Here is a 121,896-nt window from a genome sequence, read left to right as displayed (position 1 = left end):
GATCACTTGAGATCAGGACTTCAATACCAGCCTGGCCAACATGGCGAGACCCTGTCTCTACTAAAAATTAGCTGGGCGCAGTGCGCATGCCTGTAATCCCAGCTACTCAGGAGGCTGAGGCACGAGAATCGCTTAAACTCAGGAGGCAGCAGTTGCAGTGAGCTGAGATCACATCACTGCATTCCAGCCTGGGCGACAGAGCAAGACTCTGTCTCCAAAAAATTAATAATAAAAACTTTTTTCCAAAGAGCTCTGAAATGGAAAAAGAGTGCAGAATAGCTTCAATTCAATGATGGCAAAGTTAAAATTCCTAACATGGTCTAACTGGCACACTCTGAATGATACGAGAAACACAATGACATCCTTGCTGTTTTTAAACTTGAGCAACTCGAGTTGTTGATATGAGAGACAAACAACATCTAAATGCAAGCTGACTTTCTTTTCACAGCTAGCATATACCTCAAGTAAGCAAGCCCATTTCATCTTCTTTTTCAGAATAGCTTCTTTCAATGAATATGAAACAGTATTCTCTACAATTTCATAACGTATATACGCTAGGATGCATTTGTCTTAAATGCAGTTATGTTTTGACTATTTCTAAGTAAAAGTGCATTAAAAACATAATGAAGCCCGTATTTTTTGCACTGTCTCTTAATTTTATGGTGGACAAAGCACCAATTTCTGAAATTCAATAAAAGCAAACCTTCCTTTGTTGTTCAGATCTTAGCAATGGGTTTAGTAGTTTTAACTTCTTCCATTTTGAAGCCTTCCATTTTTAGCCTTAAGTAGCTAAACATAAAAAGGAAAGGAAGGAGAGATCATGTAAGTAGCTAATCAGATAAATGAAAACTGACTTGAAGTTAAGTTTTATTAGCCCTTTCTTTTCTTGAATTGAGTAATAACATCTCTACTTTGGGTTATGTTCAATAACCAAGAAAACAAACAGCACTTAAGTTTAAAAAAACAAACAAAAAAAGAAACCCAAATTCCATGAAATAATAGCTTGGTAATAGTATTAATATTCCAGAAAAAATATAAGAAATTTGGTATTTAAAACAAAACAAATAACCAAACTGCTTTCCTCATCTACCAAAACCCAACATTAAGTAAAACTTAAAACAGGCAATTTACCACCTCCATTGAAATGAATACATAGTCTCCAATTTATGTGTGTTGTATTCTAAAGTAAGGACAACTGAAAATCAAGATGTGCTCTCCACAAAAAGTGATATAAATGGCAGCTCAAGAGTTCCAGATAGTACAACACTACAAGGTGTTCTCAACAAAAAGTCTTTGTTAGACTTCAATAATACTATTTGGTACTTCTATCAGCAAATAGGAAGCATTCCAATACTTATTAGATCCTCTACCATCAGACACAGAAATTACCTAGAAAACAGAAATGTATTGCCAAATCTCAAACAAGAGGGCTACTGATTAAAACAAACAAAAACACCCTTAAGACGTCTCACATACAGAAATCATGGCTGATTTTCCAGTAGTGCTGGGGTAGGTCTTCCTGATAGAGGGGTCCAGGCATGGCAGGGTCCTGTAAGCGGCTGGTGAGGAGGACCCACTGCTTTGCCTCCTACCAGTGATGAGCGAGGCTTTGGGGAGGGACTATGCATCCATCACTCCTGATGTTCTTTTCATGGCTCCCCTTCTCAGCTATTGTCCATCTACCTCCAGATGGCAGCAAACGACTTATCTGAGCCCCTTCTTCTCATTTAGATATAAAGTGCAAATGTCTGATTCAGATACAAGACTGTATGGTCTTTGGTTAAACATATAATCAAACAAAAAGTATAAATGATACCAGCTCCTTCATTTTTCTGGCAAGAGGAGAGTAACAGCTATCTGGAGAGGACTAGGGAAAGCTAAGGAATGGATTCAAAAGAGAAGGGAAAGGGTAGAAGGTAAAGCTGAGGCTCGAACTTTTGCTTAGTGCCAGCATTGTTGATCTGTAGCTGAGCAAGCTTACATAAAGGCATGTATACACAGGCACGGAACTCTCTAACATGGAATTGAAGTGAAACCCTGTCTCTACAAAAAATCAGCCAGGCGTGGTGGTGGGTGCCTGTAAACCCAGCTACTCGGGAGGCTGAGGCAGAAGAATGCTTGAACCTGGGAGGTGGAGGTTGCAGTGAACTGAAATCGCGCCACTGCACTCCAGCCTGAGCAACAGAGCGAGACTGTCTCAAAAAACAACAAAAACGAAAGCACTGGTACTTCATGTAACAAATTATGATTTGCGTATGTCTGTACCTTTACAACATAACTGGCACTTGTATAAAGGAGATTCCTTGTCAAGGACTGAATCAAGGAACATAACACCCTATTCCAGAAAAACAAGTATGCAATACTAGTAGAAGGAAGAAGAAAGCTTCTGTTTTCCTAGGCACAAGGCCTGTCTTCAAGAAACTTTCAAAACAAGTAGTTAGGCTTTGGCTGGCTTCTACACCATCTGCAAACGCCCAGGGCCTTCATGCAACCTTTTGCTACCTAGGGCTACCCAGTACCCTAAAGTGCCCTGCACCTTAAAACTCACCTGTTTTCTCCTTTTTCATTTCTGCCCCTATCAAAACTTCTTTTCTGCCAGGTGCAGTGGACTAACATCTGTAGTTCCGGCTGCTCAGGAAGGTGAAGTGGGAGGATCACTTGAGCCCAGGAATTTGAGTCCAGCCTGGGCAACACAGCAAGACCTCATTGCTTTAAAAAAAAAAAAAAGTAGGGCTCAGTGGCTCATGCCTGTAATCCCAGCTACGTAAGAGGCTCAGGCGGGAGGATTACTTGAGCCCAGGAGTTCAGGGCTGCAGTGAGATGTGATTGTGCCACTGCACTCCACCCTAGGTGACAGAACAAGACCCCATCTCTTAAAAACAAACCAACCAAAAAACACAGGTTTCCTCTCAGAGAAGCGGGGTGGGCTCTACTTAGTAGTAGAGTCTCTTAAAACAATCAACAGTAGTGTAATTTATCAATAATCAGATAGCAGACATCCCTCTCAGAGATCTATATATTTTCAGCCACAAAGCTTAAAATCTCAAATGTCAACGAGTAGGATTTCAGGCAAAAGAAAAGAAAAGTAGAAAATAAAAATCAGAATGTAGATCCATGTTGGGAGAGGAGGTTAACTTTCCAGGTAATTCATACTGAGATTGTCTACACAGCTCCTGCGGGTCTGGCTTTCTGTGGCTTTCTTTAGCTAAGGCCAGAAATTCAAAAAAATCCCAATGGTTATGGAGATCCCTCCTCACCCATCCATCCACCCAATGAGAAAGAAGAATTTGTGGAGGGCAGGGGATATCACAAGAGAAAATGGCACACCAGGGTGTAATGTCTCAAATAAAAGGGTTACTTTACACTTAATACTAGTATATTACTGTTCATAATAATATATCGTAAAATTATCATGTTATAAAAATATATAATAAGATCTTATAAGAAACTCTAAATGGATTGACGCTTGATAATTCTCTTAAGTAGAACACAATGAAACAGTAGTGGCTGGCTAAGTTCCATCAATTTTTTTTAATTCTTTTTGACTTTTTCTCGTGGTCTTCTGTTATCCTTTCTGCAGGTCGCTTCTTCAACCCCTTCATTTTCCTGGTTTGTAGTTTGCTTAGGTCTTGCTTCTGCATATGAATCCTTCCATAAGTTGTACCAAAAGTATCATGGGAAATATTTTTCTTCTTCTTTGGCTACGATAAAAGAATATGTATATATTTAATGGCCTTCTACTATAATGAGCCGGTAAAAACCTAGTCTGTAACAACTATCTTAGTAGCAATTTCCATTAGTGCCTGCCCCTTCAGTGACACAGTATATAGCCCTATAAACTTTTCTTCTCAAACTTAAGTGTGCATACAAATCACTTGGGATCTTGCTAAAATACAGATCCTAATTCAGTATGTCTAGGGTAGGGCCTGATATTCTGCACAATTCCCAGGTAAACTGTCAGGCCACACTTTGAAAAACAAAACTATAAACTACACTAACCACTGTCACACATCAAGAAAATATCCTGTGTTTAGCTTAAGGAGTTGTGACTATTGTTTCAATTTCTATTGGCATTTTAGAGATTACATTTCTTCTTGTCTTTTAAAACTACTTAAAAAGTCAAAACAGATTTTATGCACATATGGTTTATATACCCTGTACTCTAAATCCTTAGCCTTTACAGTGTACCAAACAACTCTCTTTCTTTTGCTGAAAACAGCAGTCTTGACTATCAGAAGGCACTTAGCCAAACCTCATGTCTGGGTTTTGCAACTCTTTTTTTATTATCCCTTATTGTTGGCTTATTTGGTTCTCTCTCCTTTTCCTGGCTCTGTGAGTCCTAGTTTAATCTATTGTATTGATCTCTTTATATATGTCCTTGTCTTTTTTTTTTTTTTTTTTTTTGGCTCACTCTGTCACCCACGCTGGAGTGCAGTGGCGTGATCTCTGCTCACTGCAAGCTCCACCTCCCCGGTTCACGCCATTCTCCTGCCTCAGCCTCCCAAGTAGCTGGGACTACAGGCGCCCGCTACCACGCCCGGCTAATTTTTTGTATTTTTCATAGAGACGGGGTTTCACTGTATTAGCCAGGATGGTCTCGATCTCCTGACCTTGTGATCCACCCACTTCGGCCTCCCAAAGTGCTGGGATTACAGGCGTGAGCCACCGCACCTGGCCTGTCCTTGTCTTTTAATATAATATGCCACAAATTCTTTTTGGAAAGAAAAAGGATTAAAGTAGAAAATACAAATAAATATGGTACCAAGCTCTAAGTTATATACCTTGAGAGCTTTTGGCATTTTCATAGATAATTTATAAAGGTCATCCGATGCCAGGTGTGTCCTCCTCAGAACCAGATCCAATGAGGGTCCCATCTCTTCCAATTCAATCCGTGGTGTTCTGCAACCAGATTTCTTCAACAGCAACCTTTAGGAAATAGGTAAAAAGAAATGTTGCTTTGACTTTCATAAAAGTCCTCTCCACCAAATATTTTTTGTTCAGGGGATTTACAATTCCATTAAATGATATAAAATGTTTAGAAAGACTTACTTAAATACTTCATACTATTCAAGCCAAGTGTATCCTTTGGTTCACATCTTCTTTTATAAATTTTTTTTTTTTTGAGACGGAGTCTCGCTCTGTCACCCAGGCTGGAGTGCAGTGGCGCGATCTTGGCTCACTGTAAGCTCCACCTCCCAGGTTCACGCCATTCTCCTGCCTCAGCCTCCCGAGTAGCTGTGACTACAGGCACCCGCCACCACACCTGGCTAATTTTTTTGTATTTTTAGTAGAGATGGGGTTTCACCGTGTTAGCCAGGATGGTCTCGCTCTCCTGACCTCATGATCCTCCTGCCTCGGCCTCCCAAAGTGCTGGGATTACAGGCATGAGCCACCATGCCCGGCTTTTCTTTATAAGTCTTTTATCCCTTTTTGAGCTAAAGGGTCACACAAATATCAAATTAAAAAATTTTTTTTTCTCTTTGAGGTCAAGGGCAGTTTGCTTATTTTTAAAAATCAGAAATAAAATTATACAATATTGTTGAGAAACAGCAAGTGAGATACAAAATTATTCTCAGAAATGAAATAAAATCCTTTGATTTGACTTCTTCATCTTACTCATAGATTTATGTATGTATAAAAGTAATTATAATTGGCTTTTTCTTTGAAACAGTATGTTTATACGATTAACAAGTTCTTATCTAAGACTGTAGGAGTTAAACCAACCCATTCAGAATCAACTTTTCCTCATAGCACAGACATTTACTAACTTCCTTACATTGAAGTGAACTTTAAAATCTTAAAATAACAAAACCACAACTTTCTGAATACCCTATGTCTAAACAGCTCTGGATCTGGAAACACTGGTGGGGGAGAACTGGGGAATACAGGCAGGATAAAGTGATGGTGGAGCAGCCAGGCGCGGTGGCTCACGCCTGCAGTCCCAGCACTTTGGGAGGCTAAGGCAGGCAGATCACCTGAGGTCAGGAGCTCCAGACCAGCTGGCCAACATGGTGAAACCTCATCTCTACTAAAGACACAAAAAATTAGCCAGGCGTGGTGGCACATGCCTGTAGTCCCAGCTACTCGGGAGGCTGAGGCAGGAGAATTGCTTAAACCCGGGAGGCGGAGGTTGCAGTGAGCCGAGATCGCGCCACTGCACTCCAGTCTGGGCGACAGGGCGAGACTCCATCTCAAAAACAAACAAACAAAAAAAGAAATCAGGGACATGTATTTTAATTTTCAACTAAAATTTTTTCTTCCACTTAAAACTGCTAATTTTCAGCTAGTTAGAAAACTTGTCAATTCAAAACAGCTCATGGCATATCCGACAGATTCAAATCACCCAAGTACTACTATACACTGCCAAAAGCACCTTTTAATTAACTGAAGCACCTTTTAATTAACTAAAAATAATTTTTAAAATTGATGCATAATAGATGTACATAGTTTCAGGGTGCATATAATAATTTAATATTGTGCCTTTTTATTCACACAAGCGTCCTAATGAATTTTTTGAGTGGTACATAAAATTAAGATTTCCAAATAACTATGTATAATTACCTATGTTGTTATTTCATTAAAGAATTAAGTACAATGTCATACTTTTCTGTGTAGATGATCTGATCTTAATCATTTCAGTGAGTATGTTTACTGGAAGATCAAACTGATTTAAGGAAATATTCTCTAGCTTTTAGTTATCTGCAAACAGAACCCAGTTCTTTCTCTCTCAGATGGGCTCAAGCTGGTAGATATGCTAACTGGTAATTTCTACATATTTTTAAATATTATTTGCCTATTTCTTGAGGAAGAGTGACATTACCACTACTGTTCAAATTGTAATTTCCTCATTTTCCTCCCTCTCATACACTTCTCTGGCTGAAAGTCTGTTTTCATTAAGTAAACTCCTCTATTAGAATGTTGTGTTTGCTTTTCAAAGTATGCTACCACTTTGTTTTGCATATTTCCCCCCATAAGGCCTAACCATTGTGCAAACGCACATGTGGCATTACTAACGATTTTGTTTCATATTAATGGCTCTGACTCCATAGTGAATAAAATTTCCCAACAGATATAAATAGTCACTCACATACAAGGAATAATTACTATAGGATGTATAGGAACAGTGGTCAATAACACTATGATTTATTCACCCAAAAGATCATGTTAAAGGTTATATTAATATAATTTCCTGTTTAGAGTTCCTTTCATCCAAAAAGCTCAAAACCATTTTATAAACCTCATTAATCTTCACAAATAAAGTGTGTGAATATTAAATATTACCATTTTCAAATTGCATAAGGGCTAATTTGCAGTAAGAGCGAGGGAAAGGGTTCCACAGTATAGCTAGCCCAAAGAATGCCTGGGGAGCCAAGTTAAGTCAGACATACTTTCTGGTATATGCCCATCTATGAGTACCTCTTTACTCTTATAAAGCAGTACTGTCAATCTTAGGGGGACCTCAGAATTATCTAAATGGTATTGCTATAGTTTACAGAGGAAGAAACAAAGACCCTGAGAAGTGGTGACCTGCCCATGTCACGTGGCTGAGCCCGGTTCAGAGCCAGGTCAGTAGGCTCAGAGGTGATGCTGAATCCCTGGACCACCCCTTCCTCCCATCCTCAATGCTCCCCAAGTGTGGCACAGCCTCTGGAAGCTAAGCTGATCCACATGTTTAGTGATTCTTTCAAGTAGCAGCTCACTCTCAATCACACTGTCCATTTTTTATTTCAAATTAATAGCTAACAAGTATTACAAGGCACATATGGAACATCTAGTGATCAAAATTACATACTAGGCTCTCTGATTTTTTTTCATTATGAAAGATGTCGTGCTAGTGTAAAGGTGATTCTAGCAATCAGATTTTTGGTGGATCTATGTATTATAGTTACACTGCTAGTTTTTTATTTTGGTTTTATTTTTATTTTTTTGAGACAGAGTCTTGCTCTGTCACCAGGCCGGAGTGCTGTGGCACAATCTAGGCTCGCTGCAATCTCCAACTCCGTGGTTCAAGCAATTCTCCTGCCTCGGCCCCCTGAATAGCTGGGATTACAGGCATGCGCCACCATGTCCAGCTAATTTTTTGTATTTTTAGTATAGATGATGTTTCACCGTGTTAGCCAGGATGGTCTCGATCTCCTGACCTCGTGATCTGCCCACCTCAGTCTCCCAAAGGGCTGCTGGGATTACAGGGATGAGCCACCGTGCCCGGCCTTACTGCTAGTTTATTCTTTTTTTCTCTTTTTTTGAAATGGAGTCTCGCTGTCACCCAGGCTGGAGTGCAGTGGTGCGATCTTGGCTCACTGCAACCTCTGCCTCCCGGGTTCTCCTGCATCAGCCTCCTGAGTAGCTGGGATTACAGGTGCACACCATGTTGCCCGGCTAATTTTTATGTTTTTAGTAGAGACGGGGTTTCACCATGTTGGCCAGGCTGGTCTCAAACTCCTGACCTCAGGTGATCCACCCATCTTGGCCTCCCAAAGTACTGGATTACAGGCATGAGCCACCATGCTGGGCCAGTTTATTCTTGCTCTAAAGTCTGACTTGATAATTCTCTATTTTGTTTTATTTTCTCTGTATCTTTCTTTACAAATAAACCCTTTTCACTAAATACAAGTGAATACTTTCTGTGAAACCGTTCAACACAGAAGAGTTTTAGGCTACTGTTATCATTCATTTCTTACTGTCAATGATTTTTTACCGTTATATTTTTATCTCCCTTGTATCCCCTCTATGTTTAACACAGAGGGCATACATACCCACCTGAGGCAGGAGAATCGCTTGAATGCGGGAGGCAGAGGTTGCAGTGAGCTGAGATTATGCCACTGTACTCCAGCCTGGGCAACAGCAAGATCCTGTCTCAAAAAAAGAAGTGTTCCAGGTCAGGCGCGGTGGCTCATGCCTGTAATCTCAGCACTTTGCAAGGCCAAGGCAGGTAGATCACAAGGTCAGGAGATCGAGACCATCCTGACTAACATGGTGAAACCCTGTCTCTACTAAAAATACAAAAATAAAATTAGCCGGGCGTGGTGGCGGGTGCCAGTAGTTCCAGCTACTTGGGAGGCTGAGGCAGGAGAATGGCATGAATCCGGGAGGCAGAGGCTGAAATGAGCTGAGATTGTGTCACTGCACTCCAGCCTGGGCAACATAGCGAGACTCCGTCTCAAAAAAAAAAAAAAAGAAAGAAAAGAAAGGTGTTCCAGATTTCTGGTTTTTTTCAGAGTTTGAAATACTTGCATACGTATAATGAGATATCTTGGGGATGAGACCCAAGTCTAAACACAAAATCCATTTATGTTTCATATAGTTTATATACATAGCCTGAAGGTAATTTTATACAATTTTTATTTTATTTTATTACTTTATGTCTGAGATGGAGTTTCACTCTTGTTGCCCAGGCTGGAGTGCTCGGCTCACTGCAACCTCTGTCTCCCGGGTTCAAGCAATTCTCCAGCCTCAGCCTCCCGAGTAGCTAGGATTACAGGCGCCTACCACCATGCCTGACTAATTTTTGTATTTTTAGTAGCGACGGTGTTATGCCACGTTGGCCAGGCTGGTCTGGAACTACTGACCTCAGGTGATCCACCCGCCTCAGCCTCCCATGTGCTAGGATTACAGGTGTCCAGCCAACATAAGTTTTGTTTTGTTTTGTTTTTTTCAGACAGTCTCACTCTGTCGCCTAGGCTGGAGTGCAGTGGCACAATCTCAGCTCATTGCAACCTCTGCCTCCCAAGCTGAAGCAATTCTTGTGCCACAGCCGCCTGAATAGCCGGGATTATAGGCGTGTGGCCCAGGCTCAAGTAATTCTCATGCCACAGCCTCCCAAGTAGCTGGGATTACAGGCGTGCGCCACCATACCCAGCTAATTTTTGTATTTTTTAATAGAGACAGGGTTTCTCCATGTTGGCCAGGCTGGTCTTGAACTCCTCAAGTGATCCGCCCACTCTCTGTAACCTCTGCGTCCTGGGCTCAATTGTCCTGCCTCAGCCTCCTAAGTAGCATGGAGGCCAGTGCCACCATGTCCAGCTAATTTTTGTATTTTTAGTAGAGACGGGTTTCGCTGTGTTGGCCAGGCTGGTCTTGAACTCCTGGCCTCGAGCAATCCACCCACCTCGGCCTCCCAAAGTTCTGGGATTATAGGCATGAGCCACCATGTCCGTCCTGGGTACTTTTTTATATTAGTGATTTTTCATCTTTTATTTCTTGTTCTCTAAATAACAGTCATCTACTGTATAGTATAATACATACTTTGAAGCTCCCAAATCACATATGGAAACTCAAACAGGAGACTTAAGGGGCTTTCGATCTTAACCAGCTAAAAATTACTATAAAGTCTCTAATTACATCTTATGATCATTGGGTATTTTACTGCATTTTGCCTCATTTATTTTTAGTGAGAGGAAAACAGAAAAACAGAAGCGGTGGTATTAATTATATGGAGAAAAAGAACTAAATGTCTCTGATTTAATACAGTTGAGCCCAAGATGGAAATTATCAGCTAAGAGGTGAATATTTAAGTTTCATTTGGACATTCATAGGACATAAAGCTGGTCAGTCATGTATTTTCATTGTGAAGAAAACAAAATAAAAACGATGTACGAAATGCTAGATACAAATGGTTGGACAAACAACACTACTGTACAGAAGACACTGTCAACACCAAGCTGTCAGCTCTCAGGCTGCAACACCAGCCACACCATAGCTCAAAATGTACAGCAAAGTCTAAACTCAATGTACAGAGAAAGGCAATTTGTGGGAGTCAGTGTATTCTTTAGGAAACTGTGGGCTCTGTCAGCCAGTACCAACGCCTTAAAAAAGAGAAGTCACACACTTATCTCAAGAACCACAATTGCCCTCTCCCTCTCCCTCTCCCTCTCCCTCTCCCTCCCCCTCCCCCTCCCCGTCTCCCTCTGATGCCGAGCCGAAGCTGGACTGTACTGCTGCCATCTCCACTTACTGCAACCTCCCTGCCTGATTCTCCTGCCTCAGCCTGCCGAGTGCCTGCGATTGCAGGTGCGCGCCGCCACGCCTGACTGGTTTTCGTATTTTTTTGGTGGAGACGGGGTTTCGCTGTGTTGGCCGGGCTGGTCTCCAGCTCCTAACCGCGAGTGATCTGCCAGCCTTGGCCTCCAGAGGTGCCGGGATTGCAGACGGAGTCTCATTCACTCAGTGCTCAATGTTGCGCAGGCTGGAGTGCAGTGGCGTGATCTTGGCTAGCTACAACCTCCACCTCCCAGCCGCCTGCCTTGGCCTCCCAAAGTGCCGAGATTGCAGCCTCTGCCTGGCCGCCACCCCGTCTGGGAAGTGAGGAGCGTCTCTGCCTGGCCGCCCATCGTCTGGGATGTGAGGAGCCCCTCTGCCCGGCTGCCCAGTCTGGGAAGTGAGGAGCGCCTCTTCCCAGCCGCCATCCCGTCTAGGAAGTGAGGAGCGTCTCTGCCCGGCCGCCCATCGTCTGAGATGTGGAGCGCCTCTGCCCTGCCGCCCCATCTGGGATGTGAGGAGCGCCTCTGCCCGGCCGCGACCCCATCTGGGAGGTGAGGAGCGTCTCTGCCCGGCCACCCCGTCTAAGAAGTGAGGAGCCCCTCCGCCCGGCAGCCGCCCCATCTGAGAAGTGAGGAGCCCCTCCGCCCGGCAGCCGCCCCGTCTGAGAAGTGAGGAGCCCCTCCGCCCGGCAGCCGCCCCGTCTGGGAAGTGAGGAGCGTCTCCGCCCGGCAGCCGCCCCGTCCGGGAGGTGAGGGGCGCCTCTGCCAGACCGCCCCTACTGGGAAGTGAGGAGCCCCTCTGCCCAGCCACCACCCCGTCTGGGAGGTGTACCCAACAGCTCATTGAGAACGGGCCATGATGACGATGGCGGTTTTGTCGAGTGGAAAGGGGGGAAATGTGGGGAAAAGATAGAGAAATCAGATTGTTGCTGTGTCTGTGTAGAAAGAAGTAGACATAGGAGACTCCATTTTGTTCTATACTAAGAAAAATTCTTCTGCCTTGGGATGCTGTTGATCTATGACCTTACCCCCAAGCCGGTGCTCTCTGAAACATGTGCTGTGTCCACTCAGGGTTAAATGGATTCAGGGCGGTGCAAGATGTGCTTTGTTAAACAGATGCTTGAAGGCAGCATGCTCGTTAAGAGTCATCACCACTCCCTAATCTCAAGTACCCAGGGACACAAACACTGCGGAAGGCCGCAGGGTCCTCTGCCTAGGAAAACCAGAGACCTTTGTTCACTTGTTTATCTGCTGACCTTCCCTCCACTATTGTCCTATGACCCTGCCAAATCCCCCTCTGCGAGAAACACCCAAGAATGATCAATTAAAAAAAAAAGAAAAAAAGAAAAAAAAAAAAGAACCACAATTACAGCATGTCATTAACTCTTTAATAAACATAGAATCTGCTTAAGAGTTTTGTTTTTTTTTTTTTTTCAGGGCCCTCACTCTGTTGCCCAGGCTGGAGTGCAGTGGCACAATCATGGCTCACTGCAACTTTCACCTCCCAGGTTCAAGCGATTTTTGTGCCTCAGCCTTCTGAGCAGCTGGAACTACAGGCATGTGCCACCACGCTGGGCTAATTTTTCTGGTTTTTTTAGTAGAGATGGGGTTTCGTCATGTTAGCCAGGCTGGTTTTGAACTCCTGGCCTCAAGTGATCTGCCTGCCTCAGCCTCCCAAAGTGCTGGGATTACAGGTGTAAGCCACCATGCTCGGCCTGCTTAAGATTTATATTTATATTGTGGTAGGGGTAGAAGGCCTAGGCTAGAGAGACAGAGTGAAATGAATCTAGCCACTGAATCTTCTTATTCCTTTTAGACTCAATTGTTAAGACTTAGGGTTTTGAGATTTGCTTTGCCTAGCCAAGGATTTGTGGCTTAGTGCTGTAAATCCAACCAAGAACAATAAAGAGATGCTGCATAAAGCTAGGAAGGGTTGGTGCACCTGGCTCAGCGACAGTGCAGCATCAGATGCTCTGGGGCACTGGAAAAGTAGGGTTTCAGAGGCAAAGGACTGAGGATCAGCACAGAGCTGCTGTCACTGCTATCCTGCCAACTCTCCAAGAAACCTTTTGGCCAGATACCAATTCTAAGTTTGGGCTCTAAAAAACAGTCACACAGTTTTAAACACTAACCCTGAGGATTAAGAAAATATGTGAAGAAATGCACTTACTTATAGCTTCGAAAGTAAATCTTCCCATTCAGTGCAGTGAAGTGCAGAACATACTCTAATCCAGCCAGGCGGATATTTGATACTGTGGGGCCTCTGAAGAAATCTAAAAGCACATATTAAATTATTAACAAAACAAAACAAATACTTGCAAAATTCAGTTACAAAGAACTGCACTCTAAACAGTTTTGCTCCAATACTTATCTAAAAAAGCACAAAAAATGATTCCTGAAAAATGTCTGAAGGTCCCACCCCTTAAGCATTTAATCTCATGACTTTATTTTGGTATTTTGGTGTTCAGTTCACTGAGACGTTTAATGTTTCTGTTTTGAAGTTCTTCCTCTGAGTCAGCTCAGCATCAAAAAATCATATCCATTAAAAATACTAACTTTTAAAAAATGTAAATCAAAGCATAAAATTTTAATCTACTGGTAGATGAAGATAGCAAATTTCTATAAAAATGGCTGTTCAAATTGACTATTAAAATCAAATTAGCCTTAATTTTTTTTTCTATGAGGGAGGCCAACAAGAAAAAAATTCTAATAAGAAATCTTGATTATATGAACAAAGGATAAGAAACTTTATAAACTGTTAATGCCAGAAAAGAACCTTGCATATCAGTGATAGGCTTTTTTCTCACAAAGTGGTAATCATACCACCGGTGGCACATGAGAGCATTTTAATGATACAAAGCCAGATATAATTTACTACGTATTTATTTCATCCTGCACCATTCTCCATTTACAATAGGGACATAAAGTTTCCTTTTAAAAAGAGTAGTCAGCCATGCACAGTGGCTCATGCCTGTAATCCCAGCACTTTGGGAGACTGAGGCGGGCGAATTGCTTAAGCTCAGGAGTTTGAGGCCAGGCTGGGCAACATGGTGAAACCTCATCTCCACTAAATGTATAAAAAATTAGCCAGGTTGTAGTCCCAGCTACTGGAGAGGCTAAGGTGGGAGGATTGCTGATCCCACCACTGGACTCAGTGAGAACGACAGAGCAAAACCCTGTCTCAAACAATAACTTAAAAAGAGGAGTCAATTAAAAGAAAATCTCCAGTGAACTGCACGCTAAGGATACTACACAGACTTGGCTATGAAAGAAGTTTGGAAAACAAGTGTGATATCTTAATTTTACAGCTGAGAAAATCGAACCTCAAGGAGGCTAAATGGAAATTCATGAATAACATTTGGCTAAGATAAAAGGTCTATATAAAAGTTTATCCAAGTTTGCTTAGGAAGAGCTGCCCAAGGCAGGTGATGTAGTAAGTGGGAAATTCTGTTCTAGTCCCATTCTGTAGCCACCTAGCATTTTCCTTCCTGCTTCCCATTAGCCCATAAGATGCAGATTATCTCCATGTGCACAGATGAACACATCTTTTGTTGTCTGCTTTTCCTTTCTTGTGCTTAACCAAAAGAAAATCACAGGCCAGGTGCAGTGGCTCATGCCTGTAATCCCAGCACTTTGGGAGGCCAAGGCGAGCAGATCACGAGGTCAGGAGATCAAGACCATCGGGGCTAACACAGTGAAACCCTATCTCTACTAAAACCACAAAAAATTAGCCAGGTGTGGTGGCAAGTGCCTCCCTAGCTACTTGGGAGGCTGAGGCAGGAGAATCACTTGAACCTGGGAGGCGGAGATTGCAGTGAGCCGAGATTGCGCCACTGTACTCCAGCCTGGGCGACAGTGTGAGACTCAGTCTCAAAAAAAAAAAAACCCAAAAAACAAAAAACACAGCATTAACGTGTATAAAACAAACACAAGTGGGCAGGCACATTTATACACCACCCTCCTCTACTCCCCCAAACAAGAAAAAAAAAAAAAACTAATGAACATTTTGAATTTTAAAAAAGTACATATACTACATATATTTATACATATATTATGTACGGATGGGGTCTCACTATGTTGCCCAGGCTGGTTTCGAACTCCTAGACTCAAGCACTCCTCCTGCCTTGGTCTCTCAAAGTGCTGGGATTACAGGCATGAGCCACCACGCCTGGCCTGGGACATTTTTATAAAACAAGTTTGTACTTTTCAAGATATTTTAATCTAAATATCATAATAAACAGCTTTCCCATGATTTTGCCAAAGCCTGACTCTCCTTCAGTGGCCAAGTTAATAAAGCTCACTCATTGGTGTAGCATTACTGAAGTCAGAGTACTTCTGGGAAACGAAATATGTACATTCCAGTCTGCTCTGAAACAACTTTCATAATGCAAAATTTTCAGGACATCTGTGCTTTGGGAGAAAACTTTAGGAACACAATAAGCACATGGAAAAGTACTCTTTATTAAGTCAAAATTTCTAAGACTATGAATATAAAAGGATTTTCAGTCTGTATCCAATAGTTCTAACCAGCCATCCTTTTATTACATTTTCTCTTAACTGCCAAACTGAAATTTCACTAAAGTTTGCAAATCATCAAGGTAACACAAACAAGTAATGAATGAAAACGGGAGGGCATAAATGGTAGTACTTAGTAACCGGAAAGCAAATATGTCTAACAGCATGATATTTTCTGGCTAGAACACAACAGAGTATTGTTTACACATGAATACCATTGGCAAGAATCCGTTCACTTAATAAATTGTACCAGAGCACCTATTATGCAAAGTGATAAATGACATATAGCATTTTTCTATCAGGGGCCCTGCATTCTAGGTAGATAGGAATACATACAAACAACTGCAATTTAAAGTAGCACATTAAAAGGAGAACAGTATAAACCATTCTGGAAGTTCTGAGGAGAGAAAGATCATTTCTAGTTGGGAAAGACGTCGTGCAAGTGGTATATACACTGTTAGGATTTTGACCAAGAAGTATGATAAATAACTTTATGAACTTGATAACCTAAAGTATAATAATACTGTATAAATAAAAGCATGGCTGGGCACGGTGGCTCATGCCTGTAATCCCAGCACTTTGGGAGGCCAAGATGAGTGGATCACCTGAGGCCAGGAGGTCGAGACCAGCTTAGCGAACATGGCGAAACTCTGTCTCTACAAAAAATACAAAAATTGTCCAGGCATGGTGGTGAATGCCTGTAATCCCAGCTACTCAGGAGGCTGGGGCAGAAGAATCGCTTGAACGGCTGATGCGGAGGTTGCAGTGAGCCAAGATTGCTCCATTGCACTCCAGCCTGGGTGACAGAGTGAGACTCCATCTCAAAAAATAAACAAATAAGAAATAAAAGCATGTACTTTGGAGAGACCTAAGTTCAAAACTTTAATATGCCACTTGGTAAATGCATGACCTTAGAAAAGCTACTCACCTGTCCAGGCCTCAGTTTTCTCAATTGTATAATGAAAATCAGAATTAAAAATTCCTCTACTCCAAATTTTTTTTAAAAACCATATATATAATATGCTACCATTTAAGAAGGGAAGAATAGGCCACGCATGTTGGCTCACACCTCCAACTTTGGGAGGCTGAGGCTGGAGGGCTGCTTGAGCCTAGGACTCTGAGACCAGCCCAAGCAATGCAGCAAGACCTCATGTCTACAAGAAATAAAAAAAATTAGCTGGGCGTGGTGATGTGTACCTGTGGTCCCAGCTACTGAGGGGAATGAGGTAGGAGGATTGCTTGAGACCAGAAAGTTAAGGCTACAGCAGTGAGCCATGATCATGCCACTGCACTCCAGCCTGGGCAACAGAGTGAGACCCTGTCTCAAAAAAAAAAAAAAAAAAAAAAAAATTGATGTAAACAAATTAAGAATGAACAAAATGGGTATCTTGCATGAAAAAAAGTTAACTTTTCTTTCTGGCCAATTAAGAAAGAAAGAAAAAAAGGAACTTCCTAAACGAAAGCCCTTCATACATTTCTTGCTCCCTACTGATATTTCATTTGAACACACAACATAAACCAAAGAGCAGTTGTTTTACTTCATATTTATACTGAAAACTCAACTTCCCTTGGTGCCCTACAGTCTGAATCTGTTCCTCTTCTACCTTTCTGCTTCTGTCCAGATTCCTTTTTGGTTTTCACTCCCTTCCCCTCACCACTGCATTATGTGATCATTCCTGCCATCTAGTGGAAGCACAAAATAATGAGAAGGTGGGGCTTATTAAAATACAAAAAACATTTAAACAAATGCAAACAAAAGCTCTCTCTGTTATAACAAATTGTAAGTATCTGCCTCACTGACAATAAACAATTATATGGGAGACCTAGGGGAAAGAGAAAAAGGCAGAAAATCTAGGTCAATGGAGTACAAGTAATGGAAATCTTAGCTGAAAATCTGGCTGACATTTTGGCTGGAAAAATACCTTTGACCAGGCACGGTGGATCACACCTATAATCTCAGCACTTTTGGGAGGCCAGGGCAGGCAGATCACTTGAGGTCAGGAGTTCAAGACCAGCCTGGCCAACATGGTGAAACCCAGTCTTTACTAAAAATATAAAAAATTAGCCGGGTGTGGTGGCATGCACCTGTGGTCCCAGGTACTAAGGAGGCTAAGGAAGGAGAATTGCTTGACCCTGGGAGGTGGAGGTTGCAGTGAGCTGAGATCATGCCACGGCAACAGAGTGAGACTATGTCTCAAAAAAAAAAAAAAAAAAAAAAAAAAGAAAGAAAGAAAGAAAGAAAAATACCCTTGATAATTTGGGATATATAATATTGAGAGAAGGAAATATTAGTCATTGTCTTTCATGTATGAATTTAATTCATGGAAAATATGGATAAGAACCTATAAAGATTCTAGAAGGGATCATGGGAATATGTTTACCACAGGCAAGATGGACAGTAGGGGAAGAAAAGCTCAGGCTTTGGAAGCGTTGGGTTTCAACTTGGCCTTACCTACTTAATAGCTCTCATTTAACTTCTCAGAGCCCCTGTTTGTTTTCCCATCTGTGAAATGGGAATGTCATCAAACTCAAGAACTTTTGTAAAGATTAAACAGATAATAGTGGTTCTTAGTTTCTTTTTTAAAAAGTAGCTATTACTAATACGGGAAATAAATTCTAAAAATTATAATCCCAAGGATGGGTGACGGGTTTTTTTTTTCCCCTAAAAATTATAATCCTGACAATAAAGACCATAAATAATCCCAAAAAGGGAAAATGAAAGCAATGTATTTGTCACAGTTTTTTTGGTGGGCTCAGATTTGTAAAGCATGTGCATACAACTTAATTTTATACCCCATCAATTTTTCAAAAGTGATCTACAGCAAAGTATATAAAAATTTAAAACAAGGGTAACAAAAAGTGTAGCATAAGCTTGTAAGCATGGTGCAAGAAAAGCTCAAATGGAATAAAGTAGACAAGGCCACTGAGCATCAGATGGAGGCCTCGCGGCTGTCAACACTAAGGTGAAATAGGACCATAAAGGACTGCTGCTTTGAGAGTATCAGTGTACTGTGCAGGAAAAGCTGAATCTCTCAATCCCCATGAGGGAAAAGAAGCAAAAAATTCAGTAAGAAGATTTTCTTAAATTGGAGAGAGCTAGGTGTGGTGGCTCATGCCTGTAATCTCACCACTTTGGAAAGCTGAGGCAGGTGGATTGCTTGAGCTCAGGAGTTTGAGACCAGCCTGGGCAATATAGGGAGACCCATATCTCCACAAAAAATTAAAATAAAAATTAGCTGGGCATGGTGGTGTGAACCTGTAGTCCCAGCTGCTCAGGAGGTAGAGGACTGCTTGAGCCCAAGAGGTCGAGGCTGCAGTAAGACGTGATCACACCAGTACACTCCAGCCTGGGTGACAGAGCAAGATGCTGACTAAAAAGAAAAAAAAAAAAAATTGAGAGAAAGAGAGACAGACCCAAGACCCTTTAAATTAGTACCAATCTCTTGGAAAATTAAATTACTTTCCAGAGTTATAAAAGAGCTGGCAAATATAATTGCAGAATGCTAAGTACTAATAACCTTTTAAAAATCATGGAGGCTGGGTGTGGGGGCTCACACTTGTAATCCCAGCACTCTGAGGGCTGAAGTGGGAGGATTGCTTAAGCCCTGAAGTTCAAGACCAGCCTGGGCAACACAGTGAGACCCCATCTTACAAAAAATTTTAAAAATTAGCCAGGCATAGTGGCATGTACCTATGGTCCCAGCTACTTAGGAGGCTGAGGTGGGAGGATCACTTGAGCCTGGGAGGTTGAGGCTGCAGTGAGCCATGATTGAGCTACTGCACTCCAGCCTGGACATCAGAGCACGACTTGCCTCATAAAGGAGAAAAAAATAGAAAAGGATGTAGTCCTTATATTCATTACACAAATCATTTAGAACTAGCATAGTTTGCTAGGTGTGGGTTATCTGTAGAACAACCTCACAAGGTTCTTGTTAGAATGAAGCAGTGTATATGAAGTGCCTACTATATGCCTGGCACTTAGGATGATGATGGTAATAAAGTAAAAATGAGCCAGGGCCTGTCGCAGTGGCTCATGCCTGTAATCCCAGCATTTTGGGAGGCCAAGGAGGGTGGATCGCCTGAAGTCAGGAGTTCAAGACCAGCCTGGCCAACATGGCAAAACCCCGTCTCTACTAAAAATAAAAAAAACATTAGGCCTGGCGCAGTGGCTCACACCTGCAATCCCAGCACTTTGGGAGGGCGAGGCGGGTGGATCACGAGGTCAGGAGATTGAGACCATCCTGGCTAACACAGTGAAACTCCATCTCTACTAAAAATACAAAAATAAGCTGGGCATGGTGGCAGGTGCCTGTAGTCCCAGCTACTCGGGAGGCTGAGGAAGGAGAACGGTGTGAACCCGGGAGGTGGAGCTTGCAGTGAGCCGAGATCGCGCCACTGCACTCTAGCTTGGGCGACAGAGCGAGACTCCGTCTCAAAAAAAATTAGTCAGCATGGTGATGGGCACCTGACCATGGTGATGGGATCCCAGCTACTCGGGAGGCTTAGGCAGGAGAATCGCTTGAACCCGGGAGGTGGAGGTTGCAGTGGGCCGAGATCACACCACTGTGCTCCAGCCTGGGCAACAGAGCAAGACTCCATCTTTTAAAAAAAAAAAAAAAAAAAAAGGAGCCAGGAAGGTCACTGAGGGCTTCCCGGAAAAGAAACTTGATGATCTGACACTTAAATGAATAGTAGAAACTGGATAAATAAGAGCAATATCAGAATACACAATAGAAATGTGAATAATATATTGGCAATAAACCCTTTCTAATGGAAAAAAAGAAGGCAATAGGAGATCAAGAAGGCCAAGCTACATTGGTTATATATTGTGAAAGGCCTTGTATATTCAACTCAGAAAAACTAATTAAGGTTTTTGAGTTGGAAGTCGGTGATACAAACAATCTTGAAATTTTAATCCCTCAACTTTCAAATTTAATTTTAAATGATGCTAGGAATGACAGGAGATGGGTGCAGGAATTTTATAAAAACACTATACAAGTAATACCTAAGTTACTAACACATCCAGAAATAATCATCTACACAGTACAACAGCTGCTTTAACTCTCCCGAGATAGTTAGGTGCTTTCCTGCTGCTGGTAAGGGAAAAAAAAAAGAGAAAGGTCCAAAAAAAGGAGGAAAAAGAAGTTGTGCTCGCTTCGGCAGCGCATATACTAAAACTGGAACCATACAGAGAAGATTAGCATGGTCCCTGCGCAAGGATGGCATGCAAATTTGTGAAGCACTCCATTATTTTAAGTATATAAATATTATTTTTAAAATAAGAGAAAAAAGAAGTTACAAACCTAAAGTAGCAAAGTGCCACCAGTGAGAGTCTGAGACTGCCTTCCTGAGCTACCCTGAAGATAATAAATACTAAAATACTTACCAATAAGAAGACTTTTTAGTCTTCTATAATCTTCTGTTACATCGAAATCATCGCCAGCAAATATCAGCATGGGTTTTGTTCCCTCAGGACATTTACTGTTCTAAAAAAAAAAAAAAAAAAAGCAATTATATAATTACCAAAGTCTAAACTGTTTATATATTGATTTTGTTTTTTATTTTTATTTATTTTTTTTGAGATGGAGTCTCACTCTGTCATCCAGGCTGGAGTGCAGTGGCACAATCTCAGCTCACTGCAACCTCCACCTCCCGGGTTCAAGCGATTCTCCTGCCTCAACCTCCTAAGTAGCTGGGACTACAGGTGCACATCACCATGCCTGGCTAGTTTTTTTGTATTTTTCTTACAGACTGGGTTTCATCATGCTGGTTAGGCTGGTCTCAAACTCCTGACCTCAAATGATCCGCCTGCCTCAGCCTCCCAAAGTGCTGGGATTACAGGTGAGAGCCACTGTGCCTGGCCTATACTGATTTTAAAGCAGTCAATACTTTACACTAATTTATTTTCACATTTTATTAACTGTTCCAAAATGATGTCTGTGAATACTGATATTAGAGGTAAAAACAGAGGTGGGTTTTTTTTTCTTTTTAAAGAGACAGGGTCTCGCTGTGTTGCCTAGGCTGGACTCAAACTCTTGGGCTCAAGGCATCCTGCAAGTAGCTGGGACTACAGGTGCAGGCCTGGCTAAGATGACATTTTTAAGCTTCTAGACTTCTATACTAAAAAAAAAATTATTTGTTCCATTCATTTACATTACCAAATAAAAGATGGCAAAAGAATGATGTAAAGGGCTTTTTTAACATTAGTCTACGCAAAGAATAAAATTAAAAGTTACTCTTGCAAAAGGAAAACAAAACAAAACAAAACGTAACATAACACAACACAACCAACCAAGCAACCAAAATAGACTTCTGATGGCCAGCAACCCTGAATCAAAATAAATTTAAGGCCAGGTGTGACGGCTCATGCCTATAATCCCAGCACTTTGGGAGGCCAAAGCAGGAAGACAGCTTGAGGCCAGGAGTGAGTTCAAGACCAGCCTGGGCAACACAGTGAGACCTCATCTCTACAAAAAACCTTTTTTTTTTGAGACGGACTTTCACTCTTGCTGCCCAGGCTGGAGTGCAATGGCGCTATCTCGGCTCACCTCAACCTCCGCCTCTCAAGTAGCTGGGACTACAGGCACGTGCCACCACGCCTGGCTAATTTTGTATTTTTAGTAGAGATGGGGTTTCTCCATGTTGGTCAGGCTGGTCTCGAACTCCCGACCTCAGGTGATCTGCCCACCTTGGCCTCCCAAAGTGGTGGGATTACAGGCATGAGCCACTGCAACTGGCCAAAAAAAACTTTTAAAAATTAGCTGGGCATGCTGGTGAGTGCCTATGGTCCCAGCCACTCGGAACGTGAGGTAGGAGGATCGCTTGAGCCTAGAAGGTGGAGGCTGCAGTGAGCCATGATCGTGCCACTGTACTCCAGCCTGGGTGACAGAGTAAGACCTTGTCTCATGAATAAATAAGTTTAATTATAATTTATTTGTACCACTGTGCCTTTCCCACTATACCCTATAAAAAGTATTTTAAAATGAAGGCTATGGGCTGGGCACAGTGGTTCACGCCTATAATCCCACCACTTTCAGAGGCAGAGACGGGCTGATCACTTGAGGTCAGGAGTTCAAGACCAGCCTGGCCAACATGGTGAAACCCTGTTTCTACTAAAAATAGAAAAAATTAGCTGGGCGTGGTGGTACACGCCTGTAGTCCCAGCTACTCCAGAGGCTAAGGTAGGATAATCGTTTGAACCCAAGAGACAGAGGTTGTAGTGAGCCAAGATTGCACCACTGCACTCTAGCTTGGGTGAGAGCGAGATGCCATCTCAATAAAAAAAAAAATGAAGGCTATAGGCTAGGTGTGGTGGCTTACACTTGTAATCCCAGCACTTTAGGAGGCCAAGGGCAGATCGCTTGAGCCCAGGAGTTTGAGACCAGCCTGGGAGACACGGTCTCTACAAAAAAATACAAAACAGGCTGGGCACGGTGACTCACCCTTACAATCCCAGCACTTTCGGAGGCTGAGGCAGGCGCATCACTTGAGGTCAGGAGTTTGAGACCAGCCTGGACAACATGGTAAAACCCTGTCTCTACTAAAAAACACAAAAATTAGCCAGGTGCAGTGTGCCTGTAGTCCCAGCTAGTCGGGGCTGAGACAGGAAAATTGCTTGAACCCAGGAGGTGGAGGTTGCGGTGAGCTGAGATAGCGCCACAGCACTCCAGCCTGGGCGACAGAGACTCCGTCTCAAGAAAACAACAACAAACAAACCAAATACAAAACAATTAGCCAGGTATCGTGGTGCACATCTATGGTCCCAGCTACTTGGGAGGCTGGGGTGGAAGGATCACTTGAGCCCGGGGAAGTCCAGGCTGCCATGAGCCATGCTCTTGCCACTACACTCCAGCCTGGGATACAGAGTAAGACCCTCAAAACAATAAATAAAAAAAAATAAAATGAAGGCTAAATTAAACTACCAGCTGGACATTCACATGAGAAGCAATATAATTTTACATAAGCTATAGAAAGTATAGACCAATTCTCATCAGCAATGTTGAAACTCTTACTATAAAAAGTATTTTCACCAGTTGTAGATTTTCTACACCAAATAGAATGTGATGTGATTAAAAAGAGGATTTAGAAGCCACCAAAGAGGAAAAAATGAAATAGTAAAAATTCTTTAACTGGATGAGTAATTTATGGAGGAAGGTGAATGACTGTTGGTCTGAGCTTCCTATAAATTCTCTGTTCTGACCAAAAATCAAGAACTATCCAAACTCCAGCAACAAAAGAAAACAAAAAAAACAGTACAAAAACCAAACACCCTCTGCCCTAGGACCAGAGGTCACCTGTTGCTTTGCTGCTCACCATGACCACTCTTGTTGACATTCTCTACTTCCAAACCCGGAACCTTAACGGTCTATACTTAGGAGATGGAGATGTGCCTAACATCTGTCTGTCTGATACAGAAACTGAAAGGACATTCCAGATCTAACAAGTCTTCCATGCTTCAGCCACGCCAGTCTGACCCTAGGACTATAGGGTCTATTTAGGTGTACAGAAGGGAACAAAAAGCACAGCATCATCAACAACAACTTTTGGTTTTCAAACCATCCTGACCACAATGCATAGTAATAAAAAACAAAAAATTTGAAGTTGTCACCCAGTATACACATCATACAAAGACAAATAAAAGTTATGTGAAACAATACTTGGCCGGGCGTGGTGGCTCACACCTGTAATCCCAGCACTTTGGGAGGCTGAGGTGGGTAGATCACTTGAGGTGAGGAGTCCGAGACCAACCTGGCCAACGTGGTGAAACCCTGTCTCTACTAAAACTACAGAAATTAGCCAGGCGTGGTGGCTCAACCAGCTACTTGGGAGGCTGAGGCAAGAGAATTGCTTGAACTTTGGGGTGGAGGTTGCAGTAGAATTGCTTGAACCTTGGGGTGGAGGTTGCAGTGAGCTGAGATAGCACCACTGCACTCCAGTCTGGGCGACAAAGCAAGACCTTGTCTCCAAAAAAAAAAAAAAACCCCAATACTTAATACATACAGCACTGATATTTTTTACTCTATTCCATTTTTTAAAAATACTAGTCACGGCCGGGCACAGTGGCTCACGCTTCTAATCCTAGCACTCTGGGAGGCCGAGGTGGGTGGATCACAAGGTCAGGAGTTTGAGACCAGCCTGGCCAACATAGTGAAACTCTGTCTCTACTAAAAATACAAAAAATTAGCCGCATATGGCGGTGTGTGCCTGTAATCCCAGCTACTTGGGAGGCTAAGGCAGGAGAATCGCGTGAACCCAGGAGGCGGAGGTTGCAGTGAGCCGAGATCACGCCACTGCACTCCAGCCTGGGCGACAGTGTGAGACTCCATCTAAAAATAAAAATAAAAATAAAAATAAAATGCTAGTCACATGCACATGATGAAGACCCTGAACTAGGCAGGAGTCTACAATAGATGAGCTGGCTGGGCATGGTGGCTCACATCTATAATCCCAGCACTTTGGGAGGCCAAGGTGGGTGGATCACCTGAGGTCAGGAGTTCGAGACTAGCCTGACTAACATGGTGAAACTCCGTCTCTACTAAAAATACAAAAATTAGCTGGGTGTGGTGGCGCACACCTGTAATCCCAGCTACTCGGGAGGCTGAGGCAGGAGAATCTCCTGAACCCGGGAGGCAGAGGTTGCAGTGAGCCGAGATCACGCCATTGCACTCCAGCCTGGGCAACAAGAACAAAACTCCGTCGGTGGGGGAGACATGAGGCCTCACTCTGTTACCCAGGCTAGATTGTAGTGTAGCAATCATAGCTTACAGCAACTTAAACTCCTGGGCTCAAGCAATCCTCTCACCTCAGCCTCTCAAGTAGATGGGACTACAGGCACATGCCACCAAGCAAGGCTAATTTAAAAAAAAATTTTGTAGAGACGGGGTCTCACTATGTTGTCCAGGCTAGTCTTACTTCATTGAATATAATCATCCTTTGACGTATGGCCATCTTGAGGAAACAGGCTCCTAGAATACTCACTCAATTTCCTGGTAGAGTCTAATATTAAATATTCTCAATGAGCTTGTTTAAAGAGTTAAATATTCTCATTGTCTCTACTAAAAATACAAAAAAATTAGCTGGGCGTGGTGGTAGGCACCTGTAATCCCAACCACTTGGGAGGCTGAGGCAGGAGAATTGCTTGAACCAGGTAGGCGCATGTTGCAGTGAGACGAAATCACGCCACTGCACTCCAGCCTGGGTGACGGAGCAAGACTCTGTCTGGTGAGGGTGGAGGGGACGGACAAGTTAACGGAGGAATGAGGGTTGGCAACAAAAGTAGGTAGGTGAGGTAAGAAATACCTAGCACAACGTCTTAAAAACAAGGGAGAAGTAAAGGGAAAATAAGGGAAAGTGTACCAAAACAAATTAAAAATATAAACCTGTAACCAAATAATGGGGTATTGGTGACACTGGTGTTAGAAAATTAAAAAGAAAAAAAAAAAGGGGGGTAAAAAATGAAAGACTAGGGCTGGATACGGTGGATCGTGCCTATAATCCCAGCACTCTGGGAGGCTGAGGCGGGTGGATCACCTGAGATCGGGGTTCAAGACTAGCCTGGCCAACATGGTGAAACCCCATCTCTACTAAAAATACAAAAATTAGCTGAGTGTGGTGGTGGGCGCCTGTAATCCCGGCTACTCGGGAGGCTGAGGCAGGAGAATTGCTTGAATCCGGGAGGCAGAGGTTGTAGTGAGCCGAGATCATGCCACTGTACTCCTGGCTAGGCGACAAGAGCAAAACTCCCTCTCAAAAAAAAAAAAAAAAAAAAAGACTGCCTAATAAGTCTGAGTACATGTAGGAATTGCCAATGTAAGCACATTCTCAATTAATAAAATTTATAGTTATATATGCACTCCATGAGTGAAAATGTAGTGTTCAATTTAAATGGTTCTTGTTAAGAATGAGACCTGGGCTGGGTGCAGTGGTTCATGCCTGTAATTCCAGTGGTTGGGGAGGCCAAGGCGGGAGGATCGCTTGAACTCAGGAGTTTGAGACTAGCCAGGGCAATATAGTGAGATCCCATTTCTTAAAAAAAAAATGTGGCTGGGCATGGTGGCACACACCTGCAGTCCTAGCTACTCAGGAGACTGAGGCAGGATAGCCTGAGCCCAGGAATTCAAGGCTGCAGTGAGCGGTGATCCCACCACTGTACTCCAACCTGGGCAACAGAGTGAGACCTTGTCTCTAAAAAACAAAAAAAGAAATGAGACCTGACAAACAATAATGGTTTTGTAGTCCAGTTTACTTTTTTATTTTTATTTTTTTAGACAAAGTCTTGCTGTGTCACCCAGGCTGGAGTGCAGTGGCATGATCTCAGCTCACTGCAACCTCCACCTCCTGGGTTCAAGAGATTCTCATGCTTCAGCCTCCCAGGTAGCTGGGATTACAGGCGTGCACCACCATGCCTGGCTAATTTTTGTATTTTTAGTAGAGATGGGGCTTCACCATGTTGGCCAGGCTGGTCTCAAACTCCTGAGCTCAGGTGATTTGCCTTCCTTGGCCTCCCAAGCTACTGGGATTACAGGCGTGAGCCAGCACGCCTAGCCGGTTTACTTTATACATATATGAGACAATGTCTCACTACGTTGCCCAGGCTTGTCTCAAATTCCTGGCCTCAAGCAATCCTCCCGCCAGGGCCTCCCAAAGTGATGGGCTTACAGGCGTGAGAGCCTGGACTGTGGTCTAGTTTAGAAGCTGCACAATGACTGAAGTATTTCATTGCTTTGGAAGTGAAATGGAAAGAGTAGAGGGACTGGAACGTGCTCATCAGCCAGTGCTCCCTCCCACTAAGCTGGTGATAAGCTAGTGGCAGTGGTAAAGGTGAAATGGGGTTATGCGGTCATCTCCAGAGATTCGTGCATGGTCCCAAAGAGACACTATAATAATGACAGCTGGGCACCCCAGCACTTTGGGAGGCTGAGGAGAAGGATCTCCTGAGCCCAGGAGTTTGAGACCAGTCTGGGCAACACTGTGAGAGCTTGTCTTTACAAAAAAAAAATTAGCCAGGTGAGGTGGCACACACCTATAGTCCCAGTTACCTGGGAGGCTGAGGTGGGAGGATTGCTTGAGCCCAGGAGGTCAAGGCTGCAGTGAGCTGAGATCGCGCCACTGCGCCCCAGCCTGGGTGACAGAGCAAGACCCTGTCTCGAAAGAAAAAAAAAACAGAAAGAAAAATAATATGAGGGCTTCCACCATAATCAAGCATCACAGTTTATGTACTTTACAAAATACTTTACAAAATATTATCTTTACTGATAAGCATTTTCACATATATTATCTCATTTGATGTTGTTATACTTATTTTACATGCGATTGCAACTGAAGGTCAAGGAAGCCATTGACTTGTCAGGTCACAAATGTCATCTAAATAGCCAAGACAGGCCTCAAATCCAAGTGTTCTGCCTCTAAATCTAATTTCAGACCACTGTTCCACCTGTACCTGAGGAAACTGGGGTGACTGACTAAATAGGGATCTGGTAAGAACCTTTTTTTCCAAACTCACGGGATAAAGTTGCTTAGTACAGGAATTCTACCAAACCTGGAAAGCATGTCCTCCTCTTAAAGTCAGGAAAAGAGTAATTATACATTTTTGCTACAATACTTCCAACTAGACCATGAGCCTCAAAAACCCATAAACTGAGAGCAGTTATATAACCTTCTATTACCAACAACAATATCACTTCTCTCAAAGCCCTAGAGTCCTAATCTTGGTTATACTGACCATATGTGTGATTCTAGTTCACCAATGAAACCCCTATGGGCCTTCAATCTCCCAATCTATACAAAAAAGAAAATTACTTAGGCCTTACCCAGATTGCTATGAGGTCTAGGTGAAATAATGTATTTGATAAGATAGATTAAGCCTGAAGCAGAGTTCTGAGGGAACAGAAGCCCAATTTGTACCCAGGAGCTGAGTTAGAACACTCTTCCTGCCTTTCTAAGAGTATTTTTACTACCATTTACTACTTTCTATTTCATAATATCATTAAAACAAAGATGCAACTCCCCAAGGGTGAACTGACCTGCCATTCGGTGGTTAGTAACCAACATACTATAGAATCAGCCAGAGCTTCCTGGGTTCAATTTGAAAATTCTACAGGTTTTTCTAAGGTTCCATAAAATAGGTGCTGTGATAATTCAGAGGAAGAGGACAGTATTTAAACTATAGACCTACAGGTGCTTTGGCTCACACCATGGTCAGGAATTTGAGACCAGCCTAGGCAACATGGGAAACATGACAAAACCCTGTCTCTACAATAAAAATACAAAACAATTAGCTGGGCGTGCTGGCATGCGCCTGCCTGTAGTCCCAGCTACTTGGGGGCTGAGGTAGGAGAATTGCTTGAGCCCAGGAGGTCAAGGCTGAAGTAAGCCATGTTCACGCCACTGCTCTCAAGCCTGGGTGACAGAGTGAGACCCTGTCTCAAAAAAATAAAATAAAATAATAAAAAATAAATTCAAACTATGAAAAAAGCAAAAAATAAAAACAAAAAATAAAAAAATAAACTATGGCCTAGACAAGAATTAGTAACCACAGTCTGAAGTCTAACAGCCACAAAGTCCACATATGTTGCTATTCACTATAAATATATTCCTCTTTTTAAAAGAAAGGTAAAATAAAATTGTATTTTTATCCTGGAGCATGTCAAAATAAAAACACAAAGTTCTTGATCTACAAAACTCTATCAGTACTCTTCACCACAAGATGTCACTACTGGCCAAGAGAAGCATTACAAAATACTTTTCATTTCTATGAGTATCTTACCTTAATGTCTTTTAGAGAGACAAAATTCTCAATACCTAATTCAATCATATCCAGTACATGGTAGTCATACATACGACCTGGAAGGAAAATGTATTTTTAAGCGTGTATTTTTCCCAAAGAGCCACCTTACATATACCCACAAGAGCTGTGTATTCAAAATGTCCTAATATCTGCCTCTTTTTTCTCCCTATACCCCCGCAAACATATCCCACTTTCTTACATTTTCAACTCTACTTATTGATTTTTATGATATTAGTCATGGAAAGGATCTCAGATATTACTTAGCCCAACTCCTTTATTTTATAGAAGAATAAATGACAGCCCACAGAAGGTAAAGGGCTTGCCTAAGCCAGTGAGCATGCCAGGCTCAATCTCAATACACTGAGGTAAAGGTTCTTTTTCAAATCTATTTATTCAATAGATATTAGAGAAGGATTAATTTATGTGGGTCGATACTTTTTTTTTCTAATATTGATTTAGTACATATATATATTTCATATGAAAAAAATATCTACAACTTAGGATAATTTTCCCCCCCAATTCCAATGGATCCATGCTATTTGGGAGCTCAGAGACACTCAATGCAAGTATAAAGTAATTGTGCTGCATCTACAACTAAGTAGGCAGGGATGCTGAGAGCCCGAAGAGACCACGCTTCCCATTTAAACCAGAATTTGATTCCGACAGAGACAGAAGGAAAAGGCATTCTAAGAAACATGAATTACCAGGGAATCTTTTCATATTCTTTCTTACTTGTGGCACTTCACTGTATTGGTAGGGTCATATTTACATGCCCCATTCTTTACTTGCTGACCGACATAAATTTTTTTTTTTTTTTTGAGATGAAGTCTTGCTCTGTTACCCAGGCTGGAGTGCAATAGCACGATCTCGGCTCACTGCAACCTCTGCCTCCCTGGTTCAAACAATTCTCCTGTCTTAGCCTCCTGTGTAACTAGGATTACAGGTGTGTAATCTATTTCTTGGGAGCCTGCCTCTCCTTGGCACTGGCTGCAACCAATTATTATTTTAGAGAGACAGTTAAACAGCTGCCTGACTGTCACCTGATGGTCGCCTGACATTCCTGGTTGGGGTCGGGTGAGTGGGCAGCCTCTCCTGTCCTGTGCGTGTCTGCCTATCTACTGTAACAAGCTCTGTGACTCAGATTAACTGATGGTATTGAGGAATCAGGAGTAATCAATAAGCTGTAAACTAGTTTGGTGGGGTCTTTTGGTTTTGTTTTCACCTTGTGACATTGAATAAAAAATTTTTAGATCAGGCCGGGCACAGTGGCTCATGCCTGTAATTCCAGCCCTTTGGGAGGCCAAGGTGGGTTGATCAGCAGTAATCAGCAGCTAGTAATCAGCTGCTTCCCAATAAGATCTCAGGAGTTGGGTGGGTGGGCTCAAGCATGCACACTAGGAGGCAAAATGGCTGACTTCAACTGGTATATGAACTTGCTCTATGCTTCAAATGAGCATACATACAACTCCAATAAACACACCGTGCATGTGGCCCCTCCCAGTGCTGGCAGGCCACTGCACAGGCAGACAGCTCATCCCAAGGAAAAATCAAGGTAGGAGGCTAGGCATGCAGGCTCACGCCTGTAATCCCAGCACTTCAGGAGGCCAAGGCGGGTGGATCACTTGAGCTCAGGAGTTCAAGACCAGCCTGGCCAACATGGTGAAACCCCGTCTCTACTAAAATTACAAAAATTAGCTGGGTGTGGTGGTGGGCACTTGTAGTCCCAGCTACTCGGGAGGCTGAGGCAGGAGAATTGCTTGAACTCGGGAGGCGGAGGTTGTAGTGAGCCGAGATTGGGCCATTGCACTCCAGTCTGGGTGATGGAGCAGACCAAGACTCCGTCTCAGGAAAAAAAAAAAAAAAAAAAAAGAAGAAGAAAAGAAAAATCAAGGGAGAAGAGACACCAACCCCCCTGAAGCATACCAACACATATAAAGCCCCCAAGTCAAAGGTCAAACAGCACACTTGAATCTCTCAAGTTGCCTGCTTGGCGCTCCAAGGGTACTTCACTTCCTTTTACTTCCTTTGTTCCTGTTCTATAACTTTTTTTTCCTTGAGACAAGGTCTCACTCTGTCACCCAGGCTGGAGTACAGTGGCGCCATCTTGGCTCACTGCTACCTCCATGCCTCAGCCTCCTGAGTAGCTGGACTACAGGCATGCGCCACTACACCTGGCTAATTTTTGTATTTTTAGTAGAGATGGGGTTTCACCGTGTTGGCCAGGCTGGTCTCGAACTCCTGGCCTCAAATGATCCACCCACCTCACCACCCAAAGTGCTGGGATTACAGGCATGAACCACCATGCCAGGCCCCTGCTCTAAAACTTTTTAATAAACTTTCACTCCTGTTCAAATACTTCCCTCAGTCTCTTACTCTGCCTATGCCCCTTGGATGAATTCTTTCCTCTGAAGAGGCAAGAACCAAGTTGCTGCAGACCCGTATGAATTCGCTGCTGCTAACAAATTGACTCTATCAGTGAAAACATTAAAAAGTAAATTATACTTACCTATTACTAGATTATTTGGCCGCTTCTTATTATGGGAGCCAAACATGAATAAAGAACAATCTGACTTCTTTGAAAAGAATTCCTATAAAACCAAATAAATCCCATTTAGTCAATGCATAAATTTAAGAACTTTAAGAATCTTACCTTTAAAAATCTTACCTTCACGCCAGGCACGGTGGCTCACACCTGTAATCCCAGCACTTGGGACGCCGAGGCGAGTTGATTACTTGAGATCAGGAGTTTGAGACCAGCCTGGCCAACAAGGTAAGACCCTGTCTCTACTAAAAATACAAAAGACAGCCAGGTGTGAAGGCACACGCCTGTAATCCCAGCTACCTTAGTGGCTGAGGCACGAGAATCGCTTGAACCCAGAAGGCAGAGGTTGCAGTGAGCTGAGAATGCGACACTGCACTCCAACCTGGGGAACAGAGTAAGACTCTGTCTAAAAAAAAAAAACAAAACGAAACAAAAAACTATACCAGTTTTTTTCTTCCAGTGGAAGTTAATGAAGACTTAATGAACCAGAAAGAAAAATACAGAGGAAAAGTATTTCCAGCTTTTTACTTCAAGTTTCCTGATTTGGGGTACTTAGGGAAAAGATGTACATTTCAAGACTAAGAATACATGAAAACTATTCAGTTAATAAATAAAATGAAACCATTTATTTTGTTATGCTGTCATTTTGGAATAGCACACCAAGTGTTTCATTTGCTGAACAAATTCCTTTTACTCGCAGGATATCACTACTATCATTGCATACATTCAAAACACACGAGGCCCAGTAAGGTGGCTCATGCCAGTAATCCCAGCACTGTGGGAGGCTGAGGCAGACGGATCACCTGAGGTCACCTGATGTCAGGAGTTTGAGACCAGCCTGGCCAACATGGTGACACCCTGTCTCTACTAAAAATAAAAAAATTAGCCAGGCATGGTAGTGCATGCCTGTAATCCCAGCTACTCAGGAGGCTTAGACGGGAGAATTCCTTGAACTTGGGAGGCGGAGGTTGCAGTGAGCCAAGATCACGCCATTGCACTCCAGCCTGGGCAACAAGAGCATTGCATACCAGTCTGGGCGACAAGACCACTGCACTCCCGTTTGGACAATAAGAGCAAGACTATCTTAAAAAAAAAAAAAAAGTTATCTGGCTGGGTGCAGTGGCTCATGTCTGTAATCCCAACACTTTGGAAGGCTGAGGTAGGTGGATGGCTTAAGATCAGGAGTTTGAAACCAGCCTGAGCAACATAGTGAAACCCTGTCTCTACGAAAAATACAAAAAATTAGCTGGGTATGGTGGTGAGCATCTATAGTCCCACCTACTTGGGAGGCTGAGGTGGGAGGAAGGATCGCTTGAGCCCAGGAGATCAAGGCTACATGCAGTGAGCCGTGATGGCACCACTGCACTCCAGCCTGGGTGACAGAGTGACACCATCTTGGAAAAAAGAAAGAGAGAGATCTTATCCATTTGGTTCTCAGAAGTACAGACTTCCATTACAGATTTCAGAGTAGTAAAAAAATCTAGGTGTGGGGTTCTAATCCTAGACAGCTCTTTTTACATTATGCCTGTAGTCTCCACATCCCACATGCTTTGATTCAGTTTACTGAGATCACCACTTTTAGCATGAAAATTAGAATCAACATGTTTTAGCCCAGAAATCAATTGGAAAACCTCTTAAATTAATATTAAAGAAAAAAACAGATGAAAGAGTCATAACCCTCCATTTTTCTTTACTCCTTACAAGACTCTCCAAGGTATGGGCCCCTAGTTTGGTTATCATTCATTCTAGCCTCTAAACAGAAGCATAAATGGCAAACAACTACCCACCTGGCCTGTCCACAACCAGAGTGGGGGATGCAGAGTCAGAAAGTCCAAGAATTCAGGCTCTGCCACTAAATATCTGGACAAATAATCTTTTCTGAGAATTAACTTTATCAATAGGGATAATACCACCTCCTGCAAAAACTTGCAAAGGCCACATGAGATGTCATATGTGAACACACTTTGTACAAAGTTGTACAATGTCCTGAACAAAGTGGGTGTCCAAAAAATATTTTCTATGGCCAGGTGTGGTGGCTCTTGCCTGTCACCCCAGCACTTTGGGAGGCTGAGGTGGGTGCACTGCATGAGCTTAGAAGTTGGAGACCAGCCCAGGCAACGTGGCAAAATCCCGTCTCTAGTAAAAATACAAAAAAAATCCGGGTATGGTGGTATGCACCTGTGGTCCCAGCTACTCAGGAGACTGAGGTGGGAGGATCGCTTGAACCCGGGAGGCGGAGGTTGCAGTGAGCTGAGATGGCGCCATAGCACTCAAGCCTGGGTGACAGAGTGAGACCCTGTCTCAATTAAAATATATATATTTATTTTGTATGTCTAAATCAATGGAATTACTTTCTTAAATTTTTAAAAACATTTTCATGGTATGACTAACATCCCAAAGCTTTCCATAAAACACCCCTCATATATACTTGAGTGTTTTATATACATACATACTCATGTGTGTGAATGTGTGTGTGTGTGTGTGTGTGTATATATATATATATATATATATATATATATATATATATATATATAAACTCATCCCATTCTCCACAAAGTCTGCTTTTTATTTCTTAAAATCCTAGAACAGGGGTAGTCAAATTACCTGCAAAAAGCCATATAATAAGTATTTTAGGCTCATTCTTTTGTTTTGTTTTTAGCCAACTCTTCTTTTTTTTGTGAGACAAGTTCTCACTCTGTTGCCCAGGCTAAAAGTGCTGTGGTGCAATCATGGCTCACTATAACCTCAAACTCCTGCACTCAGCTGATCCTCCACTCTCAGTCTCCCAGATAGTTAGCACTTGGGCTCCCACCACCATTTCCTGCCAATTTTTAAATTTTTTTTAAGAGATGGGATCTCAATATGTTGCCTAGGCTGGTCTAGAAATCCTGGCCCCACGCAATCCTCCCACTTCATCCTACCAAAACAACGGGATTAGAGGTATGAACCACGGTGCCCAGCCAAACCAACTCTTTTTTTTTTTTTATTGAGATGGAGTTTCACTCTTGTTGCCCAGGCTGGAGTGCAATGCCGCAATCTCGGCTCACCGCAACCTCCGCCTCCCGGGTTCAAGTGATTCTCCTGCCTCACCTCCTGAGTAGCTGGAATTATAGGCATGTGCCACCACGCCTGGCTAATTTTGTATTTTTAATAGAGACAGGGTTTATCCATGTTGGTCAGGCTGGTCTCGAACTCCTGACCTTAGGTGATCCACACGCCTTGGCCTCCCAGAGCGCTGGGATTACAGGCATGAGCCACCACGCCCAGCCTAACCAACTCTTTAAAAATGTAAAAAACATTCTTAGCTCATGAGCCTCACACAAAGAGGGATTTGATCTGCAAGCAGTATATTTTTGCCAACCCCTCTCTAAAGCAGCAAAACTCATTTATCCAAGATTGTAGTAAAAAAAATGTGTGGAGAGGGTCAGGAGGAGAAAATTGACCACTATTTCCAACACAACCACTCCTTCCATAGCCATTTTGAGCTCCTTAGGTCTGGGATTCAGATAGCTAATAAATATATACTATAACTGGAGGTGGGAGATCAAAGAGAGGGAATGTCACAACCTCAAGTGTAAGAAAAGCTGTTGTCAGCTTTTATCAACACTAGACTAAAAAAGCTCAAATGCTACAGCTTTCACTATGTAACACTGCCACAAAGTGGTCATGCAACTAAAAGCATTATGGTATCACAAAAACAAAACCAGGCCTTGATTAAGTACTATATGAAAGAGAATTCTGAGATAAATCTTATATTTTTACTTTCATGATCTCTTCAACAAATGACTGTAAAAAACCTGAGACAAATAAAAGTAATTTGAAAAAAACTGAGTAAAATGCATTTTATCAATACTATCTTAATTTTCACTGCAGTTAGTTACAATAAGATTATTTGATTTTAATCTAATTAATCATTGAGATTAATTTCTTTCTTTTAAATTCACTAACTAAAAGAAAAAAAACATTAAAAAGGTCAAGTGACCTTAAGAAAAAAAAAAAAACAAATAATGGGTTCCTGGTTGGGTGTGATGGCTTACACCCATAATCCCAGTACTTTAGGAGGCCAAGGCAGGCAGATCATTTGAGCTCAGGAGTTTAAAACCAGATTGGGCAACATGGCAAAGCCCTATCTCTACAAAAATTAGCCAGGCATCGTGTCGTGCACCTGCAGTCCCTGCTTCTGACATGGGAGAATGGCTTGAGTCTGAGAGGTGGAGACTGCAGTGAGCAGAGATCATTCCAATGCACTCCAGCCTAGGCGACAGAGCCAGACCCTATTTCAAAATAAACAATGGGTTCCTATCAAGAAAACATAATCATATTAAGTTTTTTTATTTTTATTTTTTAAATAGAGACAGGGTCTCGCTACGTTTTCCAAGCTGGTCTCGAACTCCTAGGCTCAAGCAATCCTCCTCCTGCCTTGGCCTCCCAAAGTGCTGGGATTACAGGCGTGAGCTACTGTGTCTGGCCCCTGATGATTTTCTTAAGGAAGAAACCAATATCATCACATACTGAAAGTCCATTCATCATTCTCCATTTACTATAAACAATCTTTGATTTCACTTACCAGTTTTTTCATTTAGTTTTGGTTGACTATACACTCAAATAAGAATCTGATTAACTCTAGGAAAGCAACTGACATCTGTTAGCAATAATTCAGGTAGTGTTCCTTGTTTTAAAAGTATCCAATTGTGTGTGATGGTGTACACCTGTAGTCCCATCTACTTGGGAGACTGAGGCAGGAGGACTGCTTGAGCTCAGGAGTTTGAGACCAGCCTGGGCAACATACCAAGACCCAAGCTTCAAAAAAAAAAAAAAAAGTAAAAACATCTGAAGGAAGAGTCATATTTTTAAAACTCAAACTTGCTTTATAAAAATAGATCTATAACAAACTTCCTTTTGAAAATTCATTATGTCCTTTAAATGCAACTCAAGTTTTAAATATTTTTTTTTTGAGCCGGAGTTTCACTCTTGTTGCCCAGGCTGGAGTGCAATGGCGTGATCTCGGCTCACTGAAACCTCTGCCTCCCGGGGTCAAGTGACTATCCTGCCTCAGCCGCCTTAGTAGCTGGGATTACAGGCATGTGCCATCACGCCCGGCTAATTTTTTTTGTATTTTTAGTAGAGACGGGGTTTCTCCATGTTGGTCAGGCTGGTCTTGAACTCCCAATCTCAGGTGATCCACCTGCCTTGGCCTCCCAAAGTGCTGGGATTACAGGCGTGAGCCACCGCGCCCGGCCAAGTTTTAAAAATTTTATCAATATATTTGCAGGCAATGAAAAACACATTTCCCAGCCATAGTGAAATGAAAGATCTATAGATATTTTTTAAAGTATTTCCTCTCCATTTTACACAAAATTCCCTCACACAGGATGACTTCTAATGTTTAAAAAATCACAAATTTGGAGTACAAATGAATTAGTCTGAATAATTACTACTTATACGCTTTCTTAAATCATAAAGATTATTATACTTACCAGTGATGTCTGATCCTCAAAAGGTCTTGTAATATTTTTCCTAAGAATATCAAAAAAGTGACAATTGTAATAATCTAAATAAGTATATACAATTAATATATTAAGGTAATTTTATATTCAGATGATAAAACAATTGAAAGGATATTCATTCATTCAAATATTTATTCAGTGCCTGTTATATGCCAGGCTACCATTCTAGGAGCTAGTGATACTATACTACTACATTAAACAAGATGCTTGCTTTCATGGAGTTTATAGGCTCGTGGAAAATAAGTAGTCCTCTGTACATATGGATTCTGCATCCTTCTGCATCCATGGATTGATTTGACCAACCACGGATTGACAGTATTCAATAGACAAAGAAAGTGTGTTAAAAAAAAAAAAAAAGCAGGGGGCGCCGAGCACAGTGGCTCACAACAGTGAAATATGATCATGCCACTGCACTCCAGCCTGGGTAACAGTGAGACCCCATCTCTAAAAAAAAAAAGTTAAGAAATAAAAAGAAAAAAGAACAATAAAAAGCAGGATAAACCAGAAAATACAGCATTATAACTATTTACATAGCATTTACATTATATTAGATATTATAAGTAATAGAGAGATGATTTAAAGTATATGCAACTTACTTTTATGGGAAGCATTTTTTTAAAAAAGGATACAGGAGGATGTGTGTGGGTTATATGCAAATACTAGGCCATTTTATGTAAGAGACGAGCATACCCAGATTTTAATAAGGGGAGGTTTCTGGAACCCATTGCCCACAGATACTGAGGGATAACTGTAGCTTATTCCAGGGCTGTGGTAAGGAAAAAGACAAGATGAACCCAGATAATTTCGTGATGTTAGAAAGTAAGGAAGTGCTCAAAAACAGGAGGCATGTTGAAAGGTCATAGGAACCAACGTAAAAGAGTTCCCAGCTGGGAGCAGTGGCTCACGCCTGTAATCCCAGCACTTTGAGAGGCTGAAGCTGGTGGATCACCTGAGGTCAGGAGTTTGAGACCAGTCTGGCCAACATGGTGAAACTCTGTCTCTACTAAAAATACAAAAATTAGCTGGGCACCTGTAATCCCAGCTACTCAGGAGGCTGAGGCAGGAGAATCGCTTGAACCCAGGAGCCAGAGGTTGTGGTGAGCTGAGGTCGCACCACTGCACTCCAGGCTGGGTGAAAGAGTGAGACTCCGTCTCATACTAAAAAAACAAACAAAAGAAAAAGGCGGGGGGGGGGGGGGGGTTCCCAATTGCCAAACAGAACAATTTAAGCAACAAAATTAAGAACACTGGATTATAATCCAGAAGAATATATGAGGAAAGCACAACATTTTTGTAGTGTTCTTGACAAACATGCATAACCTCAATCAATTCATGAGAAAATGTAAACCCAAATTGAGGGATAATTTACAAAATAACTGACAAGTACTTGTCAAAAATGTCAAGGTCATCAAAGACAAGGAAAGACTAAGGAACTGTCACAAATTGGAGAAGACTAAGGAGGCATGAAAACTAAATGCAACATGGGATCCTGGAAGAGAAAAAGAGTATTAAAAGGAAAACTAGGGCCGGGCGCGGTGGCTCACGCCTGTAATCCCAGCACTTTGGGAGGCCGAGGTGGGCGGGTCACCTGAGGTCGGGAGTTCGAGATCAGCCTGACCAACATGGAGAAATCCTGTCTCTACTAAAAATACAAAATTAGCCGGGCGTGGTGGCGCATGCCCGTAATCCCAGTTACTCGAGAGGTTGAGGCAAGAGAATTGCTTGAACCCAGGAGGCAGGTGTTGCAGTGACCTTAGATCATGCCACTGCACTCCAGCCTGGGCAACAAGAGTGAAACTCCGTCTTAAAAAAAAAAGAAAAGAAAGAAAAAAGAAACTGGGCCGGGCGGGGTGGCTCACGCCTGTAATCCCATCACTTCGGGAGGCCAAGGCGCGCAGATCACCTAAAGTCAGAAGTTTAAGACCAGCCTGGCCAACATGGTGAAACCCCGTCTCTATTAAAAATACAAAAATGAGCTGGGCATGGAGGTGCATGCCTGTAATCCCAACTCAGGAGGCTGAGGCAGGAGAATCACTTGAACCAGGGAGTCAGAGGTTGCAGCGAGGCGAGATCATGCCACTGCACTCCAGCCTGGCAACAAAGCTAGACTCCGTCTCAAAAAAAAAAAAAAAAAAAAAAACCACACAAAAATTAGCCAGGCGTGGTGGCACGTGCCTATAATCCTAGCTACATGGGAGGCCAAGGCAGAAGAATTGCTTGAACCCAGAGTTAGAGGTTGTAGTGAGCAGAGATCATGCCACTGCACTCCAGCCAGGCGACAACAGGACTCCGTCTCAAAAGAAGGAAAAAAGAAAAACTGGTGCTAATCAAATATGTCTGTCATTTGATTAACATGAGTGAATCGGTGTTAATTTATTAGTTTTGATCATTGCATTACGGTTATGCAAGATGTAACATTAGGGGAAGCCAGGTGAAGGGTATATGGGAATTCTGCATTATTTTTGCACTTTTCTGTAAATCTGTATTTCAAAATAAAATATATATGCTATGGTTACAACTATGCAAGGACATTCAATACAAATGAAAAAAACAGACCAAAAGAAAGAAATTACAATATTAATAACTGTAAGGAATTTTAATATCTTTTTAAAAAGTTTTTGTTTTCCAAATCTTTCATAAAGTGGTTACTTTTATAATGAAACAAAATCATTTAAAATACAGTAAAAGAAATCATGACTTACTTTTTATATAGTACACCGTATGGTTTTTTCAGTGCATACTGTAAAACAAAATTTATAGCTTTCAAAACAAAACACATTCTGAAAAGCAGAAATAAAAATAAAGCATCATAACAGTCACTCTCCAAGATTGCTCTGGGGCCTCAATCTTATTCTGAGGGCTCCTGCCTGGCTCCCTTTTCATCATTTACAGTAACTTGAAATGTAAGCTTAATATTCTTGGACTAGACTTTCCTATTTAAAAGTTTCTATGCCCTGTCAATAGTCTATCCAACTTAAACAATTTCCTTCATTTCTTTAAACTCGACTTAGTCCAGTCTCTCTCTAGGGAAACAATTCCAGGTGCAGTGGCTCACGCCTGTAATCCCAACACTTTGGGAGGACAAGGCAGATCACTCAAGCCCAGGAGTTCGAGACCAGCCTGGGCAACATGGCAAAACCCTGTCTCTACAAAAAACTGCAAAAATTAGCCAGGCATAGTGGTGCATGCCTGCAGTCCCAGCTACTTGGGAGGCTGAGGCAGGAGGATCACCTGAGCTCAGGAATTCGAGGCTGTGGTGAACCGTGATTGCACCACTGCACTCCAGCTCTGGTGATAGAGTGGGACCCTGTCTCAGAAAAAAAAAAAAAGAAAGTAGTAGACAAAAACAGAAAAAATAAATTCTATCACAAAAGGCTGATAGATTGAAATAATGTTGCATGGAGATCAGAAAACTTAGAAACAGTAACAATGATGACAATTAGAATACTAGCCAGAGGTTAAACACAGCTCTTTAAAAAATGCCTATTATTCAATGTTCTTCATTTTTTTCCTAGTTCTACCTATCCACAAATAATCATTCATTTTATTTTATTTATTTATTTTTGAGACAGGGTCTCACTCTGTTGCCCAGGCTGGAGTGCAATGGCGTGATTAAAGCTTACTGCAGCCTGAAACTCCAGGGCTCAGGTGATCCTCCCATCTCAGCCTCCCAAGTACAGACACATGCACCACGCCCAGCTAATTTTTGTATTTTGAGTGGAGATGGGGTTTCACCATGTTGTCCAGGCTGTATTTTATTATTTTTTTAAATTTAATTTATAGAGATGGGGTCTCACTTTGTTGTCCAGGCTGTCGTCCTAGGCTTAAGTGGTCCTCCCACCTCAGCCTCCCAAAGTGCTGGGATTACAGGTGTGAGCCACCACACCTGGCCTATAATCATTTATTACTTGTATGGCCAGTACTGCTCTACCATAGAGAATAACAAAGATGTCATCAGGTATTACCTTGCATTAGAGAAATGGGTAAATGAGGGAAACAATGAAAAATAAGGTATAATAATCATTCATCAACTATCAGAGTTGGTGAACAAAGAAAATGCAACAGTAAAATCTACCTTTTTAAGTACTAAAACTTTTGATGATTCTTGGCCAACTATTTCCCTGTTTCCGTGTAATAAACATTGCCACCTCTTCTTGATGACTCAGAGTCATCATGATGAATTTTAATTATTGTAGTAATCTGTAATATTGTGCTGCTTTTAAAGCTTACTTAAATATGCAGGGTCATTGCGCTGATGGATACTAGAAGGAGAGGGGCAGTTTCCCGTTAGCACAATGAAATTCAGACAAACATTTCAAAAAAGGGATGGGCCTATATAAGGCATTCAGACATCTGAATTGACTATGCTTATCAGGCATAGAGTTTGGTCAAGTTTAAAATGTATTCAAAGCCAGGCGTGGTGGCTCACTCCTGTAATCTCAGCACTTTGGGAGGCCGAGGCGGACAGATCATGTCAGGTCAGGAGTTTGTGACCAGCCTGGCCAACATGGTGAAACCCTGTCTCTACTAAAAGAACACAGAAATTAGCTGGGTGTGGTGGCTCCCAGCTACTTGGGAGGCTAGAGGCAGGAGAATCGCCTGAACCCGGGAGTCAGAGGTTGCAGTAAGCCAAGATAGCACCACTGCACTTCAGCCTGGGCAACAGCGTGAGACTCCACCTCAATAACAACAACAAAAATGTATTCGATTACTTAATTGATTTAATTCAAAGATCTATTGGCTGTACTCAAGGCCTAATTAGTCAAATAACCTACTAGATATCTCCACATACTATGCCTTTTTTTTTTTTTTTTTAGTTGGAGTCTTGCTCTGTTGCCCAGGCTGGAGTAAGTGCAATGGCGTGGTCTCAGCTCACTCCAACCTCCATCTCCCAGGTCCAAGCAGATTTTCCTGCCTCAGCCTCCCTAGTAGCTGGGATTACAGGCGCCCACCACCATGCCTGGCTAATTTTTGCATTTTTAGTAGAGACAGGATTTCACCGTGTTAGCCAGGCTGATGTCGAACTCCTGACCCCGTGATCCGCCCACCTCGGCCTCCCAAAGTGCTGGGATTACAGGTGTGAGCCACCACGCCTGGCCCATACTATGCCTTTCTTTCATTGATTACATATATATTGAGTACCTACTATGTCCAGACACTGGGCTGTACACTAGGCTACAGAGGTAGAAAAAACAAAGCTTTTATTTTCATTACTTAAATTACATGTCCCAAACCGAACCTTTCACCTTTCCCTCCAAACCTGCTCTGCTTGACACATTTTCTAATTGGCATTATTGCCCATCAGGCACTCAAGCCAAACACCTGGGAAGTCATACTTTTCACTAGTTCCCAACTCTTCTTTCCTCAACATCTATTCCTTCTGGTCATTTCTCATTTTCATTGCCACCACTGGACTCCAGATGCTCTTCACCTAGCTGGCAGCAATGGCTTAGTTCCCTACATTTGCTCTCAACCCTCTCTAATCAAGCCAATTAAAAGGACTGATGGTATCTCTTGCTTAATATCTTTCAATGACTACACGGAGCTTTCAGATTAGAATTCAAATTTCATGTTACTATGTGACCCATGCCTCCTCTTCTAGCCTCATCTAGCCCACTCTCCTTTGGCCATGCCCAATTATTTACAGTTCTCCAAATGCATCAATGCTCCTTCATACTCCCTTTTGCACAAACTTCTTTCTCAGCCTCAGAGGATCTTCTCTTTCTCTCCCACTTCTTGCACCAACTTCTCCTTCAAAATGAAGCTGCAGTGTTATCTCTGGGGGAACCTACCCTGTGTGGGGGTCCCCCTATGTGATTTTTTTTTCTTTTTTTTTGAAATGGAGTCTCTCTCTGTCACTCAGGCTGGAGTGCAGTGGCACAATCTCGGCTGACTGTGACCTCCACCTCCCAGGTTCAGGCAATTCTCCTGCCTCAGCCTCCCGAGCAACTGGGACTACAGGCGCCCGCCACCACACCCGGCTAATTTTTGTACTTTTAGTAGAGACGGGGTTTCACCATGTTGGCCAGGCTGGTCTCGAACTTCTGACTTCGTGATCCTCCTGCCTCGGCCTCCCAAAGTGCTGGGATTACAGGCGTGAACCACCGTGCCTGGCCTCCCCTATGTGATTTTAACTGTTTCCCACCCTACCCTGTCCATGCCTCCAGCACAGCACAGTGTAAGAACTTTTTACATGTCTATCTCTCTAAGCTCACTGAAAGAACTGTGTCTCACCTATTAATTCCCAGCAGAGGCACAGTAACCGGTGTTGTTGAATGACTAAATATACAGCAATATGCAGTTACTTCTCTTTACAAATTAGATTTTTTCCTAAAATGTAAGTAAGCCAAATTCTAGTAATTGAAAACAGTTTAAATTTACTAAGGGAGACCTTCACTCTACCAGACCCACCTGTGCTCCTAAAAAACAATAATAAAATTTACTAAGAGAACTAGTTGCTTTAAGAAAAGGTGCCACGCAAGGTAAATAAACCCCCAACTTTAGCTCTTCTCTAAGACTAGTAGTTCTTATGGTAAGGCAAGCTTATCTACGTATTTCTCTGACAGCCCCCCTAGCATGCTGAAAATTCTAAAATGACTTCAATACCTTTTAAAGATTAAGTATATATACTTACCACATCTTTAAGTACTTTTGTCACTGTTGCATTTGCATTTCCCCCTTTAATCAGCATGGCATTTTTAATATTTTCATTGAGTTTCGGTTCTCTCTTCTCAAGGAATCTCTTGGCTCTTTTCGTTTTGGGCTTTCTGTTCAGAAAAGCACAATTCATAACTATTTAAACATTTTCCTCACATTGCAAAGCCATGACTTAACTAATATGAAAATTCTTAAAAACATATTTGTCACTTAGGGTTCCACCCTTAAAAAAAAATCTCACTTTCTTTTGTTTGTTTTTTTTTGTTTGTTTGTTTTTGAGATGGAGTCTCACTCTGTCACCCAGGCTGGAGAGTGATGGCACAATCTTGGCTCACTGCAACATCCACCTCCTGAGTTCAAGCAATTCTCCTGCCTCAGCCTCCCGAGTAGCTAGAATTACAGGCACACACCACCACGCCTGGGTAATTTTTGTATTTTTAGCAGAGACAGGGTTTCCCCATGTTGGTCAGGCTATTCTCGAACTACTGACCTCAGGTGATCCGCTCGCCTCGGCTCCCAAAGTGCTGGGATTACAGGTGCGAGCCACAAGGGCCGGCCAAAATCTCACTTTTTTGGGAGATATTGGTAAAAGATATTTCCTTATTATTGTTAAATAAGTGTTTTGATAGCTTTTAAAAAAAAGCTTTCATTTTTGTATTCCCACCATTCTTTTATTACTGCTCTTTCCAATCTTTTTTTTAAGTAAAAAATAAAAGGCTCAAGTAAATACTGTTGCTGTTTTTTTTCTTTTACTCTTTCTTACTCTTCTTTTTTCTTCAAACTTTAAGTAGTCAAACTGTATCCTGTACCCTAATACAAAGAATTGAGCATTAACTGCTGATCAACCTGTGGACATTTACTAAACATAAGACTAACGACTGCTTATTTTTCTTTTAGGTTTAAGACCACAATGCCTGCCAGGAAGTATACACTGTTGCACTCCAACATCATTGCTGAGAATGCCTGTATTATTGCCAACAATGGGGAATAATAAGGCTGATGTTTACATGGAGTCACTCTATTAAGGCTTAATCTTCACCACAATCCTGAGAGTTACAATTCTTATTTATTTATTTATTTTTTTGAGACAGAGTCTCACTCTGTCGCCCAGGCTGGAGTGCAGTGGTGCGATCTCGGCTCACTGCAAGCTCCGTCTCCCAGGTTCACGCCATTCTCCTGCCTCAGCCTCCCGAGTAGCTGGGACTACAGGCGCCCGCCACGACACCCGGCTAATTTTTTGTATTTTTAGTACAGACGAGGTTTCACCGTCTTAGCCAGGATGGTCTCGATCTCCTGACCTCGTGACCCCCCCGCCTCAGCCTCCCAAAGTGCTGGGATTACAGGCGTGAGCCTCCACGCGCGAGTTACAATTCTTATCTTCACTTTACAGATGAGGCAACTGAACAGACAGGTAATGTGCCCAAGATCACACAGCAAGTAAACAGGCCAATTTTTAAAATGAGCTAGGGCTGGGAGGTGGCTCACAGCCTGTAATAAAAACACTCTAGGAGGCCAAGGCGGATGGATCACTGAGCCCAGAAGTTCGAGACCAGCCTGAGCAACACTGCAAAACCCTGTCTCTACAAAAAATACAAAAATTAGCTGTGGGTGTGCGCCTATAGTCCCAGCTACTCAGCAGGCTGAGGTAGGAGGACTGCTTGATCCCAGGGAGGTCGAGGCTGCAGTGAGCTCTGATGGGGCTACTGCACTCCAGCCTGGGTGACAGAGTGATACCGTCTCAAAAAAAACAAATTTTTTAAAGCTAGATTTAAAAATTCGTCTAGACCAATTACCCTGTAAAATATGAAGGGAAAATAAATTCATTATTCTGACTTTATGATGTGACAGTAGGAGTGGCATGTTTTTACACACTTCTGTTCAAAAGAGGGGCTTCACCTCTGCTTCCTCTACAATGAGCACCCTGCTTTTCAGACAGTTCTCTGCCATCTACTGAAAGAATTCTTCCTCCCAAATAATTATGACCCTCCCTCGTCCAGTCCCATGGACACTTTGGGAAGAAAAAGAGACCATACATACACTTAAGTTTCCCATGTAGATTTTTAAAATACTCCTCCAGATATAATGTCACATATAAAGCTTCTGATCATTTACTGGTTGATAAAGATACAAATTATTCTATCTTTTGTAACTCATTAAACAGCAACAAATGCAAATAGCAATTAACATGTTTTATTAGCTGCCTGCTCCCAATTAACGTGTGAACTAGTCCCAATACCTAGTAAACTACTCTTTGTAGTCCAAACAGCTAGAGGCATAGCAGGTGTGCAAAATCTCTGAATGACTAAAACTGTCGTTTTGGATACATGTTAACCTAGGTAAACAGCAAGAAAATCACAGCAAGTAACAGCAGGGCTGTTTAGCCCAAATATTCTTGAACAAATTTAAAACAGGTATCATTCAAGGATAACTCAGAGGAGTGTACAAAGTTGGAAGGAAAAGAAAAAACTAATGAACATTTCTACGTGCTGCAGCAAAGGCTCTACATACATTCTCGAAACGAACCCTCACAGCTCTATGAAGTATGACTATGGTGAGCGCTATTTTACAGAATAAACTAAGATTTAGAGAGATTTAATGACCCAAAGTCACAAAGCTTTAAGTGGACGCGCCAGACTGTCACTCAGATCTGTCGGATTCCGAGGGCTGTGCTCCTAACCCCACTATACCATCTGTCTCATACTTCGGAAGTCAGACGTTTTTCAACTGGCTAGGATAAAAGCGGCCAACGCTTCAATCCCACATCCCTCCCATCCCACGGCTCCCACTTGAGAGCTTCCCCACTGTCTCCTGGCAAGCAGCTCGCGCTGAGGAGGACCCGGGCTGGTGATCGATCGGCCCCCACCCAGCTAATTAGAGGGGTAACCAGGAAGAGTGAGAGGCCGAGACAGTACCACCCTCATCACGGGACCCCTTCACCCCAACGCTCCCCGGGGCTGAGACCCAGCGCACTTACACTACTCGATCCAGAGTGTCCATCGCTACCGCTACCTGCAACTCTTAACCAGGGGGCATGCACGTGCCCTCGGCGATTACGTGCGCCGGAACAGGCGGAACCGGAAGCTGCGCGTAACGCCACTTCCGGGGACGGCCTCGTAGAGGGCGTCTAGAGGCGCTGGCGGCCATCTTGATTGGAATCGCGCCCTGTTCTCTTGGTTACGGATTTTTGCCCCGGCTCTTTCCTGGAGTTACAGGTGCGAGGTAATACTTTTAAGTAACACTGGCCGGGCGTGGTGGCTCACGCCTGTAATCCCAGGATTTTGGGAGGCCCAGGCGGGCGGATTACCTGATAACAGGAGTTCGAGACCAGCCTGGCCAACATGGCGAAACCCCGTCTCTACTAAAAATACAAAAATTAGCCGGGCGTGGTGGCGGGCGCCTCTAACCCCAGCTACTCGGGAGGCTGAGGCAGGGAGAACTGCTTGAACCCGGGAGGCGGAGGTTGCACTGAGCGGAGATCGCGCCACTGCACTCCAGCCTGGGTGACAGAGCGAGACTCCGTCTCAAAAATAAAATAAAAATAAAATAAAATAACATAGACCCTCGCAGTTTGATGTACGCGCTAGTGTGTATACCTGGAGTCAGGTATTCAGAAACCAGATTTTATTCTTCAAGGAATCCCAGGATGCTAGAAAGGTTGATTGATTGCACGGTAGGTACTCACATAAGCACTAAAAACATTGATGTGAAAGGGGCACTATTGACAACTGTGCGATCTGTGTGACAGAGTTTATGACTACCACAGTTGCCTAGTACATAAAAGATGCGGAGAAAATGTACTTCTGATCGTGATTTTTCCCCAGTTTTTAAGTTACCATATAATTCACATACCATAAAATGTACCCCTTTACAGTGTACAATTCAGTGATTTTTGGTGTATTCACAAAGATGTGCAAATATCACCACTAATTCCAGAATATTTAATCACCTCAAAAAGAACCCCCCTGACACACACACCCAGTAGCAGTCCATGCCCCACTTCCCCCTCCTGCCAGCCCTTGGCAACCAATAATCTACTTTATGTTCAATGGATTTGCCTATTCTGAACATACATAAATGGTTTCGTGCAACGTATGGCCTTTTGTGTTTGACTTCTTTCACTATCTTTTTGAGGTTCATACATGTTGTAGCGTGGATCAGTACTTCCATTTTGTTAGGACTGAATAATATTCCTTTGTATGGATATACCACATTTTGTTTATCCATTTATCAACCTGGGTACTTTTTTTATTTTAGACATAGTCTTGCTCTGTCGCCAGGGCTGAAGTGCAGTGGTGCGATCTTGGCTTACTGCGCCGTCCGCCTCCCGGGTTCAAGCAGTTCTGCCTCAGCCTCCCAAGTAGCTGGGATTACATGCACGCACCACCACACCTTGCTAACTTTTGTATTTTTTAGTAGAGACAGGGTTTCACCATGTTGGCCAGGCTGGTCTTGAACTTCTGAGCTCAGGTAATCCACCCGCCTCGGCCTCTCAAAGTGCTAGGAATACAGGCGTGAGCTACTGTACCCGGCAGCTTATGTACATTTGAATGGTTCCCATTTTTTGGCTATTATGGATTATGCTGCTTTGTGTTGTTTTGTTTTGTTTTGTTTTGCTTTGCTTTGTTTTGTTTCTGAGACAGAGTCTCACTCTGTCACACAGGCTGGAGTGCAGTGATGCAATCTCAGCTTACTGCAACCTCCGTCTCCTGGGTTCAAGTGATTCTAGTGCCTCAGACTCTCGAGTAGCTGGGACCACAAGCGCGTGCCACCACACCCAGCTGCTTTGAATATTAGTGTACAAATTTTTGTGTGGACGTATATTTTCAATTCTCTAGGAGAAAAATTGCTGGGTCATATGCTGACTCTTAAGTGTAACATTTTGAGGCACTGGTAAACTGCTTCCAAAGCACCTGCACCACTTAAATTCCCATGAGCAATGTAAGAGAGTTTGGTATTAGTTTCCTATTTCTGTTGTAACAAATTATCACACATTTATTATTTTATACTTCAGGAAGTTAGAAGTCTGAAATCAGTTTTGCAGGTCTAAAATGTAGGCCGGAAGCAGTGGCTCACACCTGTACCCAGCACTTTGGGAGGCTGAGGTGGGCGGATCACGAGGTCAGGAGATCAAGACCATCCTGGCTAACACCGTGAAACCCGATCTCTACTAAAAATACAAAAAATCAGCCAGGCGTGGTGGCACGCCTCTAGTCCCAGCTACTTGGGAAGCTGGGGCAAGAGAATCACTGGAACCCGGGAGGTGGAGGTTGCGGTAAGCTGAGATTGCACCACTGCACTCCAGCCTGGGCAACAGAGTAAGACTCCGTCTCTTAAGTAAATAAATAAATAAATAAATAAAATGAAGAAGTCAGTAGGACTACATTCCACCTGGAGGCTTCAGGGGAGAATCGGTTTCTTGGCTTTTTCCAGCTCCTATAGACTGTCTGCATACTTTGGCATTTCTCCATCTTCAAAGATCATCAGTTGAACTTCTCCTTCCATTGTCACATCTTTTTCTCTGATGCTCTGACACTCCTAACTCCCTCTTAATAAAACCCTTGTGATTCCATGGGCATCACCTGGATAATCCATGATAATCTCAAGATCCTTAATCCTATAGCAAATTCCTTCTGGGCATATAAAATAACATATTCACAGATACCTGGGGGTTCTCAACATCTTTGGGCTGGGAGTTGAAGGAAGCATTGTTGTATCTACCAAAGGTTCCAATTTCTCCACTCCTCACCAAAACTTAGCACTGTCCATCTGTTTTATTAAGCCATCCTAACGGATATGAGTGGTATCTCATTGTGATTTTCATTTCCTTGATGGCAAATGATGGTGAGCATGTTTTCATGTGCTGATTGATTACCCATTTTTATATCTTCTTTGGAAAAATGCCTATCCAAATCCTTTGCCCAGTTTTTAAATTGGGTTGTCCTTTTATTGTTGAGTTCTAATATTTTCTCATGTATTCTAGATATAAGTCCCTTACCTGATATATAATTTGCAAATATTTATCCCATTTAGTAGGCGTTATCTTGTTGTTAATGTCCTTTTCAGCACAGATCTTTTGAACTTTGTTGAAGCCCAGTTTACCTATCTTTTCCTTTTGTTGCCTGTGCTTTTGGTATCATATCTAAGAAGCCATTCCCTATTCCAACATCACAAAGATTTACCCTATGTCTTCTTTCAAACATTTTTAATTGCAGCTCTTATATTTAAGCCTTTGGTCCATTTTTATTTTGATATATGGTGTGAGATAGGAGTTCAACTTTATTCTTTTGTATATGGACATCCAGTTGTCCCAGCATCATTTGTTGAAAAGATTATTCTTTCTCCATTGAATTGTCTTAGCATCCTTTTGCAATATCAATCGACCATAATTGTAAGGGTTTATTTCTGGACCCACAATTCTATTTAATTGATCTGTCTGGTTTTCATTATGCTAGATCCACACCTTTGATTACCATGTATCATTGTAGTAAGTTTTGAAACTAAGAAATGCGACTTTTATGATTTTGCTCTTTTGCAAGATTGAATTTCCATATGAATTTTAGGGTCAATTTCTCAATTTCTGCAACAAAGGCAGCTTGGATTTTTCTTTTCTTTTTTTTTATGTTATTTTATCAATTGATTTTTTTTTGAGATACAGTCTCCCTTTGTTGCCCAGACTGGAGTGCAATGGTGTGAACACAGCTCACTGCAGCCTTGACCTGGGCTCAAACAGTGCTCTCACCTCAGCCTCCCGAGTAGCTGAAATCACAGGCATGCACCACCACGTCTCGCTAATTTTTAAATTTTTTATAGGGATGGGGTCTCATGTTGCCCAGGCTAATCTCAAACTGCTAGGCTCAAGCAATCCCCTTGCCTCAGCCTCCCAAAGTGTTCAGATTATAGAAGTGAGCCACAGCACCCGGCCTGACTTCTTTTCCTAGTTTGTTGAATGCTTTTTATCATGCAAGTGTGTTGGATTTTGTGTGTGCTTTTTCTGCATCTATTCAGATGATCATGTTGTTTTGTCCTTTATTCTATTAACATTTTGTATTACACTGATTTTCATATGTCCAACCAACCTTATATTCTTGGAATCAATCCTATTTGGTCATGGTGTATGATCCTTTTTATATGTTACTGGGTTCAGTTTGTTGATAGTTTGCTGAGGATTTTTGTGTCTATATTCATCATATTGGCCTGTAGTTTTCTAGTGGAATCTTTGTTTGGCTTTGGTATTGGATTAATACTGGCCTAATAGATTCAGATGGGATGTATTCCCTCCTCTTTAGTTTTTTGGAAAAGTTTGTGATGTCTGCTGTTAAGTGGCAGGACTGGTGGTGATGTTAGTGAGATTTTGCAGTGGTTATTAAGGATTTTTTTTTTTTTTTTGAGATGGAGTCTCACTCTGTCACCCAGGCCTGGAGTGCAGTGGTGCGATCTCAGCTCACTGCAACCTCCGCCTCCCAGATTCAAGCGATTCTCCTGCCTCAGCCTCCCTAGTAGCTGAGACTACAGGCGCCCACCACAACACCTGGCTAATTTTTGTATTTTTAGCAGAGACGGGGTTTCATCATATTGGCCAGGCTGGTCTTGAACTCCTGACCTTGTGATCCACCTGCCTCGGCCTCCCAAAGTGCTGGGATAACAGGCGTGAGCCACCGCACCTGGCTAAGAATTTTTTTTTTCAGTAAAACTTTATTAACCCACTCATTATTATCAGAATACAAATAGGAGTACACTGCACAGTGAAGAATTTGCATAGCAAATGAATGACATGAACAAAATATTCAGAAGTGTCACACACTTAAATTGATTAATTCAAGTATTTATTTTCGTGAAAATAATTTGTGAATGGCATGGTCCCTATCATTCTCCCCTTAATAACTTTTCAGTAACATGTTGTACTGACATGTTCAGTAATTGTTGTAAGTTAATACAATTGTATTTCATTTATCCTTAAATTGTAGTTGTTTTGATATATACATGTAATTTGAACTGGCCTCTCATGAAAAAATTCCAAATGAGTATTTAACAGTACAAAGTTACTAATCACCATTTAAAAAAATGTACGATACAGCTGAGTAAAAGTATAGAAAATATTGTTATATTTTATAAATCTAAATATAGGTCAAGTTATTCTTGACAAATTCTTTGGAAAGAAGCTAATGCAAACAAATACTAGAGCAGCACCCCCTATAAGAAAGTACATGGTCCTTAGCACTTTGGGAGGCCAAGGCAGGCAGATCTCCTGAGGTCAGGAGTCCAAGACCAGTCTGGTCAACATGGTGAAACCTAGCCTCCACCAAAAACACAAAAATCAGCCAGGCATGCTGGCAGGAGCCTGTAATCCCAGCCACCCAGGAGGCTGCGGCAGGACCAGCTAAGAATCTTTAAATAGGGAGATTATCTTGGATTTTCCAGATGAGCACCAATCTAATGACAATGGACTTTATAAGAGGGAGGCAGAAGTTTAAGAGTCAGAGAAGGAAATGTGATAATGGAAGCAGAGGTCAGAGTGAGAGAGAGAAGATGTAATGCAGCTGGCTTTGAATATGGAGGAAGGAGCTACAAACCAAGGAATTCAGGCAGCCTCTAGAACCTGGAAAAAGCAAGGAAAGAGATCTTGATTTTAGCCCCATAACACTGGAACTTACAATTGTTTTTTGTCTTTTTTTTTTTTTTGAGATGGAGTCTCACTCTGTTGCTTAGGCTGGAGTGTGCAGTGGCATGATCTCAGCTCACTGCAACCTCTGCCTCCTGGGTTCAAGCAATCCTCCTGCCTCAGCCTCCTGAGTAGCTAGGATTACAGGCATGGACCACCATGCCCGGCTAATTTTTTTTGTATTTTTAGTAGAGAACGGGGTTTCACCATGTTGGCCAGGCCTGTCTCAAACTCCTGACCTTGGCCTCCCAAAGTGCTGGGATTACAGGCGTTAGCCACCACGCCCAGCCTTGAACTAAGAATTTGACCTCCAGAACTGTAAGATAATAAATTGATGTTGTTTTAAGCCACTAAGTTTGTGGTGATTTGTTACAGCAATAGTGGAAAATAATACAGTTTCCAAATGGGAGCATGAAATAAGAGTACAAAATAAAATTTTTCATACATGATAGTAAAAGAGATCTTATTTTGCATCTGAGAAAACTAGAACCTCTACTATTTTCACCTTCTTATTAATGATACACAAATATGGCCGGGCTCCGTGGATCACACCTGTAATCCCAGCACTTTGGAAGGCTGAGGGAGGTGGATCTCCTAAGCTCAGGAGTTCAAAACCAGCCTAAGCAACATGGTGCAACCCCATCTCCACCAAAAAATACAAAAAATTAGCTGGGCGTCATGGCATGTGCCTGTGGTCCCAGCTACTTGGGAGGCTGTGGTAGGAGGATCACTTGAGCCTGGGAGGCAGAGGTTGCAGTGAGCAGAGATCGTGCCACTGCACTCCAACCTTGGTGACAGTGTGAGACTCTGTTTCAAAAAAAAAAAAAAAAAGATGCATGTGTATGGCTGCCTTGAACCCATATACCAACTATCAGTAACTACCAGCTACAAATTGACATTAACAAAGGTGTATATTTACTTTGTACTGTATTAATAAAGTAAAATGTACTTATAGGCAATTTTATAAACAGCATTTTCTCATTCCACAGGGAAATAATGGTCAAAGTCATAAAATATAGCAAATTCATCTCCAAAATCAATACAAACATTTCTGGAAGATAATTCCATGTAAACCTTAGACATATTAGGAAAGTTGAATATTTTCACATAAGCTATTGGAACAAGAGGAAATAAGAAGAGATTCTAAAAAATTAAAAACTGCTGCTATACGAATAGAAAAGTATATGTCGTCAGTAGTTTCACTGAGCTGGCTGTCTATCCATAAATTTATGATCAGCTGTGCAGTACATAATGAATAAATGAGTGGAGGTGCAAACATTTTTTTTTGAGACGGAGTCTCGCTCTGTTGCCCAGGTTGGAGTGCAGTGGCGTGATCTCGGCTCACTGCAACCTCCGCCTCCTGGGTTCAAGCGATTCTCCTGCCCCAGCCTCCTGAGTAGCTGGGACTACAGGCGCATGCCACCACGCCCGGCTAATTTTTTTGTATTTTTATTAGAGACAGGGTTTCACTGTGTTAGCCAGGATGGTCTCGATCTCCTGACCTCATGATCCACCTGCCTTGACCTCCCAAAGTGCTGGGATTACAGGCGTGAGCCACCGTGCCCAGCTGCAAACATTTTTTATAATGGGCTTAAGGAATAATTCTCCATGATGCACCTTAACAATACAATCTTTTTTTTTTTTTTTTTTTTTTTGAGACGGAGTCTCACTCTGTCGCCCAGGCTGGAGCACAGTGGTGCAATCTCGGCTCACTGCAAGCTCTGCCTCCCGGGCTCACGCCATTCTACTGCCTCAGCCTCCGGAGTAGCTGGGACTACAGGCACCTGCCATGATGCCCGGCTAATTTTTTTGTATTTTTTACACGGGGTTTCACCGTGTTACCCAGGATGGTCTCGATCTCCTGACCTTGTGATCCGCCTGCCTCGGCCTCCCAAAATGCTGGGATTACAGGTGTGAGACACTGCGCCCGGCTTTTTTTTTTTTTTTTTTTTTTTTTTTTTGAGACAGGTTTTGCTCTATTGCCCAGGCTGGAATGTAGGGGCATGATCACAGCTCATTGCAGCCTTGACCTCCCTGGGCTCAGGTGATCCTCCTACCTCAGCCTCCTGAGTAGCTGCAACTGCAGGTGTGCAACACCACGCCCAGCTAATTTTTATGTTTTTTGTAGAGATGGGGTTTCTCCATGTTGACCAGGCTGGTCTCAAACTCCTGGGCTCGAGCAATCTGCCTACCTTGACTTCGGCCTCCCAAAGTGCTGGGATTACAGACGTGAGCCACTGCGCCCAGGCAACAATATGATCCTTTTAAATTGAAAAGTATTATTTGTCAACAAAAGCAATCCACTGCATTCAGTGTCAAAAGTAGTACTTAGTGGGAGGCTGAGGCAGGCAGATGGCTTGAGCCCGGGAGCTCAAGACCAGGCTGGGCAACTGGCCAAACCCCTTCTCTATTTTTTAAAAATAATATTACTTAATTTTTTTTTAAAAGTAGTACTTATTGTGATAGCTATACAGGGACTCTGGTTCTAACATTAGCTTTTAAGTAATCCTAGTGAGTTACTAAGGCAATTAAATGGCAAAGAAATTCATAAATGAAATTCTAGTCTCACAAAATATTACATAGTTAAAAAATAAGACTTTATTTTACTAAATTTGAAACACTTATAAATAGGTAAGGAGCTTAACATGTATAATGTTTTCGTCAGAATTTAAGGTTTTATTTTCCTCTTCAATTTAAGGTAGAACTACACTATCGTGTAGATAAGTTTCTTTTGCAAGATTACAAATCTCAAGAATATTCCACTTCTTTATACTTTTAATAGAGATGAGGTCTTGCTATCTTGCCCAGGCTGGTCTTGAACTCCTAGTTTAGTCAGTCCTCCTGCTTTGGCCTCCCAAAGTCTGGGATTACAGGCATAAGCCACCACGCCTGGCCTACTTTTTAATATTTTTCATGTTTTCTAAAATACATATGTATCAGGCCGGGTGTGGTGGCTTACGCTTGTAATCCCAGCACTTTGGAAGGCCAAGGCGGGTGGATCACTTGAGGTCAGGAGTTGGAGACCAGCCTGGCCAACATGGTGAAACCCCGTCTCTACTAAAAATACAAAAAATTAGCCAGGCATGATTGTGCACGCCTCTAATTCCAGCTACACGGGAGGCTGAGGCAGGAGAATTGCTTGAATCCAGGAGGCAGAGGTTGCACTGAGCCGAGATTGTGCCATTGCACTTCAGCCTGGGCGACAGAGAGAAGACTCCATCTCAAAAAATAAAAATAAATAAATAAAATACATATGTATCAATTAGTATTATGTTTGGCTATTACAGAGAGTGACCTAACCAAGAGAGTAGCTTATTTCTCTCTTAGGTAGAAAGTGGCAAAGCCTCTGCCTTCTCTGCCTAAACAGCAGCAATAGCTACAGGTTTGGAAAGACATTCACAATCACAGGACCCCAACAAGCCTTGTGGAACCCAATCTGGCACCCAGCTCACTTAGTATTCCAGGATACAGAACAAGGAACAGCACAGCAACACAGCAGCATGAGACTTATTTCTGCAGGAGTCTTTACTCCAGCCTCCCAAGTGTCAGCTGAGGGGTAAAGAAACAAGATCATTTTCGGTGGGTGCAGAAGCCACCTGGCTTAGAAGCTTTATGCTCCAGAAAAACCAATTCCTGTTGAAACAGTACATGAGTATTGCTTCCAGAAATATTTGCAATAAGGAACACCACACTTAAGGAATCCCAAAGCCCATGTTTTGAATGGGCATTTGTAGTACGTGTTAGTCTTCCTGGTCCAGATAGTTTACCAATAAGGTGTCTTTTTTTTTTTTTTTTTTTTTTTTTTGAGACACAGTCCTGCCCTGTAGTACAGTGGCATTGTGTGATCTCGGGTCACTGCAACCTCCACCTCCTAGGCTCAAGCAATCCTCTTGCCTCAGCCTCCTAAGTAACTAGGACTACAGGCACGCACCACCATGCCCAGCTACTTTTTTGTGTGTTTTTTTAGAGAGGGTTTTGCCATGCCACTCAGGCTGGTCTCGAACTCCTGGATTCAAGTGATCCACCCATCTTGGCCTCCCAAAGTGCTGGGATTACAAGTGTGAGCCACCGTGCCCAGCTAAGGGCTCATTTTTAATCATAAACAATATTGCCTAATATTACAGCTGACATTCCATTATTACCTTGCCTAGTAGGTTTCCAGAGAAACAGTGCTGAAAGCCAAATTCGAGGTCATTTCACCAGGGAGAGAGAAAGGATTTTATTAACCCTTTACTCATAGCAGTACTGGGTAATCTCACAGTATCAGGACCCAGTCTTCTATATTGCTGCTCTGCCATTCATGACTTCTATTTCCAAAGTTACTTTGAAGTCCAAGAATGCTGCTGGATGGAGCTCTAGCTACCACATCCATGTTCCAGCAGGAACAGATGAGCCCTGCTGCTTCCTCTTAAGCCTTTAAGTTAAAGGAAACTTCCCAGAAGCACCAGTCAGCACTTGGTTTTTTCTTGGTTTTTTGTTTTTGTTTTTTTTTTCCATCACTCAGCACTTCTTATTCCATGTCAATGCCAGAACTTAGTCATATGACCACATATATCTGCAAGGAAAGCTAGGCACGTTGCTAACCTGAATACATTCTGGGATTCTGATACAAAGCCAAAAAGGGAGAATAGATAATTGGGTCAGGCAATTAGCATTCTCTCCTATACATACATATAGGGGGAACAATAAGCTGTTCATTAAAAGCTGAGACTAAAAAAAAAGTCATATAAATTATTAGCTGGGCATGGAGGGATGTGCCTGTAATCCCAGCTACTTGGGAGGCTGAGGCATGAGGATCGCTTGAACCTCCGAGGTTGTGGTGAGCCAAGATCGTGCCACTGCACTCCAGCCTGGGCAACAAGAGTGACAGACTATCTCAAAAGTAAAAAAATTAAAAAGTCATACAGACATTGGAAAGATTATGCTTATAATCATCTGCTTATGATTTGAAAATGCTTTTTATTAAGGTATTTTCCAATTAAATACAAAACTTTTTGAAGAAAAAATGCTTTGGGCCAGGCATGATGGCTCACACCTGTAATTATAGTACTTTGTCAAGGCAGGAGGATCACTTGAGCTCACTAGTTTGAGACCAGCCTGGGCAACATGGCAAAACCCCATCTCTACAAAAAATACAAAAATAAGCTGGGTGTGGTCACACACCCCTGTAGTCCAGCTACTAGGGAGGCTGAGGTGGGAGGATGGCTTAAGCCCACGAGGTGGAGGTTGCAGTGAGCCCAGATTGTGCCACTGCACTACAGCCTGGGTGATAGAGCCAGAACTTGATTTAAAAAAAAAAAATTCTTCATCCTAGAACATTAGCTCTTTAATCTGTTAAAATAGCTATGTCTCCATCAATTGTGAGATGTAATTAACATGAGGTATGTTTTAACTTACTGGTACTTCGTTAAACTATAGGAAATTGCTGTTGTTTTGTAGTTGGAAACAATCAAATATTAGCAATTTTACACAGCTCAACAAAGTATCAAAGTATCGAAGAGTGAATAATTTACTTAAAAAATATAAACTAGCACAGATTTATTTTACTGCCATAATAAAATGACTAATACAGCTGACTTCCAATAATCTTTCTCAAGTGGGAATTATTTTTCTTGATAAAATACTTTGTTGTAGACTAAAAATAGGCCCCAAAGATTTCCATGCCCTAATCCCTAGTATTAATGCCTGTGTATGTTAAATGACCTAGCAAAAGAGACTTTGCAGATGGAATTAATGTTTTTTGGTTTTTTGGGTTTTTTTTTGAGACGGAGTCTCACTCTGTCACCCAGGCTGGAGTGCAGTGGTGCAATCTCAGCTCACTGCAACCTCCGCCTCCCAGGTTCAAGCAATTCTCCTGCCTCAGCCTCCTGAGTAGCTGGGATTACAGGTGTGCACCACCACACCTGGCTAATTTTTGTATTTTTAGTAGAGATGGGGTTTCACCATGTTGGCCAGGCTGGTCTCAATCTCCTGACCTGGTGATCCGCCTACCTCGGCCTCCCAAAGTGGTGGGATTACAGGTGTGAGCCACTGCACCTGGCCAGAATTAATGTTATACACCTTTGGCTGGGTGCAGTGGTTCATGCCTGTAATCCCAGCACATCCAGAGGCTAAGACAGGAAGATCACTAGAGCCCAGGAGTACAAGACCAGCCTGGGCAACATAATGAGACCCCATCTCTTCAAAAAAAATTAAAAAAAAACACAGCCAGGCATGTTGGTGCGTGCCTGTAGTCTCACCTACTCAGGAGGCTGAGGTGGGAGGATTGCTTGAGCCTGGGAGTTCAAGGCTGCAGTAAGCTGTGGTCACACCACTGCACTCCAGCCTGGGTGACAGAGCGAGACCTTGTCTCAACAGAAAAAAAAAAAAGTTGGCCGGGCGCGGTGGCTCACAGTTGTAATCCCAGCACTTTGGAAGGCTGAGGCGGGCGGATCATGAGGTCAGGAGATCGAGGCCATCCTGGCTAACACGGTGAAACCCTGTCTCTACTAAAAATATAAAAAATTAGCCGGGTGTGGTGGCAGGCGCCTGTAGTCCCAGCTACCCAGGAGGCTGAGGCAGGAGAATGGCATGAACCCGGGAGGCAGAGCTTGCAGTGAGCCAAGATCGAGCCACTGCACTCCAGCCTGGGCAACAGAGCGAGACTCTGTCTCAAAAAAAAAAAAAAAGTTATCAACCTTAAAATAGGGAGATTATCAGGCCAGGCGCGGTGGCTCACGCCTGTAATCCCAGCACTTTGAGAGGCAGAAGCGGGTGGATCATGAGGTCAGGAGGTCGAGACCATCCTGGCTAACACGGTGAAACCCCGTCTCTACTAAAAATAAAAAAAAATTAGCCAGGCATGGTGGTGGTCACCTGTAGTCCCAGCTACTCGGGAGGCTGAGGCAGGAGAATGGCGTGAACTCGGGAGGCGGAGCTTGCAGTGAGCAGAGATCTTGCCACTGCACTCCAGCCTGGGCAACAGCGTGAGACTCTCTCAAAAAAAAAAAGGGAGATTATCCAAGTGGGCCCAGAGTAATCAAATAGACATTTAACAGTGGAAATGGAAGACAGAAGGGTAGGTCAGAGAGAGGGATGATAGAAGTAACAGGAATGATTCAAAATGGGAGAGGGACTTCACCCACTATTGCAGGCTCTGAAGAAAAGGGGATCATGAGCCGAGGAATGAAGGCAGCCTTCAGAAGCTAGAAATGACCCTCAGCTAACAGACAACAAGGAAAGGAGACTTTGATCCTTTAACTGCAAAGAACTGAATTCTGCCAACAACTAAATAAACAAGGAAATAGATTTGCCCCCTACCCCAAAACTTCCATAAAGGAATGCATTCCTGCCAGCACCTTGAATTTAGCCCAGGTAAGACCCGCGTCACACTTCTCACCAAAAAACTATAAGAGAGTACATTTGTGTTAAGTCACTGAGTTTGTAGTAATTTGTAACAGCCTCAAAGGAAAACTTTATATACTTACCTTAATACAACCTTGAATTTAAAGGACTCAGAAGGGTCCCAAAAGTCATTTAAAAATATTTCATTTTACTTTTTTTTTTTTTTTTTGAGACAGAGTCTTGCTCTGTTGCCCAGGCTGGATTGCAGTGGCGCAGCTCACTGCAAGCTCTGCCTGCCGGGTTCACGCCATTCTCCTGCCTCAGCCTCCCAAGTAGCTGGGACTACGGGCGCCCCCACCATGCCTGGCTAATTTTGTGTATTTTTAGTAGAGACGGGTTTTCACCGTGTTAGCCAGGATAGTCTTGATCTCCTGACTTCATGATCCACCCACCTCAGCCTCCCAAAGTGCTGGTATTACAGGCGTGAGCCACCGCGCCCGGCCTCATTGTACTTATTTTTTGAGACGGTCTCACTGTGTCACCCAGGCAAGAGTACAGAGGTGCAAACACAGCTCACTGCACCCTCGAGTTCCCAGTCCCAGGCCATCCTCCCAGGTCAGCTGCCCAGTAGCTGGTACCATAGGCGCACGACACTATGTCCAGCTAATTCTAAAGTTTTTTGTAGAGACAGGGCCTCCCTATGTTACGCAGACTGGTCTCAAACTCCTAGGCTGCTCAAGTGATCCTCCCACCTCAGCTTCCCAAAGTGCTGAGATTACAGGTGTGAGCCACTGCACCCAGCCTAAACTGTATTTTAAAAATCCAACTCATGTCTGGTCCCAAATGATTCTGGTACAATAAGTTGTGTTATGACTGGATATGTGTGTATAGCCAATAAAATGCAATAAAATATTAAAAGACTGAAAGCTACACAGCAATTATTTTTATGTAACAACTCTAAAAAGTTCTTGACAAGTTATTATGAGAAACATTTCATCTAGGAGTGATTTCTAAGGCAGCATTTGAGTTTACATAAAAACAGAACCTTCTGTCTCAGAAGGTATATCAATAAGAGGACCAGAATCTTCTATTTCCAAGTGCATTGGTTTCTCCTGTTCACAACTCAGGTTTGAACTGTCGTTCATTTGAATCTCTTCCTCTTCCAATTCCAAAGATTTATCTGGGGCTGAAGCTACCACTTCTTCGTCTTCATTTTCATGTAGAAAGTTACAAATCATGTTGGGTCGATAGGAGAAATCATTATCCTTTATTTGCAGCCATTCCACCCCACCTAATTTGGAGGGGATGAGGAATAAACAAAAAAAGAAACAAAAAATGAATTTTAGTATATTTTTCTTTAATTTAAATTTCTATCCTATGAATACATGTCAAACTGAAAGCCTAACATAAACCAAGGAATATGGTGTCTGTAACTACTGATAAAATATAATTTGCATCTTCTCTGGAGACCTTGGAATGCCTATTAGGTAGGTACCATCAAAATCACTACGTTACCAACTTTGATTACTATTCCATGCCTTTTTCCAGAGTTCAGTTCTCAGCTCATTCTAAGAAATAATTTGAGCACTCTCTGCCATCTCATGCCTTCAAGGAAACTTATCACTTCGCTACAATGTTTTTTTTTTTAAGACAAAGTCTCGCTCTGTCACCCAGGCTGGAGTGCAGTGGGTACGATCTTGGCTCAGTGCAACCTCCGCCTCCCTGGTTCAAGCGATTCTTGTGCCTCAGCCCCCCGAGTAGCTGGGATTACAGGTGTGTGCCACCATGCCTGGCTAATTTTTGTATTTCAATAGAGACGGAATTTCACTATGTTAGCCAGGCTGGTCTCGAACTCCTGACTTCAAGCCATTCACCCGCCTCACCTCCCAAAGTGCTGGGATCACAGGCATGACCCACTGCGCCTGGTTATTAGTCCTTTTTCTTCCAATTCAGCTTCAACTATAGATATTCATACTTTTTTCCTGCAATAACATCGTTCTCCTAGTCAGCCAGACTCAAAATCTTGAACCTTTCCTTTATTCTTTTAGCACAGTACTTAAAATAGAATGAATTTGATGTTCACTCTTATTCATCCATGTCTGTTTCAATGTAATTTACTTTAGAATGCAAGTTCCTAGAAGGTAAGGGTCACACTTCCTCTGTCCTGTTTTGCCTCCAGCATGTAGCCGTGTTTGGTAGCCAGACTGCAAGATGGTCCCCAATGATCTTCACCTTCCTGGTATTCATGCCCCTGTGTAGTCCTGTCCCATACTGAATAGGATATTGTGGAAATGACAAGACTGTGACTTTTTTTTTCTTTGAGATGGAGTCTCGCTTTGTCACCCAGGCTGGAGTGCAGTAGCATGATCTCGGCTCAATGCAACCTCCGCCTCCTGGGTTCAAGCAATTCTCCCACCTCAGCCTCCCGAGTAGCTGGGATTACAGGTGCATGCCACCATACCTGGCTAATTTTTTGTATCTTTAGTGGAAATGGGGGGTCTCACCATATTGGCCAGGCTGGTCTTGAACTCCTGACCTCAAGTGATCCACCTGCCTTGGCCTCCCAAAGTGCTGGGATTACAGGTGTGAGCCACCACGCCTAGCCAAGACTGTGACTTCTAAGGCTAGTTCATAAAAGACACTGTGGCTTCTACCTTGTTTTCTTGGAATACTTTATCTGAGAGAAGCCAGCTGCCATATCAGGAGGACATTCAAACAGTCTTGTGAGGAGGACAACATGTCAAGGAACTGAGGCCTCCTGCCAACAACCAAAACAAATTTACAAGCCATATGAATAAGCCATTTTACTTCCAGCATTAGTCAAGCCTTCAGATGACTGCAGCCTAGATAACATTTTGACTGCAACCTTATCAGAGACCTGGAGCCAGAACCACCTACCTAAACTGCTCCCAAATTCCTGATTCACGGAAACTGTAACATACTGGTTTTTTGTTGTTGTTTTAAGCTGTCAAGTTTAGGGGTAATTTGTTATGCAGCAGTAGGTAACCAATGCAGACTCGAATTGTTGGTTGCTCATTTATTTGACTAAACAAAACACCCAAATATTCCCAAAGATCTGTCAGATTATTAAAGACTAGGAAGAGGAAACTCACTCTAATAAGAATATCCCAATGATAGCTAAGCTTATGATACAAGTCAGCCTTTCAAGTTTATTCTAGAACCTAGTACCTCTTTCTTCTTATAATTATTACAAGGTGCCTAAAAAGGGGGATAGTTCAGGGATATACATAATAGGAACAAGGGTTTATTATATAGTTGTATATAGATGATACAATTAATTTTATAAGATCAATGTACCTTCAAATGTTTATTCCTTGTTAAGCTATAAATACTCATCATGAGAATCTTATTTACTAGAGTTTCAAATATGTTGTTGAGCAGTGAACTTTTAAACCATCAAATTATTATTTTTTCAACTCCACAAACATGTCTGCTTCAGGTGAAAGAAGCACTAGTCTAAAAGTCTCTAGTATGTGGTGACTAGCAAGTGAAGAAGAATAAGTGGATGCAAATTAAGAACTCATCACTGTAATCCCAACACTTTGGGAGGCTGAGGCAGGAGGATCACTTGAGCCCAGGAGTTTGAGACCAGCTGGGTAACACAGTAAGACCCTGTCTCTATTAAAAAAAAAAAAAAAAAAAAAAAAGGTTGGGTGCGGTGGTGCACACCTGTAATCCCAACACTTTGGGAGGCTGAGGTGGGCGGATCACTTGAGGTCGGGAGTTCGAGACCCGCCTGACCAACATGGAGAAACCCCATCTCTCTACTAAAAATACAAAATTAGCTGGGTGTGGTGGTGCGTGCCTGTAATCCCAGCTACTCAGGAGGCTGAGGCAGGAGAATTACTTCAACCCAGGAGGCGGAGGTTGCAGTGAGCCGAGATCGCACTACTGTACTCCAGCCTGGGCAACAAGAGCGAAATTCGTCTCCAAAAAAAAAAAAAGAAGAAAAAAAACTCCGTCTCTACTAAAAATTAGCCGGGCGTGGTGGTGGGCACCTGTAATCCCAGCTACTCAGGAGGCTGAGGAATGAGAATCACTTGAACCTGGGAGGCAGAGGTTGCAGTGAGCTGAGATCACGCCACTGCACTCCAGCCTGGGGGATGGAGTAAGACTCTGTCTCCAGGAAAGAAAAAAAGAAAAACGTCAAAAGGAAAAGAAAGGCTGGGCACAGTGGTCTCTTCAGGAGTTCTAGGCAAGCCCGGGCAACAGGGTGAGACTCCATCTCTACTAAAAATACAAAGGCCGGGTGCGGCATCTCATGCCTGTAATCCCAGCACTTTGGGAGGCTGAGGCAAGCAGATCATGAAGTCAGTTCCAGACCAGCCTGACCAACATGGTGAAACCCTGTCTCTACTAAAAATACAAAAATTAGCTGGGCATGGTGGCATGCGCCTGTAGTCTCAGCTACTCAGGAGGGTGAGGCAGGAGAATCGCTTGAACCTGGGAGGTGGAGGTTGCAGTAAGCAGAGATCGCGCCACTGCACTCCAGCCTGGGCGACGGAGTGAAACTCCATCTCAAAAAAAAAGAAAACAAAAACAAAAAAAGAAATAGCCAGGCATGGTGGAACACGCCTGTGGTCCCAACTACTGGGGAGGCTGAGGTAGGGGGATGGGGGGCAGAGGTCACAGTGAGCCAACATTGCACCACTGCATTCCAGCCTGGGTGACAGGGTGAGACCCTGTCTCAAATAAAATAATTTAATAATAATAACAAAAACTAGACTGAGGACTAACAACTGTGGTCCTACAGTCTCCCCCACATTTAAAGCCAGCTTTTGGCCAGGAGCGGTGGCTCACACCTGTAATCCCAGCACTTTGGGAGGCCGAGGCAGGTTGATCATCTGAGGTCAGGAGTTCAAGACCAGCCTGGCCAACATGGCGAAGCCCTGTCTCTAATAAAAATACAAAAATCATCCAGGCCTAGTGGTGCATGCCTGTAATCCCAGCTACTCGGGAGGCTGAGGCAGGAGAATCGCTTGCACCCAGGAGGTGGAGATTGCAGTGAGCCAAGATGGCTCCACTGTACTCCAGCCTGAGTGACAGAGCGAGACTGTCTCCAAAAAAAAAAAAAAAAAGCCAGCTTTTTCCAGATGTGAGCCTGTTGAAGGCTGCTGCAGCTGCCAGAAGTTTCTAGGAGATTTCACCTTGGGAATTCAGAACTATTGTGATCATATCCACTTTGCTCACAAGGAAGTTTTTTCCCCCCACACTTCAGACAGGTAATATGCTGACATCATAACAAGGTTTGAGGGAGGCACATCTTACACATGAATGTAAAAACATAATCATCATGCTTATGAACTACAAAAAGATACAAGGAAGTTTTTAATTAAAGAGGGGAGAGGGGGAAGGAGAAGAGAGAGACAGAGAAGCACTACTGAATTCCCTAGGGCTTAGATACCAAGTTTCTTCAAAAACTCCTCAGTCATTTCCAGTGCCAAGCAGATAAAAGATTTCTATGTCCCCAGTGCCCTAAGCTATATGAGAGTTCAACTGAATTTTAACTCTGCTTGGTACTTTAGATGGAGTACCCTCAATTTTAATATATTAAACATATTATGAGGCCAGGCACAGTGGCTCACACCTGTAATTGCAGCACTTTGTAGGCCAAGGTAGGTGGATCACTTGAGGTCAGGAGTTTAAGACCAGCCTGGCCAACACGGTAAAATCCGGTCTCTACTAAAAAAAATTAGCCGGGCGTGGCCAGGCACCGGTGGCTCACGCCTGTAATCCCAGCACTTTGGGAAGCCAAGGCAGGCGGATCATGAGGTCAAGAGATTGAGACCATCCTGGCCAACACTGTAAAACCCCGTCTATAGTAAAAATACAAAAATTAGCTGGCCCTGGTGGTGCGTGCCTGTAGTCCCAGCTACTCCGGAGGCTGAGGCAGCAGAATCGCTTGAACCCGGGAGGCGGAGGTTGCAGTGAGCCGAGATCGCGACACTGCACTCCGGCCCGGGCGACAGTACGAGACTCCGTCTGAATAAGAAAAAAGAAAAAAAAAAAATTGGCTGGGCGTGGTGGTGGGTGCCTGTAATCCCTGTTGCTCAGGAGCCTGGGGAAAGAGAATTGCTTGAGCCCAGGAGGCGGAGGTGGCAGTGAGCCGAGATTGTGCCCGTGCATTCCAGCCTGGGTGACAGAGCAAGACTGTCTGAAAAAACAAAAATCATGTATAGTTATTACTAAAAAGTACAAGGACTATCCTGGCATCAATGTATCATTGTCAAAGCCAGTACTGGATCACCTATTTTCAGAGAATAAGGGAACTAACCTATGTTTTCTTCTCCTTCCTTCTTCTCTGTCAGGAGAGTTCTTGTCATGCTGAGCTTCTTCATTGTATGGCATTTATATTTTAGCACTGTTTTATTATTGCCTTCTGTATCAGCTAGAACAGAAATGAACAACATTATTATACTTCTTATGCCATCAAATAAAACAAAGATGAAGCCTTAGTAATTCCAGTGTAGGGAGTCAGATTAAACTACTTCCTGTCAAGATAGTGTAGTAAATTCAAGGTATAACTCATCCCTCCTGCTCCAAGCATAGAAAAATGATAGATAAAATACATTAACAGGCTGGGCACGGTGGCTCACACCTGTAATCCCTGCACTTTGAGAGGCCGAGGCGAGTGGTTCACCTGAGGTCGGGAGTTTGAGACCAGCCTGGCCAACATGATGAAATCCCGTCTCTACTAAAGATACAAAAAATTCGCTGGGCATGGTGGCACACGCCTGTAATCCCAGCTACTCGGGAGGCTGAGACAGGAGAAATGCTTGAACCCAGGAGGCGGAGGTTGCAGTGAGCAGAGATTGCGCCACTGCACTCCAGCCTGGGCAACAAAAGCAAAACTCTGTCTCAAGAAAAAAAAAAAACACGTTAACAGTTGAAAGCACAACTGGATTCAAAAGTAACAAACATCTTCAAGGGACAGAAACACAAGAGTTATGAGTGAGATTAAACCCATAGGTCTAACAGGCTTCATCCTTGAAATGGAAATTGGGGCCAGGAATTTTACCCTACAGCGTACTAGGATCTAAAATTCTACCAATCAAATTAAGGACCAAAGTCCGACTTACTACCTGAAGCCAAAGTATGGAGTAGGGACATTCTCAATCATGAAAGCCTGAGGAAAAAAATTGCTGCCAACCTGCTGCCTGGAGTTGAAACTTTCAGAAAACTGTATGCCTAGGCAGGACGGAGGATAAGGCCCTTGAGCCAAGGATATGAAGCACAGACACTTCCATACATTGCTACTGTGAGTGTAAATTGATACCATACTTTAGAAAGTAGGCTGCTCTGCCTATGAAGTAGCCCTTCTTTTATTCCTTGGCCAGGAGTGGTGGCTCACACCTGTAATCCCAGCACTTTGAGAGGCCGAGGCAGGCAGATCACTTGAGGTCAGGAGTTTGAGATCAGCCTGGCCAACATGGCGAAACCCTGTCTCTACCAAAACCAGAAAAATTACCTAGGCGTGGTGGCAGGTGCCTGTAATCCCAGCTACTCGGGAGGCTGAGGCAGGAGAACTGCTTGAACCTGGGAGGTGGAGGTTGCAGTGAGCCAAGATTGCACCACCGCACTCCAGCCTGGGTGACAGAGTGAGACTCCGTCTCAAAAAAAAAAAGAATTCAGGAGAGTGATCATCTCTGAAGACAGAGGGAAAGAAGTAAGTTTGGAAAGGGGGATAGAAGGACTTCAAATGTATCTGGAATGGGTTTTTTTGTTTGTTTTTGAGACACAGTCTATCTAGCTCTGTTGCCCAGGCTGAAGTGCACTGGTGCGATCTCGGCTCACTGCAACCTCCACCTCCCGGGTTCAAGCAATTCTCGTGCCTCAGTCTCCCGAGTAGCTGGGAGGCACATGCCACCATACCCAGCTAATTTTTGTATTTTTAGTATAAATGAGGTTTTGCCATGTTGGCCAGGCTGGTCTCGAACTCCTGGCCTCAAGTAACCTGCCTGCCTTGGCCTCCCAAAGTGCTGGGATTACAGGATTGAGCCACCTGGCCCAGCCTGGCTTTTTTTTTTTTTTTTTTAACTATAATCTGAGTCACGTTTGGGAAAATGATAGGATATGATACAGCTAGACAGTGGATACATGAGATATTTAATATTTATTATGCTTAAGTATGACTGAAATAGTTCGTATTAAAAAGGGCTGGGCTAGCAATCACTTACCATGTTCAACATTTTCTTCAAATATAACACAGGTCCCAAGAGTGTCTGCAGAAAAATACAAAGGCAAATTGTTGAGAAGAGCTACCATCTCTGAAAAGCCCATATCAGAAAGAGTTCCATCTATCTGACATCCTCCTACCTTCATACTCCCCAGCAAAGACACAGCTGTCCACTTGCAGAATGGGCCTCTCAGTGTCAATGCCCTACAACAGAATAAAGGATCATAAAAAAAAAAAAAACATTAGAAAAAGGCTTCAACATTGTAACCTTGCTACCAAGGAAACTAATCTCCAAAACTGGGGAACCTCTAGAGCATCTTGTCCTACCAAGTACAGGATAAACTACAACTGCTCTGATCACAGCAGTTACAACCTGAAGACTACTTAATTCATACTCAAGTAACAAGGTTTATTTCAATCAACATCCTGTTCAAGAGTAAGCTAAAAACAGAGGAAGTTTTGTCAACAGTAGTGCAGAGTCTACCTGTCATCTATTTATTTTTTGAGACAGTGTCTAGCTCTGTCACCCAGGCTGGAATGCAGTGGCATGATCATGTTCAGGCAATCCTCCCACCTCAGCCTCCTGAGCAGCAGGGACCACAGGCGCATGCCACCATCCCCAGCTAATTTATTATTATTATTATTTTTTTTTTTAATTGAGATGGAGTTTTGCCCTTTGTTGCCCAGGCTGGAGTACAGTGGCGCGATCTTGGCTCACTGCAACCTCTGCCTCCAGGAATCACGCGATTCTCCTGTCTCAGCCTCCCGAGTAGCTGGGATTACAGGCGCCCACCACCATGCCTGGCTAATTTTTGTATTTCAGTAGAGACGGGGTTACACCATGTTGGCCAGGCTGGTCTCGAACTCCTGACCTCGTGATCTACCCGCCTCGGCCTCCCAGTATTGGGATTACAGGCGTGAGCCACCGCGCCTGGCCATTTTTTTTTTTATTATTATTGTAGAGAAGGGGTCTCGTTATGTTGCCTAGGATGGTCTCCAATTCCTGGGCTCAAGTGATCCTCCCACCTCTGCCTCCCAAAGTGCTGAGAATACAGGAATATATGTACTGTTCCATATCACAATGTTACTTCCTCCAAATCTGTAACTTTCTCTTCAGCCACACATTCAAACAGGCAAGCAAAGTTAGCCATTTTCTCCTATCTGCTCCCATAGTCCCCGCTGTACTTCTACATTATACTTAATTATATATTAATTAATTATACTTAGTATACTTCTTATCCTTAGAGTTCACTACTTTGTAAGGTGAAATAAATATATCAATACTTGCGGATAGGTATTTCACCACTGATTCTTGTTTTACATTTAAGACACTCTAGAACAATCCCCCCAAGTCTAGAAAACTCACCAAAACCTTGCATTTATTTTCACATTTTGAGAGGAAGTCTGAATCAATAATTCCTGATAATTCCACCAGAACCAACTGCTCCTGGTGAAAGAAAAGAGGGGTTAACATGCTAGCACGCGAGCGGGCAAGAGGGAGCAATTAGCAAAAGAAGCCAAATTTCCCACATTTGTGAAAACCGGACCCTGTTTTCAGCAAGAGGAAACTACGATACCTAAGGTAACTTCCCGGTACTTCCCATCCCAAGTACGGGGTGACGATTAGGGCTAAGGTCCCAAGCTGCCCGGCTCCTCGCGCCCAGAAGCTAGAAGCCGGTGAGGAGCAGCGGGGCCTCCCTCCGGCCCGCAGCTCCCCAACTCCCTTCCCCACACACAGCCAGCACAGGCATCACCGCCACTGCGGTGCAGGCTTTTGGCGTAGCGCTTACTACCTCCTCTTCCTCGTCTTCTCCGTCCTCTGGACTCCGCTCGTCCGCCGCCGCCGCCATGGTCCCGCGGCGCCTCGCCTCTAGTCACTGGCCACGCCCGCCCGGAGCCGCCATCTTGAGTACGGGCTTCAGCTCCGAGGCGAAGCAGCTTATTGGGTTCCTGCCGCTCCGCTCCTCGCCGCGCAAATTGCTTCTGCCAGAACTCGAGATGTCGGCTTCCGGCGGGCGGGTGGCTACAGGCGCCGAGAGCGCCGGTACCCACGTGGAGACTCGCCACGGGCCTCCTCGTTTCTCGGTGCCTCAGAGCAGGGGCTGGGGGTGGGCTGCCGTAGGCAGCGGAGTCCGCTCGGTCACGCAAGAGAGGCCCTGCGACCTAGGGAGTCGCCGGGCTCCCGGCCCCGCTGGCGGGGAGGACTGGCAAGGCAGAAGGGATAAAGGCGAAAACAAGGAAACCATGGTTTCAGGCGGATCATGGACAGAAAGGCCTTGTGTTTGACCCGAGCACATTTCTTGGAAAGAAATTCTTAATATTGTGTGAGCGCTCATCCTCAATTCAACGTACCCCAAGCCAAGTTAAAGGCACATTCAGTTTAACACTAATGAGCGCCTACACAGTAAAAAGCATTGCACCAGGAGCTATGAAAAATAGAAAGTGGGCTTAAGTTTCAGGCCTGCAGGAGCATAAGATCTGTGAGAGGTACATAAATGGATCCAAGCAAGTGCTGTAAGAGATACACATTGTTATAGGAGCACAGAGACCTGGGCAAGAGAAGTTTGAACAGAATTTTCAGAAGTATCCCATAGATGTTTGTGATTGTGAAAGAAACAGTCTTCATACTTGCGATAGCGTGATCTAGTGGTTAAGAACATAAGCTTTGGATTTTTATTTATTTATTTATTTGGAGATGGAGTTTTGCTCTTGTTACCCAGGCTGGAGTGCAATGGCGCAATCTCGGCTCGCTGCAGCCTCCACCTCCCGGGTTCAAGCGATTCTCCTGCCTCAGCCTCCCGAGTAGCTGGGATTATAGGCATGCGCCACCACGCCCGGCGAATTCTGTTATTTTTAGTAGAGACGGGGTTTCTCCATGTTGGTCAGGCTGGTCTCGAACTCCCGACCTCAGGCGATCCGCCCGCCTGGGCCTCCCAAAATGCTGGGATTACAGGTGTGACCCACCGTCCCCAGCCTGAGCTTTGGATTTTAATACCAGTCAAGTTCTGCTGCATTATTAACAGCAAGGCTTTGGGCAGATTGGTTGTTGTGAGGATTAAATGATACAATACATATAAAATAAATTTAGCCCAGTATTCAGCACATAGTAAGCATTTAAAGTGCATTTAATCTATTAGTAGTAGTAATATATAAATTTTTTAGTATGATGCTCTTTCTCTCTTTTTCTTTCTTTTATTCTTTGTTTCTTCCTTTCTTTCTCTCTTTCTTTCCTTTCTTTTTTGTGACAGGGTCTGGCTCTGTCGCCCAGCCTGGAGTGCAGTGGCGCCATCGTAGCTCCCTGTACCCTCAAACTCCTGGGCTCAAAGGGAGCCTCCTACCTCTGCTTCCTGAGTAACTGGGACTACAGGTGCACGCCACAGCGCCTGTCTTTACATAATGGTTGTATGAGTGTGCCATAACTTGATCCTCTATTTTTTAACACATAGGTTATTTACAATTTGTGGATATTGTAAATAACACTCTTTTGTGTATATTTTTGTCCAGTTGCCTAATTAAATGTATAGGATTTCATAGCTTAAAAAAGTAGAAGGAACACTGGACCTGTTAGAAGTACATTTCAATTCTAGCTCTGAAGCTTAATAATTGTGAAGTTTTCCAACCTCAGTTTTCTTATTTATTATATGAGGATGAAAATAATTATACTTAACACCGGGTGCGGTGTCTCAAGCCTGTAATCCCAGCACTTTAGGATGCTGAGGCGGGTGGATCACAAGGTCAGGAGATCGAGACCATCCTGGCTAACACGCTGAAACCCTGTCCCTACTAAAAACACAAAAAAATTAGCTGGGCGTGGTGGTGTGCACCTGTAGTCCCAGCTACTCCGGAGGCTGAGGCAGGAGAATGGCGTGAACCCGGGAGGCGGAGCTTGCAGTGAGCCAAGATTGTGCCACTGCACTCCAGCCTGGCCGACAGAGCAAGACTCCGTCTCAAAAAATAATAATAATACTTACTGTGTCTTTTTTGCTTGGAAAGCAAAAATTCAATCGTATATCTAAAAATACTTGGTAAACTGAAAAATTACATAAATTGTCAGATTTTGAGGGAGATGTGGGGAGAATAAGGAGGAGTGGATAATCCAAGCTGAGGGAACAGCAGAAACAAAGGCTTGAGGAATGAAAATATGTGTGTTTTGAAAGGTTAGTGTGTTATAACTCAAGATGTCCCTTTAAAATAAACAAGCCTCATACTTCTAGCAAAAGTTATTGTTTGGTATTTATGAAGTAATTATTTTTATTTACTTTTAATGATTTACAAAAGAATACACAGTTAAAAGGGAGCTTTTTTTTTTTCCTTTTTTTTTTTTTTTTTTTTGAGACGAAGTCTGGCTCTGTCGCCCAGGCTGGAGTGCAGTGCCGTGATCTTGACCCACTGCAATCTCTGCCCCCTGGGTTCAAGCAATTCTTGTGTCTGAGCCTCCCTAGTAGCTGGGATTACAGGTGTACGATACCACACCAGGCTAATTTTTGTATTTTTAGTAGAGACAGGTTTCACCATGTTGGCTAGGCTGGCCTTGAACTCCTGACCTCAAGTGATCCACCTGCCTTGGCCTCCCAAAGTGTGAGCCACCGCACCCAGCCAGAAAGTGAGCCTTCTACCCCTGTCCCCCAACCATTTGTACTAGTTTCTTTTATATCCTTTCAAAGATATTCTGTGTGTTTACAAAAACACGTGTATATAAAATCTGTGAAATAATTTTTAATTTTAATTTTAATTTTTATTTTTTTGAGACAGTCTCATTCTGTTGCCCAGGCTGGAGTGCAGTGGCACCGTCTCAGCTCCCTGCAACCTCTGCCTCCTGGGTTCAAGCAGTTCTCTTGCCTCAGCCTCCCAAGTAGCTGGGACTACAGGCGCCTGCCACTATGCCCAGCTAATTTTTGTGTTTTTAGTAGAGACAGAGTTTCACCATATTGGCCAGGCTGGTCTTGAACTCCTGACCTCAGGTGATCCACCTGCCTCAGCCTCCCAAAGTGCTGGGATTACAGGTGTGAGCCACCATGCCCAGCCAATAATTTTAATATTATAATGTGGCTTGCAGACTGGAAAACCATTCCCTTGGAAGGAAGGAGGACATCATAGTAATGACTCCATGATCTAGAGCTTGTACCCTGTGAAAATAAGCTTAAAGTTTGAAATGTCTCTCAGCTCAAAACAGGAGCTTATTAGGCACAATAAGCATCCATAAGCATCCATAGGCACCGTCAGCATCAGCTTTGAAAGGAGACAAGCCTTTTGGTGACTGGGAGGAATTTCCACAGTCTAACAGTGGGACTCCATTCTTAATACAGTCTACTCTCAATGACTTAGAATTCCTAAAAAGATTAAAAGGAGCCGGGTGCAGTGGCTCAGGCCTGTAATCCTAGAACTTTGGGAGGCTGAGGCGGGAGGACTGCTTAAGCCCAGGAGTTTGAGACCAGTCTGGGCCATGTAGTGAGATATCGTCTCTACAAAAAATTTTAAAAATTACCCAGGTATGGTGGCGCATGTGTTTAGTTTCAGGTTCTTGGGGGTGCTGAGGTGGGAGGCTCGCTTGAGCCCAGGATCTCGAAGCTGCAATGAGCTGCAATCATGCCACTTACTGTACTCCAGCCTGGGTAACAGAGTAAGACCCTGTCTCAAAAAAGAGAAAACATTGTGCCAAGTGCAAGAAGTCAAGACACAGAGGACCACATACTGAATGGTTCCATTTATATGAAATGTCCAGAATAGGCAAGCCTATAAAGAGAGATAGTAGGTTGGGCGTGGTGGCTTACACCTATAATCCCAGCTCTTTGGGAGTCCAAGGTAGGAGTATCCCTTGAGGCCAGGAGTTTGAGACCAGCCTGGGCAACATAGAGAGATCCCATCTCTGTCTTTAAAGAGAGAGAGAGATTAGTGGTTGCCAGGGGCTTGGGAGGATGGTGGAATGAGGAGCGACTGCTACTGGATGAGGAGTTCCTTTTTTTTTTTTTTTTTAAGTAAAAGCAAGTTTATTAAGAAAGTAAAGGAGCCGGGCGTGGTGGCTCATGCCTGTAATCCCAGTACTTTGGGAGGCCGAGGCAGGTGGATCACCTGAGGTTAGGAGTTCGAGACCAGCTGGCCAACATGGCAAAACCCTGTCTCCACTAAAAATACAAAAATTAGCTGGGTGTGGTGGCGGGTGCCTGTAATCCCAGCTACTTGGGAGACTGAGGTGGGAGAATTGCTTGAACACAAGAGGCGGAGGTTGTGGTGAGCCAAGATCGTGCCCCTGCACTCCAGCCCAGGCGACAAGAGCGAAACTCCGTCTCAAAAAAAAGAAAGTAAAGGAATAAAGGAATGGCTACTCCATAGGCAGAGCAGCAGTTTGGGCTGCTCTACTGATAATACTTAATTAAGTTCATTTTTGATTATATGCTAAACAAGGGGTGGGTTATTTATGAGTTTTCCAGGAAAGGGGTGGGCAATTCGCAGAACTGAGGGTTCCTCCCCGACTTAGACCATATAGGGTAATTTCTGGACATTGCCATGGGATCTGTAAACTGTCATGGCGCTGGTGGGACTGTCTTTTAGCATGCTAATGCATTATAATTAGCATATAATGAACAATGAGGATGACCAGAGGTCACTCTCGTCACCATCTTGGTTTTGGTGGGTTTTGGCCAGCTTCTTTACTTCATCTTGTTTTATCCACAAGGTCTTTATGACCTGTATCTCGTGCTGACCTCCTATCTCATCCTGTGACTTAGAATGCCTAACCTCATGGGAATGCAGCCCAGTAGGTCTCAGTCTTATTTTACCCAGCCCCTATTAAAGATGGAGTTGCTCTAGTTCAAACGCCTCTGACATATTCCCCCACCCTTTTACAAGGGAACCCTTAATCCTAAGGGTTGTAGAGGGGTGAAGATCCATTTTCTGTCACTTTTTCAGGATGAATAGGGGCAATTATATTCCTGCCTAACTATGAGGGGCTCTTGTATTCAGAGTAGAGAGGAGCTTAGTCAGAAAGCATCAGTATGGTGAGGGCCACTCATAACTCTTGAGTTCTGACAAAAGGTGATATAGTTTCCAAATTCTAGAGAAAACAGGTAGAGAGAGACTAATATGCTCCAAAGTTTGTTCACAGGAATATACTTTACTCAATTTTTAAAAGCTATAAATAGCTCAAAGGAAAAGTTTTCTTGATTCCAAAGTCAGCCAATTGTGGTGCTTTGGTCTATTTCCTTTGGGTTGGGGGTCTCCTCAGTTTAGTTGCTTCATGGTTTGCCAGGAAGATGTTACTGGAAGGGGGTCCTGATCCAGACCCCAAGAGAGGGTGGTTGGACCTCACACAAGAAAGAAGTTGGGGAGAGTCCATTGAGAAAAGTGAAAGCAAGTTTATTAAGAAAGTAAAGGAATAAAGAAGGGCTACTCCATAGGCAGAGCAGCCAGGAGTTTCTTTTTGGGTGATGAAAATGTTCTGAAATTAATGGCAATGGTTGCACAGTTCTGTTAATGTACCAAAAAAAAAAAAAAAAAAAAAACAACTGTATATTTTTAAAGGGTGATTTTTATGGTATATGAATTATATCTTGATAAAGCTGTTTTTTTTCCTTTTGTTTTTTGTTTAAAAAAAAGAATAGAAACACTTTTAAACTGAACAGAGCAGAGGAAATTTGCTTGGGGCGATCAAGGAAAAATCTTTGAAAGCTAGATAAGGGCTAGAACCATGGTGGCTGCATAGAAATATAATTTGGCTCTGGATCCAAAAAAGATGGCTTAAGGACCCATGGCTGAGAGGAAGAAAAGTTGGAAAGGGTCAAGTGTTATTAGTTTGCTTTAACTGAACCCACTTTAAGCCTTGTCTACTGAAACTAAGGCTGCTGAGGCAGAAATAATTTGAAAAACATTTATTGGAAGCCAAATGTGAGGATTGAACTGGGAAGACACACCAACCAGAGTTAGGAGTGTTCTGGAGTCTGTTACAAGTTACTGGAACAGGCTTTTAAAAGGACGGCCTTTTTTAGGAGAAGGGAGGAGAAGGAGAGGGAGGGAAGGAGAAGGGAGGAGTACTCCTTATACCAAAGTTATTGGAGCGTACAGACAATACAGAAGTTACAGTCATTGGCTACAGATTGCAACATGCAGGATAAAATGTCTGTGTGCAAGACAATCAGTAAAACTTTATGATCAGAAGTCAGTGTCCTTTCCATTGTCAGTAAGTTATGCATTAATCAGTATGTCAACAATTTGAAGAGCGCACAGATTCTTTACTCAGGGATAGGATGTTGCCATGAGTCACAAGACCTCCCCAAGGCAAGTTAATTTGGAAGACAGTTTACTTTAAAAGTAAACTACCAAGTGTGACATATAGGTTATCAGCCTCATGATAGTCTCAAAAGATAACTATTATCAAGAATGACATTTAATGAATTATCAAGATTATTTAACAATTAACTAGCAGAGCACAACGACTCAGCCATGCTGGGGTAGGGTCCTGGGAAAGTTGGATCATGGGGAGGCCTGGAGTGAGCTAAAGGCTTGCGGTGGTTGCTTGTTACTGACTGATACGGGAAAAATGTCTCTAATTTAACAACTGGTATGTTTTTAATCAGTGCATACAAGCTAAATATCAGCCCTCATTAGTCTAACTTCCATTTTACACTTTGGGAAACTGACACTTAGAAAATTAGGAAACTTGGCCGGGAGCGATGGCTCACACTTGTAATTCCAGCACTTTGGGAGGCCGAGGCGGGTGGATCACAAGGTCAAGAGATCGAGACCTTCCTGGCCAACATGGTGAAACCCCATCTCTACTAAAAATACAAAAATTAGGCTGGGCACGGTGGCTCACACCTGTAATCCCAGCACTTTGGGAGGCTGAGGCGGGCAGATCACGAGGTCAGGAGATCAAGACCATCCTGGCTAACACGGTGAAACCCTGTCTCTACTAAAAATATAAAAAATTAGCCGGGCATGGTGGTGGATGCCTGTAGTCCCAGCTGAGGCAGGAGAATGGCATGAACCCGGGAGGCGGAGCTTGTAGTGAGCCGAGATCGTGCCACTGCACTCCAGCCTGGGTGACAGAGCAAGACTTCATCTCAAAAAAAAAAAAAAAAGCAAAAATTAGCTGGGCGTTGTGGCATGTGCCTGTAGTCCCAGCCAGGAGGCTGAGGCAGGAGAATCACTTGAACCCAGGAGGCGGAGGTTGCAGTGAGCCAAGATCATGCCACTGCGCTCCAGCCTGGCAACAGAGCGAGATTCCGTCTCAAAAAAGAAAGAAAGAAAATTAGGAAACTTATCTGACTTACTACACTCTATTGTCTTTTCTGGGAAAGCAGGTAGAGATGCCAACCTCTGCATCAGGCTAGTTAAGAGTCAACAGAATGAGATTGAGCATCCAGCCTTAATAGAGTTGAAGAGGAGTTAAAGAGCTAGGGAGCTGCACACCTGATTAAACTGGGTCAGCCACATCATTCTATGGTAAGACTTTAATGACATTAGGATCAATAACCCTTGTTCTGTAAACACATCTATTGCTATGTTCTTCATCTCTTTCTGCTTTGTTTTTCACTGTATTTCCTGGGGTGTGAACTGCAACCACAAACTTTGATATTTAAGAAAAACTGTGTTTCCTTATTTTCCTTAAATTAAGCTTGACTCTGAGCCCCTGTCACATCAAGCTGGCAGGAAAATTTAATCTCAATTTCCTCTCCTTTACACTCCCAGATCAGGCATAGTATTTGAAGAGGCCTCTCCAGTCTTTAATCCATATTGGTTACTACTGAGATTCCCATGGTTCTTGAAGCCACACAGACCCTTCAATTTCAGGCACTATGTTTCAGTAAAGCATGGGAATCCCTGCTGTTTGGAAACCCTGAAGTTTAGAGCAGGCCTTTCTGAGGCTAGACTCTTAGGTCTTGGCACTACTTCAGGACACTGCTGGGAGAGAAGAGACACACCAGTCCTTTCCCAGCCTAAAGAAATCTCCATTTCCTCCTGTAGTTTTTATTTTTTGTTTCAGATACAGGGTCTTGCTCTGTTGCCCAGGCTGTAGTGCAGTGGGGTGATCACAGCTCACTGGAACTCCTGGGCTCAAGCAATCCTTCTGTCTCAGGCTCCTTAGTAGCTGGGACTACAGGCATGCATCACCATGCCTGGCTAATTCTTCAGTTTTTTTTTTTTAATATTTATTTATTTATTTATTTATTTATTTATTTAGAGACAGAGTCTCGCTCTGTTACCCAGGCTGGAGTGCAATGGCACAATCTCAACTCACTGCAACCTCTGCCTCCTGGGTTCAAGTGATTCTCCTACCTCAGCCCCCCAAGTAGCTGGGATTACAGACATCAGCCAATACGCCTGGCTAATTTTTTGTATTTTTAGTGGAGACGGCGTTTCACCATGTTGTCCAGGCTGGTCTCGAACGCCTGACCTCAAGTGATCCACCTGCCTCAGCCTCCCAAAGTGCTGGTATTATAGGCATGAACCACCACACCCAGCCAGCTTTCCATTCTTTTAAACATCACAGATAAAGAAATACAAACTGCCTACCTGCCTGCTTGGAAGGGATAAAGGGGGAGAATGTAGGGTATTAGTGTCTCCATAAATTACCCTGCCATATCAGTAAAAGCCTTTGAATCGCTTCAACCAGGGAGTTGGAGGTGGCAGTGAGCTGAGATTGTACCACTGCACTCCAGCCTGGCGACAAAGTGAGATTCCGTCTCAAAAAAAAAAAAAAAGAATCATGAAAAATTTCAGAAATATGATTTCTGAAAAATCAAGTGTTGTGCTCTATATTTAAAAGCCTGCCACTAGGAGGAGACAAATGAATTAAAAATTGTTTAACCTGTTCTTTTAGAACACATTTTCTTTTTTTTTGTTTGTTTTTGAATTTTTTTTTTTTTTAGAGACAGGATGTCGCTTTGTCCCCCAGGCTAGAGTGCAGAAACGCTATCATAGTTCACTGCAGCCTTGATATCCGGGGCTTAAGCGATCTTCCCACCTCAGCCTCCACAGTAGCTGGGACTACAGGCTCATGCCACCATGCCCGGCTAATTAAAAAAATTTTTTTGTAGAGATGGAGTCTCACTATGCTGCCCAAGCTGGTCTTGAGCTCCTGAGATCCAGCAATCCTCCTGCCTCAGCCTCCCAAAGCACTGGGATTACAACCGTGTGCCACCTCACTTTGTCTTAAAAATCAACATTTTACGCTTACGTAGTAGTTTATATTCCATTTAAGGACAATACGAGCTTTTAAAAATGTATCTTATTCTGTTTTAGATTGAAAACTAAATGTTAATCGACTGGTTCTCAAACTTCAGCTGTATCAGAATCAGCTGGAGGGCTAATTAAAATGCAGACTGCTCAAGCCCCACCCCCAGAGTTTCTGATTCAGCAGGTTTGATATAGGAGAGGACAGAAAATATGCCTTTTTTTTTTTTTTTTTTGAGACAGGGTCTCACTCTGTCACCCAGGCTGGAGTGCAGTGGTGCGATCTCTACTCACTGCAACCTCCATTCCCTGGGTTCAAGTGATCCTCCCACCTCAGCCTCCTGAGTAGCCATGCATCACCATGCCTGGCTATTTTTTTTTGTATTTTTAGTAGAGACATGTTGCCCAGGCTTGTCTCCTGAGCCCAAGCAATCCGCCGGCGTCAACCTCCCAAAGTGCTGGGATTACAGGCGTGAGCCACTGCGCTCGGCCGAACATACGCCTTTCTAACAAGGTCTCGGGTGATTCTGATGCCCTGGTCTAAGGAACACGCTTTGAGAACCACTGTGCTAGATGACAGTAGACGTCAACACCACCTGCCAACAATCAGATTCAATTAAATATTGAGAACACACTAAGTAAAGTATTCCAGTTTGCTAGAAAGTAATGTAGTGTTAGAAATAAGACTGGAATTACCGTCTTTGAAGGCCTTGAATTCAAAAGAAAGCACTTGGCTGGCGTGGTGGTTCACGTCTGTAATCCCAGCACTTTGGGAGGTTGTGGCAGCGGATCACCTGAGGTCAGGAGTTCTAGACCAGCCTTGACCAACATGGTGAAACCCTGTCTCTACTAAAAATACAAAATTAGCTGGGCGGGGTTGTGCCTACCTGTAATCCCAGCTATTTGGGAAGCTGAGGCAGGAGAATCGCTTGAATCTGGGAGGCGGAGATTGCAGTGAATGCAGGTTTTTGTTTGTTTGTTTTTTTTTTCTGAGACAGAGTTTTGCTCTGTCACCCAGGCTGGAGTGCAATGGCATGATCTCAGCTCACTGCAACCTCCTCCGCCTCCCAGGTTCAAGCAATTCTCCTGCCTCAGCCTCCCAAGTAGCTGGGAGTACAGGCCCTGCCACCATGCCCGGCTAATCTTTGTATTTTTAGTAGAGATGGGGTTTCACCATGTTGGCCAGGCTGGTCTTGAACTCCTGACCTCAAGTGATCCACCTTCCTCAGTCTCCCAAAGTGCTGGGATTACAGGTATGAGCCACTGCACCCATCCCATTCCTTTTATGTTAAAGCAAAAATAGATGGAGAAGATTGCAAAATCTGCATAACTTTTTTTTTCTTTCTTTCTTGAGACAGTGTCTCACTCTGTCACCCAGGCTGGAGGGCAGTGGCACTATCTCGGCTCACTACAACCTCTGCCTCCCGGGTTCAAGTGATTCTCCTGCCTCAGCCTATCGAGTAGCTGGGACTACAGGCGCTTGCCACCACACCCAGCTATTTTTAGTGGAGATGGGGTTTCACCATGTTGGCCAGGCTGGTCTCGAACTCCTGACCTCAGGTTATCCACTCACCTCAGCCTCCTAAAGTGCTGGGATTATAGGCGTGAGCCACTGCACCTGGCCAAATATAATTTTTTTTTAAAGTTCCAGTTCCAGAGTCATCTTTATTTAAAAAAAAAAAAAAGTTGAAGCTTTTCCTAAAGCATGGTCCTAAGGTTCAGATAGGTGGGTTCCTTAAGGGAAGGGGTAGGAAGTCGTGGTAGAAAGGAAATATAAGGCTGGGCTTGGTGGCCCACGCCTGTAATCACAGCCCTTTGGGAGGCCAAAGTGGAAGAATCACTTGAGCCCAGGAGTTCAAAACCAGCCTGGGTAGCATAGTCCCGATCTCTACAAAAAATTTAAAAAATAGCTGGATGTGGTGGCGCACACCTGTGGTCCCATCTACTTGGAAGGGTGAAGCAGGAGGATCATTAGAGCCTGGGACATTGAGGCTGCAGTGAGCTGTGATGGCACCCACGCACTCCAGCCTAGGTGACAGAGCAAGACCCTGTCTCCAAAAAAAGAGAAAAAAGAAAAAAATATATATCAATATGGAAAAACAAATTTGGACATTTAAATATTGACTTAAGGCCGAGTGCGGTGGCTCACGCCTGTAATCCCAGCACTTTGGGAGGCCCAGGCAGACAGATCATCTGAGGTCAGGAGTTCAAGACCAGGCTGGCCAACATGGCAAAACCCCGTCTCTACTAAAAATACAAAAATTAGCTGGGTGTGGTGGCGAGTACCTGTAATCCCAGCTACTTGGGAGGCTGAGGCAGGCGAATGGCTTGAACCTGGGAGGCGGAGTTTGCAGTGAACCGAGATTTGCGCCTCTGCACTCCAGCATGGGCAACAGAGCAAGACTCTCTCTCTAAATACATGAACAAATAAATAAAAGTAAATATTATTGACCTAAAAGCAAAAGTTTAGAGGTGTTCCAAAATTTAACTTAATGTGATAACCAAAGGTGGCCGATCGATGGCCTTGAGGGAAACCATAAGCATTTGAGGACTGTCAGTGGAAGGGTAATTTGGCAGCTGTGGGTCTAGGGCAGCTTGACTCAGGAAACTTTTCTGTGGTCCAGGTACGGGGAGATGAGACCCTGGATGAGGACAGTGACTGAGGAAGATAAAGGGAAAGGTCAGAGACATTCCAGTTATAAATCATAAGACTTGGGCGACTGCCTAAATGAGGAGGAAAAAAATCTCCAGTTATGAGCCTGAGACTCAGTTCAGAAATATGGTACTGGCAACATGAGGTAGCTTGCCCCAGTTGCTCTGTCCAAACAGATAAAAGGATGATTAACCAGACCAGTGGTTCTCAAGTGTGGTCCCCAGATCAGTGTAGTCAGCATTACCTGGGATTTTGTTATAAATGCAAATTCGCAGGCCGTACCCCAGATGACTAAATCAGAAATGCTGGGAAGGGGTCCTACAACTTGTGATTTAAGCTCTCCAGATGATTCTGATGCATATTATTATTATTATTATTATTATTATTATTATTTTGAGTCAGGGTCTTGCTCTGTCACCAAGGCTGGTGTGCAGTGGTGTGATCACAGCTTACTGCAGCCTTGACCTCCTGTGTTCAAGTGATCCTTCCACCTCAGCCTCTTGAGTAGCTGGAACTACAGGCACACATCACCATGCCCAGCTAGTTTTTGTATTTTTAGTAGAGATGGGTTTTGCCATGTTGGCCAGGTTCTGATGCACATTTAATTTTGAAAACTGAACTAAGCCAGTCAAATTTTTTTCTTTTTTTTTTTTTTTTTAGATGGAGTCTCACTCTGTCATCCAGGCTGGAGTACAGTGGTATGATCTTGGCTCACTGCAACTTCCACCTCCCAGATTCAAGTGATTCTTCTACCTCAGCCTCTCGAGTAGTTGGGATTACAGGCACGCACCACTACGCCTGGCTAATTTTTTTTTGTATTTTTAGTAGAGACGGGGTTTCACCATGTTGGCCAGGCTGGTCTCAAACGCTGACCTCAAGTGATCTGCCCACCTTGACCTCCCAAAGTGCTGGGATTACAGGCGTAAGCCACCAAGCCCAGTCATATATATATATTTTTTCAGATGGAGTTTCGCTCTGTTTGCCCAGGCTGCAGTGCAATGGCGCGATCTCGGCTCACTGCAATCTCCACCTCCCGGGTTCAAGCAATTCTCCTGCCTCGGCCACCCAAGTAGCTGGGATTACAGGCATGCACCACCACTCCCGGCTCATTTTGTATTTTTAGTAGAGACAGGGTTTCTCCGTGTTGGCCAGGCTGGTCTCGAACTCCTGACCTCAGGTGATCCGCCCGCCTCGGCCTCCCAAAGTGTTGGGGTTACAGGCACGAGACACCGCGCCTGGCGTTTTTTTGTTTTTTTTTTTCTTTCAGGAATTTGGGCTGGGCATGGTGGCTCACGCCTGTGATCCCAGAGCTTTGGGAAGCCGAGGCAGGAGGATTGCTTGAGCCTACCAGTTCAAGACCAGCCTGGGCAACATAGTGAGACACTGTATCTACAAAAAATTAAAAAATTAGCCAGGCAGCTGGACAAGGTGGCTCATGCCTGTAATTCCAGCACTTTGGGAGGCCAAGGTGGGCGGATCACCTGAGATTGAGAGTTCAAGACCAGCCTGACCAACATGGAGAAACCCTGTCTCTACTAAAAATACGAAATTAGCTGTGCGTGGTGGCGCATGCCTGTAATCCCAGCTACTCGGGAGGCTGAGGCAGGAGAATCGCTTGAACCCGGGATGCAGAGGTTGTGGTGAGCCAAGATCATGCCATTGCACTCCAGCCTGGGTAACAAGAGTGAAACTCCATCTCAAAGAAAAAAAAAAAAATTAGCCAGGCATGGTGGCACAGCTATAGTCCCAGCTACTCAGTAGGCTGAAGTGGAAGGATTGCTTAAGCCTGGGGTGCCAAGGATGCAGTGAGCTGTGATCATGCCACTGTACTCCAGCCTGGGTGACAGAGTGAGACTCTGTCAAAAAAAAAAAAAAAAGAAAAAAGAGAAAAAGAATTTGAAGTTGATTATACAGAGAATCAGTCTGTTGAATGTGGGGAGAGAAGCTGAAAGTGGTTATAAGTGGTTATAGAGAGACATGATATGAGTAAACTGGCATTATGACTAAGCAGAAGCTATGACTAAATGAGGTAGTTGGCTGGTAGTCATAGAGACAGAGAGAAATGGTGATACACACCCTCGGGGTTGGGGAGTACTACATGACTCCTGCCACTGAGAGTGACACTTAACTCCATCTGTAGGCGTGCATAGAATTTGTTGTCCACTTCCATGTTCATTTTAGTTCCCAACTGCAGTCTAACCACTTGGCTGTTCTTAAGTTCCTATGATATTCTCATCTTTCTTGTCATGTGTATCCTCAAAATAGACTTCCTCCCAGCTACTCAGAAGGCTGAGACGGGAGGATCACTTGAGCTCAGGAGTTTGAGACCAGCCTGGGCAAGATAGCAAGACCCCCATCTCTTTATAAAATATGTGTATAGAGAGACTTCCTACTACTTGAGATGGCAGGAGTAAATCTGTGTTCCTAAAACTTGAAAAGTTGATACAGGTTAAGCAACCCTAATCCAAAAATCTAAAATCCAGAATTCTCCAAAATCCAAAGCTTTTTTTTTTTTTTTTTTTTGAGGTGGAGATTCGCTCTTGTTGCCCAAGCTGGAGTGCAATGGCGTGATCTCGGCTCACTGCAACCTCTGCCTCCCTGGTTCAAGTGATTCTTCTGCTTCAGCCTCCCAAGTAGCTGGGAGTATAGGCATGTGCCACCACACCCAGCTAATTTTGTATTTTTAGTAAAGATGGGGTTTCTCCATGTTGGTCAGGCTGGTCTCCTGACCTCCGGTGATCTGCCCATCTCGGCCTCCCAAAGTGCTGGGATTACAGGTGTGAGCCACCATGCCCGGCCCAAAATCCAAAACTTTTTGAGTGCCAATGTGATGCCTCAAGGGAAAACTCCACACCTGACCTCATGTGATGGGTCAAAGTCAAAACTTTGTTTCAGGCTGGGCACAGTGGCTCACGCCTGTAGTTGCAGCACTTTGGAAGGCCAAGGCAGGTGGATCACTTGAGGCCAGGAGTTCCAGACCAGCCTGGCAAACATGGCGAAAACCCATCTCTACTTAAAATACAAAAATTAGCTAGGCATGGTGGCACACACCTGTAATCCCAGCTACTTAGGAGGCTGAGGCATGAGAATCGCCTGAACCTGGGAGGCAGAGGTTGCAGTGAGCCAAGACTGCCCCACTGCACTCCAGCCTGGGTGACAGAGTGAGACTCTATCTCAAAAAACAAGAACAACAAAAAGAACTAAATAAATGGGAAAGCATCCCATGTTCCTTGATTGGAATGCTTAAAAATTTTTTTGTTTGTTTGTTTCAGAGGAGGGGAAGGAGAAAAAAAAAAAGAAAGAAAAAAACTTTACTTCAACCAGCACATGGTTTATGCTTGTTATCCCAGTGCTTTGGGAGTCTGTTGCACGAGGATCACTTCAGCCCAGGGGTTCAAGACCAGCCTGGGCAACATAGCAAGATCCCATCTCAATTAAAAAAAAAAAAGAAAACTTTATTTCATGCACAGTTATTTAAAATATTATATAAAATTACCTTCAAGCTATGTGTATAAACTGTATATGAAACATAAATGAATATTGTGTTTAGACTTGGGTCTCATCCCCAAGATATCTCATTATACATATGCAAGTATTTCAAACTCTGAAAAAAACAGAAATCTGGAACACTTCTTTTTTTGAGACAGGATCTTGCTCTGTCACCCAGGCTGGAGTGCAGTGGCATAATCTCAGCTCACCGCAACCTCCACCTCCCACATTCAAGCAATTCTCCTGCCTCAGCCTCCCGAGTAGTTGGGACCACAGGTGCACACTACCACCCCCAGCTAATTTTTGTATTTTTAGTAGAGATGGGGTTTCACCATGTTGGCCAGGCTGGTCTCGAATTCCTGAGCTCAAGGGATCCACCCCCCTTGGCCTCCCAAAATGTTGGGATTAGAGGCGTGAGCTACTGCACCCGGCCAGAAATCTGAAACACTTCTGATCCCAAGCATTTCATATAAGGGATACTTAACCTGTATAGCTTCAAAGTAGATTGAGCAAAAGTTTAAATTAATAAAAACAATTACTTTAAAAATTATGGGCTTAGGCCGGGAGTGGTGGGTCACGCCTGTAATCCCAGCACTTTGAGAGGCCGAGGTGGGTGGATCACGAGGTCGGGAATTCGAGACCAGCCCGACCAACATGGTGAAACCCCATCTCTACTAAAAATACAAAAATTAATTGGGCGTAGTGGTGCGCCTGTAATCCCAGCTACTCGGGAGGCTGAGACAGGAGAATTGCTTGAACCCAGGAGGAAGAGGTTGCAGTGAGCCGAGATCGCGCCATTGTACTCCAGCCTGGGCGACAAAGCGAGACTCCATCTCAAAAAGAAAAAAAAATCATGGGCTTGGCTGGGCATGATGGCTCACGTCTATAATCCCAGCACTATGGGAGCGAGGTGGGTGGATCACTTGAGGACAGAAGTTTGAGACCAGGCTGGCCAACATGGTGAAACCCCATCTGTACTAAAAATACAAAAATTAGCCGGGTGTGGTGGTGCGCACCTGTAGTCCCAGCTACTCAAGAGGCTGAGGCAGGAGAATCGCTTGAACCCAGGAGGTGGAGATTGCAGTGAGCTGAGACCACACCACTGCACTGCAACCTGGGCAGGAGAGTGAGACTCCATCTCAAGGACAAAAAAATATATATATATATAGAGAGAGAGAGAGAGAAAGAGAGAGAGGGAGAGAGAGAGAGAGAGAGAGCTGGCCAGGCAAGGTGGCTCACACCTGTAATCCCAGTACTTTGAGATGCAGAAGTGAGCAGACTGCTTGAGCTCAGGAGTTTAAGACCAGCCTGGTCAACATGGTGAAACCCTGTCTCTACAAAAAATATATATAAGAATTAGCTGGGCATGGTGGTGCAGGCTTGTAGTCCCAGCTACTCAGGAGGCTGAGGCAGGAGGATCACTTAAGCCTGGGAGGTGGGAGGCTGCAGTGAGCCAAGATGGTGCCACTACACTCCAGCCTAGGTGACAGAGTGAGATCCTGTCTTTAAAAAAAAAATTACAGGTAATTTTTAGTTCTTTTTTAAAATAAAGTTTACAATCTTAACCAACTTTAAGTGCACAGTTCATTAATGTTACATGTATCCACGTTGTGCAACTGGTCTCCAGAACTACTTCATCTTGCAAATACTTTTTTTTTTTTATTTTTGAGACGGCATCTCGCTCAGTTGCCAGGCTGGAGTGCAGTGGCGTGATCTCGGCTCACTGCAACCTCCGCCTCCTGGGTTCAAGCGATTCTCCTGTCTCAGCCTCTGAGTAGCTGGGACCACAGGTGCACACTACCACTCCCAGCTAATTTTTGTATTTTTACTAGATGGGGTTTCACCATGTTGGCCAGGCTGGTCTCAAATTCCTGAGCTCAAGGGATCCACCCCCCTTGACCTCCCAAAATGTTGGGATTACAGGCGTGAGCCACTGCACCCAGCCAGAAATCTGAAAACCTGCTGATCCCAAGCATTTCATATAAGGGATAACTCAATCTGTATAGCTTCAAACCTGTATAGTACAGACATAGTTTCACCATGTTGGCCAGGATGGTCTCCATCTCTTGACCTCATGATTCACCAGCCTTGGCCTCCCAAAGTGCTGAGATTATAGGCATGAGCCACCTCACCTGGCCTCAAATAATTACCTTTCTTTGTTTTTTTGTGTTTTTTTGAGACAGAATCTTGCTCTGTCGCTCAGGCTGGAGTGCAGTGGCATGATCTCAGCTCACTGCAAGCTCCATTTCCCAGGTTCACGCCATTCTCCTGCCTCAGCCTCCCGAGTAGCTGGGACTACAGGCACCCACCACCAAGCCCAGCTAATTTTTTTGTGTTTTTAGTAGAGACAGAGTTTCACCGTGTTAGCCCGGATGGTCTTGATCTTCTGACCTCATGATCCGTCCACCTCGGCCTCCCAAAGTGCTGGGATTACTCTTTTTTTTTTTTTTTAAGAAATGGGGTCTCACTATGTTGCCCAGGCTAGTCTCGAACTCCTTGACTCAAATGATCCTCTTGCCTCAATCTGCCCAAAGTGCTGGGATTACAGGTGTGAACCACTGTGCCTGGCCAAGAGTTACTTTTAGATGAAATGTGTTGTTACCTTTCCCCTTGAACAACCACCACTTCTAAATTAACCTTCACTTCTGATGCTGGGGTCACAGTTGGAAATCTTTATTTTTCTCTTCTCTTATGGCCTCCTTATTCAGGCAGTCACCCTGAAAATGTAGTACAGGTAATACTTTCTCAACTGGAATGTCTCTTGATCTCTCCTCTATTTCTCTCAACCACTGCCCCAATCCAAGTCTAAACTTCCCATCCTTAATTTCAACATCTTCTGTGTATAGTGTCTTTGTCTTTTCTTTAATTTTTTATATGTTTCATATTTTTCATATTGATCTTCAAAGAATAACAGTCGTGTAATTCGGGTAGAGTTGTGAACACAAAGATTCCATCAACTGTTAGTAAATGAGGCAGCAGTGTTGTCCGGCATTGTCAAAACTTTCGACAGGACCCTACATTGCCAGGAGTCTTAACTTCTTATCTGGTAAAAGAGAGGTTGAATTAAAAGAGATATCTCTAAATTCCTTTTCATCCGTGACATTGCCTATACCATTTTATTTGCTCTATCATCTTGATGGCATTGCTCTTTAGTCTATTTACAAAATATTACTTATTTAAATAGCTTGGTCTAGGGCTGGGTGTGGAAGCTCACGACTATAAACCCAGCCCTTTGGGAGGCCCAGGGGAGTTTGAGCCCAGGAGTTTGAGACCAGCCTGGGCAATATGGCGAAACCCCATCGCTACAAAAAATTAAAAATTAGCTGAGCATGGTGGCACATGTCCGTGGCCTCAGCTATTCGAGAGGCTGAGGCAGGAGGATCACTTGAGCCCAGGCTGCAGTGAGCTGTGTTTGCACCACTGCACTCCAGCCTGGGTGGCAGAGCAAGACCTAGTCTCAAAAATAAAAATAAAAAAATAATAAATAGCTTGGTCTTACAGAATGTTTTATTACCAACACATTTCAAGAAAGGAAGTTATAAGAGCAAAACTGTTGCACTTAGGGTGTTACGAATGTTTTCATTTGTTATGACAGTTTGACTTGTATCAGAACCCACCACACCTTATCAAACCTCACACTCTTCCTTTTCACCCACCAACTGGCCCTTTTGTTCCAACCAAGATGATTTATTGAAACTCTACATCCTGCCTTATATTCTTTTTGCCACTGGGCCTTTGCTAATGCTGTTTTCTTTGCCAGGCTGACTTTTGCTTCTCGGTCTTTGACGATTATGTCTCTCTTTTCTTTTTTTTTTCACCACATGGGTTTAATCTTCTCACATAGGTAATTAGAGTAGGTAGTCTTGAGCGGCAGTGTCTCCATTATGTCACCAGTGTCTTTTCTTCTTGTATCTTATGTTTTCTGTCTTCTATTCTGCTCATTGTCTCTCCTGATCAAAAGATGGCCTTTGCACCCCAGCCCCACGTGTCTGTGCCAGGGAAGTAGAAGAAAGCTGTAAGGAGAAAATAAAATAGAAAGTCCTTGCCTGGCATGGTGGCTCATGCCTGTAATCCCAGCACTTTGGGAGGCTGAGGCAGGCGGATCACCTGAGGTCAGGAGTTTGAGACCAGCCTGGCCAACATGGCAAAACCCTGTCTCTATTAAAAATAGAAAAATTAGCTGGGTGTGGTGGCATGCGCCTGTAATCCCAGCTACTCAGGAGGCTGAAGTAAGAGAATCTGGGAGGCGGACGTTGCAGTGAGCCGAGACTGCGCCACTGCACTCTAGTCTGGGAGACAGAGTGAGACTCCATCTCAAAAAAAAAAAAAAAAAAGAGAGAAAGTCCAGTAGCGGCTGGGCGTGGTGGCTCATGCCTGTAATCCCAGAACTTTGGGAGGCTAAGGCAGGCGGATCATTTGAGGTCAGGAGTTAGAGACCAGCCTGGCCAACATGGTGAAACCCTGTCTCTACTAAAAAATACAAAAATTAGCTGAGCGTGGTGGTGTGCACCTACAATCCCAGCCACTTGGGAGGCTAAAACACAAGAATCCCTTGAACCCCAGGGGGCAAAGGTTGCAGTGAGACAAGATGGCGCCACTGCACTCGAGCCTGGGCAACAGAGTTAGACTGTCTCAAAAAAAAAAAAATTACAAAAAGAACATCCAGTAGACTTTCATATAAGTCCCATTGACCAACACTGTGGAATATGGCCACCCTTGGGCTGTGAAGGAGGTTGGAAAATGTATGCTGTGGTTAGCAATATTCCTGCTCTCTCAGAAAGAAAAAAATAAATAAATAAAAGGACAATGAATTGAGGGAAGGCAGCTAGTAGTGTCTGCTCCAGTCTCTAAAAATAGAAAATTTTCAGGCTGGGCACAGTGAGTCACACCTGTAATCCAGTATGTTGGGAGGCTGAGGTGGGAGGATTGCTCAAGCGAGTTTGAGACCATCCTGGGCAACATGGCACTACCTCATCTCTACAAAAAAATTTTTTAAAAAAATTAGCCAAGCGCGGTGGCATGTGCTTGTAGTCCTGGCTACTCAGGAGGCTGAGGTGGGAGGATCACATGCACCCACGAGGTCGAGGTTGCAGTGAGCTGTGTTCATACCACTGTACTCCAGCCTGGGCAACAGAGCAAAACCCTGTCTCAAAACAAACAAACGAACAAACAAAAAACATTTTTTTCATAGAGAAGCATTGTCACTGTGTTGCCCAGGCCGGTCGCGATCCCAGCACTTTGGGAGGCCACAAGTGATCCTCCCACCTCAGCCTCCCAAAGTTCTGGGATTACAGGGGTGAGCCACCTTGCCTGGCCTTCCAGTCTCTTCTTGTTCATCTTGTGGGGTGGGGTTACCTCATTATTTTCCCAATAGGACACCTAATAATAATGACCACCAGTTAAGTAACTATCATAAACCAGGAAGTTTGTCAAATCCTTGATGTTCATTTTTTTCTTCAGTTCTTACAAGAAGCCTGAGGGTAGATTATTACCACCCTCAGTTTACAGATGGAGGAATGGAGACTGACAAATGTGTCTTGTCCAAGGCTTCACGTAGGCAATAGGTGACAAAGTCTAATTTTTCTTTTTTTTTTTTTAGATAGGGTCTTGCTCTGTTGCCTGGGCTGGAGTGCAGTGGCATGATCTCAGCTCACTGCAGCCTTGACCTCCTGGGCTCAAGCAATCCTCCCACCTCAGCCTCCCAAATAGCTGGGATTACAGGTGTGTGCCTCCATGCCTGGCTAATTTTTTTTTATTTTTTGTAGATACAGGGGTCTCGCTCTGTTGCCCAGGCTGGTCTTAAACTCCTGACCTCAAACAATCCTCCTGCCTTGACCTTCCAAAATGTTGGAATTACAGGCATGAGCCACTGCACCCAGCCATAAGGTCTAAATTTTAATTCTGATCTCTCTGACCCTAAAATCTAACTTTCTGCTATAACTCAGTATACATCTTGATTATTGCTTCAGAGGAAGGGCTGGTGCTAAGAGATTTTCATGCTGAAGGTTCTTCTTCCAAATCCAGCATCCTTTGTTATGCTCCTCTGATGCTTTGTCTCATTAGCTTTCTCTACTCACTGATGTGAACAATCTGGTATCCAGGCTCAGCTGGCCATCTGCTTTATTTATTTATTTATTATTTTTATTTTTGAGATGGAGTCTCACTGTGTCACCCAGACTGGAGTACAGTGGCGTGATCTCAGCTCACTGCAACCTCTGCCTCCTGGGTTCAAGTGATTTTCGAGCTTCAGCCTCCCGGGTAGCTGGGACTACAGACACACACCACCACGCCTGACTAATTTTTGTATTTTTAGTAGGAACAGGGTCTCATCAGCCAGGCTGGTCTCGAACTCCTGACCTCAGGTGATCCACCCGTCTTGGCCTCCCAAAGTGCTGGGATTGCAGGCGTGAGCTACTGCGCCCCGCCCATCTGCTTTATTTTGTATTTTGCAAACAGTTTTGTACCAAAAGTCCTTTTCAGTCTACACATACCAACTTTACAATTAATACAATTGTAAGTTTACAGTGCGTACTTAATACTTATTGAGTGAGTGAGTAAATTACAAAGAAAAATTTTTTTCCCTTACAAGAAAGAACCCTCTTTGGCTAAGTCAGTATTTCTCAATGTGGTACTAGACCCTCTGTAATATAATCACTGAAATGCTTGTTAAAAATATAGATCCCAGGCCGGGCGTGGTGGCTCACGCCTGTAATCCTAGCACTTTAGGAGGCCGAGGTGAGCAGATCACCTGAGTTTGGGATTTTGAGACCAGCCTAACCAATACGGAGAAACCCCGTCTCTACTAAAAATACAAAATGAGCCGGGCGTGGTACATGCCTGTAATCCCAGCTATTCATGAGGCCGAGGCAGGAGAATTGCTTCAACCCGGGAGGCGGAGGTTGCAGTGAGCCGAGATGGCGCCATTGCACTCCAGTCTGGGCAAAAAGAGCAACAAAACTTTCTCAAAAAAAAAAAAAAAAAAAAAAAAAGATAGATGATAGATAGATAGATAGATCGATCTCAGCCCTGTAATCCTAGCACTTTGGGAGGCCAAAGTGAGGCTTAAGCTCAGGAGTTCAAAACCAGCCTGGGGAACATGGTGAAACTCCATCTCTACAAAAAATACAAAAATTAGCCAAGTGTGTTGGTGTACACCTGTGGTCTCAGCTACTTGGGACCTGAGGTGGGAGGATCACTTGAACCCAGGAGGTTGAGGCTGCAGTGAACCAAGATCGCACCACAGCACTCCAGCCTGGGTGACAAAGTGAGACCCTGTCTCAAAAAAATATAAAATATTAAATATGGATCCTTCAGTTAAACCACAGACCTACTAGAATCAGAATGGGGAGGGAGGGTTGGTGTATGGACCAGAAATATGCACTTTTAACAAATGCTTCAAGTAATTATGATGCTTTTTAAAATTTGAGCACCACTGCCCTAAGTATAAGGTAAGACTAATAAATAAGGCTCAGAGGTGGCCAGGCGCAGTGGCTTGCGCCTGTAATCCCAGCACTTTGGGACGCCGAGGCGGGCAGATCACCTGAGGTCGGGAGCTCGAGACCAGCCTGACCAACATGGACAAACCCCGTCTCTACTAAAAATACAAAATTAGCTGGGCATGGTGGCACATGCCTGTAATCCCAGCTACCTGGGGGGCTGAGGCAGGAGAATCACTTGAACCCGGGAGGCAGAGGTTGCGGTGAGCCGAGATCGTGCCATTGCACTCCAGCCTGGGCAACAAGAGCAAAACTCCGTCTCAAAAAGATAAATAAATAAATAAATAAGGCTTAGGAAGGTAGCCGCTCAGCAGTTAAGAGGATGGGCACTGGAGCTAGACTTCCTGGATTCATCTAACTAAGGATTTACTAAATGTACAATCTGATCACACTAACCTCCCTGTGCGTCAGTTTTCTCATCTGCAAAATGGGCAAAACAGCATAATTACCTCATATGGTTGTTGTGAACGTTAAGTGAGTCAATGTATGTAAGGTACTTGGAACAGAGCCTGACACAGTGTAAGCTCTATGTATATATTTGTCATTATCGGAATTTTAAGTGTCCACTTTCTATCAAAATAGTACATTTCTCAGGCTGGGCATGGTGGCTAACGCCTGTAATCCCAGTACTTTGGGAGGCTAAGGCAGGCGGATCATTTGAGGTCAGGAGTTCAAGACCAGCCTGGACAACATGGTGAAACCCCATCTCTACTAAAAAATACCAAAATTAGCCGGGTGTGGTGGCAGACACCTGTAATCCCAGCTACTCAGGAGGCTGAGGCAGGAGAATCGCTTGGACCAGGAGGTGGAGGTTGCAGTGAGCAAAGATTGTGCCACTGCACTCCAGCCTGGGTGACAGAGCGAGACTCCATCTCAGAAAAAAAAGTACATTTCTTTATAAAGCCTATCTTACTGTAGAAAACCTAACCTATAGATTTTGTCCTTTCTTCTTTTCTCCTTTTCTGTTTTAGAGAAGTGGACACTTCAAACCAGAATATTTCCTTATTGTGGGGTCAAACTGCACAAAGAAAGCTAAGATGATTACCATATGCTGATGAGCCAGAGGATCAGAGGTCAATCTTTGTACCGCTTCCCCATAATTAAGATCACATAAAAAGGGCAGGGATTGAAAATGAGCCTAATATGTTTTCTCATTTACCAGAAAGTGTCGGGGTAGTTATAAAGGATAACAAAACACAAAGCCTATTGTAGCAACAATCCTTTGGCCAAGTCATCTCCTGTCCCAAGTCTCTGTGGAGACTCTGTTGACTCCAGGGCCTCTTCTTCCTTCCTACTCCTGTCTCCAGGAGGTTTGTGAGCCTCTGATAGATGGAAAACATTCCCAAGAGCAAACTAGAAGGTTTAGCACTTCCATTCCCCACCCCTTATAGAATGAGATGAGCTATGGCAACTGATCACTCGAGGATGATCCTTGAGAGCAGGTGTGCCTCGGAAGTTTAAGACAGTTTTTCTACAATGGGCTTCTTGTTGGTGTATGAATCCAGACTGGATATGATTAATTGACTCTTTTTTTTTTTTTAACTTGTCACTGACTTGTAGCTAATAATTGACTCTTTTAAAATTAGGCTTTCCTTATATCATGTGACTTCTTCAAAGTTACTTAAAATTAGAATTTCTATTTCCCTATTTGTGAAAAGGAACTTGTAATAGAATGTTAGTGCTAAAGGGAATTTCTAAGACAACTTAATATGACTCCTTGCATTTTATAGAGGCTAGATTCAGAGAGGTTGAGGGACTTATTCAAGGTCCAAAGAGCTTGTAAGTAGTAGGGCCAGGAATAAAACTTGAGGATTTAGTTAATTTTGCAGTTGAAATAATTGAAGCTGAAATTGGAGAATTACTGAAATTTTTGCTTGAAGGCCAAAAATTTAAGTGCCATTGATATTCTATTTTGGTATTAATTATTTCTCTGACAATCTAGCTAGTGAATAAAAAACACAAAGTGGTCAGGCACAGTGGCTCATGCCTGTAATCCCAGCACTTTGAGAGGCTGAGGCAGGTGGATGGCTTGAGCTCAGGGGTTTGAGACTAGCCTGGGCAACATGGTGAAACCCCATCTTTTCTTTTTTTTGAGATGGAGTCTTGCTCTTTCGCCCAGGCCAGAGTGCAGTGGCACTATCTCGGCTCACTGCAAGCTCCGCCTCCCCGGCTCACACCATTCTCCTGCCTCAGCCTCCTGCGTAGCCAGGACTACAGGAGCCCGCCACCGCGCCTGGCTAATTTTTTGTATTTTTAGTAGAGACGGAGTTTCACCATGTTAGCCAGGGTGGCCTCGATCTCCTGACCTCATGATCCGCCCACTTCGGCCTCCCAAAGTGCTGGGATTACAGGTGTGAGCCACCGCGCCTGGCCTGGTGAAACCCCATCTTTACCAAAAATACAAAAAATTAGCTGGACATGGTGGCATATGCCTGTGGTCCCAGCTACTTGGGAGGCTGAGGTGGGAGGATTGTTTGAGCCTGGAAGGCAGAGGCTGCAGTGAGCCAAGATCACAACACTGCACTCCAGCCTGGGTGACAGATCCAGACCCTGTCTCAAAAAAAACAAAACAAAACAAAACACAAAAACTCCACAAAGTATAATTCTCTAGTGTTTTATCTAATGAAAGTATAATAGAAGCTTTGCTGTTAAACATAAGATATAAAGTGCCTGTGAATACATATTTTTCTTTTTGTTCTTTTTTTCATACATATTCTGCTTATGTAATATTTTTCATAATTACTTTGGATCATAATAATTTTTTTGAGATTAAGTCTTACTATTTGGCCTAGGCTAGCCTCAAACTCTTGGGCTGAAGCGATCCTCCCTCAGCCTCCTGAGTATCTAGGACTGCAGGTGGGCACAGCAGGCTGTCAGGATCATAATAGTTTTAGTTGATGTTTTAATGAATCTTGATTCTTTTTTAAAATAATGACATGGTATATGAATTATCTATCAATTTAAAAATAATTCTAATTTTCTGTCACTCATCAAATGTATAATCCACTTGCATGAACCTTCATTCTAAGTTAAATATAATTTCAGATATACAGAAACATTGCAGGAACAGTACAATGAATTTCCAGATAGCCTTCACGTTATAACATTATATACATTTCTTTATAAAGCCTAATTGTAGAAAACCTCACCTATAGATTTTATATAGGTTAGACTATACATATATATGTCTTTTTTTTCCTGAGCAATTTAAGAGTAAGTTGCAGACATAATGCCCTTCTAACCTTAATTCTTAACTGGAAAAAATATACCACACCCAATTAACTATACAGTAATCTAAGTATCAGTCTTTTCAGCAACACCCAATTAGATAATAATCATTGTTGATAGCATCATTTTCAAATTGTAGCATAACTTGAACAATGGTAGGTAAAGTCTAGCTATAGGAGTAACTGATATAGTCAGCCGGGCAGTGCAGTGGCTCACACCTGTAATCCCAGCCCTTTGGGAGGCTGAGGTGGGCGGATCACGAGGTCAGGAGTTCGAGACCATCCTGGCCAACATGGTGAAACCCCATCTCCACTAAAGATACAAAAAATTAGCCAGGCATGGTGACGTGTGCCTGTAATCCCAGCTACTAAGGCAGGAGAATCGCTTGAACCCGGGAGGCGGAGGTTGCAGTGAGCCGAGATCGCGCCACTGCACACCAGCCTGGGCGATAGGGTGAGACTCCATCTCAAAGAAACAAAAACAAAAAACACAAAAAAACAAAACAAAAAGTAATTGATATACTCTTTTAGCTCAATAAATACTAAAGAGTAAGTGTTTTAGCTGGGCACAGTGGACATGCCTGTAATCCCAACTATTCAGAAGTTCGAGGTAAGAGGATTGCTTGAGCCCAGGAGTTTGAGACCATCCTGGGCAACATAGTGAGACCTCTGTCTCTACCAAAAAAAATTTTTTTTAATTAGGTGTGCATGGCGGTGCACGCTTGTGGTCCCAGCCACTTGGGAGGCTAAGGCAAGAGTATCGCTTGAACCCAGGAGGTTGAGGCTGCAACTGCACTCCAGTTTGGGTAACAGAATAAGATCCTCTGTCTAAAAAAAAAGGGACGTCTTTACTGTGAGCAGTGAACACCACTCCTTCATGTTCTGTTTTTCAGTTTATATTTGTTTTCTCAGGTGTTACACAGCTGTTTTTATTTTTTTTTAAAGGAAGGAGGTGCTTACTTCAGTAACACAGTATCCTATAGTAATTCATCACATAATTTTCTATATAGAAGTCACTGTCAACTTGGGAGCACAAACAGGCATCATTGGTGGCTTTTCATAAGCCTCTGATAACTTTGTGTTGTTTTCTTTTGTGATGTTTGTTTGTTTGTTTGTTTGTTTGTTTTTGTTTTTGAGATGAGTCTCACTCTTGTTGCCCAGGCTGGAGTGCAGTGGTACGATCTCGGCTCACTGCAACATCCACCTCCTGGGTTCAAGTGATTCTCCTGCCTCAGCCTCCCAAGTAGCTGGGATTACAGGCGTTTGCTACCATGCCCAGCTAATTTTTGTATTTTTTTTTTTTACAAGAGTTGGGGTTTCACCATGTTAGCCAGGCTGGTTTCAAACTCCTGAGCTCAAGTGATCTGCCTGCCTCAGCCTCCCAAAGTGCTGGCATTACAGGCATGAGCCACCACGCCCGGCCAGCCCCTGATAACTTTGGATACACTTTAGGAAGAAGACATTTTTTTTTAACCTGCATTTCAGTAAACTAACAGGATCTATTTGTCTTTCATGAACCTTTTGTTCCATGAAACACTGCCCACTATCTGATAAGCAATATGAGAGTACAGACCAGTCTTCTTATTGTGTCCTTTGATGTCAAGCATAAGACAATACACATTGCAGGAGTTAGATATTTGATGAGTTGGAGCAAAATCCAGTTTGCAGATAAAGATTCAAAATAGGGGCAAAAAAGAATTAACTTGGGGGGAAAAAGCAACTTCAGTTCTTCTAGTATTCCTACCATTAAAACCACATATATTTCTATTCAGAAGCATATTACCAGATCCAGTGGGGTATTATTTAAAGTTGAAACTTGGAAAAAATAAAATATACAAAGAAAAAGTAATTTTATATTTCTTACATATTGTTGTGTTTGATAGTATTGACGTTCTCCTGGGAGAAATAACAAAGGTTCTTTTTTAACTGGCATGAAAAGAAAGTTTTGTCTGGGTGCGGTGGCTCATGCTTGTAATCCCAGCTCTTTGGGAGGCTGAGGAGGGTGGATCATGAGGTCAGGAGATCAAGACCAGCCTGGCCAACATGGTAAAACCCTGTCTCTACTAAAAATACAAAAATTAGCCGGGTGTGGTGGTGCATGCCTGTAATCCTATCTACTCAGGAGGCTGAGGCAGGAGAATTGCTTGAACATGGGAGGAGTAGGTTGCAGTGAGCCGAGATCTCACCACTGCACTCCAGCCTGGCAACAGAGCAAGACTCTGTCTTAAAAAAAAGAAAAGAAAGAAAGACAGTTTTATACTACTAATGGGGATGTGGAGATGGACAGCAGAAATTTCATAGAGTACTTAGTTATGTCAGCATTAACTTTCTGTCATAGATGTTACATCCTGCATTAGTCATGAAACAGGAAGTTTAAGAAATGTCTAAAATGACAAGTTGTAATATAAAAGTAACAAATGCTTCTCTCACTTTTTTGTTTTTCTTTCTCTCTCTTTTTTTTTTTTTTGAGAGAGAGTCTCACTCTGTTGCTCATGCTGGAGTGCAGTGGTGAGATCTCAGCTCACTGCAACCTCCACCTCCTGGGTTCAAGCGATTCTCCTTCTTCAGCCTCCCAAGTAGTTGGGATTACAGGCACTCGTCACCATGCCCAGCTAATTTTTGTAATTTTAGTGGAGGCAGTGTTTCACCATGTTGGCCAGGCTGGTCTCAAACTCCTGGCCTCAAGCGATCCTCCCAGCTCAGCCTTCCAAAGTGCCAAAATTACAGGCATGAGCCATCACGTCTGGCCTATAGGTACCTTTCTTATTAAAGAAATGAATGAAAGAAAAAAAGCCTTATGACCTTAAGCAAGTTCCTTAACAGACCTCAGCTGCCCATTTATAAAATGAGAAAATTGGATTGGATAATACTAAGGTCCTTTCCACACATCATAATGTTTTTTCAGAAACAAAAAGGTCTCATGTGACAGGAACTGACCAAAACAAGCTACAGACCAGGCGTGGTGGGTCACGCCTGTAATCCTAGCACTTTGGGAGACCAAGTGCACTTTGCAGATAGTGGATACTCAATCAAACCCCATCTCTACTAAATACAAAAAATTAGCTGGGCTTGGTGGCGCATGCCTGTAATCCCAGCTACTCAGGAGGTTGAGGCAGGAGAATTGCTTGAACGCAGGAGGCGGAGGTTGCAGTGAGCTGAGATTGCGCCATTGCACTCCAGCCTGGGCAACAGGAGTGAAACTCCGTCTCAAACAACAACTACAACAACAACAACAACTAGCTACAATGAAAATAATGATAAGGATGGGTAGAATAAAATATAGCATAATTCATTCAGTAATGCAAAGCACAGGCACTCTGTTATTCACCTGCTGTCTCCACAATTATCACATTTGTCAGAATTTGACGTTAAAGGGATTTGTTGTGTTCTAGACTACACAACACTGTGGCAGTCAGGAAACCTTTATGCTACTCTTGGGGTTCCAGATCTCTGAGCTTCCTTCATTCTGCAAGTTACTAGTCAGCTATTTACATGTTGTATTCTTTACTATATTGTAATCTCTAGGAGGGCAGGGATCACATCCTATGCATGTCTATACCCCATTCTACCTTGTCTAATACTTTGCAGATAGTGGGTACTCAATAAATGTCATTTGATGATCTCTTTGTCTAGTAAATAAATGTGAAACATGGTTTTTAAATGGCATTTCACATTAAATAATATAACACTTATATAATGTCCATCACCTAAAATATTTGCTTTTCCTCATGCTCATTAAATATTTGATCTTTCTTCAGGGGTCAGATGAGGTTCATCCTTCTCTATGAAGTACTAATTGGTTGTTACAGCACTTAATTATGGCGTTTTCTTATTTATTGTACCATTCAGGTGGCTAAGTATTTTGGGTGGGGTCTCTATCACCACACTAGATTTTTATTTATTTACTTATTATTTATTTATCAGAGACAGTGTCTCCCTATGTTGCCCAGGCTGGACTAGAACTCCTGGGCTCAAGCGATCCTCCCACCTCAGCACGTTAGATTTTTAGTTCAGCACAGGAAGAAGCATGTAATTTCTCCTTTATCCTGTAAGCATGGTGCCTTCATAACAAAGTTGCTAAATAAATATTTGATGATGATCCTGATGATCAATAATAAGTGATTTACTGTTAAAGATTTACTAGTTGCTTATATCAACCCCCAAAATACTTCAGATACAAATTTTCTAAAAGGAACGCACTTTGGGAGTGACAGCTTTGTTCTCACCTAGGTACAGGCTCCCGCAGCCTGTCTCAGACCATACCCAGGCGCAGCCTTTTCTGTATTTTATTGTCTTCATTTTCCTGGAAGCCAGGGGATTTGGAGGATGATCAAATGGAAGGAAGGAATGAAGGGAAGGAGGAAATGAAAATATATTTGTGTACATTGTGAATATAATGTACAAGATGTAACGAAAGAATAGACAGGCAGATTTTGAAGACATTATAATCTACTGGAATAATCTGGATACACACAATTGAAAATATATCAAAGTATATAAATGGTGAAACCCCATCTCTACTACAAATACAAAAATTAGCTGGGCATGGTGGTGGGCACCTGTAGTCCTAGCTACTCAGGAGGCTGAGGCAGGAGAATAGCTTGGAGGCAGGAGAATAACTTGAAGTCGGGAGGCAGAGGTTGTGGTGAGCTGAGATCATGCCATTGCACTCTAGCCGGGGCAACAAGAGCGAAACGCCATCTCAAAAAAAAAAAAAAAAAAAAAAAAAAAAAAAAAAGAAAGAAAGAAAAAAGAAAAAAACTGGTTGAGTAAGTAGGAGGAGGAGCTAAATTGATAAGGAGATTTAGGGCTCAGTGTAAATAATTTACAGTTTCTATGAGGAGCTGCTAAAAGCAATTCAAGGTTTATGAAAAAGGGCTTCATATTCAAACAGTGTTTGAGGAAGATTATTCTTGCCATAGTAATGACATTTATTGAACATTTCTTATATGTCTTATATGTAAGTGCTTTACATATTAGCCCATTTAATCTTACAACTACCCCATGAGGAAGACACTGTCATCTCTGTTGTGCAGGCAAGGAAACTGAGGCACAGATCCTGGGTAACTTGCTTCCTCAAGGCCCCATTGCTTCTAAATAGCAGACCTGGAATATGAACTCAGGCTGTCTGAGTCTAAACCTGGTGTCTCTTCTAACCATCTCGTGACATGGCTTCTCTTTCCATAGAGCTATGTATCTATGTGGGAGACAGATAGGAGATTCATCAGGAGGTAGCAGTGGTCTAAGGCATGTAGTGATTAGACTGAGTGGGACTGTGATCACAGAAAAAGCAAGGAAGGGATGAAGCTGAGAAAATTCACATGAGAGAATTAGACTTGCTAGGTATATTTGGAAATGGAGGTAAGGGATAGGGAGATAAGGATATTATTTCATTCCAAAAAGATTTATTATTTTTTTTTATGACAGGGTCTTGCTCTGTCACCTAGGCTGGAGTACAGTGGTGTGATCACAGCTCACTGCAGCCTCAAACTCCTGGACTCAAGCAATCCTCCCTCCTCAGCCTCCCAAGTAGCTGGGAAGACAGGTGCACACCACCACATCTGGCTATTTTTTTTATTTTTTGCAGAGATGGGATCTATGTTGCCCAGGCTGGCCTCCAACTCCTGGACTCGAGCAATCCGCCCACCTCAGCCTCCCAAACTGCTGGAATTACAGGCGAGAGCCACTGCTCCCAGCCCCCCAAAAGATTAATGAATATTTACTATGTGCCAGGAACTGTGTTAGGTACTGTATTCGGTTAAGAAACAGTGAACCAGATAGACAGAGTCCCTGCATTTATGGAGCAAGATTGTGTTATTAGTGGAAAACAGGCTCTATATGCATAGAAAACACAACAAACTGGAAACACTGGTTGTTTAGGAGAACTAGATGGAAGCAGAAACGTAGAAGAGAAACCTGTTGAACTTTACAGTTCTATTAGAATTTGTCTAAAGGTTTTCCCCTCCTAGGCACGGAGGGAACAAAGGAAACATTGAATTTTAACACATGAATATGTTAACTATTTTAAAAATAGGGTTTTTAAAATATAATCAGATCTCATGATGTAAAAAATGTGTAGTTTTTTGTTTGTTTTTTGAGACAGTCTCACTCTGTTACCCAGGCTGGAGTGCAATGGCGTGATCTTGGCTCACTGCAACCTCTGCCTCCCAGATTCAAGGGATTCTCATGCCTCAGCCTCCCGAGTAGCTGGGATTACAGGCATGCACCACCACACTCAGCTAATTTTGATATTTTTAGTAGAAACAGGATTTCTTCATGTTGGCCAGGCTGGTCTTTAACTCCTGGGCTCAGGTGATTTGCCCCCACCAGCCTCCCAAAGTGCTGGGATTACAAGCATGAGCCACCATGCCTGGCCTATAGTTTTTTGTTTTTTAAAAAAACTGAGATACTGCCAGGTGAGGTGGCTCACGCCTGTAATCCCAGAACTTTGGGAGGCCGAGGCAGGTGGATCATGAGGTCAGGAGTTTGAGACCAGCCTGACCAACATGGAGAAACCTCATCTCTATTAAAAATACAAAAATTAGCTGGGCGTGGTGGTGTGTGCCTATAATCCCAGCTACTCTGGAGGCTGAGGCAGGAGAATCGCTGGAACCCAGGAGGCAGAGGTTACAGTGAGCTGATACTGTGCTATTGCACTCCAGCCTAGGCAACAAGGGTGAAACTCTGTCTCAAAAAAAAAAAAACCAACCGAGATACTAAGACTACGTGCTGTGTACACACACACACACACACACACACACATGCCTGTATACGCGCAGACTTTCTGACAATTCACACAAGAAACTGGCAAAACTGGACCCCTTGGGGAAGGGAATTGGGTGGAAATAGAGGTGAGAGACTTTACCCTTTTGTATCATTTGTGTTTTTATGAATTCAATTATTGAATATACTTTGTACAAGTATTTACTTAATAAAAGCAAATGAGTTTTTAAAATAGCAATCAGAAACCTAGGAATTAATAGAGGTTTTATGGAGAAAGAATCCCACAAGTTTGAAATATTTTACATACCAGCATGCTTTTCTTTAAGTTTTAACTTTTACCAAAATTAGCATTCAAAGAAAAAGTATATGTGTGTGCATGCACAGTAGAAGGAAACCAATTAAAACTTTGGTGTTTGTGGAAATAAGAGAATTAAAATATTTTGGCATTTGGCGAATGTGGGAAAAACTCCTCGGCTATCAAAATTCTCTAAATAAGTTTTCAAAAAATGCCTAAGGCAGTTTCACTTCTTACAATAGACACTCTGTTGAAACAGGTTCAGGTGGTGGCCAACCTCCACCCATAGGTTGCAGGGTTTTTGTGATTTCTTGTAGAACTAACTAATCCTGACATGACAGTTTGTACTGTGTTTTAAATCGGAATTGATCCCCTCGGTTCCAAACAAAATTTGGATGATGAAACCTATTATTCTTTTGCAGAGTGAGGGCCAATTTGGTTGAACCACGATTAGAAAATTTAGTTGTATTTCTGGAGATATTTTAACTTTCAGGATTTTTTTTTTTTGAGACAGAGTCTCTGTTGCCTAGGCTGGAGTGCAGTGGTGTAATCTCAGCTCACTGCAACCTCTGTCACCTGGGTTCAAGCGATTCTCCTGCCTCAGCCTCCCGAGTAGCTGGGATTACAGGCGCCTGCCACCATGCTGGGCTAATTTTTTTTTTTTTGATAATGTCAAGTCTCATCTGCCAAATATACAAGTTGAATTTGTGGAGCATGTTTTGCTCAGGTGCCACACAGTAAACAGAGGTTTCTTTTTTCTTTTCTTTTCTTTTTTTTTTTTGAGACGGAGTTTTGCTCTGTTGTCCAGGCTGGAGAACAGAGGTTTCTTGAAATGATCAATAGGTCGGGTGAAAAATGGGCACTGGCCCTGGCCAGGTGGGTAGGAACCAGGTGGGGAAGGGCAGAGAGGTGAGGCCTTGGTCAGACAGGACTGACTGAGGCAAGCCATGACCCTCAAGGACCCAGGGGCACAGGCTCCCAGATGACAGCCCCTCTCTGAATGAGCTCCCAGGCAACACAGTCCAGGGCTGGGTGTAGCAAACCCGTCAGCAGCTGCCTTCTGGCACGACCACTCCATTACGTGCTATCTACCAGACAAATGAAAGCTCTTCTTACCCGATCTCCCAGGCACCCCCGAGCAGGGGCTCTGAATTCTAAAAACAGCAAAAACATTCAAATGGTTCCATATGAAATGCTGTCCTGCATCTTTCTGTCTCAAAGATAACAGCTGCCCCTCCCCCACCCCACCCCCACATCCCTCAAACAATTTCTGTGCCAAGATGAAGAGGAGGCCCCAGGCCATGGGGGGGCTCCTGGCTGTGAGGGGCTGTTGCAGCAGCGCCAGGGCACAGGGTGGGCGAGACACAGCAGAGGTCCTGGCAGTGCAGCCCAGGTCCCCAGCATCTCTTCCCATGGGTCGCGGTTACTTATTCAGGGAGAGTGACTGCATTCGTTTTCCTGACAATGTGGCATCGTCTTTTGCTTTCCTTTCCTCTTCCTTCTTCTGGGCAGTGTCCTCCTGCTGTTTCCAGATGATGACCAGCCAGGCCAGGTTGGCCTTGGTTTGCTATCTCTTCCCAGCCAAGTGCATTTTCATGTAACGCTCTTTTGCCTTCTGCTTCTCAATCTCCTCTCGTTCTCTCCTCAAAATCTCCTTTGGCCCGTCCAGATCCAGTTGTGTGATCTTTTTGGTTGTCTGTGCCACCCAGTTGGGATTCTCAATGTCAATGAGCCCTTCAACACCTTTGCGCCTTTGCTGGTAGTCATCTTCATCCTCACTCTCATCTGAGTCTAGAGATTTCTTCTCCTTTTTGGGGTCACCTGCAGCCCCGTCTCCACCTTCTTTTTGCTCCTCTTCTTCCCTGGCCTTCTGCTTCTCAGACTGCAGCTGCGTGTCTATCTCCTCAGGGCTTGTATATTGCCTCGCCCAGCCTTTGTGGCCTCCCTTTCTCCCTCCTTTAGGTATCATGGCTCTGGCGGTGGCAGTGGCGCCTCAAACTGACACCAGAACTGGAATTTTTGTATTTTTAGTAGAGACGGGGTTTCACCATCTTGGTCAGGCTGGTCTTGAACTCCTGACCTCGTGATCCACCCGTCTTGGCCTCCCAAAGTGTTGGGATTATAGGTGTGAGTCACCGCGCCCAGCCAGGATTTAAAAAAATTTTTTCAGACAGGGTCTCGCTCTGTTACCCTCACTGCAGCCTTGAACTCCTGGGCTAAATGGATCCTCCCCACCCCACCTCCCAAGTAGCTGGGACTACAAGCATGTGCCACCACTAACCTGGCTAATTTTTAATTTTTTTTGTAGAGATGAGGTCCACCTGTGTTGCCCAGACTGATCTCAAACTCCTGGGCTCAAGCTATTCTCTGACCTCAGCCTCCCAAAGTGCTGAGATTATAGTTGTGAACCACTGCAGGCAGCTACTTTTGGAATTTATATATATGCATACCGAGACCAGCTTGGTCATGGAGACCCTAACCCAGTGGCATTAGAGGAATTAAAGACACACACACAAAAATATAGAGTGTGGAGTGGGATCAGGGAGCTGACAGCCTTCAGAGCTGAGAGCCCCGAACAGAGTTTGACCCACGTATTTATTGATGGCAAGCCAATGATAAGCATTCTTTCTATAGACTATAGATTAACTAAAAGTATTCCTTACAGGAAACAAAGGGATGGGCCAAAACAAAGGGATAGGCTCTGGCAGTTATCTGCAGCAGGAACATGTCCTTAAGGCACAGATTGCTGATGCTATTGTTTGTGGTTTAAGAACGACTTTAAGCAGTTTTCTGCCCTGGGTGGGCTAGGTGTTCCTTCCCTCATTCTGGTAAACCCACAACCTTCAGTGTGGGCGTCATGGCCATCAAGAACATGTCACAGTGCTGCAGAGATTTTGTTTATGGCCAGTTTTGGGGGCCTGTTCCCAACATGTCTCCCTTTTTTGTTTTGCAAAGCAATAAAAGTAAAGGCAGCTGTGTCTTGGTGAGCTACTTCTCGCAGGAGCTGGGATCTGCATCTGCAGACTATACAAAGACAAACACCACAGATTAAAAGCACAATCGTCATTGAAATAACAGAGCCTCCAAAAGTGTCTTTATCTATTCTAATGGATTACTAGCTGCTAATCTGTCTGCCGCTCCTTCAGGCACTCCAGTTCCTGGCATTAAGATCAGGTGTGCCTGGGATGCTTTAAATATTTGTTCCTTTGCTTTTGCAATGTCCAAAGACAAGTTTGTAGAGTGTCCTTCTAGATGCTTTTTTATTCTTTCCCAAAATTTGATCTTATTAAGAGCCATTAATAGTTTCCACAAATCCTTATGTTTAGCTCCTACAACAGGCCATATCATTTGAGGTTGAGGTGCCACTATACCGCCATGGTTCCAGATAATAGGAACTCTTGCCATACTTCATACCGTTTCTACCATCTGACCATTTTGTTCACACCAGCTGAACATAGTACAACTGTGGCACTCAGACTGAGAGGTGCAATTCAAGCTAAACATCCCTTTAGGGGACCAATCAATAGTGATTCCATAGGAATCATTGCGCAGCACCTCTGCCCATTCTGCAATGCAATCTTCCCAAACAAGTAAGTTCATTATTTCTGGCCAGGTTCAATTCTGTTTGTAAATAGGTTTTTGAGGGTTGTATACCTCAATTATAGGAGCAGATTTATTATGGTAAATACTGAGATCAGAAAGCATGTGTAACTGTGTCATAGAGTGATTACATCCAGGCGTTATTGCCAGCCAAGATTGATAAATATAGCCAATAACTATAATTGTTCTCTGTGTCAGCCCTTATTGAAGGAATACTCATGGCAGTGGTGATAACTGCTATCATAGCTATCATTAAATTATTCATTGTGACTGGTTGTCCCGCTTTCCTCAGGTTTTCTTCTGCCATCTGTGACAGCTTCTTGATCTGTCCCCAGGTGGGTGGCTGTGTTCGATGGGTGTTGCTCATGACAGTTGGGGTCCTCCTCAGCATCAGTCTCAACATGGCTGCAACCGGGGGGTCCTTGGGATCCTCTCGGAATCTTTTCCTTGGCATCTGGCTCATGATAAAGTTTCAGGTGTCTTGATGGTATCCAAATCAGCTGTTGATTTGGTCCTGGAGAAACACAAGCATAACCTGCACCCCAAGTTATTATTTTACCTATTTCCCAACTTTTTGTTATCAGATCTCTCCACCAAACCAGTTGTTCTGCTTCTGTCTTTGCAGCTGGTTTCTGTAGATGTTGTTCAGCAGCTGATAGCATCTGGCCTTTAGGCAGGCTCAAAAAATTTAAAGTCAATAATGCTAGATTCAGTTGCATATGGGGTGTTCCATAATCCCTATTTCCCCCTTTCTGCTTTTGCAATTGTCATTTTAGGGAGAGATTCATTTGTCCTACAAAGGCTTGTCCTTGAGAATTATATGGGATGCCAGTAATGTGTTTAATATTCCATACTGAGAAAAATGTAGCTAGAGCTTGGCTAGTATAACCTGGGGCATTATCTGTTTTAATAGAAGCTGGAATGCCCATCCCCACAAAACACTGCAAAAGATGACATTTAACACAGGCAGAAGACTCTCCTGACTGGCATGTAGCCCAGACAAAGTGAGAAAAGGTATCCACACATACATGTACATAAGCTAGTCTCCCAAACGAGGGAACATGTGTGATATCCATTTGCCAAAGAGAATTAGGTTCCAATACTCAAGGATTAACTCCTCCTGTAAAAGATGAGGAATGCACCATTTGGCAAGTTGGGCTTCACTGGATAAGAGCTTTAGCTTCTTTCCAGGCAATGCTGTATCTGCATTTGAGACCAGAGGCATTAACATGGGTTAAATTGTGAAAGTGTCTAGCATTAGATATTGCAGTAGCAACTAGATGATCAGCCATTTGATTCCCTGCAGTCAAAGGTCCTGGAAGAGGTGTATGAGCCCTAATGTGAGTGATGTAAAAAGGGTGCATTCTACTCCTAACTGCTATTTGCAATTGGGTAAATAAAGTCATCAGTTATTCATCTGTATGAAATCGTAACTGAGCATTTTCAATTAACTGTGTGGAATGAACCACGTATGAAGAATCAGAAATCACATTAGTAGGCATATCAAAAGCAGTCAATACCTCAATTACAGCTACAAGCTCTGCTTTTTGAGCTGAAGTATAGGGTGTCTGAAAAACTTTACCTTTTGAGCCAGAATAAGAAGCCTTACCATTACCAGACCCATCTGTAAAAACATTTTCAGCACCTTCAATTGGTTTAAGTTTAGTTATTTTAGGGAGAATCCAATTAGTTAATTTCAAAAATTGAAATAATTTTGTTTTAGGGAAATGATTGAGAATACCCACAAAGTCAGCTAAATGGGTTTGCCAAGTAAGACTATTTATAAAAGCTTGCTGTATTTGTGCCCTTGTGAGAGGGACAATAATTTTTCTGGATCATATCCATGTAATTTAACAATCTGAGTTCTCCCATTTCCTATCATAGTAGTGATTTGATCCAAATAAGGAGTTAGAGTTCGTGAATTAGTATGTGGAAGAAAAAGCTACTCTACAAGATCTTCCTCTTGAACAATAACACAAGTAGGTGAATGCTGAGTTGGAAAAATTAGCAAATCTAGAGTCTTCTCTGGATCTATTCCATTTATTTGAGCTTTATCGACTTGCTTTTTGATTAGCTGCAGCTCTGCCTCAGCTTCTCTTTTTAATTGCCGAGGGCTAGTGAAACTAGGATTTCCTCTAAGGATAGAAAATAGATTACTCATGGCATAGGTAGGAATGCCTAGAGCAGATTGTATCCAATTAATGTCCCCTAGTAATTTTTGAAAGTCATTTAATGTTTTCAATTGATCCCTACATATGGTTACTTTCTGTGGCACAATGGTAGTGTCATTTACTAAGGTCCTCAAGTAGGGGTAAGTAGTTGTAGTGTGAATTTTGTCAGGAGCTATAATTAAACCAGTGCAAGAAATTGAATTTTTCAAGTGATCATAACAGTGGAGTAATATTTCTCGAGTGGGGGCAGAACATATTATATCGTCCATATAATGAATAATGTAACACTGTGAAAATTTTTTACCAGTAGGTTCAATTGCTTGCCCTACATAAGTCTGGCAAATTGTTGGACTATTTAACATGCCTTGTGGCAACACTTTCCAATGAAAACGCTTAGCAGGCTGTAGGTTGTTTACTGCAGGAATTGTAAATGCAAACCGTTCACAGTCTTGCTCAGCTAAGGGGATAGTAAAGAAACAGTCTTAAATCTATGACTATTAAAGGCCAATTTTTTGGAATCATAGCAGGAGAAGGCAGTCCTGGCTGCAATGTCCCATTGGCTGTATAACTGAATTAATGGCTCATACGTCAGTTAACATTCTCCATTTACCTGATTTTTTTATTAATTACAAAAATTGGAGAATTCCAAGGGGAAAATATTGGAGCTATGTATCCTTTTTCTAATTGTTCATTAACTAAGTCCTCTAAAGCCTCCAGTTTCTCTTTACTTAGCAGTCATTGTTCTATCCAAATTGGCTTATCTGTTATCCAATTGGCTTATCTGTTAACCATTTAAAAGGTGTAGGTTCTAGAGGCTTAACAATGGCTGCCATCAAAAATGATATCCTCAACCTTGGCGGGAATTTTGTCTTTCCACTTGAAGTGGTTCCTTCAAACTTTGCAAATTTTTTCCTAGTCCCATACCATGGACATACCCCATTCATGCATCATATGTTGACTTTGAGGGCTATATAATTGCTCTGGAATTAAAACTTGTGCTCCCCATTGTTGTAATAAATCTCTCCCCCATAAATTTATAGGCACAGAAGTTACAATTGGTTGAATAGTCCCAGGTTGTCCATCAGGCCCTTCACAATGCAAAATATAACTACTTTGGTATACATCAGGGCCTTTACCAACTCCAACTATGTTAAATTGAGCGGGTTGAATTGGCCACGTGGACGGCCAGTGCTGTAGAGAAATGATTGAAATGTCCGCTCCTGTATCTACCAAACCTTTAAATTTCTTTCCCTGAATAGTTATTTCATAGGTAGGATGTTTATCAGTAATTTGATTCACCCAGTAAGCTGCTTTGCCTTATTTATTTATGCTTCCAAATCCTTCTGTTCGTTTAACTTCACTTTTCCCCATTTCCACATACGGCACAATCAGGAACTCTCCTGGCTCTGCTTTCCAGGGAACAGAAGTAGATATAACAATTTGAATTTCCCCATTGTAATCTGAATCAATGATGAATTGATTTGTTATCTGAATCAATGATGAATTGATGAATTTCCCCATTGTAATCTGAATGTACTTGCACTCCTTTTAAATTTAAACTAGATCTACCTAGAAGCAATCGTATCATCCCTGCTGGCAAGGGTCCACAGACCCCCGTTGGAACTTTTTGTGGGGGTTCTCCACGTAGAAGGCTCACAGCTTTTGTGCAGCAAAAATCTACTGCGGCACTACCGGCTGTGGTGGGGGACAGGCATTGTACACAGGTGGGGGAATGGCCTGAGCTGGAAATGCCCCGGTTTGGAATGGGGCCCAGGACAGGCCCCTCATGGCATTTCCCGAAATCGAGTTCCCATCTTTATCAAACTTAGAGTGACACTGATTAGCCCAATGTTTTCCTTTTTTACACTTCGGGCATAGACCTGGTTCATACTGATTGATAGCTTGTTTAAATTCTTTGAGTAATTTAAAAGGAAAAGGCTCAAATGTAGCTATAATATTTCCCTGTTGATCTGGGGGATGTATTCTAACAGGGAACTGCCAAGCCTCTAAATCACCCTCTCTTCTAGCTTACTGGATTCCTGCCTGAGTAGGACTGAAAGCGGTCACTTGAGGTGCTGCTCGAACAGTCACTGGGGCAACTACTTTTTGCCCAGTGTCCTCCAGAAAAGAAAGATCTGGAGGGTCAGGCCACTCTTTTTCTCCAAAATAATGAGAGGATGCAGAAGGGTAGGGATGAACCTCTTCCTCTTTTGCTGCTTTAGCTTTAGCTGGCAAACAAACCTGCTCTGTCACCTCTTCTGCTACTTCGTTATACTTTCCTTCCTCCTCATCATTAGTGTGAAAAGGTTCCAAGGTGGAATGAATCAGAACCCACACTTGTCCCATTGTTACCCTGATGCTTCTGAGCTCCCTTTCTCACTCACCAGAGGGATTGCTTAAGAGTACTCAGGTGTCCTCCAGCTTAGTTCCTTGTTCTCCAACTGTCGCTCTGGCAACCCTTCGACCCAGGTTCGAGCCCCACGTATGGGCACCATTTGCTGAGACTCGGTCGTGGAGACCCTAACCCTGTGGTGCTAGAGGAATTAAAGACACACACACAGAAATATAGAGTGTGGAGTGCGATCAGGGGGCTGACAGCCTTCAGAGCTGAGAGCCCCAAACAGAGTTTGACTCACATATTTATTGACGGCAAGCCAGTGATAAGCATTCTTTCTATAGATTAACTAAAAGTATTCCTTACGGGGAAACAAAGGGATAGGCCGAAACAAAGGGATGGGCTCTGGCTAGTTATCTGCAGCAGGAGAATGTCCTTAAGGCACAGATTGCTCATGCTATTGTTTGTGGTTTAAGAATGCCTTTAAGCGGTTTTCTGCCCTGTGTAGGCCAGGTGTTCCTTGCCCGCATTCCGGTAAACCCACAACCTTCAGTGTGGGCATCATGGCCATCATGAACATGTCACAGTGCTGCAGAGATTTTGTTTATGGCCAGTTTTGGGACCAGTTTATGGCCAGATTTGGGGGCCTGTTCCCAACATATGTGTCTGTGTATATATATATATATATTTTGTTTGTTTGTTTGTTTTGAGATGGAGTTTTGCTCCTGTTGCCCAGGCTGGAGTGCAGTGGTGCAATCTCAGCTCACTGGAACATCTGCCTCCCGGGTTCAAGCCATTGTCCTGCCTCAGCCTCCCAAGTAACTGAAATTATAGACACCCACCACCATGCCTGGCTAATTTTTGTATTTTTAGTAGAGATGGAGTTTCATCATGTTGGCCAGGCTGATCTCAAACTCCTGACCTCAGACTCCCAAAGTGTAGGGATTACACGTGTGAGCCACCATGCCTTGCCCAGAATTTTTAAAAACCACATTATTGAGGTATAACTGACACACAACAAATTACACATATGAAAAAGTGTACTACTTAATAAATTTGCATGTGTAAAGCTGTCACCACAATCAAGATAATAAACATATCCATCACCTCCCAAAGTTTTCTCCTGTATTTTTTTTTTCTTCTTCTTTTTTTTTAAATAGAGATGGATTCTTGCTCTGTTGCCCCAGCTGGTCTCTAACTCCTGGCCGCAAGTGTTCCTCCTGGCCTCCCAAAGTGTAGGAATTTACAGGTGTGAGCTGCTAAGTCCAGTGGCATACAGGAATCCATGTGATAAAATTGTATAGAACTAAAACACTCAAGAATATAAGATCAAGGCCGGGCGTGGTGGCTCATGCCTGTAATCCCAGCACTTTGGGAGGCCAAGGCGGGCAGATCACCTGAGGTCGGGAGTTCGAGACCAGACTGACCAACACGGAGAAACCCCGTCTCCACTAAAAATACAAAATTAGCCAGGTGTGGTGACACATGCCTGTAATCCCAGCTACTAGGGAGGCTGAGGCAGGAGAATCGCTTAAACATGGGAGGTGGAGGTTGCAGTGAGCTGAGATCACGCCACTGCACTCCAACGTGGGGGACACAGCAAGACTCCGTCTCAAAAAAAAAAAAAAAAAAAAAAAAACTTGCCTCAGGAAACACAGCTAATAATTATCAGAACCATGAATTGATCCAAGCCTGTCTCAATAGTTGAAGTTTTTTTTTGTTTTTTTTTTGAGACAGAGCCTCGGTTTGTCGCCCAGGCTAGAGTTCAGTGGCGTGATCTCGGCTCACTGCAACCTCCGCCTCCCAGATTCAAGCAGTTCTCCTGCCTCAGCTTCCCGAATAGCTAGGATTACAGACGTGCGCCACCACGTCCAGCTAATTTTTGTATTTTTAATAGAGACGGAGTTTCGCCATGTTGGCAAAGCTGGTCTCCAGCTCCTGGCCTCAAATGATCTGCCCATCTCCGCCTCCCAAAGTTGTGGGGATTACAGGTGTGAGCCACCGTGCCTGGCTGCTGAGCTCTTATCTGTGTTAAAATGCTATAATTCCTGTCCTGTGATTTTTTTTTCTTTCTTTTTTTTCAATTATACTTCAAGTTTTAGGGTACATGTGCACAAGGTGCAGGTTTGTTACATATGTATACATATGCCATGTTGGTGTGCTGCACCCGTTAACTTGTCATTTACATTAGGTATATCTCCTAATGCTATCCTTCCCCCCCCATCTCACCCCAGGACAGGCCCCGGTGTGTGATATTCCCCATCCTGTGTCCAAGTGTTCTCATTGTTCAGTTTCCTCCTATGAGTGAGAACATGTGGTGTTTGGTTTTCTGTCCTTGCAATAGTTTGCTCAGAATGATGGTTTATAGCTTCATCCATGTCCCTACAAAGGACATAAACTCATCATTTTTTATGGCTGCATAGTATTCCATGGTGTATATGTGCCACATTTTCTTTTCTTTTCTTTTTTTTTTTTTTTTTGAGACAGAGTCTCTCTCTGTCATCTAGGCTGGAGTGCAGTGGCGCGATCCCGGCTCACTGCAAGCTCTGCCTCCCGGGTTCATGCCATTCTCCTGCCTCAGCCTCCCAAGCAGCTGGGACTACAAGCACCTGCCACCATGCCCAGCTAATTTTTTGTATTTTTAGCAGAGACGGGGTTTCACCATGTAAGCCAGGATAGTCTCGATCTCCTGACCTCGTGATCCGCCTGCCTCGTCCTCCCAAAGTCCTGGGATTATAGGTGTGAGTCACGGCGCCTGGCTGTGCCACATTTTCTTAATCCAATCTATCATTGATGGATATTTGGGTTGGTTCCAAGTCTTTGCTATTGTGAATAGTGCCACAATAAACATACGTGTGCATGTGTCTTTATAGCAGCATGCTTTATAATCCTTTGGGTATATACCCAGTAATGGGATGGCTGGGTCAAATGGTATTTCTAGTTCTAGATCTTTGAGGAATTGCCACACTGTCTTCCACAATGGTTGAACTAGTTTACAGTCCCATCAACAGTGTAAAAGCATTCCTGTCTCTCCACATCCTCTCCAGCACCTATTGTTTCCTGACATTTTAATGATTGCCATTCTAACTGGTGTGAGATGGTATTTCATTGTGGTTTTCATTTGCATTTCTCTGATAGCCAGTGATGATGAGCATTTTTTCATGTGTCTGTTGGCTGCATAAATGTCTTCTTTTGAGAAGTGTCTGTTCATATCCTTTGCCCTCTTGTTGATGGGGTTGTTTGATTTTTTCTTGTAAATTTGTTTGAGTTCTTTGTAGATTCTGGATATTAGCCCTTTGTCAGATGGGTAGATTGTAAAAATTTTCTCCCATTCTGTAGGTTGCCTGTTCACTCTGATGGTAGTTTCTTTTGCTGTGCAGAAGCTCTTTAGTTTAATTAGATCCCATTTGTCAATTTTGGTTTTTGTTGCCATTGCTTTTGGTGTTTTAGTCATGAAGTCCTTGCCCATGCCTATGTCTTGAATAGTATTGCCTAGGTTTTCTTCTAGGGTTTTTATGGTTTTGGTCTAACATTTAAGTCTTTAATCTGTCTTGAATTAATTTTTGTGTAAGGTGTAAGGAAGGGATCCAGTTTCAGCTCTCTACATATGGCTAGCCAGTTTTCCCAGCACCATTTATTAAATAGGGAATCCTTTCTCCATTTCTTGTTTTTGTCAGGTTTGTCAAAGATCAGATGGTTGTAGATGTGTGGTATTATTTCTGAGGGCTCTGTTGTGTTCCATTGGTCTATATCTCTGTTTTGGTACCAGTACCATGCTGTTTTGGTTACCGTAGCCTTGTAGTATAGTTTGAAGTCATGTAGCGTGATGCCTCCAGCTTTGTTCTTTTGGCTCAGGACTCTCTTGGCAATGCGGGCTCTTTTTTTGTTCCATATGAACTTTAAAGTAGTTTTTTCCAATTCCATGAAGAAAGTCATTGGTAGCTTGATGGGGATGGCATTGAATCTATAAAGTACCTTGGGCAGTATGGCCACTTTCACGATATTGATTCTTCCTATCCATGAGCATGGAATGTTCTTCCATTTGTTTGTGTCCTCTTTTATTTCATTGAGCAGTGGTTTGTAGTTCTCCTTGAAGAGGTCCTTCACATCCCTTGTAAGTTGGATTCCTAGGTATTTTATTCTCTTTGAAGCAATTGTGAATGGGAGTTCACTCATGATTTGGCTGTTTGTCTGTTATTGGTGTATAGGAATGCTTGTGATTTTTGCACACTGATTTTGTATCCCGAGACTTTGCTGAAGCTTGCTTATCTGCTTAAGGAGATTTTGGGATGAGATGATGGGGTTTTCTAAATATACAATCATGTCATCTGCAAACAGGGACAATTTGACTTCCTCTTTTCCTAACTGAATATCCTTTATTTCTTTCTCCTGCCTGATTGCCCTGGTCAGAAATTCCAACACTATGTTGAATAGGAGTGGTGAGAGAGGGCGTCCCTGTCTTGTGCCAGTTTTCAAAGGGAATGCTTCCAGTTTTTGCCCATTCAGTATGATATTGGCTGTGGGTTTGTCATAAATAGCTCTTATGATTTTGAGATAGGTCCCATCAATACCTAGTTTATTGAGAGTTTTTAGCATGAAGGGCTGTTGAATTTTGTCAAAGGCCTTTTCTGCATTTATTGAGATAATCATGTGGTTTTTGTCTTTGGTTCTGTTTATATGATGTATTATGTTTATTGATTTGCATATGTTGAACTAGCCTTGCATCCTAGGGATGAAGCCAACTTGATTATGGTGGATAAGCTTTTTGATGTGCTGCTGGATTTGGTTTGCCAGTATTTTATTGAGGATTTTTGCATCGATGTTCATCAGGCATATTGGTCAAAAATTCTCTTTTTTTGTCGTGTCTCTGCCAGGCTTTGGTATCAGGATGATGTTGGCCTCATAAAATGAATTAGGGAGGATTCCCTCTTCTTCTATTGATTGGAAGAGTTTCAGAAGGAATGGTACCAGCACCTCTTTGTATCTCTGGTAGAATTTGGCTGTGAATCCATCTGGTCCTGGACTTTTTTTGGTTGGTAGGCTATTAATTATTGCCTCAATTTCAGAACCTGCTATTCGTCTATTCAGGGATTTAACTTCTTCCTGGTTTAGTCTTGGGAGGGTGTATGTGTCCAGGAATTTATCCATTTCTTCTAGATTTTCTAGTTTATTTGTGTAGAGATGTTTTTAGTATTCTCTGATGGTAGTTTGTATTTCTGTGGGATCGGTGGTGATATCTCCTTTATCATTTTTTATTGCGTCTATTTGATTCTTCTCTCCTTTCTTCTTTGTTAGTCTTGCTAGCAGTCTATCAATTTTGTTGATGTTTTCAAAAAACCAGCTCCTGGATTCATTTTTTTTTTAAGGGTTTTTTGTGTCTCTATCTCCTTCAGTTCTGCTCTGATCTTAGTTATTTCTTGCCTTCTGCTAGTTTTTGAGTGTGTTTGCTCTTGCTTCTCTAGTTCTTTTAGTTGTGATGTTAGGGTGTCAATTTTAGATCTTTCCCGCTTTCTCTTGTGGGTATTTAGTGTTATAAATTTCCCTCTACACACTGCTTTAAATGTGTCCCAGAGATTCTAGTATGTTGTGACTTTGTTCTCATTGGTTTCAAAGAACATCTTTATTTCTGCCTTCATTTCATTATTTACCCAGTAGTCATTCAGGAGCAGGTTGTTCAATTTCCATGTAGTTGAGCGATTTTGAGTGAGTTTCTTAATCCTGAGTTCTAGTTTAATTGCACTGTGGTCTGAGAGATAGTTTGTTATAATTTCTGTTCTTTTACATTTGCTGAGGAGTGCTTTACTTCCAACTATGTGGTCAATTTTGAAATAAGTGTGATGTGGTGCTGAGAAGAATGTATATTCTGTTGATTTGGGGTGGAGAGTTCTGTAGATGTCTATTAGGTCTGCTTGGTGCAGAGCTGAGTTCAATTCCTGGATATCCTTGTTAACTTTCTGTCTCATTGAACTGTCTAATGTTGACAGTGGGGTGTTAAAGTCTCCCATTATTATTGTGTGGGAGTCTAAGTCTCTTTGTAGGTTTCTAAGGAATTGCTTTATGAATCTGGGTGCTCCTGTAATGGGTGCATATATATTTAGGATAGTTAGCTCTTCTTGTTGAATTGATTCCTTTACCATTATTAATGGCCTTCTTTGTCTCTTTTGATCTTTGTTGGTTTAAAGTCTGTTTTGTCAGAGACTAGGATTGCAATCCCTGCTTTTTTTTGTTTTCCATTTGCTTGGTAGATCTTCCTCCATCCCTTTATTTTGAGCCTATGTGTGTCTCTGCAGGTGAGATGGGTTTCCTGAATACAGCACACTGATGGGTCTTGACTCTTTATCCAATTTGCCAGTCTGTGTCTTTTAATTGAAACATTTAGCCCATTTACATTTAGGGTTAATATTGTTATGTGTAAATTTGATCCTGTCATTATGATGTTAGCTGGTTATTTTGCTCATTAGTTGATGCAGTTTCTTCCTAGCATCAACGGTCTTTACAATTTGGCATGTTTTTGCAGTGGCTGGTACCAGTTGTTCCTTTCCATGTTTAGTGCTTCCTTCAGGAGCTCTTGTACGGCAGGCCTGGTGGTGACAAAATCTCTCAGCATTTGTTTGTCTGTAAAGGATTTTATTTCTCCTTCACTTATGAAGCTTAGTTTTGCTGGATATGAAATTCTGGGTTGAAAATTCTTTTCTTTAAGAATGTTGAATATTGGCCCCCACTCTCTTCTGGCTTGTAGAGTTTCTGCCAAGAGATCTGCTGTTAGTCTGATGGGCTTCCCTTTGTGGGTAACCCGACCTGTCTCTCTGGCTGCCCTTAACATTTTTTCCGTCATTTCAACTTTGGTGAATCTGACAATTATGTGTCTTGGAGTTGCTCTTCTTGAGGAGTATCTTTGTGGCATTCTCTGTATTTCCTGAATTTGAATGTTGGCCTGCCTCGCTAGGTTGGGGAAGTTCTCCTGTATAATATCCTGAAGAGTGTTTTCCGACTTGGTTCCATTCTCCCCGTCACTTTCAGGTACACCAATCAGATGTAGATTTGGTCTTTTCACATACTCCCATGTTTCTTGGAGGCTTTGTTCGTTTCTTTTTACTCTTTTTTCTCTTAACTTCTCTTCTCGCTTCATTTCATTCATTTGATCTTCAGTCACTGATACCTTTTCTTCCACTTGATCAAATCAGCTACTGAAGCTTGTGCATGCATCACGTAGTTCTCGTGCCTTGGTTTTCAGCTCCATCAGGTCATTTAAGGACTTTCCTACACTGTTTATTCTAGTTAGCTATTCGTCTTTTTTCAAGGTTTTTATCTTCTTTGCGATGTGTTTGAACATCCTCCTTTAGCTCGGAGAAGTTGTTATTACCGATCGTCTGAAGCCTTCTTCTCTCAGCTCGTCAAAGTCATTCTCCATCCAGCTTTGTTCCATTGCTGGTGAGGAGCTGTGTTCCTTTGGAGGAGAAGAGGTGCTCTGATTTTTAGAATTTTCAGCTTTTCTGCTCTGGTTTCTCCCCATCTTTAGGGTTTTATCTACCTTTGGTCTTTGATGATGGTGACGTACAGATGGGGTTTTGGTGTAGATGTCCTGTTTGTTAGTTTTCCTTCTAACAGTCAGGACCCTCAGCTGCAAGTCTGTTGGAGTTTGCTGGAGGTCCACTCCAGACCCTGTTTGCCTGGGTATCACCAGCGGAGGCTGCAGAACAGCAAATATTGCAGAACAGCAGATGTTGCTGCCTGATCCTTCCTCTGGAAGCTTCGTCTCAGAGGGGCACCCAGCTGTATGAGGTGTCAGTTGGCCCCTACTGTGAGATGTCTCCCAGTTAGGCTACTCGGGGTCAGGGACCCACTTGAGGAGGCAGTCTGTCCATTCTCAGATCTCAAACTCCGTGCTGGGAGAACCACTACTCTCTTCAAAGCTGTCAGAAAGGGATGTTTAAGTCTGCAGAAGTTTCTGCTGCCTTTTGTTCAGATATGCTCTGTCCCCAGAGGTGGAGTCTACAGAGGCAGGCAGGCCTCCTTGAGCTGCAGTGGGCTCCACCCAGTCCAAGCTTCCTGGCTGCTTTGTTTACCTATTCAAGCCTCAGCAATGGCAGACGCTGCTCCCCCAGCCTCACTGTCGCCTTGCAGTTCAATCTCAGACTGCTGTGCTAGCAGTGAGCACAGCTCCGTGGGAGTGAGATCCTCCAAGGCATGCGCGGGATATAATCTCCGCGGGATATAATCTCCTGGTGTGCCGTTTGCTAAGACCATTGGAAAAGCGCAGTATTAGGGTGGGAGTGTCCTGATTTTCCAGGTACTGTCTGTCATGGCTTCCCTTTGCTAGGAAAGGGAATTCCCTGACTCCTTGTGCTTTCCGGGTGAGATGATGCCCCACCCTGCTCCATGGGCTGCACCCACTGTCTGACAAGCTCCAGTGAGATGAACCTGGTACCTCAGTTGGAAATCCAGAATTCACCCGTTTTCTGCGTCGCTTACACTAGGAGCTGCAGACTGGAGCTGTTCCTATTCAGCCATCTTGGAACCTCCCCTCTGTTCTGTGTTTTTGGAGTCTTACAAATAATTCTGAGGAGGAGGGAGGGATGAATAGAAGGAACACAGTGGATTTTCTGTGCAGTAAAAATACTCTGCATGATAATATAATGGTGAATACATGATATTATACATTTGTCTAAACCCATCAAATGTGCGACAGTAAGAGCGAACTCTAATGTCAACTACAGACCCTTGGTAATGGAATGTGGGCTTATCAATTGTAACAAACATGCCACTCTGGTGGGAGATGTTGATAATGAAGGAGGTTATGCATGTGTGGGGAAGACAATGTATAGGAAATCTCTGTACCTTCTGCTCAGTTTTGCTGTAAACCTATAATGGCTCTCAGGAAAGAAAAATTAAAGATAATGGGGAAAAAAGACTGCATGAAAAATACAAAGATGTTGGAGAGATCTACAGTAATTTAAAGCTTGACTGGGTCTAGAGGACCTATTCCTTAGATGCCTTTTATGACCTATCTTTGGAATCATACTCTCTTATTTCTGCAACAACCTACTGGCCACATAAGTCAGCCCTATGAGTGTGGGAAGAGACTACAGAAGGTTGTGAACACAGCACAGTATGTGGTCATTACTAGGGCTATCTTGGACCTCAATGCTTGGGAAATAGAAACAAAGCAGATATAAATCCCTGTCCTCAGAAAGCTTACATTCTAGTAGAGGGAGCTGGACAATAAAAGTAAGCATGATGAATACTTAGTATCTAAAACACACTAATAGAGATGAGGGGGATTAGGACTGTTTGGGGGTCAGTTTGCAATATAAAATATGATGGTCAGAGTATGGTATGTCTCAGTAAGACTTTGAGCAAAGACAGACTGGTGAGGGAGTGAGCTATGTAGATGTCTAAAGGAAGAGCATTCCAGAATACAGCTAGCACAGAAATCCTAACACAGAATCATGCGTGGTGTGCTCTAGGAAGAGCAAGAAGCCAGAGTTCCTGGAGAGGACTGAGCAAGGAGGAAGCAGGTCAGGGACACGAGGAGACAAGGCAGCCGAAGGTGGGGAGGATGTTTTGAGGCAGGAAAAGCATAGTGAAACCTTCAGACAACACTACAAAGTTACAAATAATTAAGGAATACCATTAAGATAACTCACAAGTATACTTTGAAAAAATGTGAAGTCCAGGTGAAGTGTGCACCAATATTTTTAAAAAAGAAAAAATGTGAAGTAATTTAATTTTAACACCACACTTTTACAGCTGGGACTTTATCTTCAAAAATTGCCTCTACTACGTAAAAACAGAAGTCTAGGCCAGGCGTGGCAGCTAGCTCCTGTAATCCCAGAGCTTTGGGAGGCCAAAGCAAGAGGATTGCTGGGGTCCAGGAGTTGGACACCTAGGCAACACAGAGGCCTCACCTCTAAAAACAAAGAAATTTTAAAGTCTCTAGTCCACTGAATTACTCTCTTTTGAATGGAAAGGATGCTTCCTTTTGTTTACTGACAACTCTTTATAATTTCTTATATTATGTCCACATAATAAACAGCACATCACAAATATGTACTCCCATTTCACAATACAGTATTTGTGAAAGAATTCACAATGTTAACATAGGGCATTTTGGTAAGCGGGAATTTACCAAATTTCTTTCCAGAGCATAGAACAGTTAGTTATTAGATTAGGGATTTATCAACCTAAGTGCCTACTGCAAGAAAGGTCAAATTGTGAATCAACTGCTTCAATTAGCTTCTATGTCCTTGAGGAGTCTTGCCCTAATATAGTTAACAGTAATGATTTCAAATAGGATGATCTACATTTCAGCCCTAAGAAACTAAAACTTTGTTCTACTGTGAATTGTACTTTATTTCACATGCATTTTAACATATTTTATGTCTAATACATACTTCTAAAAATTACACAGTATTATTCTGCCTTAGCAGAGAGTTCACCTCCTAAGGAGGCAGTACTGGCAGTCAATTCTTTTGAACTTTGAATAAGTGAGCTGTGTTGTGGGGGAAGCCTCTGGCCCCAGATGCCATTTGGATTCCTGTTTCATCAGGGTGACTTGGCCTGCAGCTGATTG

General features: G+C 43.1%; 2 protein-coding genes, 2 non-coding genes and 1 pseudogene across 5 annotated transcripts; 1 reads left to right on the top strand and 4 right to left on the bottom strand.

The window, feature by feature from the left end:
- Window positions 1-850: 850 nt before the first annotated feature.
- RPF2 (ribosome production factor 2 homolog) lies at window positions 851-47,073 on the bottom strand. Of its 2 annotated transcripts, XM_001156493.7 has the most exons (10): window positions 46,961-47,073; window positions 43,964-44,096; window positions 40,032-40,069; window positions 37,300-37,339; window positions 31,787-31,868; window positions 29,260-29,336; window positions 20,881-20,980; window positions 13,150-13,252; window positions 4,782-4,926; window positions 851-3,701 (listed from the first exon to the last, which is right to left on the bottom strand). In XM_001156493.7, the coding sequence occupies exons 1-10, from the start codon at window positions 46,981-46,983 to the stop codon at window positions 3,522-3,524; spliced, it is 921 nt and encodes a 306-aa protein (XP_001156493.1). In that variant the 5' UTR covers window positions 46,984-47,073; the 3' UTR covers window positions 851-3,521. The 2 variants fall into 2 exon arrangements, with proteins under 2 accessions (XP_001156493.1, XP_063669428.1); XM_063813358.1 differs by lacking the exon at window positions 40,032-40,069 and having other exon boundaries at window positions 46,961-47,064.
- On the top strand, window positions 20,642-20,748 carry LOC112209561 (U6 spliceosomal RNA). The gene has a single exon (XR_002944399.1). It is a non-coding gene; the product is annotated as a U6 spliceosomal RNA (small nuclear RNA).
- Window positions 47,074-60,896: 13,823 nt separating the features above from the next.
- On the bottom strand, window positions 60,897-70,388 carry GTF3C6 (general transcription factor IIIC subunit 6). Its single transcript, XM_518690.8, has 6 exons — window positions 69,959-70,388; window positions 69,532-69,612; window positions 68,306-68,369; window positions 68,167-68,211; window positions 66,264-66,377; window positions 60,897-61,259 (listed from the first exon to the last, which is right to left on the bottom strand). The coding sequence occupies exons 1-6, from the start codon at window positions 70,013-70,015 to the stop codon at window positions 60,997-60,999; spliced, it is 624 nt and encodes a 207-aa protein (XP_518690.2). The 5' UTR covers window positions 70,016-70,388; the 3' UTR covers window positions 60,897-60,996.
- On the bottom strand, window positions 65,202-65,305 carry LOC112209684 (small nucleolar RNA U13). The gene has a single exon (XR_002944506.1). It is a non-coding gene; the product is annotated as a small nucleolar RNA U13 (small nucleolar RNA).
- A 34,173-nt stretch (window positions 70,389-104,561) lies between the features above and the next one.
- On the bottom strand, window positions 104,562-105,212 carry LOC107975360 (28 kDa heat- and acid-stable phosphoprotein-like; annotated as a pseudogene).
- Window positions 105,213-121,896: the final 16,684 nt, after the last annotated feature.

This window comes from Pan troglodytes, chromosome 5, assembly GCF_028858775.2.
Source record: "Pan troglodytes isolate AG18354 chromosome 5, NHGRI_mPanTro3-v2.0_pri, whole genome shotgun sequence".
Lineage (NCBI taxonomy): Eukaryota > Metazoa > Chordata > Mammalia > Primates > Hominidae > Pan > Pan troglodytes.
Note: the sequence above shows the minus strand (reverse complement) of the source record. Positions and strands in the feature narration are given on the sequence as shown.

Bases quoted from the DNA above. Each gene is read 5' to 3' on its own strand.
- GTF3C6 (XM_518690.8), bottom strand. From the start codon at position 70,015: ATGGCGGCGGCGGCGGACGAGCGGAGTCCAGAGGACGGAGAAGACGAG. The intron at 68,212-68,305 runs GTAGGAGGATGT...ATTTTTCTGCAG, and splicing joins CTTTGCTGGGGAGTATGAAG to ACACTCTTGGGACCTGTGTT. The intron at 66,378-68,166 runs GTAAGTGATTGC...TTTCTGTTCTAG, and splicing joins TGAAGAAAATGTTGAACATG to CTGATACAGAAGGCAATAAT.
- RPF2 (XM_001156493.7), bottom strand. From the start codon at position 46,983: ATGGACACTCTGGATCGAGTAGT. The intron at 44,097-46,960 runs GTAAGTGCGCTG...TTTTCTGAACAG, and splicing joins GACACTCTGGATCGAGTAGT to AAAGCCCAAAACGAAAAGAG. The intron at 3,702-4,781 runs GTATATAACTTA...CTTTTATCGTAG, and splicing joins AAATGCCAAAAGCTCTCAAG to CCAAAGAAGAAGAAAAATAT.